Raw genomic sequence first — 129,884 nt, forward strand, 5'->3', positions numbered from 1 at the left:
TGAGTATATATACTGAATTAGTCAATTTTAGATCTTAGCTTGTTGAGCTGATAGTATAATGCCAATGTACTTATTTCAAATTTTTTAATATTTTTTTTTTTTTAAACTATCTCAATCATGTGACACTAAGTTGCTGCAGCTTTAGGATTATTATAACTTGTAAGAGATCACTATAAAAGCAATTGTAAAATAAAGAGAAAAGAGTTATCAAATGCTAAGTTGCAAGGATTTAGGGCATCCTTTGCTTAAAATGTGGTGCTTTCACAAAGGTCAAAAGGAACCAAAATAGGTCAATGTAAGTTGTGTTTGTGGGCTCTGTAATTTATGTATTGTTGCAGCAAAACTGGAGAAACCTGTGTTTTGTGAGCCTGCAGTTTGGGTAGCAGTAGAAAGTAGATGAAGTTATAATCATTGAGTAAAATAAATTTTCGTAGAGATATATCTATAGACAAGGTTTATTAGTTAAAATCCCATTCGTACATCTGGTTAGTCAAGAAAAAATTGATTACAGGTTTAAGTGGTTATCCTGAAAGGGTGGATATGGTCTTTGTGGAATGGTTGATTATTTGGTTGCTTTGCATACTCGGTCACAACCATAGGGGTGCAGGAGAGAGGTCTTCTAATATCTTTGTGGTGTGTAGGGACCCAGTACTTGTAGGGTGTAGCATCTTGGAGTGATTTACTATAATGAAAACAGCAAGGAGTTGTATTGTTAGTCTTTCTTTTTTCATTTTTAATTACATGTATACCTGTGTGTATGTGATTTTGTTTGTTCTTTTTGGAAGATATATGTACATATGCCTATAACGAATTACTTAGTTTTACACTAAAAGTTAGGGGTGGCTCAACCATTAGGCCATTTAGGCAATGGCCTAAGGCCCCCAAATAGAAGAAGGCCCCCTAAAATATAATTATAGAATATATTTACAAATCTATAAATAATCTAAAACCGAAGATGTTTGACTTTTTGTTGACCTCTTTGTATAATGACACATCAGCTTTGTAGCTTTCACAATTTTCCACATTAGCAAACTCTTTTTTATTAAATTTTGCTTTCTTTCCTGTTACCCTGATTATTTTTTCTTTCCCACATTATTCTCTCTCACTTCCTCATAGAAGAGTCTCCTCTCCTTTATGGCTTTATCTCAGTCAAGTTTTCTGTTCTCGGAGGTCTTTCTCTCTCTTATTTTTTAGTCTAATCTTCAAAATTGTATCTCTCACTTATTCAAAATTCAGCCAGATCCATCTTTCCCACAAAGAACGGCCTATTTGTCCCACATCCGGGTCAAGAATATGAACCAAATTGGACCAAATGGCTGCCACCTTTGTTGTAAAATGTAGCCCCAGTCCTCGGCAATTTGAGCTCCAGCCATCTCTACCTGCTTTGTTAACAGCCCTAGGTACTCTGTCCCAGGCTCCCAGCCCAGTCCAAAAGGCCCTAAAGTTTCATTGATTCGCATATGGCCATCTCAACATAGCCCAGCCGCCCTTGGTGCAGGCCAAATACAGCAATATTTTGGTATCTTTGGTAGTATTTCGTAGTCCATATATTTTTGCTAGATTAGGAAATATTGTAGAAAACCTAGGTATAAATTAAAAAATCGAGTCGGTGCTTCTGTGGTATATAAGATTTTGAACATTCAAAGTTGTAATTTTGTTGATTGTTGCCTTTTTACTTCCTAATCAATTTATTATATGTTAGTATTGCACTAATTGTTTTTCACATGATTAAATTGTTTCTTGAACTAAATCCTGTGTATTGCTGTAATAACACCATTAAGGATGTAGATTTGGATTTATGTAAGATTGTGGCATGTTTTATTCTTAGTTCAAAGCCGGTGTATTGTTATAATAGTGTCTATGTGATATTGTGATTAAGATGACTAATATTTTAGTAATTGATAATACTCAAAGCTAAGTTGTGATATGTTTCCAGCATTATATTCATTATAGGTCTTTGCTGATTTCTTTAAGTTTTAATTTTGCTTATATAGAACTGTTAGAATTTAGATGTATTTGTGTGTGCTTATCTTTAGAATGATAAATGGATTATGGCTTTGGGAATTTACTTTTTGACCTAAGTAATTTATAAATCTTGGGGCCTTGAAGCTTATTTCATCATAGTTTGCCACAAATCCATTGATTATGTATGACCTATTATCTATCCCTTTAAAAGAAAATGTCTGTGAAAGGGGTTTGTTGACCCTATTTGATGCTTTTTCAATGGGTATCATGACAAAGGTATTACAACCTGCTGGTCTCCCTACCTGTGTGCTGCTATACTAAAGGCTGGTGCTGCTGTTTGTGCATTGTTGTTGTTGTTGTACATGCTTATATGCACTATGCTTCTGTTGTACTTGGTGTTAGCTGTATTGTGATACTTGGTAGCTATTAGCATTGTACTAGGAATTGATATAGAATCCTAGGATGTTTTGGTAGTTATTGGCAGGTCACATTCAGCTATAGATGACCTGGCTAATTAGGCATGTGCTCAACGTATTATAGAGCATGTGATAGATAAGGAGTTAGTTAATCAATTCAGCTGCAGCTTAGTTAAAAGGCTGCAATGATTTTAAGGAAGAATATCAGAAGAATAATAATCTGAGTTTTCTCTTTTTTGTACTCTAATCTCTACCCCCAATATTCTTAGGAGGCCCAGCTACCTTGAATCAACCATTACAATTCACAATTGCCTGGTTGGTTTTTACCTTCTCCCTGGTTGGTCATTGGTGGGCAGAGCCAAAATATATTCACTAGTCAAATGTTGTCCAAAGCCGTCAGGTGTTATCAAGTATCAAGTCATGATGTTTTTAAATAAACACATTCACATTGGTAGGTCCAATAGTGTGACAAAACATTACAGGATCGCTTTACGAACTCTCTACAAAGCCAGTGAGTCCTCTTGTAGTTGTGGGACTGGAAGACAAGCAGGATTAAGGCACATAAAAAAAATTTATCGGTGACTTATTAAGTATTATTAGCCACTTCTCTGCGCTTAGGACTTGTCACATATCAATTCCAAAAGTAAAACCCATGACCTGGTTCCGATCATCACCTCCAATGATAATCTCTCTTTTCTTTAGTAAGCAATTCACAAACTCCGTGGACAAGAATCTGTGAGCTCATCTTCCACTGGTTTCTCATGAGGGATAAAGGTGTCATTTGAATCAAGAGCAATGTTACGAACAAAATTTTTTACAACAGATAACTTGGCAATTTTTTATTGGTTTTTATCTGTTATAATAATAACAATTTTTTACGCACTACTTAACAACATGCCACACTAGCAATTTTTCAATTTTTTGTTGGGAAATTACCTTAAATTCTAATTGTGACTTGCAAAATTATTTTGGGTTTCCTTAATGTGGAAGGAAAATCTATTCCTCATTAAAGAAGTAATGAATTTCTTGTCCAAGAGGAAAAAGGAAAAGAGTTTTATAAATAGATACTGCTACAAAGAATTTGATGGCTTTGATCCAAGGTTCTCCTTATGAGGAGAGGAAATATATAGCGTGAAACTAAGAAAGATAACAAAAGGTTTTTTTATTTTTTGTAAAGCACACAAATCAAAGAGAGTTTGGGAAGTTTTGTTTGATGTTGCAAAGTGCAAGAGAAAGAGAAAGAAGAACCAAATAGAGAAAGAGAGAGAGCCGTGCATGAAGAAGAAAATAGAGAAGAGAGAACAAAATGTTGCTGCTTTTTAGATGAATAATTAGTGTGTGTAAGAGCAAAGAATATAAGGAGATTTTCTCTAGATGTGAGACATGCACAAAAAGATTTATCATTGTATTAATTAGGTGGATTTCAAGTTAGGTATAAACTTGAGAATTATTGTAAATGATTTGATAATAGTAAAATTATACGAAATTTGACCCGTAGTTTTTCCCTTCAAAAAGAACGGCTTTTCCACTTAAATATTTGTGTTTTTGTTTGTGATTGCTATTTTAGATTAGTAATTTTGGTGATAATTTAATTTGGGAACCCAACATTTTTTGTTTATAGACTTTCTCTTTCTGTTGATTCAAAGGACCATTGGCTGAATGATATCTCATTATGCTACTACAACACTTGTGTGTCCTTTCGAATTAACATCTACGTAAACCTTCAATGGCTTCAACTATCCGAAGTCCCAATCAGACCTCCCTCAACCAATGGAAAGCTAGATCAACATGCCTATTCCTTCCACATCACAATCATGTCCTTGCAATATCCATTCATTCAGTTCCTATAATGGAGGGGTCTCAACCCTTCATTGTGTGAAGGACCAAATGGAATTAACGTGGATCTCGTATGGCCCCAGGTTTGTCCTAGATGATCCCAATTGGACGCTAGACATAAATTGATTTTTTTTCCCCCATTAATCAAGTAGTGTTGTTCATAAATAGTGAATTTTGATTCCATTCAAAAATAGTATACTTTTCCCATAATGAGTTCTAGTCTCATAGTACGAAGTGAAGAAATAGAAATGATAGCGGAATAGGAAAAAGTAAATTCTATGTGCAAGTGACAGAGAAATAGAATATGAAAATGATTAAATGAAAGGAATCTTAAAAAAAAAAGGATATTTGGTTTTAGTAAATAAAAAAAATAAAGGGCATTTGATTTAACATTTTTATATTTACTCTTTTTTATCCTATAATCAATTCTACAGGTGAAATAAAATGAAATATCTGATGATTTCCTTATCTACTCTATAAAATTCGAAGTCATTATAAATCATAAAAAGAAATAAAATTCAAAGTCATCTTAGCTGGTAAGAATGGGTTATAATAAAATTGCTATGTTCTCTTTTAAAAAAATTCCCATGCAAAAAATAAGGCCAATGAAGAAAATCGAAAACATGCAATGAGTACCTATTATATATTTCTTATCAACCTAACTGAAAAATATGTACAAAGATATTCTGTTTCAAAGGGGGACAAAAGAACAATATTTAAAGAAACGGTTAGGCAAACCTTCCCTGAGGCCATTCTCTTAATTATTATAACAATGGTTTCGATAATTATCCAATGAACTCAATTATGATAACTGATATTATTGTTAGTTTGAACTTTGAAGTACTATCAAGTATCAACTCAATTATTTAGCATAATAGAGATCGAGTTAACATAATCTTGACTCTCAAAAAAAAAAAAAAAAAGTAACATAATCTTGACTAAAACCATCTCAGGTACTTAAATATAAAAAAATAAATAAAATAATAAATAAATAATAAAAACAAACAAACAAACAAAGAATATTTTGCTTAAATGTTTTTTTTTTTAAAGATAGGTAGATGGTAAAAGAGAAGATAATGTGGAATTTGAACCATAGATACAAGGCATTAGTATTGTGGTAACATTTAAACCTTGTTATTTCGATTTTGTAAACGGTTAAGTATTGGTATTAATATACCATGTTAAATATGCTGCTAAAATAGATGCAGAAGCAAAAACAATGGTTCAGCCAAACGGCCTACAACCACGAAGGTAACCTTTAAAATCAACATCTTTAATATATGAAAGTGTAGTACAAATTCTATGATATAATTAACCATAATATGGTTTATATATAGTAAGATAAACCCTAGACTAATAGACTTTTTTTATTCAAGTAGAAGACTTGACTTGCACACATTGTAAGTCTAAGCTTGAGCCTATGTTATTGGGCTAATATATCTCTAACACAAACCAATTTCATACAAATTATTTATTACTGGATTGTCGGTTGTACCTCAAACCTGATTAATGCCTAACATATTCCGTTCTTGCAAACCAATTTTTTACAAGTATTATTTTGTAAACCTCGTTGATTTGTAAACCAATTATATATATATATATATATATATATATATATATAATTTTATCACTAAATTATCACCATTAGATTATCACTTTAATCTCGAACGTGCTTAATGCTTAACATATTTTGTTTATGCAATCCAATTTTATACAAATCATTTAATTCCTGTACTAAGAAATAATCTCCTGAATCCAGCTAAGTCCAGCTATGCTCATACTTAATTGACTTTCATGGAATGTCATATTGCAATAAAATGGAAGGTAATAAATGCTAGCGTTGAGCATGCCATAATTCAGAACTCAGTTAGTTTTTTTTTTTTTTTTTTTAATCTACCGTATTCTTGGGACTTACGTCATGAGTCATGACAATGAATGAAAGTCAGCTACAACAAAAAGCATATTATTCTAATAATTTGCAAGAAAAATATTTTCAACGCTTTTGCTTGCAAGCAACAAGATGCGTAGTTGGTTTAGCAAAAAAAAAAAAAAGATGCGTGGTTGTGTACTTGTATACGTGCCTAGCTCGCCTTGTCCTGCACCGATAGAAGATTAATATAGAAAACGCTAAATAAAAATAATTAAAAAAAAAACTATTTACTTTCAAGTTTCAACATTTGTCATGGCTATCAGATTGGCACTGGCTGCTTCTTTATTCAATGAGTTAATGATTATTATCTTTTTATTCAGTGAGTTAGGACAATTATTGGCTAGTTCTAAAATACGGTGACATAATGCTCATCATTTTTTTTTATATTTATTGTGAATTTTAATATGAATTTAATTAGTAGAATTTATTATAAATATAAGAGAAAGAAGCATTGCTTTACTATACTTAAAAAGCATCTAATAATTACTTTTGATGTTAAAAAAAAATTTTTTTAAAAAAAGTCATTTGCTTATGGTTTCAAGAATTCCTTACAATCCCTGGTATTCTTTACTTTTCCCCGCTAGATGAATCATTGAGCATTTACGTTGCATAATAGGAGATTCCAATTAAGTCATCAATTTGATTGAGTAAACAACAACGTCCCTTATAATATTATTGATTTTCTAATGACTAACAGAATGGATATTGAAAATGAATATTAGAATAAAAATTAACAAGAAGTTTACTAACAAAAAAAAAAAAAAAAAATCATAATTTTTTTTTTTTGGGCAAAAATCCAAAACTGACCCACTAACTTTCAACTTTTGTCATTTCAATCCTCTAACTTTTAGTTTTGTCATTTCAGTCCTTTAAGTTTCAATTTTTATCAATGTAGTATTCTGTTAGACCTCAATTATTTGTTGCCATTAAGTGACTTTTTTTTTTAATTTCAAAATTAAAAGAAAATATAAAAATTAAAAAAAAAGTTGTAAAAAAAAATACATTTAAGGGGAACGAAAATGATGTCATTCCCCTTCCCCTGAAATCAAAACCAAAAAACACGATGGGTCGGTTTGAGAGAGAGAGACCGAGATTAAGGCCATGAAGGTGATGGATTTTTGATAAATCGAGTTTGAGAGAGAGAGATCGAGATAGAGACCGATTTGCAGAGAGATTGAGATATTGCAAGGTTTCTATTGCTAACATTCTAATTTTAGAGAATCGACGTGAAGAAGAGGATGTTGAGTTCTATTTTTAGGATTTAAAATATGTATAGTATGTAACAACATAAAATGCCCATCCACACATAGAGCTAACAACCACACATCAAACCAAACAATACAAACAATCACAAAAGCAAAATTAACCACAAAAATCATTAAATCAAATACAAACACCATAATTCAAAATAAGAAAAACTAAATAATTATCCATCCATATCATCTAATTACCTTGAAATATCTCAAAATTAACCAAAATATCCGATTTTTTTTTTTTCAAAATTAAAATAGAAGAACCTCTATCTCTTTGTCTCTCTCTTTATCTCTCTCACTCAGTCCAGAGGGACTTCCACGTCACCATCGGAGGTCCCACTAAGGTATTTGGCCATGGATCTAAGGCGCATAACCTTGGCAATCTCAACGACGTCATCGAGGGAGATATTCCCGTTGTGCTTGATATTCTTCGTCTTCTTCCGGTCACACTCCGGCTCCTTCAGTGCCTTGATGACCAGAGCCACCGCCGATGGCACCACCGATACCTTGGCCTGACAATTTTGCACAGTCAACTTCACCATCATGCACAGGCCCTTCCAGTCCTTCATGGTCTCCTTCGCTATGTCTTCTCCAATCTTCTTCGACGAGAGACCTAGCAGACCGATCTTTGGGGCAAGTGAACTCGCAACACCGACCTCACCTCTGGTGATTCGATCTCTCTCTCAAACCGACCCAATTTTCCCCAAATTTACTCAATTAGGGCTTTAGAAATCCATCATGTTTTTTGGTTTTGATTTTAGGGGCCCATTAGGAGTGTCAATGTTTGACCCAACCCGCGAACACGATACGAACTCGACACGTGTTTTTGCGGGTTAGGGTTGGGTTTTAGTGGGTTTGGGTCATAAACAGGTCGACCTGAAAACAACACAATAAGAAACGGGTCATAAGCAAGTCAACCCGCGTGACCCACAATAAATACGTTTGACATACCAATTCATTTGTGTCAACCCAAAATGACATATTTAACACAACCCGTTTAACTTGTATAACAAATAAATATTCATTTTATTTTAGATTTTTCAAATACTTTTTATATCCAACCTATATTTTAAACTTAAAAGGAAAGTAAATAATTACAAAAACTTACAAGGGATATAATCGGAAATTGAAACTTTACAAACCCTAGATCTCTAAACCCTACAAATCCTAAATCTCTAAACCTTTTTATATTTTTGTAAAGAACTTATTTTTAGATGGATGTTATATGTTTGTTGAACTATATTATTTTAAATGTGGGTTAAAGACTTGAAGTGTATACACTACTTTTGGGATGTAAAAAAAATAAAAATAAAAAATAGATAGATGTTATATTTAATATTAAGCAAGTTGAAATGAATTATATCACATTTATGTCAACCCAACACGACCCATTTATTAAGCATGTCAAGTGGGTTGGGCCAAGTCAACCTACCTTATTAACAGGTCGGGTTAGGGTTGAAGGATTATGACACGATTATTAAATGAGTCGGGTTCGGGTTAAGTCATTTAGTCGAATACCCCTACCTCAACACGACACAAACCCGAATTCACACCCTTAGGGTCAATGTTCTCTTCTTCTTCTTCTTTTTTTTTTTTTTTTTTTTTTAATTCACTAACAGCTTCTTTTTTTCTTTTAATCCTGAAATTAAAAATAAATAAATAATAAGAGCCAAAACGGCTCATTGAACACCAGTAGGTAACTGAGGTCTAATGGAATACTATATTGACAAAAATTGAAATGAGAAAACTGAAAGTTAAAGGATTGAAATGACAAAAGCTAAAAGTTAAAGAGTTAGTTTTGGATTTTTGTTTTTTTTTTTTTTTTTTTTTTTTTTTTTTTTCACAAATGTTAATGTGGTATATTGTGATTGATATTAATAAAAAAATTTGTTAATCCATTTGAAAATGTAGTATAAGTTTAATAACAATTTATCCTGTTAACAACTGTGAAAAAGAATTGTGACAATTTTTATGTACCTAACGTTATTAACATTTTTTTTTTTTGAAAAGTTATTAACATTAACATTACTAACAAATTAAAAGGTTATCTTCTAAAAAAAAGTATAAGGTAAATTCGAGATTCCTTTTGTTTCAAATAAAAGAATTATAGAAGCATAAAAAACTCACTAGCTCCATTTTATAGCCAAAGGTCGCCATTTTTTTTTTTTTTTTGGCAGACAAAGGTCGCCATTTTTCTAGTTTCTAATGGGTTTGGAGTCTTTGGACCGTTTGGTTACAAATTCGATAGAAAAAAAAAAGTGATGAAGGTTGTAATAAATGTTGGAATTGATTGATATTAGCTAGTGGGCAATGAAAAATGATCCATTGGTGATGATCAAGTACGACTTTTAGTGCGCGGTCCAATAGTCATAGACACTGCCACACTGGCTAATATTCTACGTTGGGGCTTTCAGTCTTGTTAGATTCTTTTGGGGGAAAAAAAAAACCAAAAAAAAAAAAAAAAAAAGGTCTTACTCTTGTTAGATAAGTATATATAGACTCTCTGACTAACTGGTCAAAATTAGGTAGGTAATATCATATTGGTACCGACTATATTTATTGTACCAAAGATTTTTTTGAAGGTTTCGACTGGTGCAATAAAATTTTTAAAAAATACAATATAAAATATATTGTTTAAGTTAATACATTGGTGGATTAATGTATACTTAGACTTATATTTGGGCTTATAATATATATATATATATATTTATATATATTTCTTTCTTTCTTTCTCAAAAAAAAAAATATATATATATATATTTAGTTATAAAAAAGCAGTAATCTCTAAAATAATACATATGTATTAACGAATACCGAAATATTTAATTATTATAACAAACTAAACTGAAACAACATCAAGTAAGAAATTGACCCTCTTGATCAAAATTCATTATTTGGGCAATTGGCACCCACATTAGGAATTGATCTACCAAAACCTTTATCATTTTTGATTATTTTCCTAGTCGATTTAGTGATAGCTCAAATTTCTCAACAAGCAAAAAAAAAAAAAAAAAAAAAAAAAATGAAGGGTATGGTAATTAACAAGAGCACTAAATCATTGATTAAGGTTAGAGTGACAATTCTTGTCAAGGCAACAGAATTTGAATACATAGCTTAACTTCAAAGACCCATTTAATTATGGTTTCAAACCCCTCAACCATAATATAACTCGTTTATTAAATGAGTTGACATTACAACATTACACAATTCATTTCAACTTGTTTAATAAACAATCTTTAAAAAAATGTGAAAAATTCAAATTTTAGAGTTTTAAATAATAATTTATCAATATAACCATTAATTTTTTTAATGACTCAATTATATATAAATTCAAATTTATGTCAAATAAAAATGATATTATTTATATGAATGGGATCATTCTAAGTTGATTGTGGGTTAAGTAGATATCAACCAATTTATTAATCATGTTAAAGCGTGCTAACCAGTTTTGACATGAACCAATTTATATAATTGCCATTCCTAATTAAAGTTGAATCTTATAATAAAATTTATTGACTTTTTATAGGGATTTAAGTCACTTTCAATTTACCTCTCAAAAAAAAAAAAAAAAAGTCACTTTCAATTTAAAAGTTATTTTTCACTCTCTTTTTTTGGTTACAATCCATTATTCCAATGTAATTAAACCGATTTTAGTTAATTTTTTTTATTATAATTTGATGATCAGAAGAGGAGGAATTTAAACTCGAAAGATTTTCCTTGAAAATGCTAAGAGATGCTAATTCTCCTTAGCCTCTTAACTAGTGCACCAGAGTACCTATTATCATACACTAAAATGTCCTCACTGCGAAGCTTCACGTAAATTTGTTTATTTTTTATTAATTTTTACAAGGGCTGGACGTGAGAAAGTTGGAACTTGGAAGCCACAACAAGTCGGCTTCAGCTTTACTAAGGAAGGAGACTCAAAAGCAGCTTCTTCTTCCCTAAGTCATTCCCAAACAGAGCTTTAAAGCTTTGCTTTTTCTATCTCTCTCTCTCTCTCTCTCTCTCTCATCAAATCAGTAAACAGTAACCCAAAAAATTCCAAACCCATTTCCCTTTATTCTTCAAAAACTTCCAAACCCAATCTCAGATCCTTTCCTTCTATACATCTTTTTCAATAATTTCATTGAAAGATAGAATCTTTCTTTTCTTTTTTCAATACCTCCATTTTTTTTATTTTAATATTGGTCTTTCTTCTTAACAAATTTTTGTGATTTGCAACAAATCAAAGCCTCTTTCTTCCAATCTCTATCAACATGTCCTCAAGAAACCCTTCATACACAAACCCAAAACCTTGCAAGCATCTTGAAGATTACAAGCTGAGGCATGGCTTGAGTGGCTATAAATCCATACAAAAGCACCTCAAGGCCACTCCACATGGGAGAACAAGTGTTGAGATGCTCAACACAGGGGTACCCAGATGCAATTCTTGTAATGGGTTTCAAGGTAGACTCTATCTTTGTTTGATTTGCAACTCTGTCTCATGTTTGGACCATACCCTTTTGCATATTCAGTCTGAGGATGGCCACGATTTAGCTGTGGACATCGAAAGGGCTGAGCTTTATTGCTGTGTGTGTTGCGATCAGGTCTATGACCCTGATTTTGATAAGGTTGTAATGTCCAAGCACAACATGGGTGTCCCAAGGGGTGATAAGCATGGTGATGAGAGTATTGGAGAGAGATTGGTTAAGAGGAGGAGGTTGGGTTTAGGTGTAGCAGAAGAATTGGTGGATTTGAAGAAATCTAAACAGTTGGTTTCCATGAGGGATCGGAGGGATAAATCTTGTTATCCATTGGGTTTGAGAGGATTGAATAATCTAGGGAGTACTTGTTTCATGAACTCTGTGTTGCAAGCATTGCTACATGCTCCTCCCTTCAGGAATTACTTCTTGAGTGAAGGGCATAATCATGAAGCTTGCCGGAGAAGATCGGGGGATCGGCTATGCTTGTCTTGTGACATTGATGTCGTTTTCTCGGCTATGTTTTCAGGTGATCGGGCACCATATAGTCCTGCTCATTTTCTATACAGGTCTGCCATTGCTCTGTATGCCAGTCTTTAATTTTGGCATATCTTGTTATATGGCATAATTTTGATGACTGATTTATATTGAATGGATAAATTTCTTACATTAGTTCTTTGTGAGAGGATGTATCTGCGAATTGTCTTTTTTGACTATCTTTTTGGCAAATGTAAGTTTGTGACATTGCTTTGTTGGTTGATTTGTTTTGAGCCTCTTGATGTGAATAAAACAATTGGAGATGGCTTGGATGGCTAGATGAGCTACATTTAAAAATGCATAATCTCATTTAATGTTATATAACTAGGATGCTTCGGATAGATTTGAAGTTTGAATAGAACTTGTTTTACACATCATTGTTGCATACTTGCATCACAGGTTCTGTGATTGGAGTTAAATTCTGCACATGAATTTAATTGAAAGCTGCATAGAATCACTTACAATGATATATGTTTTTATAAGAAATTTTTGGCCCCTAGGAGAGGGGACAGGGAGATTTGAGCTAGTGATCTCCACTTCATGAGGCGTGGTCCTTTGCTGATATGCCTTGGGAGAATAACTGACAATGAATTCATTGGTTTTGTTTGATGGGATCCTGGTTTTGTCTAGATCTTATAGCATTTTTCCTCTCTTATTTTTCTGTCCGATTAAAAAAAATGGAGATAAACTTGCTCTGATATGTTGAAACTTGGTTTACATTTCAAGTTGGTGGCAGCATTCAGCAAATCTAGCAAGTTATGAGCAGCAGGATGCTCATGAATTCTTCATATCAGTCTTAGATGGGATCCATGAGAAAGAGGACAAATCAAGGAACCGAAATAGAGGTAATTAAAATAAAATCTGACATTTGGTATGTTTATTTAGGTCTCCACCCCCCCCCCCCCCAACACACACACAAAAAAAATGAAAAAAGAAAAAAAAAAGTGAGAGAAATCTGGTGCTTTTCTGCTTCTTAGTCACATAATGTGTATAGTGTCACAGTGGTTAAAGATGATGCATGATTCCGTCTTATATGCTGAGACACTGTGCATAAGGTCATCTTCCTGACAATGTGCAGCTGGGGGACTGTGTGGAAGGACAATGACTAATTAGAGATTCTCTGATTTATTTTTCTACTGCCAATCACTGCTAATCAGGAAGAATATGGACTTGCAAAATCATATGCTAGTATTTGTTGGAGAAGTTCAGAAAATCTGAAAAGCATGTGTTCCTATTGGGCATAGCTCAATAAGAAATAAGTAGAATCGTAGAAAGATGCTGGACCATTATTGTTATTTTATATTTTTGAATTAACTTAATATTGTTTAGAATAAGTATGAGAATTTTTTGCAGTATCTTGTGTATTGCTTCTCAAAGTTTTATGTAGGCAGTAAGCAGTCTGTCACACAGTGAAGGGTACAGGTGTAATACACTTAGAAAATGAAGTGTTTTTTTTTTCACCTTTCTTAGTATTTATAGTCTTTTAAAAATAATTCTTCTTTTCTACAGATAGTGGAGATTGCCAATGTATTGCTCATAGGGTATTCTCTGGACTGTTGAGATCAGATGTCACCTGCATGACCTGTGGATCCACTTCAACAACTTATGACCCTTGTGTGGACATCTCAGTTGACCTGGACACTAGCAATTTCTCTCCAACAGATATAGTTAACAAGCGTAGCAAACCAAATGAGAACAGCAGTATATCTACTCTTTTGGGTTGTTTGGATTTGTTCACAAGGCAGGAGAAGTTGGGATCAGAACAGAAACTTTTCTGCGAGACCTGTCAAGAAATGCGAGACTCAGTGAAGCAAATGTCGATCAGGAGACTCCCATTGGTCTTGTGTTTGCATATAAAAAGATTTGAGCATTCACCTGTCAGAAAAATGTCGAGAAAAATTGATCGATATTTGCAGTTTCCTTTCTCCTTGGATATGACCCCCTATTTGTCCTCTTCAATTGTCAGAAACAGATTTGGGAATAGAATCTTTTCTGTTGAGGGTGATGAATCAGATATTATTACTGACTTTGAGATTTTTGCGGTGGTTACTCACTCAGGGACACTTGAATCCGGCCATTATGTTACTTATCTGCGCTTGAGAAACCGATGGTACAAATGTGATGATGCTTGGATCACTGAGGTTGACGAGGAGATAGTGAGAGCTTCACAGTGTTATATGATGTTCTACGTGCAGAAAATGCTTTACCAGAAAGCAGATGAGGATTTGAGTTCCCTGCCATTATCCCCACGGAGGGATGCGTATCTTCCAATTGCTGGTTGATGCGAAAGATTGTTCAAATGAGTATGGGCAGGCAGTTGGCCAAGCATGAAATGGTCTTTCCATATCATTCAAGGTCAGCTAAACAGGAAAGAAGACCCGGTGAGAATGGGGAAACAAAAGACTTAGTTGATGGGGCGTGCTTTCAGGGTCGAAATCCATTGGCCTGGACGACATATATTTCAATGTTCATCAAGACAAGTCGTGAAAGGCATCCATAAGTTGCACAAGAGGAAGATCAATAATTTGAAACAGAGATCCTCTTATTCCAATCCCTGAAGATCCCTCAATGATTTATTAATGGTCTAAGTTATAAATAGCTGCATGAGAAATTGGATGTGTAGAGGTGAGTGAGGGTACCCCCACCTCTTTACAAGACATTGCTCAAGATTCTTTGACTGCAGGTCGGTCATCAGCAATAAATCTGAACTAATGAAGTTCTATTTAGTTTGGATTGCACTCACTGTTGCTCTTAAAATTTCTAATTGGTCACATAAATGATTGGCTTTCAATAATTATACGTATAACATGCTCTGTTTCTCTTAAAATCTGGAAAATTTTTACTGCCAGTCCCTTATATCCTTAATGCCATGTTCCCTGTCAAATATAAGACAGTTTCACTGTAAAGTAGAAATTATCCGAAGGTCTCATATTGTATATACCTCATGGTGAACTATTCTTCTTTTTTTGATAGAGTAAAGAAGATCGTATTAGGAAGGAGGGGTCATCTTCAATTTTCTTTTTTTTTCTTTTTTTTTTTGAATGGCTGGATAGTTACAACAATGGGGACGGGCAATTCAAACCATTGTTCAAACCATAGTTCTTTTAACAGAGGAGAGTAGGCTATGTCGTTGAAGTACAGGCTACAGGACACCTGACACATTTTTCCAGTTTTGATTACTGGATGATGTATGATTAAGGACACACTGACTATTGGAGGAAATGATCTCTACTTACTATTCAAAGCATTTGGGGTTTTCAACTGTATGACTTGAAAACAAGCTTGACTCAGGCTTCGGTGTAAATTTTTTGTGGAAAATGTTTTTTCCCAGCGCATATTGTCGTTTGCTATATAGAATAAAACATTTTTCTAGGTAGGAAAATCAATCAGAAACACGAAAACTTAAGCATTAAAATCTTCAAAATATTGTTAAGGACATATCAATAGAAGGTTGAGTTTCACCCCTTGTCTTAGCAAGACCTCTAGCAAGTCATTAAAAAATAATGATAATAACTCTAAGATTTGAAAATGAGCTAGAAGAAAAAACTGATTTTGTCTTAGGCTACCGTCCTTGAATTTTGACCTAAAAACCCTTTAAATATGCCAAAAATCTTATTACAAGTAGAATTCTCATTTGGAAAAAATTCTTAGATTCTACATAACCGATTTTTTGACCCATTAAGTGTCAGAATTTGGACTTTTTATAAACGGCAAAGTTGTAACTCTTTGAGTTATCTTTTCAACCTAACTTAAGTCATCACAATCTAATATCAGAGAGTTGAAAGTTATGTCCAAAACAGTAGCTTGCGCATGCTTAAATCCTAATTTGAGTTTGATTTGTATTTAGGGTCTGTTTGGATAGAACTTATTTTGCTGAAATTGAAAACTGAAAATACTGTAGCAAAATAATTTTTAAATGTGTAAATAATATTGTGGGACCCATTTTTAATGAATAAGTGACTGAAAAGTGAAATTTATGAGTCCGTAAACAATGCATCCATGCACTGTTCACGGTTGACTTGGTCAAACATTGCGGCTGGAACCAAAAAAAAAAAAAAAAAAGTCAGAAAACGCAAACGCAGCCACTTACAATTCGAATCCAAACTCCCTCTTAGTGTGTGTTTGGGAATAGATTATAAGCCGGTTTTTTTGGTTTTTAGCTTTGTAAAATCTCTTCTTCTTCTTCTTCTTTTTCTTACTTTTTCTCACTTTTTCATAGTACAAGTATATTTTAGCATACTCTTAGCAAAAAGATTTCAACAAAAAAAACTAAATAAGATATTTCCAAATGGACACTTAGTGTAAATTTGCTTTAATTCCTTAATCCAATTGGGCTCAAATTAATTGGGTTAGCCTTATTTAACTTCATTTATACCGTTGTCAAAATTTAGCCCATTAGCCTTGTAAGGACAAGATTTCGACCCTCAGCCCACTGGAAATGGATGATGGCCCAACGAGCTCAAAACCATATATTTGTTAAATGGTGGATCTTACAAGTAAGACTCAGCAAATCATATAAGGGCCATAATAGATTGGATTCGCACCAGAAAGATAAGAAAACACAGTTTGAAGGGAATAACACTCATCGGTCAAGTCCGAGGATGAAGTGTTCTTATATTCACTCAAGTTTATCTAAGTACAAGATATTCTACTCCTTTTTTCTTTTTGATCCTCTACTCCATTTTTCATGGGGGCCATTTCTTTATATAGTCCTATTCTTTTCAATCCCAACCTTCCACTTGTTGATCATGTAGGCAATCTCTTGGATGCTTGTCCAATTCGAAACCTCTTGGAAGTTTTGTGAGTAGTTGTGAGCTGAGATATCCTTGCTCAAGGGTTATTTCCACATAAATGCGGCCAGTTGGTTAGGTGCAAAACATTTAATGTGGTGGTAGCAGCCTTCTTCTCAGATATTTACTAGTTCATTGTAGACTCCTATATCTGAAACTTATCCTTAGAAGTATGGTACCCTCTTGCATGACACTCTCTAGGTGACCGGGCTCCAATCCCCTACAATGCTTCTCGAGGAAGTTTGGATCCTCGGGAGACAACCTTTGTTCGTCATTACCTGTCCTTGTTCTTGTCCCATTGCCCCACACGCTTACCTTACAATTTGACCCTCCTCGGGCTACCCTACATCCTTGGGCATGGCCCACGGCCCAATACTCTTACTCAGCTTGTTTATCCCAACAAGCCTTCTTCATTGCACAAGCCGACTCATACATTTTGTTGATAAATCTTGCAATAATTAATTCAATTCTCTTAGAAAAAACATATTCATTCATTAAAAATAATTTTAAACACAAAACTAACTATTTCACATTATTCAAAATCAAATATGAAATGCATGATTTAATACCAAAAAAAAAAGTATTGTATGATAATACTCTCAAATAATGATACAAATATACAAAATTAAGCTATTATTACTCATCACATTTATAAGGGAGGGGAATTGACCTTCCAAGGGGATTTACTTGTGTAGAGGCACGACAACACAAATTTCTACACCTAAGACAAAAAAACTTGTATATATGATGGAACTGGTCCTAGTTTTTACCCGTTGTGGGAACCTTAGGTGCTCGATTTTGATTTACTTGGTTTTAGCCAAATAGAGAATGAGTTCAGTTGCTGATAGTCATAGATAAGTGTGACTTGGGGTTTGGGCATTTAATGCTCGATGCTCATTAGATTAAAATTAAATAATTAAAAAAAAAAAAAAAAACCCTCTCAATCCTCACTCTTTATTATTATTTTTTTTTTTATGAGAATCCCCACTAATTTCATTTCTTGCCTCTATTACAAACCCATGGGTAGAACTCATTCTTGAAAACCGACTTGCAAGGAAAGGATGCCTAAGAGCTTATAAACGTATGGTTAAGCTTACACTTAATCCATATGGAATACTAGGATCATAACATACCGCCACGCTCCGCAGCTGATGTCCACGACGGCTCACTCTAGCGACACTGACCCGATAGTAGCCCCTTTTCTTTTGGTGGCTCCACTCATGTATCAATTATTTTAATCTAGCCTCTAGGTCGTCCCCTTCGAGATCCAACCACAAAGCCGCAATTCATTTGATCTCATACTCAATGAGTTACACCTGATTACTCAGAGTGGTAGTTGGCTCTGATACCACTTGTTAGGAACCCGGTGGTTCTTAATGGGGATGGATAAGAAAAGTAGGAAAATTGACTTAATTCGAGGTAGTCACTTTCCATAGAGAAATATTAAGAGAGAGAGATGCACTAAGCAATGAGTTGGTTTATTCTTCATTTCATATGTAATGTTGAATTACAATAATGTATTTAGAGGAGACTAGCTCTAATGTCATTAGCCCACATGGCTCAAGATAATTGACTAGTTAATTCAACATGTGCTCTATGAATTAAGCCATGTGTTAAATAAGCTACATGTGCTCAAATCTTAATTAACTCATTCTAATCTTAACCAACTAGCTAACTACCTAACTAAAGGAATTACAATAATTATTTCATATTCCTAACATTTCTCTCCCCTTGAAAACACCTTGCCCACAAGGTGTTGTGAAATGACACCTTCATTAGGGCAAACCGGCCACTAACCCAATACGCCAAAGCATTTTGACCTTTGATTACATGAACAGCTCCAAAGCAATTAATCACACCCCATGTCATAGGAGCATAATGGAAAGCAGTCGTATTGAACTTAACCTTCAGCAATATAGAACTTAATTTCTTATCAAAATTGTGATCATCTCAACTATGGAATCCATCATTTATCCCACAGCTATCACCAAGAAAAGAAGCATCTAATTTCTTGGCTTTGTGACAGCCACTAAGCAACGAGATTTGACCCCCAACACGAGTTTGTGGTAAGTCTACATCTTTATTCTTGATTCCATGAACAGACCTATTTCGTGAAACATGAGTTTGGCTAACGCCAATGAGCATTGGATTACTCACAAGAACAGGTGGTTCTTGAATAGTAGCCTTCAATGGATTGTCATAGACCGTAGATCTAAATTTGACTTGTAGTGCTTGAACAAAGGCATCCCAACTAACAAATAACCCAATATCTTCAGCATATTCGAACCACACTAATGCTTCCCCATCCATGTGAAAATAGGCCATTGGAAGCTTTTCATAATCTAGGGTCTTGTAATAGTTGAAGTATTGGTTTGCTTTATAAACCCAAGCAGCAGGTTCTTCTCCCTTGAACCTAAGAAAATCAACCTTGATGGATTTTGGAAAAGTTATGGCTAAAGCATTACTTGATATGTGATTCTCTTTGGTCCGAAGTGTTTGGGGTTGTTGTCTTCTTGTTTCAACATCAGATAATTTCTGCAAAATGATACTAAGTTTTTTTTGAACTTCTTGAAAGTTGAAAATAGCTTCATTTAGAAGTATTGTAGATTTAGTTTCAACCATGGCTTCAGGATGAACGGCTCTGATACCACTTGTTACAAACCCATAGGTAGAACTCATCCTTGAAAATCGGCCTGTAAGGGGAAGGTATCTAAGAGCTTATAAACACATGATTAAACTTATACTTAATCCATGTGGGACACTAGGATCATAACATCTTCCAATATTTGCGGTCACTGACTCACAATGGCCTTGATCCTTTTAAGCATTTGTTAGTTGTCACTACCTCACACTTATTAAACACTTTTACTTTAGTTTAAACTTTAAATTCATTAATGTGTCCTCATTTAATAAAACCATTATCAACAAGTAGACATGCAACTGAGCACCCTACTAGCAAATTAATAATATAAAACTAAAGTTCTCAAAAAAAATTTATAATATAAAACTACTTTTTTTTTTTTTGTTTATACTTTATTTACCCTATCTGAATGTATTATAGGAAATGAGGAAGAAAAAAAAACCCTCTAATTGTTTATATTCCATTCATTTCTTGTATAAAGTCCCTGACATAGTGTTGGTATTTTGAGTTTTTGACTATTACGCAAGAAATGCATGAGTGATTATTAGGGTTCAATGTTACTTATGCATTTAATTCCTTTTTAAGCTCATTAATTTTTCTTTTCTTATTAGATACTAGAATAAGTTCATAGTTATCAAGTGGGGGATAGAAGATGAGGATAGGTAGAAAAGTAGAGGGATAAAAAACTCTTTTGTTTGGTTGAGTAGAAAAGTGAGAAGATAGATAATGTAGTTTGCATAAATTTATTCTCATGCCCCTATTACATAAAATAAAAACATTTTTTTAATAGTTTATCTCCATAATTCTCTCCAAATTGGGGGGATTGATATTTGGCGGCCCGAGGAGAAAACACTTAAGCCCCATGAAAATAACACTCCACTTTTCCCCTCCAACCAAACAACAAAAAAAAAAAAAAAAAAAAAAAAAGTTTTTTCCCTTATTGTCTCCTTTATACCTCCAAAAATCATTCCAACTTAGGGGTGTGTAGAATATCCACTTAACTCGCCAATCCGCCCTACCCGTAGTCGACCTGCCTGCCCTATGCGGGTCATTAAGTTAGGCGGTTTGGATTGGGCGGGTTAGATGCCCAAAATAGCGGATTGGGTTGGATAACAAATTGAAATATTGACAACCTACTACAACTCGACCCGCCCGCTTAATTATACATAAATAAAAATATATATATTAGTTCAAATTGATCAACCGTATGTTCTGTATATAAAGTTAATCAATTCACCTAATCAATTTTTATAGCTAATCAATAATCAATTCACAAAATATAAAAGTCAACATTGAAACCCTAAAATCACTTCAACTGTATTCCATATACACTCTGTATTTAGCCTTCACCTTCAGCCACTTCCTCTCCCTCCCTCTTTCATGTTGTTTTGTCTTTTTCTTCCTTAACCTTTTTGAAGCCACTTCTTTATTTATTTTTTTTTTTATCCCTTCCATTCTTCACCTTCCATCAACTGTGTACTCTCCTAGACAACCACAAAGGTAGTTGTTTTTATGTCTTGTATTGCTTAATGTTTGTATCTATATTTTTATTGAGTATGTTGTTGTTTGTCCTTTTGATTTGGGTCCCATATATTCTTGTAAATCTTGAGATCATGCATACCATTTTGAAGTTTATTTGTTATGCCGGTATGTTATTATTTTGAATCCTTGATGTGACTTTGGGAATGTTAAGACTTTGGGTTTGTTGATTTAATTTTCTTCAGTTGCAAGGCAATAGCCTACCATTTTTTCTTTTTCTTTTTCCTTTTTTTTGTGGAGACAAGGTCTATTAGAGATGCTATATCTCTTTTTTATTGACCCTAGGTTTGTGTTGGAATTGAGATTATTCAATGAAATATACCTTTAATTTTTTGTATGCATTAGTTATATTTTGAGATTATGCAATAATAAATTGTAGATTGTGAAAGTTTTTTTTTAAAAATAACATTGTTAATGTCAACCCGCACAACCCGCCGAGTTAAAACTGCCAAAATTTGTAACCAATCTATCGGATTTAGACTTTGGTGGGTCAATGGCAGATTGGAATTTTCCCAACCCGCTAGTGGCAGATTGGATAAAAATGTTGGCTTTTACCCACAAAAGTTGACTCAACCCGCTAGGTGTGTGGTGATTATGCGATGTTTGGCCCAAGTTGACTCAATTCAAAGTTCAAGGTTTACTTCATTAACCACTTATTTCCCTTGTGACTAGGTTCCCAAAAAAATTCAAACAAACAAACAAAAGAAGAAAAAAAAAATCCATTTTTCTTTTTCAAACTCAGCCCCAAATTTTTTTTTTTTTTTTTTTTTTTTGGTTAACATATTTTGACTTTTACCTTTTTAATTTTTTTTTTCCCATTTTTACTTTATGCTTTAAATTTTTTTATTTGACTATCACATTTAATTGTAATTGTAATTTCACTTGCAAGCATAGTTATTAAAACCCAACCTGGCCCAATCGGTTGGACTGTAACTTGGTGAAGCGATACCTAAGCCAGCCCAGTTGTTTAATCAGATAACTTATGAAATTGGCCGATTAAAAGTAAAATCCAACTGTTTTTTCGCAACTCATGCAATCAAAACGGGTGTTGCAACCCATTTGGTTTTGTAGTTTTATACTTTCTAGTGTTGTTACTTGTGAAACTTTGAGTTTGTATTATATTAGGTGATTTTTATTTTAGACTTAATTTTAATTAGTAATTAAGGCATGCCATTTTTTTCATATTTATTTTTATGATTTATCCAACTTATTTTCATATACCCACTTGTTGAACTAGTAACCCAACACTTATTCCTGTTCAAGTTTAATAATTATGCGGGATCCAAAATCTTCTCTATTTTCAATAGTGGAAAAAGTAGAAAATAAATAAAGAAAGAAAGAAATATAAATTGACCAAACCAAACCCCAAACACTAAACTGTTTAGCATATTCCGGAAGCACTAATTAGTAATTAGCTGTGACTTGCTAAAACTCAAAACCAAACAACTGACAGCCCAACGGCTAGAACCCAAATTTAATCACCGCCCTTCTCCAAAATCTGATTCCGATTCCAACTCGGAACTCCTACTCCTAGAGGGTCAAGGAAACAACAACATAAGCATCTTTAAATACATATAAGAGTTGCTACAACGCTGTACTTCAATTTGGAGAGCAAAGCTTATTTGGTTGTGTTTTTGGGAGAGGAAGAAGGTAGCACTGATCATCAACAATCTCACTACACGTTGTGACAATGACAACAGCGACTGAGGTTCTCAATTTTCGGCTTCCCAAGCCTGAAACAGATGTGGGTATGGCTTTTCTTGATCATCAAGATTCTAAGGTACCCATCATCAACGACAGTAAAGGTGGTGGCTTTGAAAAGGATTCTGGGGTTCCAAACAGAAAGAGGCTGATAATCAAGGTTCGTATTCCAAATCCTAAGGCAAAAACAAAAACAACCCAAGTGCCTCTGCAAAACAAAATTGATGATCATCATCACCAAGATTCCAAACCCATCACCAAAACCTCTGGTTACCGTGAGAGGGTTAGGAAACAGTTGCAAGAGGCCTTTTTTAGAGTTTCTTCTAAAAATGATGTGAGCATATCACCAGCAATAGACCCGGTTCAAGTGGCTGTTTCAGTAGAGTCTGCTATGTTTGAAAGGATTGGGTGGTCTAATCCCATCAAGAAGGCTAATTATCAATCCATCTTGTTCAATCTCAAAGACCCAAAGAACCCAGATTTGAGGAGGAAGGTGCTTCTTGGAGAGATCAAGCCTGAGAGTCTTGTAACCATGAGTGCCGAGGAGATGGCCAGTCAAAAAAGGCAGCGAGAGAACATTCAAATACAGTTGAAAAGCTTGAAAAGATGTATGCATGATGCTGATGAGGAAGAAAAGGCCACCACTGACATGTTCCAGTGCAGCCGGTGTCGCGAGCGCAAGTGTACCTATTACCAAATGCAGACCCGGAGTGCCGATGAACCCATGACAACCTGTGTCACTTGTTGCAAATGCAACAAACGTTGGAAGGTCTAACCAGGGCCAATAGCTTGAATTAATTGATTGTCAAGAGCACTACGGCTACTGTTGGAAGAAATTATTAGTCTAGGAATAGGAATTACTTCCATTTTTTGTCCATATCATTGATTCTTGATGTAACTACATTTATAGTTTTGTATGTTAAGATTCTCTGTCTCGTATGTAAAGTTTTCTTATCATCTTCTGATATAGTGTTCTAATTAAATTGTTTGATTTTTTTTTTTCTTTTCTGGTTGATTAGTAGCACATTTTGTATGTGCTTTAGATATTAACATATTTCCTGTCTGAGTAATTTTTGCTAAAAGCACATTGTTCTAGTATTCAATTTCTTTTCTTTTCTTTTTTTCTTTTCTTTTTTTCTTTTTTTTTGAGTAAGTGACTGTTCTTCAACCATGGATATCTAAAAAAGTGAGCAAATATACATTAATTGTAAATAATTAGTTTTACAATTAGTTTACTACATACCATATTGATTATATAAATTTATTAACAAGCAGTAAAAAGTTTTCTTCTAGAATTGTTAGACATGTAGCAGAGCTGGAATCAAATAATGCAAAAGCTCCATTAAAGTCTGTAAGGACACAATTTCGTAACGAATCGTAGCAGTGATGGGTTCGCACGTAAAAAGACCCAAACAATATCATTTGTAGAGCGTGAGTTTGAAAGGCTAGGCCTTGGTCACCAGGCGGTGGGTTTTTTGTGATATCTATACATGGTCAAGTCGTCTTCGCCCCTGGAGTCTTTCTCCTGGAGGCGGGCTGGGAGGCTCTGGTTTTTTGCCATTTTTCCCAGCCCCTTCTACGAATTACTTACTTTTCCTTTTATACTAGTCTGTGGTTTTTTATCCTTCGTCCACGTGTAGGGCCGACATTCAAAAACTGATACTTGTCCTATCTGCCCATACCCGGAGTGGTTGGGGGTGGTTGAAAAAGCTGGGGAGTATGGTTTTGTCAGGTGCAGAATATTGAATGGCAGTAAGGGTAGCTTTTCCCGGTCGTTACACTTTCCAGCATACCCTTTTTTATTGGCACAGATATTTTAGATTTTTTCCCAAGTTGTTTCTATACCATTTTTGCCCTTTCTTCCGAGGAGACTTTGGACAGGCCGAGGACTGAATCATCCTCGGCTGTATCCCAATACTATTTTGTACTTGCATTACTGTGCCTGGGCCATAACCTTCCTCGGCTTGGGCCTTTGGGCTCCAACGAATAAATGGAGCTGGCCCAAAAATTGTTGGGCCCCACAAAGTCTATAATGACTCGTTCTATAAGATCAAGTATAGTCCACAATGATTCCCTATATATGAATTCTCATTAAATTTAAATGATAATCAGTTTCAAATAGTTAGATTTTTTTTTTTTTTTTTTTGGGTTAAAAGTTTCTCGCACATTTTGTATGTGCATTGTTTGCCGAGAGAAATTCCTTTTAGTGAGAATCCTTTAGCCCTGATGTATAAAATTGTGAGCAACCGATCCATACATTGAGTGGCTGTGAATTTGTGCTAGCACAGGATCTCTGGTACCTTTTTTAGCTATATTTTTACATCATGGTTATTAAGAATTTTGTTTTGTATTCAATGATGCTAGCTGCTTCTACAAGCCCTCTTATGGAAACAAACAAATGGTATCTGATATATGGCCAAGTGAATGAGTTTGTATTACGTTTAATATAAAGAATTCAGTATTCACCCATATATGAGCTCTTAGAAGAGTCCCCAACCCTCTGAAAATGCCTCATATGGCAGCTCTACCTCACCCAAAGCAAGTTTTGGTTTAACTCTTTTGAGTATATGCCCTCCCTTTGTTATTTGCAACTATCCATTGACAATCACATCAAAATCCCATAACATCAAGCACCAACAAAGAGGAAAAAAGTTAGGTCCAACTGGTTTTTCTTGTTGCTTAACATGAAAAAAAAAATTAATTAAATTTTACCAGTAAATGTTAATCATTATTAAAATGATAAGTTGTACAAGTTTCAGGGTGATTGGTTAATTTTCAATGACAACTAATTGGGGTCACATTATACAGAGAAGAATAGCATCACCTATTTAGTGAGGTTATGATGAAAGCCAACAATGTATTAGACAGAAAAGCTTAGACTAATGACACATTTCAAGGTGATTGGTTAATTTTCAATGACAACTAATTGGGGTCACATTATACAGAGAAGAATAGCATCACTTGTTTAGTGAGCTTATGATGAAAGCCAACAATGTATTAGACAGAAAAGCTTAGACTATGAAACTCAATATAAGCTTGAAAATTTAGATCTTTGGGACTCCAATCTTTTTGTATCTATGTCCTTTATAGTGGCTTTGTGGCTAATGACTATGGTTCTTCAATGACCAACAACAATTTGCTAGATTCAGAATCAACATGTTTTCTAAACTAAATAGAAGACAAATTTGGTCAGGAAAAGGCCCTCTTTGATTGGTGATGCATAAGCTATCATCCAATTTGACACATTTAAATTAGTCAAGCTTAAGTTTGCTCATCAGCTTATGTTTACTTGTGCTAAGCGCAAACTATTTGTTATATTGTCCTGTACCAAGTCATGCATCCAAGCGACCCCATACTTGAAGACCGGCTAGATTTGCTTAAATGTGAACATCACAAGAAACTACCCAAAGAACATGACATGCCATATCAGTATATCACTGATATCAAGACATACAACAAAATGTTAATTCACATAAAATTCTGACATATTGAGTAAAGATGAGCACAGCTCATGAGTCTTAGATATTACATTTAAAGGGTCACACCTTGTCATTCCAACCAACATAAGGGGGGATTGGGTTGTTAGGCTCAGTTTAAAAGTCAACTTGTCACTCAACCCGATCATGTCGAGTTAGGAACTCTCCCACTTCTTGGCAACTAAGCACTCAATCAAAGCCAACCACAGCTCATTCTCAAGTGAGCAATCAAATTTTGGTCAAGCAATGAGAATAGTTTTCAAACCCAGATTGTTCCAAAAACCGGTAAAAAAAAAAGTTCAAGGTTTTGAAGGTAGGATCGAGGTTCAACCTCAACCGAACCGTGATAATATCATAATTACTTTAGTAATTAATTAAATGAATATATATATATATATATATATGGGGGAAATGAAATGATTTTCAAGCATATTTTTGAAAATTAAATAAGAAAGTTAATAAAAATAAAATAATAAAGCATGAAAAAACATTAAAATTTTATTTTTAAAGTATAAAAGTATGAATATGCTTTATATATTCTCTTTTAGAGATGACTAATTAAAATATATAATACAATAAAAATATTATGAATATTAGTTATAATATATAATAAAAGCAGTAATAAAAGTAGTAATAAAATTTTATTTTTTTTAATAGTATGAAATTCCGTTAAGTTTACTTCCAATGGCATAAGCATAATCTACTAGTTAGAGCCTTAGCCCAGGTTCTAAACCTGATATGTGCACTTTTATTCATTTATTTATTTATTTTTTCCAATCTATCAAGCAAGGTTGGACCGTGATTGAACCCCTACTAGTTCTACATGAACCATATGGTCCAATTGCGGGTTAAGTGGTTCACGGGATTTCTTTGAAATCCGATTCTACGTGATTGAAAAACCGAATTTCAATTCAGTTCCAAGTTAAACTGGTCCAACCAACCGGTTCAGGTCTAACAACCTTGGTGATGAGTAGTGCAATGGTGGCAAGCTCGACATGTTAATATGTTAAGAGCTTATTTTTCATTAATTTTTTATGAAAATCTAATTGGCTTTAATATCGAGTTTCAAAGTGCTTTTTTTTTTTTTTTGTGTGTGTGTGTGTAAAAGATTCTCTTAAGTTCCCGAACTATGTATTTAATTAATATGAATAGCACATTTCTTATGTGCACTAGAAAATTTTCTTGCCTGAGTATTGTTTGTCAAAAATAATTCCTTTTAGTTATAGAGACAATTTCTTAGCCCTAGCTACATAAAATTGTGACCAACTGATACTTTGGTTCACATATTTGGTTTTATAAACTTAACTTCACAAGATAAGTGGGTTCCAATTAACTCAACTGGTAAAGTCTTTTGTAATTGAATAATAGATTTGGGATTCGATCCCTGTCTATATCAAAAACCAATTGGTGTCTAAGTATGAAGATAAAAAGAAATCATCGGGAGTAAACGTCATAGGTTGAAAGTTGAAACTATCTCTAAAAAACTAATAATAATAATAATAATAAATAAAATAAAATTCACAACATAGGTCAACATTACCGGTGGATTTCATCCCTTCATGGATTGAGTTTGGTGGTCTACATAATTCTTCATAAGTGGGCTTTATGATCCATATAATTCTTCATTACTTTTATGAATTGGGCTTTACAACCCATAAGTTTTACTAGATGAATTCAGCTCATGATAATTCTTCATTACTTTATAAATTAGGCTTTACGGCCCATAGGTTTCATTAAATAAATCGGGTTCATGATTCATTTTCTCTTTCTCTTCGTGGGTTGGACTTATGACCCTAGTGTTCACATCTAAACGCTTTATATTCATACAAAATGGGCCAATATTGAGGCAAAACTTTAGCACATGGTCTTTTATACCGAACAACCAATGAGTTAGCGAATCCTTGAAGCCCACATTATGTATGGGGTCAAATGCATGGGATTTAGAAATATCGACACTCAAGTTCATTTCTTTCTCTAGGAGTTGAATGGGTCGCAATAAAATTCGAGCTACTCAATTTTCATATGGCATATCAAAGAAAAAAAAAAAGGCTTTAGATAGTTTGATCCCTACCTACAAAAATAAAAATAAAAATCAATTGGTGTCTTAATTTTGTGATAAAGAGTAATCATTGTGAATATTATAAGTTAAAATTATCTTTTTTTTAAAAAAAAATTTGTTGCCTTGTTGGGCAAAAAATTAAGTCACAAATAGCATGTAGTGATTCTAAGATTTATTGGGTCGTGAAGCTTAATACTATGTGTAAGGACTGGATTTGAGTCCTAAGCCAAAAAGTTAAAAGGATTTAGGCCCAAAGAGTTCAATACAATGAATTTGTAGAGAGTGGGTTGGAAAACGAGGTTCTAATGAGTTGGGTAGCAATTCTCGTGGATCCAAGTGACAACAAAGTAAATATAGACTGGTTGTATCTTATGAAAATTGTCCTCGGCACAGTCCAAGGAGTTTAGCTCTTGTATATAATTCTTGAAGTTGGTTACAAGTACAGTTCTTATTGCTACAATAATTCTCTCTTAATTCTCTGATCTCCTCCCCTTAGGGTCTTCTTTCTATTTTATACTATCCTCCTCCTTCATCTCTACCTTTCATGTGTATATTAGATTGCTGGTGTTGATCCTTGTCCCATCAACACCTTCTTGAAGTCTTTAGGGAGTAGCTGTAAGGTTGAAAGTTACTGTTCAGGTATCACTTCCTCATTAATGTAGTTAGAGAGTTAGCTGCAAAGCATTTAATGCGGTGGTAACAACTTTCCCTTTAGATATTTCATAACCTCTTCTGTCTTGTTCTTTCTTGATACTTATCCTCATCAGTAGAATTGTACAGAACGTTGCTCTTGATGTCAGACCACACTTTCTGACCTCGGTTTTGCTCAGCTGATGAAGCATTCCTCCTCGAATCACCTCCTTTAAACATCATGCCTAGATCCCTTCCTTTATTTATTAGTGCTAACCTTTATAACATGTTTATCCATCCTTGGGATATGAGGTGTTCTCAGATTGGGCCCCTGGCCCAATATATTCTATTGGGCCTAACATCGCTATACTGTGTATCACTGTATTGTATTGTATTTTTTTTTAAGCTTTGAGCTCATTCGTATGGAGTAATCTGTTAAACGACATTTTTTTTGGGGCTTGGAGGCCCAATGTCATGAAATTCCGTCCATTATTACTATTTTTTTAATAAAAGTCCATTACTACTATTGGGTTTGGGCTAAACAAAGTCCCAAAAAGAAAAAAACAGTGAACACATAAATCATTGTTTAGTTTCAAGTTGCGGTATTTTTATAATTTGTTTATTAAATCACAGTTTCTAGCCAATTGCTCCCCAAACGCGAATAAGAATACAATATCTTTTTTTAAAAGGAATCGCCTCATTTAAAATTGCTCCCCCACTCGTGCAATGCATAAACAAGTTTAACACTATAATTTTTTTCTCATTTTTTCAATATAAATTTTGATAATTACGTTAATACTAATACAATTTATTGTGATTGTGATTGTATGTGGATTTTTATTTATATTTTAGAAGAGATTGTATATATAATATATATGCTAGCATCATTAGGTATCTATCATGATTGTGTTTGTATATAAAATTATATGTTCATAAAAAAAATATAGAATTATATATTAGATTTAAATATAGAATAAAATTCAAATGTAATTTAAATTTACATATTATAAATAATTATGCCAGTAATCCGTGCCATACATATTAAAATTTTAACATATAATATATATAAATATAAAAGGGACGGACCAAAAAAAAAAAATCCACCATCCAGATATCGGTGAGATATTTTATGTTTAAAAAAATAGTATCGATGAGATGCCATACAATTTGTCACGTTGTAACTGTACTATTTTAATTCAAACGTAAATGCTGCTGTACTATCCAAGTATAATATTAACAATAATTTCCAATCTTACGCACAAAAAAAAAAAAAAAAAAATTTACTTTCTCATTTACTAATAATAAGTAATGAACTAAGGATTCCAACTAGTAAAGTTTATTATATTTGAATAAGAGAGATGAATTCTGTAATCGCTTATACCAAAAAACCAATCAATTTATATCTTGGTTTGATAATAAAGAATTATCATTAAGAATAGACAACATATATAAAAAATTATCTTAAAAAAAATCGTAAGCACCTATTGACTACATCAAAGGCAGCGCTATAGCCATCCCAGGGGGTTCAAATGAACCCTCTGGTCTGGCCAATATATATATTTAAATATATATAAAATTAAAAAAAAAATTGTTTTACCTCCAAAAATAAAAATTTGAACACTTTGACTTTAAATTTTGTTTAAACCCTACTGAAATGAGCTTAAATATGATCATCTTAATTCTATTTTCACAATATTTTTCACAATAAATTTACAATAAGGGTTAAGTGGCAAGTTATAACTGGTTTTTATCTAGACTCACAACTTACATCACTTTTTTACATACCTTTAACAACTTGCCACCTAGATTTTGCTGTGAAAGTATTGTGTTAATAGCACTACTCTTAAAATTGCTCACTCATTAAAAATAAATAAACATTCTCTCTAGAAAATAAATAAATACACTTCAAAAGCAAAAACTTGTATCGATTATTATTTTTCTTAGTTTCATGTTTACTCCTAATTCTACTTCCAGGTGTTTTACTATTCTTTTTTTTCATAAATTTTTATATAATTGATATTAAATATAATAAATTATTATTAATTTTGACAAAAATATATGATTAGTTAATTAATTATATTTATTTATGCATTCAATGGTAATTATCTTACCAATATTTAAACTATTAATAATTTTTTTAGACTATATTGTATATAATATTTAGAATACTATTTTAGATTACTGTATATAAAATGAAAGTTGTATATACAGGAAAAAAAAAATCAATTTATTTTTTACTCCCCACAACAAATTTCTAGTTCCAACACTATTGACTACTCCAGAAAATAATCCTTGAGCCACCACTGGACTACATGACGTTTGATTCTAAATAAATAAAAAAATAAAAGAAGAAGAAAGATGGCATCTTAAGGCAGGAAATGAACCAAGCCGTTTATGAACAACTCGAGTTTGGCTCGATAAAAAACTCATTTATGTTTATTTGTTTATAAAAGTTTGAACCTTAGTTTTAGGCTTGTTTAATAAACAAGTCAAGCCCAAGCAAAAAAATTTGTTCATGAACAAATTCGTGAGCTATAAAACTTGATACAAAATAATTCAAGCATATAGACTCATTTATAAGTTTACATGTGTTTGATAAATAAACTTATTACACATATCTTAATAATGATATGGCCAATAGGACACCACTACCCATTTACCTTAATTTTTTTTTCTTCCTTCTAAACTGACCAAACACTACTTTAGACTTTAGTTACATTTAAAAAAAAAAAAAAAAATTTAAGTGAGCCAAGTATGATTCTTTCCCATCAACCATTTAATGTAAAATTATGAAACATGTTAATCTTTTTCCACTCATACTAATTACAAATAAGTATTTTTCTAGTTCTTCATCATCTAACATGAATGTAAAATTTTTATTTTGAACAATTGTTGAAATTGTAGACAATAAAGGATGAATGAACGGATTTAACTATGTAAAATTTAAATTTGAATAATGGCTAATCATAAGTGGATTATAAGCATGATAAAATGAGTAATTCTTTTTTTTTTTTTTACTTGATTTTAGAGATTTAAGCATTTTAATAATGTAATTTTCTTAGATTTCAAGTTTGAAAGCTTAATCTGAGCTTGAGTTTGAGCTTGATATTAAACTCGAGCTTGGCTTAACTAACTAATAAAGCCCAAGCCCAAGCCCAAGTCTTTTGGCTTTATCACGAATTCAAACTCAAATATTATTTTAGGCTTATCACATGCTCAAGTTAAATCTAAATTTTTAACTTTTTCTAATAAGTTAAGTTGGAATATATACTACACGACAAAGCTCTGTTCGTCACAACCCTACATCTTATTATGGTTAAGGAAAAAGTATTTTATTTTGTGGATTGATTTTTGCTTTTGTTTTATCAGAAACCCAACAACCTTACCTGGATAACTTCAACAACTTTCTCGGACAGATGGGACTTTACCTCATAAGAATACAAAAAGTGGTGGGTCCCTACTAGACTACAAGCAACGTGTTTAATCATCTTGTGTCAGTTTATTGGTAGTTTTTTTTTTTTTAATAAATAAATTATAATTATAGTAATGAGAGAACAAATCTATATCCAGATTTCATATCTTATCTTATTTTACCATTATAAAAAGTTACTCTATTAATTATACTATATCATTTTACAATACACTCAGCATCTCAATTTTTATTTTCCTATTATACTTATTAAAATAATATTTCTACATAATAAAATAATATATCCCACAATTACCATCATTTACAATACAATATATTATTTATTCTTTCTCTCTCTTTATTTCTGTTCAACAACCACAATCACCACCACCGCTGCACTACACACACCTGACACAACCGCCGCCACCAACAACCCATAATCTACTGTCAATACCAAAAAAAAAAAAAAAAAAACCGAGGCAGCAAACCCACTCCGCCACCCACTGACCCAAAACCCACTCCGACGGAGCCACATACACCTACCCCACCATCGGCCCACCAGCCACAACCACAAACCCTAGTAGCTGAACCAAAAAAAAAAAACACAATCCAACGCCAACATAACACAGCCACCACTAACAAACCCACAGCCACCATAAAACAAACCCACACCACAAAACAAACCCACAACCACAAATCACAAATCAAACCCACGCCAATCAAATCACAAATCAAGCCCAAACACCGAAACCACACACTGATCTCAACCTTGTGGCATCCTTGTTGCTGCGTGAGAGAGGCTGAGCATGAGAGAGGCTAAGCGTGAGATGGAGTGAAAAGTTAAATGGGGCTTGAATGGACTGGCTTGAGATTTCCGAACCCACAAACGTTTGAGAACCCTTGAGATTTCCGACGGAGCTTCGCTTGAGAGGGGCTTGAACGAACTGTGAGGGGATGAGAGAGCAAAAACAGAGAGAGTGGACTGTAGCGCTATTAAAATACATTATTTGTTGGATGGCATAGCACTACAGTGCAATCTCACATATGAGATTGCACTGTAGCGCTATGCCAAAAAAATTTGGCATTCGGCATTAATAACAATCCAGTTGCTGGAGCAATTTGGGTCCAGATGCCAAATGTATTTTACAATTTGGCATTTGAGAAGCCAAATGCTGATGCTCTTATAGAATAGATCATTAAAATATTTCTGATTCAAAAAAATTCTTTGTAGAGTAAGTGAATCTTACTTGAGGATGAAATATCTTGTGTCAATTTATTGGTCTCTGAATTTTTACTTTTTTTTTTCGTGTAGCTTTTCTTGTTTTTTATGAATTTTATTTCATGGAAAAAAAGAAAAAAAGAAAAAAAACTGCCAACAAATCAATAGGTGCAAGAGTGTTGGGTCATTGACATTGGTCCAATCTTCCTGTGAGAGTTTTTGGTTTGAATCTACCAATAATTGTAAGAAAAATAAAAAATATCAATAAGTTTGAGATTTTTTTTTAACTTTTGTTCGAGAATGTATGTTAATGTCAAGAATAGAATCTTCCTAAAAAAATGTCAAGAATAGAATTATTTACTTTTAGTATATATGTATATTTTATTACTAAATTCCATTCTCCCCTCTCGTTGTAAGAAAACATTTTTTTTGTTGTTGAGAAACTCGTTGTAAGAAAACATAGATTAATAAAACTCACATATTTTTTTAGGCTTATGCCCTTTTACTAAACCCAAATTTCCTAATAATGGTTGATTTTGATTTCATATTTTATAAATGAGATACAATTGGAATTTATAATAATTATTTCAAGATAATTACATTTTATCATCGTATCAAGATATCAATTGATTTTTAATATATACCAAAATTCAAACCGAGCCTTTTATTTTATGACAAATAAATTTACCCATTAAACTACTTATATAACTTGTGAAAAAACATGTTTTATATATCAGAGATGAAGTAGGAGTAGCTTCATTATCATTTGGGATTTGGATCCTGTGCCAAGCAATTACTAAATTGATGTGAGATGTAATTTTTTTTTTTTTTTTTTTTTATATTTTTTGAGAAAGGTGTAAGATGTAAAACTTAGAAGGTGAAAAAAGAAAAAAGGAAATAAAAATTAAATTACTAATTCATTTTATTTGACGCTGATATTAAAACTGATTTTTTTTTCTTTTGATTTCAACCGTAGATATTATATAGAATCGGTATCTATTTATAACTTTCTCTTACCATACGTGGATCCCACAATCGTGTGGGTCCCACCCAAACCTTCTCTTGTTCTTTTTATTATTTTCTTGAGCAATGTTACATGCACAAACAATTTTACAACATTTTTAAAAACCGTTAATATGGTAAATTCTTACTAATTTTCATCTAAATCTACCATTAATATCACATTTTTATTTACAAATAATTACCTACCATATCAGTAGTTTGTAAAATAATTTGAAATTTTAGTATTTTCCTTTTTTTTTTTTAGGTGACATTCTCCTGGTATTTAATTATTATTAGTTCCCGTCTAAGCCACTACTGATATTAGATTTTCACTTACTAGTCACTCACTATACCAGAGGTTTGTAAAATAATTTGATCCATCCCTAGCTTTACATGGGCATGTGATTCAAGACATTAGATGCTTGGTTTCCTCTTTTGTTAGTCATAATTTTACTCATGTTCGTCGTCAAGGAAATAATGTAGCTCATGTTTTAACATGATGGGCAATTAACTCGTCCAATTTAACTGTCTGGATGGAAGATGTACCACCAAACATTCAGAGTGTTGTTCAAGTTGATTTGGCTTACGTTGATTAATGATAAAGAAGCAGGTTTTCTCCCCCCAAAAAAAAAAAAAAAAGCAGCCTATACCAAGATTAGTAAGAACTGCCTATAGGTACAACAATAATTTACATTTACTCATTATTGACATCATTTTTACGCCCACACTCCCATCCCTCTAAATTAGGAAAAAATTGTGTTAGATATTGTGCCCGATTATTATACTTTTATACCATTTGGTAGGTCAAACCTACTCTAAAGAGAATCTTCTGCAAAAGGCCACCCTGGCACTACCGCCCTTTTGGTGATGCTACGTATACAAATTATTTTTATAAATTGTTAATATAGTAAATTTTTACTAGTTTTAATATAGGTTCATCATTAATATCACATTTTTTCTTACAATAATTATTTAAAAATTACTAAATTTACTTCAATAATTTGTAAAAATATTATAAAACAGTCCATGTACGTAGCATTATTATTATTATTATTATTATTATTATTTTTAAATATCTTCGTCTACTTTGAAATAGTTCTTTTCCCTATCTGATATCAAACTTTCGAAGGAATTAGAGTGTAAAAATAGTTCCACCCTCTTTACAAGAATTACTTGTTTACAAAGTCAAAGGTGGTCTAAGCAGAAACCATACTCCATTTAGCCCAATTGATAAGTTCTCAGTTCTGACACTTTTCCTGAGGAATTTCCATCAGTTTGAAAATACCCAGTTCAGGAAAAACAACTCAGGTCAGAGTTTCTATTTTACTTTCAATCTTTCCTGACTAGTTATAGGATACCCAACGTAAGGAAATACCATTTTGTGAACTGGGATGGTGTTGTTTTTCAAAAATATCTAGTGCAGAAAACATAACACAGATTCCAGGAATCCCAACTTTTCCTGAGGATATTCAAAAAAGTTTGATATTTACAGATCAGGGTTGTTGTTGTTTTTTTGTGTACACTTGTATCAGCAGGAGTGATGATGAAGGAAGAGAATCTTGAAGAAGCCTCTGGTGATACCGTGGAGGAACATAAGTCCAAAAGGGGATTTTGTGGTTGTTGCTGCATTCCGATCCATTGGTTTAAAATGCTTGCCACTGAAATGCATTGGAGTTTTGTACTTGGGGTGTTGGTTGTTTATGGAATAAGTCAAGGATTGGGTGGAGCTCTTAATCGTGTAGGCACAGAGTATTACATGAAGGATGTTCAAAAGGTGCAGCCTTCTGAAGCTCAAGTTTATGGAGGAATTACTTCCATTCCTTGGCTTGTCAAGCCTCTCTGGGGTCTTCTTACAGATGTTCTCCCAATTTTTGGGTATCGAAGGCGGCCTTATTTCATTTTTGCTGGTAACTAAACTGACACATCATTCAACTTTCTCTTACCCCTAAAGTCAATATTGAATATGCAATATAGGTAGCTTAATGGGATCTCATTGATACATTCATATCTACATCAGAAGTGTCAAATTTGAATTTCGAATTTTTAGCTTCCAAATAAACATTCATTTATATACTATAATTAATTCTTCTAATGATTCTGAAATTGTCCAATAAAGCTATAAAGGTAGATAATCTGCATTGATTAGTTTTTCGAAGTAGTGTCTTTTTTTTTTTCGCATGTGGGTGTTGGTGTTGTTAGGACTTAGGTGTTTGAGTTCCTTATCATATTTTATGTGGAAGCATTCACTGGATTTTATGCAAAACAGGTAAAAGATAAAGTGAGGATGGTGTGAGCAGAGTTACTTAGCTAAGCAAGATTAGTTAGTAATGAAAGATCAAATAGTTTTATATTTAGATATAATGGGGTCTGACGTGTGAATGCTCCAAGAAGATGGACTTTTAATTGTAAATGTGAGACACAGAAAGTGGGTAGATACTGGGTAGGAAGTATTTTTGGGTAGGAGCTGATGGTAGGAGTGAATTTCATGATTCTGGAACTGAAGTAAAGTAAGGAGAACATTCTGTCTAGTGAGGGATTAAGGTAAATGCTTTGCAACACCACAAAGAATTGTTACTGTACTTAATTTAGTAGTACATGAAGATTATATATGTTTTTGCATTCATCATATTGTAATATAAGATGGACCAGCTTGTAACAAATTGATGGGTTTTATGATTAATTGCAGACAGGGTATTTCCAAATTTAGTTGGCAATACTTGATGGAACACATTCTTTCTAATAAATAATTTAGACAATGAATTAACCAAGTAGAATTTTTTGTTATTTTAAATGCAGTTTTTAATAAGTAAAATGATTTATTTAAGAAAAAAGGAAGCAGTTTGAATACACAATATGTGCATAAAATTACACCTGAAGGATTACAAACTTAAGTTCAAGAATCTATAAAACGTTAGGATGCTCGACACCTTAAAACGTTTTGCTATTATGCTCATGCCAAATTGCCCACAAAAAACACAACAAAACTAGTATTATTCTGTCTTCATAGTTATCCTTGAAGAGATGGTCTTTTACTTCTATCTTTTTGGGGATACATGCACATGCATACCTTACACGTATATTCTCACTCATCCTGGGGTCCTTGCATTAATCACGATGGTTCATAGTCATGACACTATCCCCAGAAATTCCTATGTTATGAACTTGGCACTTGTGTTGCGTATTAAATTGCATCTGTTAGATTGCATTGTCCTTATAATGTATTATTCAGGGCTTAGCATCTTAAGACATATTTGGGGAATCTGACATGTACTATCTTTAGGCAAAGAAAGGTTAAAGGTATAGATTGTAAAAATGCTTTCCCTTGTCATATGCAACTGCATACAATATTAAACATATCTACAATTTGTTGTTGTTCCCTATTCACTAAAGTGGTGTAGGTGTCCCTCATCAACATGTTCTCTATTATGTCCAAATTGGAGGGTACTACAACTTCTAGAAATCTTAACATAGCTTACAAAAATGAGAGAGGGCCCTAAGCCAAGAGAAGAGAGAGCAACTAAGGTTGGCGATAATTATTATGGGGAAAAAAGAAAAACAGAGAGAAGAAATAGATATTGGTCCAATTTTGTCCCAATAGAGAAGATATATTTAAATTACTCGTGAATCGGACTTATACATTTGGATTACTCGTGAATCTGACTTATTTTGTGATTAGAACCATAGTCTACACTTTGAGGCTTGTCATATTGACTGGAAAATGAATAGAGGTTTCAATTATGACAAAATTAACCTTATTTTTTGCCTAATAGATGTTAAAATGCCATAGTGTTACTATGCTGAAGGAACTTATTTCAGAGGGTTTAAGCATCCTTTAAATCACACCACAGAAAGTACAGAGCATCCAATACCTATTCTGGTGATAAATCTTTGTTTAGTATATGAGGAAAATATCTTTTGCATGGATCTCTACCTATCGTTTAGGTGGTCCAATTAGACTGAGCAACTAGTGTTGGAATTTCCACTTTCCCTAAGTGGAAATTGTAGTGACAACAACATCTATATTGTGGAATGTACAATATAGTTACTTAACATTATTAAAATATAAGGAGAAACCTAAAAAGGGGAGAGCAGAAAACTAAAATTTGAAAATTTTGCAGTTCAATTAAGTTTTGCACTTGCTTCAAATGGAAGATGACCACATAATCAGGAGTAATGGAATCTTAGACCTGGTTTGTCTTTAAGTTATTAATCCATAATTTTGTCCTTTATTTAGCTAGTAACCTTACAGGCTGGACCTTGGTGTGATGGCAAGTGCCTTCCACCAAAAGCACTTTTCATTGAAAATAAGGTTGCCTACCACGACCTTTCATAGACCTCACAAAAGTGGGAGCTTTGTGCACTGGGTACTACTTTTTATTTATTTATTTTGACTAGTAACATTGAACACAAAGGATTGACACAGTTGTCTCATTAAATATTTTCTCTCATGTTCATTCAGGTTTTCTCGGTGTGATCTCCATGCTCTTGTTATCATTGCATGAAAAGCTTCATCTCGTGTTGGCCCTAATGTCATTGACAGCAGGAAGTGCTGGGGTAGCAATAGCAGATGTGACCATAGATGCCTGTGTGGCACAGAACAGTATAAATCATCCTTCTCTTGCAGCTGATATGCAAAGCTTGTGTGCCTTGAGTTCCTCCATTGGAGCGCTTGTAGGATTCTTCATGAGTGGTATCTTTGTTCACCTCATAGGCCCTAAGGTTAGCTTCATATCTTCGAATTTAAAAACCTTTCTTCATCTTTCATATCTTCTATTTAAATTTATGATTATATTTTTATTTTAAAGATTTTTTTTTCTTTTCCCTCATAGGGGGTATTTGGTTTGTTGATAATCCCAGCTGGACTAGTATTTTTAATTGGAATTCTGCTTGATGAGCCTTGTATGCCCAACTTTGATTACAGACAGGTATTCTTTGGCTCCTGTTAAATCTAGAATTCCTTTTAAGCTCATGGTCTAATATATGTATGCTGGACTCAGGTAAACCAGAGATTTATTGATGCTGGCAAGGCTATGTGGACAACATTGAAATGCCCAGACGTTTGGAGACCATGTTTATATATGTACATATCTATTGCAGTGAGCTTGGATATCCATGAGGGAATGTTCTATTGGTACACACAAGACTCAAAGGATGGTCCCTCTTTCTCCCAGGTATTTGATTTAGCAATTTTCTTTTCCTGGACTCCTAGTCTTGAAAACTTTTAAGGGGAACCCAAAAACCTTGAGAATCCTGATTGTGAATTATATTGGCAGTTTGAGTTTGAAATTTGGGATGAAGTCAAAGGAGTTGCTAAGCCATAGGTGAGAGTGAGTTCCATCCAAAATTCACTCTCAGCTATGGCTATTATTCAGAGTATAGTCCAGCAGATTTTCAAATGAATATGAGCATACATGATACACACTAGCACACATAGAGATGATATTGTATTGTCTGGGTATTTCTCACCATGAAACATGATTGAATATATGTCCCAGTGGTTTAATTTTAAGTTACAATGTAGTGCACTAGATGCAAATCTTGCTTAACATATTTGGCTTATAATGCAGAGAACTTTGTGCGGTGCTAGTAAAACTTATGTCTTATGATTTATGCAGGAAACTGTTGGTTTCATATTCTCTATTGGTTCAGTTGGCTCTCTATTGGGGGCAATCCTTTACCAGAATGTTCTGAAGGATTACCCCTTCCGAGACTTGCTCTTCTGGACTCAGTTACTTTTTGGTTTATCGGGAATGCTGGATTTGATCTTGGTGTTGCGATTGAATTTGAAATTTGGCATATCAGATTATTTTTTCATAGTGATTGATGAAAGTGTATTTCGAATGATTGGAAGGCTCAAATGGATGCCTCTTCTTGTACTCAGTGCAAAGCTTTGCCCCTTAGGTATCGAAGGAACCTTTTTTGCTCTGCTCATGTCAATTGACAACGTTGGACTTCTCTCAGCAACATGGGGAGGAGGCTTTCTCCTCCATGTATTGAAGGTTACCCGGACCAACTTTGATAGTCTATGGTTGGTCATATTGATTCGGAACGTATTGAGAGTCAGTCCACTTTGTCTGCTATATTTGGTACCCAGAGGTGATCCTAACTCTTCATTTCTTCCTGCTGAATTCTTGGAAACAAAAGAGGGGACTGAAACTCAAGCAACTGAGAATATTGAATTGGTTTCCCTCATAAATGACGTTGATGGTAAATAGCTGAACACAAAAGTCATTCACATTAAAATCTTCTTAGATTTTCAATCCCAAACATACCTAGATAAAGCCAACTCACTCAGTTTGAATCTGCAGAGGCGAAAATTCTTGGAATTTTGTGGGTATCCCTCGTGTACAATTTCTAACATTTACCTTTCATTAATATTACTTGTCAGCTTTCATTGCAATTTTTTTGAATTAATGGTAATAGAAAATTGACTGGATGAACAAAAAAATTGATATTGTTAGTGCTTTTTATGACACATGATGCGTAATTTTAGTTGTATGTTAAAGATACAAGCTTGTCAGTCTTTCTTTTCAACCATTGTATGCATTTTATAGTTTGTATGTGAGAATATGATATTAATTTTAAAACATGTCAAATTGTGCCATAAGCAATGCAGTATGCAATTGATAATTGGGGTATTGTTTCTGTAGGTTTCTAGTTCAGTAATTTTCTAAGTTTTTTTTTTACTGTTTCCTTGCTTGGTTCGGAAACTTTCTAGATTTATTAACTGCATTTCTTCTTACTTTTGGAAAAACTTGACATCATTTGAGTCAGATTTTGGCTGGTACATTAGCATAGAATGGAAATGTTTCTGGAAATGTTTCTATCCCCAGAGACAACCTGCTTCTTGTTGAAGCTAACGTTTGCGCTGGTCAGGTTGGATTAAACTTAGCCATGTAGATCAATTGGATGTTTCCGACATAGATGTCTAGGACTCAAATTCCTTCTCTTCTAAAGTTATAACTATCCAATTATCCAAAAAAAAAAAAAAAAAATTGTACATTTAAATCTGTAAAAAGTACAAAGAATGTTACATAAAATTATAAACAATTAAACACCCATGTTCCATGGCCATTTAGATATACATTATGCTTAATTGCCAGACAAAACTTGCACGTGCATGGAAACAGGGTCCAAACTTTTGAACAAGAGTAGAAGTGTTGAGTGTACACGGTCTTATCACTTGCCTGTATTCCATATAGTGGACTCCGGCAAACATGTGGATCACATCCACATATGAATCCACACTTTGTGACTTGCTCCACGCAGAAATACATCCCCCCAGTTTTAGTCAATGACCTTATCTCAAAAAAAAAAAAAAAAAAAAAAAAAAAAAAAAAACTCATCATCTAGTGGCAATTTTATCATTGCGATAGCTCAAATTGATCCCAGGTGATTTCAAATAGTATTTAAAAACAATTCACGCAAGGTTCTGACTGGAAAAATTAATAAATAAATAAATAATCGTACAAATGTTTTTCATGATGTTTGTAATAAGAGAGTTTATGGACAAAACTTTTGTGTCACAACTTTGATGTGGTAGAGAAAAAATGACGGATTTATGTGAAGGTAATTGTCCACTACTCACAAATAACCATTTCAACAAGTTGTGACACGTAGTGTGATCCTAGAAAAACTGTTGTAACAACACCTGTTTATCGACCCCCATAGTTGAGGCTTGAGGTCATTGATGGTTGAAAGGAATGACCTTCTTGGGGTGGAGGGATTGGCTGCAGCAGGGGATCATGCATGTCATGTGAAAGCTCTGGCAGTGGTGATTCAAGCAGAAGAACCTTAATTACTTGTCCTGTCTTTGGCCTTTCCTTGTAGTTTGGATTAGTACACCACAATCCCACAATTAACAAGCGTTTCATTTCATCCCTGTTAAAACTCATGCGCAATCTCTCATCAGCTGCATTTAGAATATCTCCTGCAAGATAGAGTTGCCAAATCCACCTCACCAGTGACACATGAAATTCCCCATCTTGGTAAGTCCTCCTCCCGCATGCGATTTCCAGAGCCACTACACCAAAACTAAATACGTCTGAAGCTTTACTCGCCTTCCCTTCATTAGCATATTCTGGGGCCAAGTAGCCATAAGTCCCTACAACACCAGTACTTTGAGTCCTCAACCGAGGATCTACCAACTTAGCAACCCCAAAATCACCAAGTTTAGTACTGAAATCTGCGTCTAGTAATACATTAGCTGACTTGATGTCTCTATGAAGTACACAGTTCTCTGCTTCTTCATGGAGATAATGAAGGGCCGAGGCCAAGCCTAAAGCAATCTTGTATCTCGAAGTCCATGGCAAGATTTCTCCATCGCCAAAGAGATGATTGTCAAGGCTACCATTTGACATGTGCTCATAAACAAGTAAGAATTCGCCTCGCTCATGACACCACCCAATGAACTGTACCAGGTTTCGATGTATTAAACGGCTTATTATCTTTACTTCGTTGATAAATAGACACTGAGAGTGTTGTGATTCCGTGAAGATTCTCTTGACAGCAACAGGGCGGTCTAAGTCACCCAAGGTTCCGCTGTAAACTTGGCCAGAACCTCCTTGACCTAGCCTTCTATCATCTGCAAAACCCTGTGTGGCTGCAACTAAGTCCAAGTAAGAAAATTTTTTAGGCAACGCTCCTCTCTCAAGATCTGTACTTATGGAGGAGACTGAATCTGTGTCACCTCCATGGCTATCATTCTTGTATCTCTTCCTCTTCGCACCTGCTAATAACCAACTGATGACGCCCACTACAAGCATCAAAATCAAGACACACACTGCAACAGACACCTCCACAATTGTCCTCTTTTTATTGCAGCATAGCGCCGTGGACTCAAGATTTGAGTGAAATTCCCATGAATGAATATGCCAGTTATGCTTTGAGCTGCTGGCAGCAAAGAAACCAATTGTAACCAAATTGGGAAGAGCTTCTTCTAGATCAATAATATTGCTGCAAGAAAGATTAGACCTCCCTTTAATATAGGAGTTTTTCTCGTCATTCCAGAACGCATTAAGGGTCTTGGTTTTAGCATTGTAAGTAATCAAAACATTCCCAGTCAAGTTAGCATCCCTACGTGCATAGCTTTCTGAACAGTTTGTCTTTCCATTGATATTAATTCCAACGTTTGAATTTGGATTAATTTCGAACTCAACCACCACGATATCTCCACGTGCAGTCAAGTTGAGTGGATATGCCGGGGGAACAGGAGCCAGGAAAAAGGAAAGGCTGGCACTGGCTTCAACACTGTCAATGGTGAAAGAGAAATTAGTTCTGAAGTTTGCCTGAGACCTTGTTGAGCAGTCCCAAAGGTGCATGCTCTCTGAATAGAAAATGATTCCGTTTGATGAATCAGAATCATCTGAGTTGAATTTAATTGCTCCACCGGAAGCAGCAGCATCACCTTTATAGGCGATTTTTGAAGCATCGTTATGACTAAAATCAGTTATGTTGAAGGAAAGTGGATTGGCAAAGGAATGTAGGAAGGGAGAGGAAATGAAGAGAACAATACAGGGACCAATGAAACAGTGACGAAGTCTGGTTAGAGACATGATAAAATTGTTGTGGATTATGCCTGTGTTTTGCTTTTGGTTTGTGAAGGTTTTGGCACTCCTTGCTCTTTGGTTTTGTTTGCAGCTATGAATTGTAAAGAGTAAGGAGTGTGACCCGTTAAGAAGTATGGGTCTAGGATATTGGTCATATATAAAGACTTGGATTTTATCTTTTGTCTGAAAAATTAATTATTGAGGAAAAGCTCACAATCAAGGAGTCAATTAAAACTCAGTCCCCACTACCACTAGAAATGATGAAAAAGAGGATCCATCAAAATGGCTAGTAACTTCGACCGGCACATTGAAATTGCCTTCCTTTCATTCACATGTGAGTAATAGCATTTCGATTGTAATTAGAGATCAATAAAGCTGCTAGTAAACGAAAAATGAGAACAAGCACCAATACAATATCTGAAACAGAGAAGATATTATTTACATTCTATACATAATTTTTTGTGCATACCTTCCATTGGTAAAATTGATTTTATTTATTTATTTTTATGTATAGAAAAAAAGAATTTTTAATAAAGTTTTTTCAATAATTCAATATTTGGAAGTAAAGCGATTTAATTCTTGAATGTTTATTTTGCAAACATAGAAAGTGTCAACTAATTGCGACACAAGATGACATAGTTGCGTCATAATTGCGACACAAGATGACATAATTGAAGTAATGAAAACGCTGAGAAAGCCGAAAAGAACTACAGTACAGTTGAAATAAGAAAAGGACTGTACCTTTACCAGAGAATGAAAAGGACCATACGTAAAACATGTATTTGCAACTTTCAACTTTTGTCTTAAAAAAAAAGAAAAAAACTTTTACGAATACGCGGGCATTGTCACACTCCTAAATTAGGTTGCCACCATTCCACTTTGTTCTTAAACGCAAACCCAGTTGACTTTTCAGCCACTTTTGCCGTACACAGTTCGTATAATATATATAATATACTATCTTAGTGGTTATTTTCTTTGAAGGTACATCAAATCTTAAAAGAATTTACTATCACGTGTCCTTATGACATATATTAATAAACTATTTTAGAAAATTTTTTATGGAACATTTCATTGTTTTAACAGTTTTTTTAATTTCTCATAAAAATTTTCTCAAAATGAATGGTTAATGTGTGTCTCGCTAAAGAAACAGAGGCATACTTAGACCTTGGGGGCAATGCCCTTACCCCTCCCCCAATTTTTTTTTTTTTTTAAATATTATTATATGTACTAATTTTAGTAATTTTGTTATATAAAATTATATTTTGTCCCCTTAACAATATCATTCATTCTTTTAAGAGTAATGCTATAGGTACAAACTTTTCCTACAACATTGGTGCTTATTTGTGTCCACCATTTATATCACTTTTCTACTTCCTAAAAATCACTCACCATATTTGCAGTTTGTAAAAAATTAAAAAAAAAAAATTATAGCTTTAGCTTTTTCCTCCTTTTAAAGGCCATTAAAAATTTATAGTTCTAAAATCTAAAACAAAATATACAATCCCAAAAAAGTTAACCCAACAACAAAAATTACCAATAGTAAACCTAAAAATAATTAAGCTCAATTAACAAATTTTACCCAAAACAAACAACCCAACCCTTTAAAAATTTAAAATAAAATAATTTTGTTCTTAACTAGTCGCAATGCACACATAAAAAACACACACTAAAAAACCCCTTAGCAATTAAGTAGTAGAGCCGGGAGCCAGAGCCACTGCACGTAGCCGCCTCCGTTAAAGTCTTGGCTTTGTCCTTGCTCATTAAATATTAAGATAGTTTACCTTATATCAAATTCTATTACCAATAGTTTACTCTTGTCTTTCTCTAACTAATTTTCTTCTTTCTTTAGGTGGATCTTTTATACTTACAGTTTTGTTTTAAGTTGATGAGTTTTGTTGTTTTTGACAACTTTACTTTAGGTTAATGTGTTTTGGTGTTATGTTTCTTAATTCCCCATCACATGTCCTCTCTCTCTCTCTCTCTCTCTCTCTCTCTCTTATGACTTTGGTTTGATTTTAGTTTGGGTTAACATAAAATTGTTTTGGAAGTAAGAATTTAAGTAAATATCAAAATACAATCTACTTGAAATATGTCTATCATGCAATTGTTTGAAGAATTGATTACTACAAATTAAATTCTTATGCCTTTGATTTCATTTTAATTTTGGTTATGATTGATAAGTTTGATTATCATGATAATCTTTTTGAGAGTGAGAAATTTGAAATACACCAAAATAATAAATTTAAAACTTAAAAAGTTCGGTTGTATGGGGAAAAAATCTAAGAAGACATAACCCACTATAACATAACTTAGAAGATATATGGTCCATCTGAAAAAAGAACAACATTAAACACACCCAAGATAACTAAGAGAAAACAACATAGAAAAGTAAATAGAAAGAAATATTTGTAGAGACATTGCATTCGTAGATAGAGACTCAATGAATAAATGGTTGATACTTAAATGAAATGAGGAAAAAGAGAAAGAATGAATTGGGGGACTCGAGAAAATTGATTATATTTCTCGACTAAGTGAGTCTATTTCTTCTAAAGAGGGTTAGTCTTATTAATTAGTATAAGTTGGAGGTAAAATTAATTTGGATTTTTAAGCTAATATAAGAGGGATTCAAACCCTAGACGTCTTCATTGAAAATACTAAGGGCATGTTTGGTAGACTGTAATAAGCATTGTAATGTAATAGTTATTCCTATGATTTAATTATTATTTAGTTTGGTTATATTTTTATAACAAGGAATAGTCATTCATTATGAATAACTATTCTTCAAAATGAGGAATAACTATTCCTCTTTAAAAGGTTGTATTAGTTATTCCTTAGCAAGTGCAATAATTTCAAAACTAAATATATTTCCAAATAAACAAACTTTCCATATACATCTAACAATTATAAAAATAAAAAATTATAAAAAATAACACGTATCTCTCTTAAATTTAAAAATAACAATTTTTAAGGAGATATCATTGTATGAGTAAGATATTTCCTAAAATAAATGTTAAGTTTCATTCTAATGTTATAACTCACAATTAAACTAATGAATAAGTTTAGTTATTACATTACAACACACTTTATTACTAGTAATAAAGATTACAATTTATGTCGTAATCTCCATTCAATGTACCAAACGAACCCTAAGAGATGTCAATTGAACTATAAAACTCTTGATATTCATGATTTTGTAAATGGCATCAAGTTTTTTTAAAAATTGTCCAAACATTTATTTCCCATGATGCTCACTTTACACATATAATGTTTTTTTAAATTATAATTTAATAGTTGGAGGAAGGGGATTTGAATATGGATGTCTCTTTTTGATAGGTACACAATAAATGGCATGCATTTCACATATTCACACTCGAAAATGCGTCTAGCCCATGGGTTCATTTCCTTTCCTATAATATTTAATCGGGCTACTTGGGATTTGACAAATTAATTATACAAGTGAGGAAAGTGGCAATAAGTAAAGAAGGCTGGCATTATAAGGCTTTGTTTAACGTATACTTTTAGGACATTTATTAATAAATTATTATATGAAAGTTTTGATACCACTTTTATATGAAATATTAAAAAAAAGTCAAATAATTATTTTCTCTTTCCCTTTTCCATAAAAATTTTATAAAAGTATTTCCTAAACGAATATTCTTAGAGCATCCGTTAACCAAATCTATATTATAATGATGGCTAACACTTTTTTATTTAAAAAAAAAAAGTGCACACCTCAACTGATCCAATTGAGTAAGAAAAATGTTAAAAGTATTATGAATTTCCCTAAATAAGTAATGAATTTGATTAATAAATTTTAGAAATTTAATAAATAAATATATAATTTTTTAAAAAAAATTATAATATCCCTAACAACATTGGACTCACACACGACCATAGGACATATATCATGCTTTGTGTTTTCCCCCATATATAGGAACACATAAAGTAAACCCAACCTGGTTAAATATTACTAAAATGTACACACTCTATGATTAAAAAAGAGTAATATTACAAATACAATTTTTTTTACAATATTCTAACAAATTATTAATGTGACAATTTTTTTTTGATTCCCACTTGTTTATTTATCAACAATCATTTATTATATCAATAATTTAAAATAAATAAAAAAGATGCTGTAAGGACGCGATTCGTGGCGGACCGTAACAGTGTCGGGTTCGCACGTGAAAAGGCCCCTAACAACATCATTTGTAGAGCGTGGGTTTGGAAGGCTAGGCCTTAATCGATAGGCGGTGGGTTTTTCGCGGTGTTCGTACCAGTTTAAGTTTTCCTACACCCCTGGAGTCTTTCTCCTGGAGGTGGGCTGGGAGGTTCTGGTTTTTGGCCATTTTTCCCAACTCCTTTTTTAGGTTACTTATTTTTCATTTTATACTCGCCTGCGTCCACTGTCCTTCGCCCACGTATAGGGTCAACCTTTCCAAAATTGATACTTGTCCCATCAGCCCATATTCAAAGTCATTGGGGGTGGTTGTAAAAGCCTAAGACTGCGGCTCTGTCAGGTTCAGAGTATTGAATGGCAGTGAGAGCAGCTTTCCCTGGATATTTTAAATCTTTCGTCCTGATTTCAGTCCTATACCGTTTTTACCCTTCCTTCAGGGGGGGACTTTGGGGTCTACCGAGGACTGAGCCGTCCTCGGCGATACCCACAGGCTATTTTGTCGAGCTTGTGCCATAGCCCTCCTCGGCTTGGGCCTTCGGATTTTCCTCAGGTAGATGGGCCTGGCCTGTAAATCATTTGGACCCCACAATAGCCCCTTAAAACCCGGCTGTCCAACCTTTTGGTTGGAAAGGGGGGTTTTGGTGATGTCAAACCTCTTCCTACGGCCCAATCAATTTGGCCTTTTAATAATGCTAGCGGCTCCTCATCTGTCCAAGAAACGCGCCGGTCTATGAGGCAGCCTTTTGATTTCGCGCTTGATGCGCTCTTATCGTTTGGGTATCCCAAAACGTGCTTTTAATGACCACTATTTACGAGACTGCTTTAATTCGGCGGTTTGTTTTGATGGGGTGGAGAAACGGAACCGGCATGTTCGTGTTGGCAGATTCCTTTGGATATCTGAACCTATTAAATGTCTCCCGCTCCACCCTCAGTATAAGAAGGAAAGGCGGAGGTTATTGTTTTTGTAAATAATTCCTTCTCATCTTTCTGAGATTTGAAATATTTGGCTTCCCCGAGGGTTCATTTTACCCACTGGTCCACAAACTAAATCGTGATACACTTTATCATAACAACGAGTGATGCAGGAGCCAAACCCCTCCCATAGACGCCATGTTCCAATAAAGCTCATTATGGCTCGATCGGGACAGGGATGGTGAAGACTCAAAATCAACCTCACCCTTCTTTCAGTCAAGATCCGAAGCAGGGACTCGTCACGTCAAATTTTCGGCGTGACTGAGTCGAGAACACCCATCATCAGTACCAACCGCTCTCCTATGAGCATACCTAGTATGGCTCCAGTGTGTTGGGAGTCAGGATCGAGGCAGGGACTAAGCGTCTCTACTTCTTCCTCTCTTCCTTCACTGGGGCTATTCTCCATCTCCCTTTCTTAGTCTTCCCAGCACCAGTTCCATCCTGGTGCTTTCACTTCTCCCTCTTTTGCTCCTTTTTCTTTCTTTTCATCTCTTCTCTCTTTTCTTCTCCTCCTTCTTTACTCATGTCCTCCATCTTCTTCATTCATCTCCTCCATCTTCTTCATTGATTTCTTCCTTACTATTTCCTTCTCCGCCATTTCTTCCCAAAGAAGGTTCTTATCATTATATGAGCAGTATCGAGGCAAAGATTGGAGAGACTTTGAAAACGAGTTTAGAAGACGCCTGGGAGTTTAGTTATCTGTACTACGGATGTAACTATCGCTTAGGCAGTTCGCATTTTGTATAGGCTCGTTCGAGCCCTTCTTTGTACATTGTAATAATTTTTCGTATTAATAAAAATCGTTGTTATTTTATTTCGCATGTTTTGTCTCTATGCTTTTTTTTTTTCCTTTTGGATCTACAAACGCTGCTCGGCATATTAATATAGCATCTAAATCAATGACGGCTAAGACCAAAAGATTTGATAATAAAAAGACGTCGCCATAATTTTAATAGAAATGCTTGACATAATAAGGCCGATCAGTGAAGAGTAATACTTACCCCATGCTAGCCGAGGAGAGAAACGAAGGCTTGATGTCATGTAAGGAATAACCATTTAAAGACATAGCACCCACCAAATGAGCGGCCTTCTTATATGACTAAGTGCTGGGGCTTTCCTTACACCTTTATTGGCCTTAACCTTTTATGGTGTTTAAGCCGTGGATGAAGTGACCTGACATTTTTATCAAGTAACCTATCTTACGGGATTCAAACCTTTTCTTATCCAAGTATTTGGTTTCCCCATTGGCTTGGGTCCGAGGACCATACAAGGCCTTGGTTCTGTCCAAAACTTGTAATTTTTATAATTTTTCGTACTTGGTTTCCCCATAGGCTTGGGTCCGAGGACCATACAAGGCCTTGGTTCTGTCCAAAACTTGTAATTTTTATAATTTTTCGTACTTGATTTCCCCATAGGCTTGGGTCCGAGGACCATACAAGGCCTTGGTTCTGTCCTTGGGCCCATATGTTGAACGGGCCTGGGCCGCGAATTTACTGGGCCCACAAATTAAGAGGTGTTTCCATAACCTTTGATCACGCGGTACCTTTTGGCGTCCCAGTGTTCGAGGTGCACCCTCTCGAGACTCCTTTATCCTCAGGGTTGCAGACGACGTTGGAAATCGAGCCAGAGACATTTTGTCTGTAGCGTTCCTTGGGACGCTGCGCGAATTAAATGCCATCGGTTTACTTCTAGGTATAAATGGGATAGGGGATCACTTCACTTGCACATGAACTCTCCCGTTCCCTTCAGAACTATATTTCTTCCATATCCGCGATCTCTCTTTCTAGTGCCACTGCCCCAAAGCAAGATGTTTGAGGCTTGGATAGGGATGAAAGGTCTCCGCGTGCTTCAGAGGCACCGAATCCTCAAGGTGATATGGTATGGACAAGGATGGCACAGATTCAAGCCAGTCCTCCGCCTTGACAGGAGGAAGATGGTATTCCTCCTTCTTTTAGTCAAAATCCGAAGCAGGTTCTGGTCATGCCAGATTTTTGGTATGTCAGGAAAAGGAATTTCCGCCATCAGCGCCGTCTGCCTTGTAGCAGGCAAATTTTTGCGGGGGCTTCCCAACTTCCGGCTCCCTACACCTTTTCTGTAGATGGTGTTAGCCTGAGGTCAGGTTTCCTGCACCTTTTCTGTACCGGTGCAGGCCCCAAGTTGGGTTCTTTTGCTGCCTGAGTTATGGGCGTGCAAAAGCATGGAGGGGGAATAAGGTCTCGAGGCAGTAGCCAACCTCTCCTCTGAACTGCCTCCTCGGCTTTATCTTTACTCTCTTGTATTCTTCGTTACTTACGTAGTTAGCTTCGATGTAGGCTTTGTTTCAGCTTTCCATTGTACACTGTACTGTTCCTTTGTCTTAATAAAATATGTGTTTATTTCTCTATACATATCTTTCTTCTCCGTAACCACTACTTTATGCATGAATATTAAATATGAGTTTGCCCTTAATGATATTCTAGGCAGAGAAAGGCCTTAACACAGATTCCTACTAGTTTAGACTTACAAATATTATCAAACATAACAAGGTTAGTCATCAAATAAATTAAACTCTTGGAACTAACCGGGATAACGGCTGAGTGCTACGCGATGCATACAAGAGCGATGTCCGAGTACGACAAACTCTAAGTAATTCGTCCGAGAGGGTAGCCGAGTAGCGAGGGGCTTTGGTTGTGCTTCTGGATAATATGTTACGCCGTATCGCATCAACCCCTTTGATATTGGGGGATCAGAGGGTGGACCGAGGAATCCGCGCAATCAAGGTATTAACCCATCTGTTAACGCGGAGCTCTCTTCGGATGAATTTTGAGGTTTATGTGCCATAGTTTTTTTTTTAAAATAGTTGGTTCCCCATCCAGGTAGTTGGTTTCCCCAGAGGCTTGAGTCCGAGGACTATGCAATGCCTTGGTTCTGTCCAAAACCTAGTTTTCCTCATCCAGGTAGTCGGTTTCCCCAGAGGCTTGAGTCCGAGGACTATGCAATGCCTTGGTTCTGTCCAAAACCTAGTTTTCCACATCCAGGTAGTTGGTTTCCCCAGAGGCTTGAGTCCGTAGACCATGCAATGCCTTGGTTCTGTCCAAAACCTAGTTTTCCACATCCAGGTAGTTGGTTTCCCCAGAGGCTTGAGTCCGTAGACCATGCAATGCCTTGGTTCTGTCCAAAACTTAGTTTTCCACATCCAGGTAGTTGGTTTCCCCAGAGGCTTGAGTCCGAGGACTATGCAATGCCTTGGTTCTGTCCAAAACCTAGTTTTCCACATCCAGGTAGTTGGTTTCCCCAGAGGCTTGAGTCCGTAGACCATGCAATGCCTTGGTTCTGTCCAAAACCTAGTTTTCTCTTTGTGTGGGATCTTGGCTTTAGGGGAGTTAGTTCCGCAGCCAAGCCCCTAGAGTTTATCCATACGGTTAACGTTACCAAGTGCCTAGTTTGCTCTTTACGGGGGACCTTGGCTTTAAGGGAGTTAACTCCTCAACCAAGCCCCTAATCAAGAAACGTAGTCCGTAACAGAACTTTGTACTAGAACTCTATAACCAACGGTTAGATATAACGAAGAAACTCTATCGACCCACTTCCTATACCAACACACAAGCCTTTCCCACAGACGGCGCTAATTGTAAGGACGCGATTCGTGGCGGACCGTAACAGTGTCGAGTTCGCACGTGAAAAGGCCCCTAACAACATCATTTGTAGAGCGTGGGTTTGGAAGGCTAGGCCTTGATCGATAGGCGGTGGGTTTTTCGCGGTGTTCGTACCAGTTTAAGTTTTCCTACACCCCTGGAGTCTTTCTCCTGGAGGTGGGCTGGGAGGCTCTGGTTTTTTGCCATTTTTCCCAACCCCTTCTTTAGGTTACTTATTTTTCCTTTTATACTCGCCTGCGTCCACTGTCCTTCGCCCACGTATAGGGTCAATATTTCCAAAATTGATACTTGTCCCATCAGCCCATATTCAAAGTCGTTGGGGGTGGTTGTAAAAGCCTAAGACTGCGGCTCTGTCAGGTTCAGAGCATTGAATGGCAGTGAGAGCAGCTTTTCCTGGATATTTTAGATCTTTCATCCTGATTTCGGTCCTATACCGTTTTTACCCTTCCTTCAGGGGGGGGACTTTGGGGTCTGCCGAGGACTGAGCCGTCCTCGGCGATACCCACAGGCTATTTTGTCGAGCTTGGGCCATAGCCCTCCTCGGCTTGGGCCTTCGGATTTTCCCCAGGTAGATGGGCCTGACCCGTAAATCATTTGGGCCCCACAGATGCATTTTCCTAAAAAATTAGACACAAAGGTATAGGCACGTTTGGATTGTGTTTTGGCTATGCGTGTTTGCGTCTGGCTTTTTTTTTTTTTTTTGGGAAAAGTGCATTTCAAGTTTGGTAGTGGGTCATGTGCACTGTTTACAGGACTCACAAACCTCTTTTTTTAATAAAATTTTCATTCAAAATAGGTCTCACAGTACTATTCATTTATTTAAAAATTATTTTTTACTATAATATTTTTAATTATTAATTTTCAATTTACAGTAAAATAAACATTGTTCAAAGCCGCACGTACCACTATCTAATTGGCCCAAAAAAGATAAAGTTGGATGAAACTTGCCCCCTGTATACGCACTTCCAAATCAATCATTACAGCACACGTGTTGTGATGTACATGCTGTTAAAATGCGCGCACTTCGTACGCTTCTTACACAACAAGATACGTGACATATCAAAGCCGCCATTTTTTTTTTTTTTTTAAAGCTTGTCAACTGAAAAAACCGCTATTAATTTTTTGTGTTTCAAATTCCAAGCATGTTTGGAAAAGAGAGGGCTTAATTATGAGTGAAGGACAGGCGTAGCATTTTGATTGGACCATATATGTAAAAATGTAAACGGTGCTAGCTAGCTCGTAGACTCGTGGAATGCACCACGTATGTGCTTCGAAGCTGCGATAGGTGTGGTCGGTCTGAGTTGCCTTAGCCTCTCTTACTTTCGGTTGACATTTCAGGCCTTAACCGCGTAGCTGCCAAAATAAAATTTAATGCATATCATTGCTTTCACCATGTTTCATAGGCCGGTGCATCCAATGTCCAGAGGAGGATGGTTGGGTTTTGGGATACAAAGTCTCAAATCTATTAACAACTAAATTAACTCGACTACGGAATTTAATTATAAAATTAGTTGTATTATAAGATTACAACTTTATTCAATAAAACAAACATTATTATATATTTTGAAAATCTAACTGAATACACATATTAAATTTTGTGTCAATAAGATATTATTTACTATATGATCTATAAACTTATATTTTATGCATAATTTTAAACAACAAAAACTTGTAATTTAAACAAATTTTTGATGATATAGCTATTGATTTTTAATTTTCTAGAAATTTTGCAACTAAAATTTATTCAACTAGTAATAACGTAAGTTGTATCGGATTATAATATATTTTGATTGATTGAAAAATTTGTCAATCCGAATCCTACCCATGGGTTGGTGGGAACATCCTTGTGCAAGGGGATTAGGTCCTCATCCTCTCTATTTTACTTTCAACATTGAAAAAAAAAGTCAATTTTAATTTTTATGTGTTGTTGAATTTGTTAAATTTCTTATATTGCTGCTATTTATTAGGATAAAGTGAGTTGGTAAATGAAAATGTGTGGGAGTTCCGGTTTGTTAATGGAGGGCTAGTGACTTGCAGTCTAATTTCTGCTCTTTAATTGGAAACTCCCGCCATGACAATAATGAGTATAATATAATAATATATATGTAAATCAATAGGTTCTGATTTCCACTAATCGCAAGTAGATCTTATAAGCCTATAAATTAACTCATTTTCAACATCCCTATATAGAATAAAATAATAAAGTACAATGTTCATAGATATGCCAGATGAATTTATGTATAATTCTATAAACTATCTGAATAAAGAACTGTGTTTTATTTTGCAGAGCTTTGGACTAAGTTATTAGTAAAAAATTAACTTCAGTCACATGGCGATGGAGTTGAGTTATAGTATCCTGAAGAGGATAGGTCAAATGGAAATTTGTTGCACCAATTTGCTGATCACAGAGAGCTTGAATTTTCTTAATACTAATATTTCTATGTGTCAAGATGATCAAATTTTTTTCTCAAAAAAAAAAAAATGATCAATATTGTTCTAATTTGGCTAGAAAATGTAATAAGACCCCCTAGAGTTTGGGTTAGTTACAAATTGACCCTAATATTGTCAATTTTGTATTATTGAACTATGAGGTTTAAGAATCGTCCAAATTATCTCAATTCTATTAACTATAATCGTCAAAAAATCGTCATGCATTATACTTTTTTGTTTTATATAAATTTTATAGTAAAGTGGTCGCGTGCACACCATGTGACCTTTTTTTTTTTTTTTTTTTTTGTCAATAATAGTTAACAAAATTAAGATTGAGGGATCAAATTGGACAATTCTTAAACCTAAAAGGTAAATAATACAAAATTGATAGTACAGAGATTAGTTTGCAACTAACCCAAATCTCAAGAACTATTTTTGCATTTTTGACCTAATTTTTTTATTTAACAACAGTGTATTAGAGCAAAATAGCTCAACTGGTTTAGACCTAAGATTTTTTCAAAAATAAAATGCAAAATTAAAATTTAAGGTCTTTATAAGTTTTTGTCGCTTTTGACTAAAAATAAAGGTCTTTCTTTTTTATTTTTAGTTGATATGATGATGTTAGTATTTAGGGTTGGAGTTCCAACAATTACTTTTTGAAACTAAAAAAAGGTAGAATTTTACTCATTCAAAATGTACAAGAATCTTACAAAAGAAGTTTTACCTTAGACTTCAGGTGATGAAGTCGTTGGTAATTGTAATTGTTTGTCAACAACTTCCAAATGTCAAATGTATGGTACGGTGTAAGCACATCAATTATTATAAATAAATGCAATCAGCCTGGGCCACAATTGATAAGGCAAAACATTATTTCAATATTTCACATATGCTGTCTTATCTTTACAGAAAGAAAAAGAGAAAGATCAAAGATGGGTTGAAAATAGTGTTTCGTCTTCTCTCAGCGCCAAACAATTTTTCATTTCAAACGTACCTAAAGTGGGATACAACATTTTCAGCATTTCTGTCGGCAAAACTTTGGACTAGTCCTCTTCCCCCTGAAGTCTAGTCTTGCCCCTTCGGCTTTCCCCAGGTCGTTTGACCACTTCTGTTTCAATTTCACGTGCAGGTAGAATATATATTATAGGCCCACAAGCTAGATGGAGATGTAAAATAAGAAAGAGAATCCCTATCTGATATGCAAATCGATCATCGAATCACCATATTTTAGATTCGCATATTGAAATCGAGATTTTCAGTAGAAAAGGTGTGAATCCTGTGTCTGATATGGAAAGACCAAATTTATTAGTGTTTGTTTAGCTTATTTTACCATTCAGTTTATTTTTGTCATTATTCGTGGGTCCCATTGAACTTTTTGGTACTATTCAAGTGTTTCACTATACTATTTCAACTAACATTTGTTTTTATTTATAATACTTTCAACAAAAAAATTTCAGTTTCGACAAAATAACCAGATCCCAAAGCAAACTTTTAAATTTGCATATCGAAATCCAGATTTAGTAAAAAATGTGCACTAACTTTTTTTTAGGCAAAAATATAAATTACATCTTCTTTTTTTTAGAAAAATAAATTACATCATTTAAGTTTGGTCAATTGTTATTTTGGTCTTCTAGGTTTTGTTTTTGTCATTCTGATCTTGTAATAGGCTCTAAATGAGCTGAGTATTTAAATTTTAAGTTTGTTTTTTTTCAAACATAAGCTAAGCTCGAGCTCATCATCAAATAAGATTTTATATTCAAGTTTGGCTCATGTTTTACCTCTTCACAATTCTATGAATTTTTACTATAAATAATAATTTAATATCATATGAACCTATTGATAAATTTATATAATCCAATTTCAAGTCTGTATAAATATATTTTTTAGACAAGTATACATATAAAAAATATAATATTACATATAATTAAATCCAACTTGACTTGTTTATTAATCAAGTTTAAATTTAAGATTTGAGCTTAACTTGTTTTCTTAATTAATAAACATAAACAAGTTTTTTCCCAAGTCGAGCTTCATTTATAGTCCTCATTTAAATAAAATACAAATTACACATTTTAAATTTAGTCTATTGCCATTTTGGTAAATTGCGTTCATTTGATGTTACTTTTTTTATTTTACGTCAACAGTTTGGATTGGGGGATGGGGGATTTGATACATTTGCTGTCACTATTAGTCCTCCTTAATGATAACTTTTTTCACGAAATGAGGAAGGAATAAAACCTGGAAAAATTGGACCAGGACACGTTAACTTGACTCAAATCTAAGAATTTTTTATCCGAAATAAAAATAGGTTGACCCATGACCTAACCCCTGTTTATTTGAAATATATATATATTTATATATATTCACCATATAAGCTGGCAAATTACTCCAAATGCTAAATCATGTAAAGGTAACACGATGTCAACCATCCAAATGTAATGACTACATATAATCAAATAACAACCACTGAAAAGTTTTATTTCTAATTTGACCATAGATCCATGGGCAACATGATTAAGAAAAAATAAGTTTACAATATAAATTTTGACAGTATCAAAGTAGCTTTTAGATTGAAACAACATTTCTATATCCTTTGGTGTGATAAAAAGCTCAAAACATTGGTCTAAACCCTAAATTTCTACAATAAAACTCATAAGATCCTTGCTATTGTCAAACTTATTTGCTGCAAGTGAACTAACATATCTTTTATTGTTTTCAAGAGAAAAAAATTATGTATCTAAAAGAACGAGAGTCTAAGGAATTTTTTTATTGTCCCATTTATTTTAAAATAAAATTTATGGATTAGTTTTGCAAATCACATTTTTCTCAAAAAAAAAAAAATGCAAATCACTGGACTTTTATGACGATGATATCATGAATGAATTTTGAATTGTGTAAACTTAGAAATCTGTCTTATTTAACTTTTATTTTTGATTATTTTGTTATTTTATTTTTGACATTTAATATTTTTTTTGTTTGTTTATTATTATTAAGTAACTCCATTTAAAACGCTTGCAACCCATTTATTAGGACCTAAATCCAATTAATTCAACTCAACCCAAAATGACAAAAAATAAAACTTGTCAGATCAAAAAGATAGTCAACCAAACTTAAATGGTATAATTTGTAATTATTTTTTCCCTTTTTTAATGCACTTTCTACATTCTTCTTTTTTGGTTTTTCGTTTTCCCAGGTGAGTTGGGCTAATCTGAGCTATGGGCAGCCCATACAATGAAATGGTGAGCACTTAAAAAGTTGTGAATGAGGTGGGCTTGTTTTACACGACCCAGCCCACTCCATTTGAAGCCCTAGATCTACATAGTAGCGCGTGAACAGAATACAATACACACAGGCTTTCCTCTCTCTGTGACCAAACAGCTGGTTCGTTTTGCTCTTATTCCGGATTAGGGTTAAAACTCTTCACAATCACAGACTCTCTTTAGCTAGGCCGCGCCAACTCTCTCTCTCTCTCATAGAGTACTCAGTACGAACAGGTAAAAATCTCTAACCGTTTGTTTCGCAGTTATTTAACAACCTCGAAATTTTATGTTTCTCTGTCTTGCTTTCATTTTCATGGTACTACTCTGTTGTGTTTGGCATTGCTTTTTTGTTTTTCGTTTTGGACAATGCCGTTGTTGTAGGAAAAGTTTGAATTTTCATCCTCGTACCTTCGAATTATAATTGTGCTATTCATGTTTGGACAAGTCTGATATCTAGGATAAGTAGATTTATTAATTGAGCTTGATTGAATTCTACAATTGAAACTTAATTGGTTATGGCGATCTTCTTGAAGCTTTGTTTTGAGCTTTTTTTCTTTGAATTTTTTTTACTCATTGTTTCTTTAAGCAATGAAATTTTGTTCACACTGTGCTACTCTTTAGAGTGAAGGTTTCAACTTTCAAAACGGTCAAGAATTAGAGTAGTTTTTCTTTCACTGTGCTTGATTGAGTTTGAAAGAACCTTTCAAATTCTAGCTATTATTCTTTCTGGGTTCGTGCATTCATAATTTGGATGTACACTGCAGAGGTCTGAATAATCAATTTTAGGTTTGATGAATGTGCCATGTAGAAGCAAAATCTTAAATTTCATCTTGGTTGGATTTTCAAAAAATGTCGATTGGCTTAAATTCGTAAGAAGCGGAGAAGATAACGATTGGTTGGATTGAACTTAATTTCTTATTATCTGATCCGATCATGTTGAGATGCGAGGAATCAAAATTGTTAGCTCCTCCATTTTGTTTTCCATAAGAAACAGCAGAAGTCTTTAAAAACAAATCCACTTATGTGCATTTTCTAGTCATGTATTCTGTTAGTAATAAAGCTTTATCTTTTCTGAATTCTCTTCATCCATTCACCGAAATGTCTTGTTGGTGGTGGTCCTGGTTATGGAAAACTTTAAACAAACCCTCTTATATTGCACCTCTAGTCTTTTTGCCCTGGTTTTATTCATGCTATGCATGAAAAATATTGGTTCAATTTATTTCATTTTATTTTTATCTTTAAGCCATTGATGACAGTGATGCATCATTTTTCAGATAATAATTAGTAAGGTATGTCATCCTGCCGCACCTACATGAACCTGCATAACTTTTCCCACATTATGACCTTATTAAGATGGTCATTTTGATTTACTTTTATAAGAGTACCCCAAAATATACTAACGATATGTGTTTGTGTGGGTACCCCTGTGTGATTCACATAATTATATTAATAATTAGATTTCTGAAAGAATTATGAAATTTCTTAATATTCGTAGAGAAAGATTTTTCCATAGCATTAACTGTTATAAAATAAGCCTCTGACAATCTAAAATATAAAGACAGCATCAATGTAATTGACAAAGACATATCTTTTTGTGAAAAATAAGAAATCCTACTTGGTCTCTACTAATCTGACAGAGATTTGTTTGGAACTGGATATATATATATATATATATATATTAATAGGGTAAATCTACTGCTTGGCTCAAAAGGTAAATCAAGCTACTTGACATTGGCTTGGAAAAAGGAACCATTCAAATAACCTGTTGCTTTGGCTCAAAAGCTAAACAATCCAATCCTGAAAAAATTTCTACTTGCCTAGATGTTTTATGTCTTGAAAGTTCAAGCTAGTTGAGCTCTCAATAAGAAATTGTTCAATAACTCATTTTTCTTGTTCTTCTTTTCCTATTTTTCTTGATCGTTGTACTTTTGTTTCCTGATTTGTGCCCCCATAGTACATCCCTAATGTACTCGGTTTGGCACTTTTTCTATTATTAATAATATTCTTACGTTACTTATAAAAAAAGAAATTGTTCAATAACGTTCTTCAGACAAAACCAATTTAACCCACCTACTAGGCTCGTTTCCAATATCTCCCTCTCTAACAGTACGAGCATAGTGACCAGGGGATTCAGAGTAAATAAAATGCTCCATTAAAGATAACAATCTCTTAGCACTCTCTTTGTCCAAGAACACTGATCGGAGAGAATCTCTACTTCTCTCAAAGATACGCAATAAGAAAAAAGAACCCCCTTCTTCAACAGAGAATTCAAAAGATTTTGACTCAACGAAGAAAAAGAGAGAGCCACCCATGGTTCAAAGCAACTAGAACCTAGGGGAAAAGATTTTGACTCAACAGTTCTCCACAAAAAAAACTTTGTTCTTTGCCTACTAGCATGACATGAAACTCAAAATCTAGAAACTTGAAAATTATTGTAGTTGACTGCTATACCTACAAAGATAGTATTGGATTGGTGTTATATGTGCAAGCGTAGTAGTGAAAGTGTTGACCATCTTTTCCTTCATTGCTCGGTTGCTTCGGAGTTATGGGATACGGTTTTTGGTTTATTTGGAGTGTGTTGGATCATGCCCTCGTCTGTTGTTGGTCTCTTTGCTTGCTGGCAAGGTCACTTTGGTCGCCTCCACAATGGAGTTATTTGGAAGGTCGTTCCTCTTTGTTTGATGTGGTGTATTTGGAAGGAGAGGAATAGTAGATGCTTTGAAGACTCTGAGCGTGCAATGCCTGACCTCAAGCTTCTTTTCATCCGAACCTTACTTGAATGGTTCTCTGTGTGGAGAAACCATCCTTTTTCTATTTTGGATTTACTTGACTTTTGTAATTTTCGTTCTTGACTTGCTCCCCCATGTATACTCCCTGTGTGCTTGGGTGTATCTTTTTTATTATCAATGAATTCTTATTACTTATCAAAAAAAAAAAGCAGTCAACTACAAATAATAATACATGCCCTCTCAATGATGAATAATCAAATGTATAGTAAATATGCTTTTGATTGGTAGCATTATGTATGCGTATACAAGTTATTTTTTTTATTAATTGAAGTTTTATTACTTAATGAAGCACATAATTGAAACAAAAAGTGCACGAACCTTTTCTCTTGCTTGGGGTTGAGTCTGGCTGGTTTATTATGTTTTTGGTTTGTCGGGTTGCCTTCTTCTTTAGTTGTATTTGATATGGTTTAAAAGGAGTCTATTGATGTTTGACGAAAGAAAATCCTTGCTTAACGATGATGACATGCCTAAATCAATTACCTTAAATAAATTAAATGGTTTAAATTATTTAGTTTGGACACACGCTATGAACAACTTTCTAAGTGTAAAAAAAAATTTGAAATATTTGATAAATGATCCTTCCCAATGTAGGCTTATGATTGGATGAGTGAAGATTCTATTGTTATGGGATGATTTTGGCATAGTAAGAGTTCGTTTGAGAACAACTTATTTAGCTGAAATTGAAAACTTTTTGCTGAAAGTATTGTAGATAAACTTTTTGCTGAAAGTACTGTAGATAAAACTAAAAAGTAGCTAAAATAGTATAGTAGGACCCACAAATAGTAGTAAAAATAAGCTAAATAGTAAAAAAAACTGGCTTTTTAAGCCAATGCCAAACGCAACCTAAGTAATCCCATATTGTGACGACAGTCAAATTTTGTGACATTTCCAATTCTAGGACTCTTCTACACTTTTTTTTTTTTTGGTGTCAGTAATGTTTTTCCTGTTTTTGAGATATATTATATAAAAAAAAATGTCCATTGCCTGTTTGGAAAATCATTGGTTGAATACTACAGTACCCTTAATAATTTATGGAATCATTTATTGCAATATCGACCCCTTACAATTGATTTGAAGCAACATAAGCGATATTGAGAGGAATATATGATTACTACATTACTGTCTGGCTTAGATTCTGATCTACATGGTTTTAAAGAGCAGATTCTTTCTAGTGAAACCCTCACTTCAGCTGCCAATGTTAATTCTCATTATTGTGCTCATGCTTAGGCCAAGGTTCTATTGAGACAACCATAGTCTTTTGCTTTAGTTTCTAGCATTGGAGGTTGTAATAGCTTCTAGTGGTAATGGTTGTAATGGTGGATGTGGTGACAAGAAGTGATCATTTGGTGGTATGAATTGTACTAAACCTTATTGTTGGGTGAAATACAACAAGACAGAGTATGTGCATCAGGTTATAGATGGTATTAAACAATCACAGTTTACTTCTGTTCTAGTTGGGCATACGGCTCCCAGCACTGGTATCAAGATGCACTCACTTCTCAACTCAGCGAACTCATTCTGAAATTGAGTACTGCTCTCCTTTCTTACAGTGTTACATTAGTTGTTTCAAATAATGCAGCCCAATCTTCTCCACTGTGGGTTATTGACTCCAGCATGAACAAACATCGATATGGTATATTGTCTGTCTCTTCTACTTCTTCTTTTTCATCCTGTTAAACACAATATTGGTTTAACTAATGGTTCATCTCAACCTGTCCTTGGGAAAGGTGTTCTTCATTCTGCAAGACATTAGCTCTACCGTTTAGTCTCTATGCCCCTGAATTTTCTTCGATTTGCTTTTGTTAGTCAATTGATGAAAGCCTAACACTGGTCTATAACCGTTGATCCTACTTCTTTTGTCTTTCAGAACCTCAAGACCAGGGAGATGATTGGTTCGGGCCATGAGAAGGATAGCCTTTAGTATCTGGATCCTGATGGCTTGTTCTCCCTTACTCTCTCAGCTTTGAGTGCTACCATGTCTCCTTTCCAATGGAAATTTTCATTTGGGCGACCAAACTAAAGTTTGTGATTCCTTTATTGAGTCATGTGTCTAATCTTGAATGTGAAGCATCTCACTTAGGAAAACATCATTTTAGTTCCTTTTTGAGTGTTAGTTATAGTCATCAGTTTGAGTCATTTGATGTAGTTTGCATTTTGCACTAGCATATGGAGTCCTTCCCTCACTACCATTTTGAATTGATTCCTTTATTTTATTATATTTCTTGATGATTATTCTCATATGACATGGTTATTTTTTATTAAGGAAAGATCTAAGCTACCTTATATTGTTTATAAATTCTATTATGATATCCTTGTTCAATTTAATAAGCACATTAAGGATTTGGAACGTTCAGAGGCGCAGCTCAAAGAATTGTTTGCTGGGACTTTGTTTGACTGTCATGCTTGGGGACTCACTTCTAGTGATTCCATTCCATTGTTCATAGATTCTTTATTTTCTTGTATATAATCTCTTTTTTGTTGTTTTCCTGTAAATATTTTTTAGGCTGCTTCATTTTTTTCGAATGAAGTAGTACTTTCATTTAATATAACTTTTTCTTACTTATCAAAAAATTTAATAAGTGCATTAAGATTCTTTGCTTTGATAATGCCTTAGAATATACACAATCTTTTATTAACTCTTTTTGTGTTGATTGTGGTATTGTTCATCAAACCAGTTGTGCACACAACTCTCAACAAATTGGAGTTGTTAAAAAAAAAAAAGCATCTTCGTTTATTAGACATTGCCTGTACCTTGTTGTTCAATATGTATGGGGTGATCTTGTTCTCACAGCATGTCATCTCTTTGATTGATAAACTTTCCCCTTGGTCTCACAAGCATGTTTTCCTTGGATACTCTCGTACTCAAAAGGGCTATTGGTGTTATAGTCCTGAGTCTCGACCTTACTTTGTGAATGCTGATGTTACACTTCTTTAATCCTCCTTTTTCTCATTGGGCCAGAATTTGTCTACCAATCTCATCTTTAGTTGTGAGGGGAGTTTTTGGTACCTTCTCCTACTCTTCATTTTATTGTTTGTCATATCTTGCATTATTTGAAAGGAGCTCCTAGGCGTAGACCATTGTACAGGCCTTTTAATTCCCCCATCTATTACTGGTTTAAGTGATGCTGACTGCTCTGATAGGCGGTTCACCCCTGGTTATGGTACCTTTGTTAGAAGCAATCTTGTTACATAGCGCAGTAAAAAGAAAAATTCTGTTGCCCCGCTAGTGCTAAAGTTAATATAAAGCTACTGCTCATACTTCTTGAATGGTTGTGTGTTTGGTCTCTCCTTCGAGGTGGTGTTGTTCCTCTTCCTATGGAGAGATTATGATAATCAGAATGATATATATTTTTTGATAAGTAATCAGAATGATATCATTATTGCTAACAATACAGTTTTCTATTAGCATGCCAAATATATCAAGGTTGATTTCCATTTTATTTGAAATTTATTGATGAGGAAACAAACTGTCAAACACCCCTCCCCCCCAACAGAAATGTTTGATTGAATGATTAGCCTAGTGATGTCTTGAGAAAGTCATTAGCTTGTGCCTTCTTCTAGCGATTGTCTTCCAAGATGGACATGTTTGATCTATTGGCATTATTGGTTATAATGGGGTTGTTATTGTACTTATCAAAAAAATAATTGGGTTACTATTGCATTAGCTTAACAGTATTCTTGAAATCATGCCATATTACTCTAATATAAATATATGCCTATTTTTTAGTCTTTCTCCTCTTTGAGTATTCTCTCCTCTTCTGAAGTTTACAACTCAACTGATGTCTTGTCCAGCTCTCTTCTCCTCCAATTATTAGATGATATGAAAAAATTTTGATCTATTAATTTCTTAACCATGAAAAACAACTGTACTACATGCATTTTTGTTAAGATTAAGATTGTTTTACTTATTGTCTTGGGGCTTTATAGTTTGTATTTTTTATGGTGTTAATGGTAGAATTTTTAAAGTTAAAAATCCAACCAAGTCTCATTATTTGTATCTTTTTGACTGAATGCTACCACAACTTTGTTTTAATTGCAAGACATGAGCATTAAAATTCTGTAGAAAAGTCACATTTACTGCATTATGACCCTTATTGCAGATTTGTCCTTTTCCTTCCTCTTTAGCTATTCAAAAGAAATAAGGTCGTACCCAATGCACAAAACTCCCACTTTTATAGGATCTGAGAGAGGTGATTAGTAGGCAGCCTTAACCCCATTTTTTTCTGTTGAAAGACAACAAATTCCTGGACTTGAACCTGCAACATGCCGCTTTGGGTGAAAGACACTTCCACTTCAGCTATCCAAACAAAATGATGAATAATATTTGCAATTTTTAGGGGGGACAGAATGGGTAGCCAAACTGCTACAAGCAATGATCGATCAAGGACATATTGGACACCAACAATGGAACGGTATTTTATTGACCTTATGTTAGAGCAGATGAATAAAGGCAATCGGATTGGCCATACTTTCAACAAGAAGGCATGGACGGACATGCTCAGTGTGTTCAATACAAAATTTGGATCTCAATATGACAAAGATGTTCTAAAAAGTCGTTATACAAATATGTGGAAGCAATTCAATGATATAAAGAATCTTCTTAGTCAAAGTGGATTTTGTTGGGATGAAACTCAACAGATGGTGGTAGCTGATGATTATGTCTGGGATGCTTACATTAAGGTACATTACTTTTTTCTATTCATTCATATCATAAAAGCATCTGTGCCATTATTGTTTAATAACATGAAGTAACTGCAGGCTTACCCTGATGCCCGAATGTACAAAACTAAACCAGTGCAAAATTTTAATGATTTGTGCTTGATATATGGGTATACAACTGCTGATGGAAGATACAGCCGATCAAGTCATGATCTAGACATTGATGAAGAAATGCAAGGAGTAAATATGGGTATGTATACTTTTTCTGCCCCAGAGGGTTGGCTTTGTGACTGAATGTGATCTCTTATTGATATTCTGTTTATAGACTAGTTATATGATGTTTATATTTATTTAATATTAAGATTTTACGCATATGGTCAAGAAGGAAAAATCAGGAAGAAGCTCTGAGCTCCACAACCTATTCATGGTTTATGAAATTTATTCACAAGATAGGGAATGATTAGGAGGCAGATAGAATTCAGCCTTACAGTCTTCAAATGGTAAATGTTCCAAATAGTTCCTAAAAAAAATTTCAGCTTAGGGGCTGTGTTATTTTGTTTTGAAAATATGACCTTTCTTAGTGGACCAGTGAACATGAGTTGCAATTAAATTCTAAATATATAGTTTGACTGCTGTCATGATGGTTAGCTTTCTAGAATGTACTTCATAGTAAATAAAGATGTACATCCAATAATATGAGATGACTGTGTTCACCTATATGTTCCTCAATTTGTAGGTGATGGAATGGGCGGCCTTGCGCCTTCAAGTAATGAGCGTGGAAGGACCGATTGGACTCCAGCAATGGACCAATTTTTCATTGAGCTTATGCTGGACCAAGTAAAAAGAGGGAATAAGACTGAAAATACTTTCAATAAACAAGCATGGAATGATATGCTTGCTTCGTTCAATGAAAAATTTGGTCCACAACATGGCAAAAGGGTTTTAAGGCATCGATACAAGAAATTGTGGAAGTACTATAGTGACATAACAATTCTTCTTAAACAAAATGGCTTTTCTTGGAATGAAACACAACAAATGGTTGCAGCTGATGATGATGTTTGGGATGCATATCTCAAGGTACATAGTTATAAATAATTTGTCATTCCTGTTTTTTGAGGGGCATATTTTATTTACTAGCATAGATTTGCAGGCACACCCGCATGCACGGACATATAGAACAAAAACCCTTCCAAACTACTATGATTTGCTCCTAATATACGGAAGTCAAATTGATAATGGTATTCACTGTGATTTACATCAGAACAAAAATGTTGAAGACGACGTCTCAGAAAGAAAGGCCGGTGAGTTACACTTACTATATGTACCAAGTGAAGATTAAGTTGCTCGACTTTTACAATCAAAAAAATATTTAATGGGGTCTTGCTTTACACTGTCATGGAAAGTCTATTGAGACTTTGATCAAGTGGAAAATAGATAAATGGGAATCCCAGCAGTAGTTATTTACTTATCTATGCTTTAATTATTTAATAACTTATACTTTTAAGTGAAAAATAGTAATTGGTCTTCTGGCTTCCATATCAAATCTCTTGGATGCAGTTAAATGAGCAGTTCTCAAGGCCATAAATCATAGCAAGATTTTCTTGTAACTTCTTTTATTGGCCAATGAGTTACAGGGTTATGAACATGGTAAAGTATTTGGAAGATGTTTAGAAAATCTAGTTACATAAGAACTGCTTTTTATTCACGTGAGATGCTTTGAAGTACTTGCCAGTCATTGTATGCTTCTATAACTAAATATTTATGACTATAGGTGAAGGAAAAGGGGGGCAGAACCCTACTTTTGGTGATCGTACAAGAACATATTGGACACCACCAATGGACCATTATCTTATTGACTTGTTACTAGAACAGGTTCATAGGGGAAATAAACTTGGGCAAACTTTCATAACCCAGGCGTGGATTGACATGGTTACATCTTTCAATGCAAAATTCAATTCTCACCATGACAAAGATGTTCTGAAGAATAGGTACAAACATTTAAAGAGGCAATACAATGACGTAAAGATTCTTCTTCAGCTGAGTGGGTTTTCATGGGATGAAACAAGAGAAATGGTAACAGCTGATGATCATGTTTGGGATGCTTATACCAAGGTTAACTACTCTGCATTTTATTTCTGGTTGGTTTGTTCTGCCCTTCTGCTGCTTACATATAGTGCTTGCAGGAACATCCTGATGCTCGATCATATAGAGTGAAAACTCTGCCAAGCTATCACAAATTGTGTGTGATATTTGGAGAAGAACATGCTGATGGTAGATACAGCCGTTTGGCACGCAATGCAGATCCCAGCAGTGAATTACCTGTTTCATTGACTGGTATGCATTTTCCTGTTCCTCCTGATAGTGGGCAGTGACCAAAAGTTTTGTCTTGAGTCATGAATTTGGTGCTAAGTGTGAGTTCTGTTGCGTCTTAAATTAAATTATATGATGCTGCTTTTTGTTGCTGGGGATTAAATTCAACAAATAGTTACTCTAATGTGGCGATTCAATTTTAGGTTTAATCTTAAAATATGTTGTATTTACAACATTTAGTTGATTGTAGTGAACTAAATTAACTTCAGAACCACCACCCCCCCCCCCCCACACACACACACACAAAATAAAAGGGAAAAAGAAGTACTTGAAAGAACATTGGGCACGATCATATTGAACTAGTACAAGCAACTCTTCCTTTAAGATGATTTGTTCTTGATATGATGTGGCTAAGACTATAAAGCATAGCCATTCATGTCATTCCATATATGTTGACAATGCAATAGTGTAAACATCAGTCAGTTCCCTTCACCTTGTGGGGTTCTTTCCTAATATTGCCCATGAACACATTCACCAAAAGCACAAACAACAACAATATATAATAATCGACTTGCTGATTCAAGATAAATAATTTACTCTAGAAGTTCTTATGCAAACAAATTCAAATTCAAATTCAAAAAAAAAAAAAAACTTAGGACTAGTTTATTCCAAGTCAATTTTTAGGCTTGCTTAGAATAAGCCCAAACAAGAAAGAGAAGACAAATTCTAAAAATTACTGTTTGGGGTTTCTCGGAATTAATTAAACTGTCTTCATTAGAGTATAATACTGCAGTTATACAGTAGGACTAAATCCTAATCCTAATTGATTTGGGCAAAGCTCAATTATTGAATTACGAAAATAGCCTTGACTCTAGGAAATTAAATAAAATACAAATCAACTATTTAGCTAATAAAATCCAAGGATGATGTAGGACAAATTGGAGAATTTGTATATGTGTGGTTGTGGTGGGTTAAGGTTTTAGGGGATTTGTGGATTTTGGGGTTTAGAACCTTTTTAAGAAGGGTCAGGGTTCAAGTGGGAAAAGATACCAAATTGACATAGGAGACTTGTGCAAGTAGGATTTAGAGTTGTTGAGGAAAGGGTTATGCAGTGTTGATAGGAAATTAAGGGACATGTGATGAGTTATTTGATGGCTATTTGATAGAAGAAAGTATGTGGGGGATTTAGGGTTATGGTAGGTAAAAGAAAGGGCTTGATTTGGGGTTGTATGGTATTTTATTGAGAGGTTTGTATGGTATTTGGGTCTGTATGAACAGTACCCCGTGAATCTTACCATAAGTAAGAGAGAATAAGCAGAGAGAGAGAAAATATCACACGGCCAACATGCCTCAATTCTCAAAACACTCAATAATTTTTATTAATCAACTACATCTCCTCTGAATGCATTGAGCACATATGTTTATAAAGACTCTTGTTCTAGTAGTATTAGGACTCCTAGTTTGACTAGTAAACTAAAAACCTAATAAAAGATGAATTTGGACCCAAAGAAAATAAAACCTAAGATACTTAGGAACCCAGAAAATTCTAGACTCAACTAAAGTACCAAAATACATTAAATTCGTTGGAATCACAAAAATTTGTAGATATGCTCAACTACAAAATTGATGATAACTAATATTTTAACCCTAAAAGACTCATACTTAGACCTTTAAAACCACATGACTCTTACCTCAATTGGACTTCACATGTTGACCCCATAAAATAATTCTTGCCAAGAGATAGCTCAACTGGCACCTCTGGTATTTCCAATAGAGACGTACAGGGTTCGGATCTCCCCTCTCCCATTGTAATTATCGAACTATCAAAATTAATTCTTGAATAGGTGAACTTGCAAAGTAATAGCAAATTAATTGTCTATGGCTGCATCAAAGTAACAATAGTATAAATACAATTGACTTCTAAAATTAAATAAACTTCCCGCAAACTCAAACTTTGAAGTATTGAACGAAAAATACTCTTTCACCTGAGACTTACACCAACTCTTGGACCTTTAGCAGTACTAAGAACAGAGAAACTTTGTGTTCCATCATATGGAATGATAGAATTAATGGTTGGAATCAGAGTTTCAAATGATATAGCATTATTTTGATCCACATAAAGCATTTCTACTTCATGCACCATGAAGGGCTGATCAATAGGAATCGCCACCTAGGGTTGCTTGACAATTTTTCCAATGGGAAAATTTTATTAATAAAGCAAATTTGTCTCAATTGGAGTACAATAGTGCACTTATATAGAATTTAGACCACGATGAATAAAACTTAATTGACTTGGAATAATTGAATTATGAAAAGAACCTTGACTCCATAAATTTAAATAAAATACTAATAATCTAATTAGCTAATCAGACCTAAGATAAAATTCATTTGTCTGATATTAAAAATATAATTGGCTTCTAAAATTAAATAGCCTAAACAAAATATAGTTCCCTGCATCTTGTTCCCTTTTATTAGCCTAGGTGTGTGCCAGGACAATGTAGACAACTGGGAGCTGTGATATCATGCATTAATTTAGTAAGCTGATTGTGTTAGTGTTTGGTGTGATTATATTGTCTTGACTCTTTGAACTTGTTATTTGATGGTTGCCTAAAACTGTATTTTCTGAATTTGAAAAACAAAGTTGTCACCACTCACTGGTATCAGGAGAATCTTGTTGGAAAGTAAAACAAAAAGGTCACTGACTTCTTTTTTATTTCTTATTAAATTATAAATTAAATGATAGCATGAATGCTGGAGAAAGGATTTGTCTTAGATTTTCTGAAATTTAATATAGACTGGATTTGAGTGCATGCCATGGGAAGCAAATTTGTTTTATTTTTTCTGGACACAACTTAACAGACCTTTTGTGAACTCATCATTTTCCTTAATTTGTAGGTGAGGGGACAAATGACCAATCACCTGCTGGTGATGTTCCTTTGGTGATAGATTGGATACCATCAATGGAGCTCTATTTTATTGTCCTTATGGTAGACCATGTGCAGAGAGGCAATAAGGCTGATCGTACATTCAATGAGCAAGCATGGGCTGATATGATAGAATCATTTAATGAAAAATTTGGACTAAAATTTAACAAAAATCTCCTAGAAGATCAGTATACATTCTTGATGAAACAGCATGGTGAAATCAGTAATCTTATCAATCATAGTGGTTTTACGTGGGATGAATCTCAACAAATGGTAACAGCTGACAATGATGTCTGGGAAGCTTATGTTAAGGTGCATTCCTCCCTCTGCTAATATTGTTATTTATTTTCTTTACATCAATTGGCTTGTAGTTCATTGCAACTCCCCCACCCCCCAAACCCCCAACCCCCCCCCCCCCCCACCCCACCCCCCCCAAAAAAAAAAAAAAAAAAACAGTGAAAAAAGGGTAAAGGGAAAGTTTAGGATGTGAACTATTTAAGCTTTCCTCTTTTTGCGTGTGTGTGACAGCCATGCCTTCTGCATTATAGTTTATCATGTGAACTTTTTTATGAAATGATGGCAATGTATCCTGCATAATTGTATTGACCGTAGTCTGAATTGTTTGCCAAATATACGGCTTATTGATCCCATCAATCCTAAGGTGTTCATGCATGAATTTTGCAGGAATACCCAGATGCTATTTCATACAGGGATAAAATCTTATGTAGTTATAGAGATCTTTGCAAGGTCTTTGGAAATAAAGTGTCAGGTGAAAGATTCAGTAACCACGGTCTGGTTATGGAAGCGGACATAACTGCCCAGGGAATAGAGATGGAGGGAACATCTAGAGGTCAAGAATTTCCAACAAGGAATACTCAAATGTCTGTTGATGAGAGAAAGCGGCCAACTGAGACACCATTGGAATCACAACGTCCTAGAAAGGTACAAAAGACTGACAATAGAATGGAAGAAGCTCTTTCTGAGATTGCGGGTGTAGTCAAAAGATTGGTCAATAAGAAAGAGAATAAAAACTGTAAATTGATAGAAAGTGCAATTGATGCTCTCCAGGCAATACCAGACATAGATGATGAGCTTATGTTGGATGCTTGTGATCTTCTGGAAGATGAGAAAAAGGCAAAAACGTTTTTGGCATTGGATATCGCTTTGAGGAGGAAATGGTTACTAAGAAAGCTTCGACAGTAGTATTGTAGTGGCCTTAGTTTTTTTGAGTGTTGCATACAATTGTCTCATTTGAGAAATTTTTTTTTTACTAGCTTAGATACTGTAATTTGTAAATGTATATCTGTTCAGGCCTCCTTTTTCTGGCCACGTGGCAGCTCCCCAAATCCCCACAAAAACTCTATTGGAGCAAGGCTAAAATGAATGGACCTAATATATATTAAAGAAAAACAATGGTCTCAAAACCTGAAAAGAAAAAGAAAAGCTCAAGAAAAACTGGGAATCAACCTAATAACAAAATGAGTTTTGCAACCGACATTCCTATTCCCTTATTGTATTTAGGCTTTTGTTTATTTTAAAAAGGAGAGGAAAAAAAAAAAAAACTCTAAGTTGGGTTAAGTGACCCCCAAATCGAAGTGGGTTAAAAGACTCACAAACAAATTGGAGTTCACAATCGACAACCTATATTTAAAGTTGGGTTAAATGACCTGCAAATTTTAGGCTAAAAGACCCATAAATAAGTTGGACTTTACAATATACAATCTGCACCTAAGTTGGGTTAAGGGTGTGTTTGGTAAAAATTATTTTTACCAATTTATTTTATTATTCAACTTATTTTTGTTACTAGTCATGGGTTTCACTGCACTTTTTAGTACTATTTATGAGTCTTAGAGCATCTTCAATAGATTAGCTAAATCTAATTTTTGGAGAATAAACCCCAAAAATCAGCTCCAACAGATTCTTTAATTGCAAAACTTTTCCAAATATTTTTTGATGTTGCTATAGTGCTTCTTTAGATATAGAAAACACTGTAGCAATTCCAAATGAATTTTTCTCCTTAAAAAAATCATACAACTCAATAAAAAATAATTTTTTTCTCTCTCCTCTCACAACGGCTACAAACATTCACAACGACTACAAACATAACAATCATTTCTCTTAAACATCTCTAAACTCAAGCATAATCAAAATACAAACTCAAAAACACAATCTTAAAATTAATCAAATCATAACAAAAAAGAAAAAAAAAAAGGAAGACAGAAGCCATCTGACCCATTTGGGCTGCATTGGGAAGGAAGACGAGCGGCGGTGGAGCAAAAGACGCAACTTGGCATAGTGAATGCCGATTCTGCGCCTGCCTGTTTCCTTCAATTAACGGTGGAGCAAGCCTCTCACTTGTTCTTTCTCTGTTTCTTATCACATAAAGAGCTAGAGAGTGTTCTAAAATCAAGTAGAAAAAGAAAAAGGAGAGAGAGAGAGAGAGAGAGAGAGAGAGAGAGAGAGAGAGAGAGAGTGATTTGGAATCAAGTAGAAAAAGAAAGAAAGAGTGGGTATACATGTGTGGTGGAGAAAAAACAAGAAAAAAGAAGAAGAAACATATGGATGAAATTGAAAGGAAAAATAATATAAAGAATAAGAAATGACAATTAAGAAATGTTACCACAATATTTTCATAATAAATCTTAAGTAACAAATTGTTATTAGCTAATATTAGTAAGTAAAAAAATAATTTCAGTGGTGGATTCAAATTAGAACAAATAATAACTTTTCACATAAGATTTTGTTGTGATTCTTGTGAAAGTATTACAAAAAATGTTGTGAATATAACACTTCTCGTTGAAAAATATGATTGTTGGGAATAAACATAGGAAGAATAAATGATGATTAAAAAAAGAATAAAGAATGAATGAAGAAATAATATTTAAATGAAATGGAGAAAATGATAGAGAATTTGTTGGAAAGTGTATTTGAAAAAGTAAGTAAGTAAAAGCTAAATGTCACTGTTCACTGTCCAAACAGTACAAAAATTTAGATAAACTGCTCGAGATACTCTCACTATACTATTTCAACTAACTTTTACCTTTTTTTACAGTACTTTCAGTAAAATAAGTGGATCCTAAACAAACCCTAAATTATAATGGAGATGTAAAAAAATTTAGGCTAAATGACCCATATTCTCACCAAGATAAAATATTCATATCTTATTCATCTTACTGGGTAAACTGATCCATAAAAGTCGAGGGTTCTATAATCAATGTCTCGTTTATGCGATTTTGGGGTTCCAATTAACTAGTCCTTATTTACGCATAATGGAGTTAGCATGAGGAAAACTCAAACCCATATCAATTTAAAAACCCAATTATTTAAAGAGGCATTAAAGGGTCTTTCTTTGACTAAAATAGTTCATCATCTTCCTCAATTTTGGAGACAAAAGCCATGGAAGGACACATCGAAGCCACCAAGAAAGCTAGAGGATCGTGAAAAAGATACCTTGCAAGTTTTGGCTCAATCATGGTTCAATTATATACTCTTTGCTGACCATACCACATCAGCAAAGGGTACAACAAAATGAAAAATACGTGACAAGTGTAACACGGGTCATGGGCCAAGTTTGCTATAGGCCTAAAAGATGCCCAAAAGTGTCCTTTAAGCCCACACAGTTTAGGCCCTTATCTAAAAAGGCTTCAAGTCTGTTTTTTCAAAATATTGGGTCCAAAATTCACCATCACATGTGGCAGGCTCAATAACCCAAAACTCATTACAACACTGAAAGGGCATAAAAGCCCGAATCTCCTTGCCACGTGGATTGGGATTAAAGGCCCAAAAAACCTACATGTTGGCCCTAAAAGCCCAAAATTCCCTCACCTCATGAGCTTTTTTCATGCAAACATGAAGGCCACCCTAAAATAGGTCATTTCGGCCATTAAAAATTGTAAGGACCAAGTTCCACTTCAAGGCAAAGCCCAAGTGCAGGGCAATTAGAGGCACCGAGTATAGGGAAAGAAAAAAAAAAAGAATAAAGTTTCTCTCCAAACTAATTTGGAGAAAAACTTTTCAAACTTCTCATATATCTCTTTTTTGAGTATGAATTTTTAAAATCTAACCGTTGAATTTCATGTTCCTTATGTTTTTAACATGTATATCAAATTTTGTTCAAATTGGATATTATTTACCATTCAATCGATAAAATTATTTTTTATATACAATTTTAGATCACAAAAACTTGAAATTTTAACATTTTTTTGTTAAACAACAATTGATTTATTATCTTCTTGAATTTTTTATATTCAAAATTCACACTCAGTATAAATTATATTAATATATATGTGGAATTTGAATGGTTTCTCTCCAAACTAGAAACTTTGTTTAAGAAAAAAGGTGGAAGACCAATTGTTGGGTCTTTTGAAATGACAAAATTTAGTTACAAAATTAGTTATAGTTTAAGGCTACAACCCCCTTTAAAAAAATTAATTACTACACATTTTAAAAATCTAACTGTTGAATTGCATGTTCTTGGCACTCTTAGTACACATGTCAAATTTTGTGTCAATTGGATATAATTTGTTATATGATCTATAAGCTTATATTTTATACATAATTTTAAGCTACAAAAACTTGCAATTTAAACAATTTATTGATGACATAGCTATCGATCTTTAATTTTTTGAAAATTTTGCAAGCAGGAAGGATATAAGAAGAATATAATTCAATGGTAGATTTGTCAAAATTCACCTCCAATAAAAAAATATTAAGTAAGGTTGTAGGCTTAGTGTACAACTAATTTTCAAGTTAAACTTTTTCCCTCTTGAAACCCAACCAAATCAAGGTTAGAGGTAGTTATGAGAGCATATAGGCCCAATGATTTTGATGGTTTGGAGGGTCTAAGGGAGTGTGTTAAAAAAAGCTCTTGTCATTTAAGGATGACAAAGAACATATAGCTTAGCATTAATTGTCCAAATTTTGTGGACATCTTTTTTATGAAATTTTTTTGGGATAAACTATGTATTTGGTCCCTATGCTATATACCATATTTTAATTTAATCTCTAACCTTTCCATTGTGCCAATTTGATCCCTAATCTTTTAGTACTGTGTCAATTTAGTCCCTACCATTATTTTTTGGATGAAAATTGATGATGTGTCTAATGGCCAAAAAAAAAAATTAGCTTTCGTTGATGAGATAATACACTAAAATTTTATTTTAGCCGTTTGCCATATCATCAATTTTCATTTAAGATATAACGACAAGGACTAGATTGACACGACACTAAAAGGTTATTGACCAAATTGACACAACTGAAAGGTTAGGGACCAAATTGAAATATGGTGTAAAGGATAGAGACCAAATATGTAGTTTATCCTCTTTTTTTTTTGGATAAAAATTTAATGGACATTTGATGACCTAGTGTGAAGGAAGGTTATATTGGTCAACGCCCCATATACTTGACATCACACAGGACAATGAGACATCCTTTTTACTCTTTACTGAAGCCTAATCAAACATTAAATGCATACAAGGTGATTAAACATCTCGTGATCCAATGGTTTGAGCAACTTACGCCATTTTGGAAGTAATACCAAAAGGTTTGAGAAGAGTTAGGAAAGTATTAAAACCTAATGCCCAATGGATCACACCAAAGAAGTACGGATAATTCATTTAGGGTACTGTACCCATTTCATACTGGTGTCATACTGACCATTTCATTTTATAATTTTTCAGAAATTGCTCATGTCGTACCCGTGTCTGTGTCTATGATTCCTAGGATCAAACTATCATATGACCACCTATTCACACTCTTCTTCATCACTCTTTGCCTCTCTAAAAAAAACACAAAAAAAGAAGAAGATATAAGGGACCTTAATCTCAAACAAAACCAATCATCCATCAAGCAAATCCTTAATGGTCCTATACCTCTCATAACCTCCAAAACGATTTTTTTTTTTTTTTGTTTAAATCCCTTCAATGAAAACCATACACCACACTTACAAGTAAAGGTGTCCACAGATTGGTTTGAGTTGGGTTTGTGCTTAACCCATACTCGACCTGACTAGATCGGGTGGAAGAAAATTCAACCTGTTATCGACCAATAAGGTGTAGTGGTTCAAACGAATTGCGCTTTTCATGGGTGGCAATTGGATCAGTCAACACCAACTAATGATGAGAAAAGGCGAGAAAAAATGTTCTGAACGACAAAGATCCAGTGAAGATCTCATTAGATTTGGTGGAGATCTCATTGGATTTGGTAGATCTATGTCAAATTTAGCTTACTTTGTTTGTTGGATCGGGTGGGTTGGATTTTAGAGGAGGAAACCCACCACTTGATCCACCGTTGTTGGATTTTGAAGGTGGAGACCCATTGTCAACTACCGCAACCACAAGATCGATTGATTTTTAATTTGGGTCAAGTTGTATCCCTTGGGTGGGTCAGGTTCAACGGGTTTGTGGACAACCCTACTTATAAGGCAAACCCACTAAGATAATGGTATAGAATAAATCCCTTATTAGTGGAAGTACTATTGGAAATATGCAAAGAGATAGGGAGACTATGCACAATGGAAAGTCCATTGAAATATTTTAGGGTCCGTTTGATTGGAGGGATAGAAAAGTGGAATGATAGAAAATGGGAAAGGGGTGGAAAAGTAGGAGGATAGAAAATATTTTAGTTTCCCTCATTTGTGTTTGTTTGGGGGGTGAAAAAGTGGAGAAATGGAAAAAAATAAGTTTGTATAAATTTACTCATATGTCCTTGTTAAAAAAATGATGCCCAATTAAAACAAAAAATGGCAAACAACCACAAAAAATAAATAAAAGCCAATCACCTAAATTTATTTAAAAAGATAACTATGCCCAAAAAAAAAGTAAAAAAAAAAAAAAAAAATTCACATCTAGTTAAACAAAGAAAAGAAAAGGAAAATAAGAAGAGCAAAACCTGTATCATGCCTAGAAAAGTTAAGAGAGAGAGAGAGAGATTAACCAGCAGGTCCACGCCTAGGAAAGAAAAAAAATGGTGAAAAAGCAACCAACATGTCCATGTAAGAGGAGGAGGGAGGTAGTTTAGTCATTGACTGCAACTATTTATCTCCCTCTATTTTCTCTCCAAATTGGAGAGAAAATTTTGGTAAGTTAGGGGAGAAAACACCTAGGTCCCACCAATTTTCCATCCTCCTTTTTTCTCCAACCAAACACCCATAAAATTAGTTTTCTCTCTACTTTTCTCCTCTATTTTCTATCCTCCCTATTTCACCCCAACCAAACAAACCTTTAAGCTTGCTTATTTCAATGATGAGTAATCCAATAGAAAAGAGGAAAAATAAGGTTGTACGGATGACCTTTAGAAACTTGACAATATAATATATATTAAAAAAAAAAAATGAAAGACGTAAATTAAGTTGAATTAAAGGTGATATGATAGGCCAAAATGGGATTGGCCTAGATGAATCGAGTATAGCACCAGTGAAAATGGACAATTTAAAAGCAGAAGTTCAAGATCCTCTTAGAAGTAAACCTATGAAGCGAGTAGGATCAACAAGTGACTTATGTAAGTGGCCATTCTGGGCCATAAGAATTTGAAAAAATAGTGCAAAATTTTAAAGATTGCTTTGTCTAGGATTATCTATCTAAATTTTCTAGGACTAAATAGATGGTAGATATATAGAATGTGAATCAAGCAGGGCTATCTAACAAGCACCACAAAGCTGAGGGCTAGGGAGTCTCACAGGCAGGCCAAGACTGACGCACGAGTTGTCCGTCGAGAGTTGAGTGGGAAACAAGCATCTTAGGACTTTCTCACGAGCAACATGATTTCTAGAGTGAATAGGTCGAATCATTATTATGGTAAACCACTAAATCCAGTTCCAGTTTGTTCTGACTTTATGCCAAGCCCTCCACGCCAACAGTTGTCGAGGTTACATAGGGAACTTCTCATTTATCAACGTTACACTTGCACCCCTGTCAACTAGGTTCCAGTGATTCCATTTCCAATGTACAGAGCAACACTTGACCATGCCTGAGCTACCTCAGAAGCTATGCCGAGGATTAATACCTATCATTTTGCTGTCCAGGTACCAGGAGATGATCCTCGCCACACTGATCAACAGAGTTACCATTTACTTTCTTTTTTCATTTTCATGTACCTCAGCTTTGTGGTGCAATGTCACCTCTAAATTTACATAGTTACTCAGGCATGGACGATTTTTAATATTCATTCCTCGAACAAAGTCATATTTGCCTGTGAAACAATGTAACAATCAGTAGGGAGTAATGCATCTTTGGGATGTGCAAAGTCATCTCTAAATTTATAGGGAGACTTGTTCAGAACCTTATAGACACCCTCAAGATCCCCAAGGATTTGAAAATTTTTGGTTGCCACAGCAAAAGGGTAGATGCTATACCTGAGCACACAAAAAACACACTATTGCACGAAGAAAGTGAAATATGATATTCTTTAGCATATAGACAGGCCATAATGCCTTCTTTTTCTCTTTTTTTCTTTTTTTTTTTAGGGGGCGGGGGGTGAGTAGGGGGGTGGTGTTTAAATAGGCCTGTGCAACAGCAAAGGTGGCAATTGAAGTAAAAATTATCAAAAGATTCAGAACAGTTTCCTCTCTTTTCTAAGCTAAAACATTTTCTCTAATTAAAAAAGGATCAAACTGTCAACTTGACCTTCCTCTTGGGACCAGAAATGGAGTTAAAAACTGTCATCTACATTCAGGAAATGTTTGGAACACAGAACTCACAATAAATACAACACCGAAGTGAGGAACACAGAGATCTATGACCAAGGGCAGTGCACTTCTCAGAACAGAGATCTATAACCAAGGCAGTACACTTCTCAACATATAAACGCAGCGATCACATAGGAAAGATAGGTGCCTTCATCCTGCTGGCGCATATTTCCACAACAACAGTGCATTGCCTGCCCAGCAGGTAAACATGTCAACTTAAAGCAATCAAGCACTTACTCATTGACCACTTTTAACACCTGAGACTGAGATGTTCAATTTTTGAAATCAGCATCCCTCTTTCTACAGTGTGGTTTTTAACATTAAACATATTTCCCTCTTGGGGGGATCATCCCTACATGGGAGGAAATTTTCCTTTCATAACAATTTAAATACAATCTTTTCATGGAAGGCATCCTGGCCTGACTAAATGGGCATCTCTTCATCTCAAAACATTCCACCTCAATTCACAAAAAACCAACCCCAAGAATAGCTTATTTTGGTCGTCTCCTCCTATCCCTGTCTCTTTCTCTGCCTCTGTCCCTGTCGTGGTCATCCCTCTCTCTACTTCCACTCTTCTCACGATCTCTCCCTTTCTCACTTTCAATATCATGAGTCCTATCTCTATCCCTGTGCCTTTCTCTGTCCCTGTCTAATGCATGTTCCCTTTCTTTGTCTCGGTTTGATGATTTCCGTGGTGGGCTCTCACTTTGGCTCTCGCTGCGGTGCCGCTTTCTTGAAGGGTCACGGGTATCATCCCGTCTGTCCCTCCTCTCTGAAGATGTTCTCTCTGCACGAAAAATATTTTATAAACATAAACCCTAAGCATGAACCATCTAAATATTAACCTGAATATTTGCTATATAGGCATCATGAAGCAAAAGATTACAATAACAAGGGACTTTACATAGATCAAATCACATATGACATTAAGCATATTAAAGAACATATTTAATGCTTCTGATTCATAATAAGAACTGTATTATGAGAAATCAGCATGACTGGATAGAAAGGGTACTCTTTTACTGGAAGTTGTGAAGCACCAAAGCCAGTTTGGTATAGCCAAGACTTGGGCCAGTTAGTAGAAAACATCAACACTATAAGTTAAAGACAGTATAAAATAGTAGATTCCAAACTCACTGCAACTTCAAAAGATTAACATTGCATTTTCCCTCAGTAGCCATCACCTATTGGGAGAATCCGTCACTGCATCTTTGATGCACTAATGTGAGAACATCTAAGAATTCAGATGTGGCTAGATTTAAATAACCTAAACTCAAAAACAGATATTGGAACTTCACATGACAATATCATCTCATTCATTATTATCTAACTATTAGTTCCACAGGTTTGAAAATTATTTTTCAAAAGTACATGCAACAATGGCAGTAATAAGGAGTAGTTCAATCCTAATCTGAAGGAATACCAAGTAAACTCAGGCAAGGGGAGACCAACCCAGCAGAAATAGAGCAGGGTTCAGTCAAGCTACATATAACCTTTCAGGGGAGTACATCTTTGAGAATGTATTGGAATTTGGAACCCAATAATCTGATTTTAACAAGAATCTGCCTAAAATTTATCTATCCCAAATAATTATTCTCTAGAACCCTAAATTGATCTATTTATCTGTTCTAAGTCAGTTCCAGCAGCGCATTTGGGATTGTGGACTGCATAAGTCATACACTGAATAAGCAATATTTGGAGTTCGTATTTATACATAACAGATTTTAAACAAAATTCACGAGTTCAATCTAGTAAAGTAATTCATTATAAAACTTTCTTTAATGACCTGAAACCTCACCGAGGAAGGGCCCTCTGGACCCACCCTTGGGGAATAATTCATTATAACAATGTCTCATCCCAATTCTTAGGTTATGGTCTTCGTTGATAAGTTAATGGTATTTTAATTCTTAGGTTATGATTTAAACAAAATAGCAATGAAGCCAATAGGCATATCTAAAAACTAGCACAGCGTGTCAAAACTAATGTTATAAGCGGAGAGAAATTCCACACTTTCAATTATTTTCTATCTTGCATGCCAACAAAATGAAATAATCTTGCATGCCAACAAAAAGAGCACTTACTGTTTGCTGAAGAATCTTCATTAGAATGTAATAACCCATATTCTGATTGTAGCTGTTTCCGACGCGTTGCAACTTTCTTTTCGATTTCCTCTGAACTTTTTATTCCCCGCTCTTCAAGGGATTCACGATATTCTATCAAAGCCACCTCTAGACGTCTCAACTTTTGCCTGTAATGACAAGCACAGTCAAGTATTTTCGCACAAAAAACATCATAAAATATAATATATATATATGTATATATATATATATTATTGATGGCAGGGAGCATTTGACAACAGATGTAAATGAACTCATCAATTTTTTCTAAAAATCATTTGAAAACACATATCCCCAATTCAAATTGGAAACATAAAACTAAACCACACCGTAAAAAAGAAAAAGAAAAGGAAAAAAAAAATATAGAGAGGAAATAAAGGGGGGGAAAATTGGGAAGGATGAAAACCTTCTTTTCCATAAAAGAGGAAACAAAGACAGCAGGTTACAATGGAAGTATGATACTACCTCTGCTCTTCATTCATTCCAGTGTCAGTTTGCGCTGGGATACTTGTACCAGTAGCAAACTCCATCTCATCAGCTTTACTAGGATCATCACCAGCATTCTCACTTCCAGAAGATGAGTAGCCCAACCCCAGACCCCTACCACTACTCTTTTGTTCATCATCACTGTCATCATCCTCTCGAGCCCATTTAGATGCTGGCAAAACAGGCTCATTTTTCTCTTTCTTCATGAAAGCTTTTAGATCAGGCTGTGGAATGGGAAGGGTTGGAGCCAAAGGAATAAAACCTTTGCCTTGTGCCTGCACCTCATCCTCCCCGTAACGGTTCCATCCAGATAGACCTGCTAGCTCTGGTTCCACATTCATTTCGCTCTGACTGTTGGAATATTTGCCAGAACTCGAATGGCTTTGTGCATATTTCAAGTCATCATCTAGCTCATAGCCTCTTTGTCTTTCTGCCTCTTCCAGACTTAGCAATCGTGAAACCATCATTTCTCTACCACCAACAAGAGACAGTCCGTTATGTCTGCATCGTCTCTCCAGCTCAGCAATGGGAAGACTCATTAGTTCTTTCGTAGCTGCTCCTTTGCCCATTGCCAATGCAGCATCTTGGTTCCCCTTACCCCCTTCACCTGTATCTTCAGAACTAGTCTTTTTTTCTATTTCCAGAGCATCACCACATATGGAATGAAAGGGGACAACACCAGAGCTCCCAGACCGAAGAAAAGTAGCTCGCAGACCATTCACATATGCATCCGAAAATAAAAACCAATCTGACCACACTTGCAACACTTTGAGTACACGTTCCTCCAGAATTTCAAACAAAAATTTACAATAGAATCAGGAATGCACAATAAATTAAGAAAGGTTGGGAGCCCCAAAAAACAAGAGATAGATATGTTCACCTTACCTTAAGGGCCTCAGCAGTAATCCTTCCTGTGACGCTACGATACAAATCATTAAAGCTCTCCATAATGTCAGGTAATGATGCTTCAAATTTGGTGCGGTATGCAGATGCATTCTTTACAGGAGCACTACTATTATGAAGAACATCAGAAACAAGCATAAGCCTCGCAACTTTAGTTGGAATAGGAGTTTCCTTAAGCGTCAAAGATTCTGTCAGAACTTCGACAATCTGCAATACAGAAGACACCAAGTAAGAAATTGAAAAACCACACATACTTCAAAAGTAAAAAATAAAATCCGTAAAAGTAATCCCAGATCCTGATCTTCCTCTTTTTTTCTTTTATTATTCTGTATTTTAATTAAAATTTTAAGCATCTCTACTGACAAAAGCTTATCATTAGCAAATAGATGAGAAAAACAAAGAATAGAAAACCAAAAAATATTAAATAACATGTGATAATTAACATATTTGAAACAAATCAATAGCAGGTGACTTGTAAACACCATTTAATATAGTTTGCAATTAGGGGATAAATTCCACTGTGCCATTCACACAGTGAACTACCATATGGGTAGTTAAATTGGGTGACACTAATATCAGGCATTACCTCTCCAGCTGCATCAGCATTATCCAGGGAAAACCCCATCGCTTCCTTTATCTGACTCCTCTCTAATGTAAGAGCACGGAGCATATCCTCAAACTCATCCCTCTGAGAATCAGTCAGTGTTCTTTCTGATTCCATGCGCTTTAGAAGTTAATGAAATTTTATGAGTTAAAAATCATGACACAGTGTGTATAAAATAAAATAATCCCGTTCATGAATTTAACACTTAGAGATACCCTGCTTCTTCCTGCAGCATATGTGGAGCCAGACTCCTTTTCATGATCTGGGCTTTTTGCTGTTGGCAGAGGTGGTGGCATCCATCTGGAAATGATAATAAAACAAAATTTCACATCATTATTGTAGTCTATTACACCACCTTATTCACAAAACAGCAAGAACATTTCAAAATGACTGCACCAATAGTTACTGAAATAGGAAAAAATGGATGCACATTACCTTCCACTACCAGTTATCATGATAAAAGGTTCTGTCCGCCATCTTTGAAGGGTATCACCCTGCATTCATTCCCCCAAAAAATCTAAACAACCCAACAATACTTTTTTTTTGGGGCAAATTAAGAGTAATAGATAGTAACTACATAGCATCCATGACAGATGAGGAAATCACTCTATAGGACTAAATAAAGATTATTATCATTAACAAAGATGCCTGAAATTTCTATAAAATCAAACAAGGCAGGTGGCACAGTTTGATTTGGGCACATAATAGGATATCCTTTTCTTTTATTTTTTGTTTTCTTTTTGTGATGGCTGGACTGAAGGATGATAGGAATTACCTGAGCAAAGGAATAGAGCCTCCAGACATAGTAAGTATGCTCCTTTGAACCAAGCTCAAACAAGAAGTTGAAGAGAGGATTCCCACGACCTCTCTCCATAATAGCTTGTTCGAAGGCGCATCCTCCATCCAGAACGTAGAGAGCCATTGTGTCAATCACATGGTGGAGATGATCGTCCTCGGGTGGAACAACCATTATATCAGGGACATTTGGGGTAAGAACCTAGTCAACCATATCATATCATTAACAAAATGTAGAAATTAAAAACAACAAAGCCAAATCCCTGGGTTAAAAAAGTATGATTCAGAGTGAAGATAAGATTCATATAAAATGCAGCAAAGACACAGGACTAAACTGGCAAAAGGTCTTTGAAAGAACCTCAAGTCCAGCGAAAGACAGGATATTCAGGAAGATTCAGATAGCATCACCATAAACAAAGTCACCCACCCAGAAGTTCAATTATCCCATTTGACAGTAACAATGAACAGCCTTTTCCTTGTTTCAGAAAGCCAGTTGAAACTGGCCTTGATTTCCTGTAATTGGCCTTTTGACATTGCAGAACCACCCGATGGTTTCAAAAATTGAAAGCACTGGCCATTTAAGCATGCTTTACTATTTTCGACAATAAATGACATTCAAATTTTGTTCAAAATGTTTTATTTTTTTCCCCAAATACCAATATAAAAGTGAGGATCTATCACACATGGAGGTGGATGCACAGTGATGGTCAATCCTATTCACATATCAGACATCCCTTTTAAACAAGCTGAAACTTAATCTAACAGTTTCAAACTCATAATTGACCATATCATTCATGTGCTTTACTTTGAAGAACAGTATATCCACATTAATTTCTCAGAAAAAAAAAAGACCATTAACTAATAATAAATATACGATTTACTTCCAAGAATCAGACAGCAGTGAAATTTATTCTATCTTTATCACGGCCATAAGTAAGATTTAGTCAAGTCCAGGGGTTTTGTGAAAGCTTGATGTGAAAAAGGCTTATGATTATGTCAATTTGGACTTTTTAATTTACATGTGACAACACTGTAGCTTTGTAGAAAAATCCTGAGTCTAGTCAGATGATGTTCTGTTCTGATGAATGACAATCCCAATGACTTTTCTAAAAGCAGTAGGGGATTAAGTCAGGGAGATCCACTTCCCCCCTTATTGCTTGTAATTATGGAAGCTTTAAGCAGGATGTTGATGAGAGTGGTGTTAGGGGGGTAGTTTTCTTCTCTATTAACAGTTCGCGGGTGACATAATTGTGATTTCCCCTCATTTTTGCCAAAAACACACTCATCTTTTATGAAGCTAACCCCACCCAATTGGCTAGCAGATGAGACACAACATTGGAATCCCTCCTAGTCCATTGAAAATTATAATAAAAACGATGCATTATTGATCCTTTACCAACTGCAAAGTATCTTCAAAGATTTGAGCAACTTCCCAACTCCTCCCAAGAGAAGTTCTGCTCAGGGAATCCCAACTACTGTGACATGGTAGTTATCACGTTGGAAGGGACATTTTGAACATTTTGATAAGAGAGGTAATGGGAGGATTTTAGGGAAGCAGTTTCTTTATGCATAATGTCTTTGGAGAGAGAAACTCTCATTGCTTTGACAAAAAAGAGCTAATTTTTTTTTTTTTTTTTAGAGAATTTCAACCTATGGCGTCCACTCCTGATGATAGCTCTTTATATCAAACTAAGACACTAATCAGTTTTTGGTGTAAGCAGGGATTGAACCCCAATCAAAGCTAAATTTGATTAAGCTGAATTTCTTATTTTTGAAGACCCTATATGATCAGACTTTGACCTCAATTTTTCTATGGTGGTCTTTCTTGAGCACTTGGACACCCTGAGCTCTCTTTAGTCATTTCTATATTTCTAATTTTTTTTAAAAATAGATAAGATTAATTTTATAAGAAAGACTACATGAGCAAAGGACATGAAGTAGCCTAAAGAACTACAATGAAAATATTTGTACAAAAAGGCAACGACCACACAATAGAATCACAAAAAGTAGTATTTTTGTTTCTTTGTTTGGCCACTTCTTTTGTATACTCCCAGCGTATTAGGGTCGCACCCCTTTTTGTGAATTTTAAATAAATTTTATCACTTATCACAAAAGATGAAAAGATAATAACTGCACAAAAAGAGCAAAAAACTGAAACAACAATAACCTATTGAACATAATCTCTTTCGAGTTATATCAAAAAGTCTTTTTAATCCCTTTTTTTATAGGTAAGAAAATTTATATTGAAAAAAGACTACTTCATGTATAAAAGACGAGAAGAAGCCTAAAGAATTACAACAAAAAGAATTATATATCTACACATAAATAGTAAGACTAATTCCCCCGGTGGCCCAAAACAATGAACAGATACTAAAGGAAAGAAGCTAGCTCAAGGAGAGCATGCCAGGCCCAAAACAATATTCTAGCAGGTAAAGATAATTTTATTGAACAAAAACAAAAGGGAGTAACTTATGTGCACAGATACATTAATTAAAAAATTTTACATTAGCAAGGAAACAATATAAACTGAAATAACCTACCAGTTCAGAATTCTGACTTGGAACAGAAGTGACGGGTGGGCCGGATGGACCAGACAAAATTACAGTGGCACCCTGTCATTCAAACAAGGAAAATATGGAGTAGTTGTCTAATTTAATATTTTACAAATAATTTACAAAATTAGAACCGTAAATCAAAGTATCAGTTTGTCTTCATTTGATGCTGAGCCTGAGAATAATGAATGAAGCAACGTTGATGGGTAAAAGTAGCCCAAAGCATCAATTGTTAGAAAATAAATAGATGCATGCATTTTTCTTTTTCTTTTTTTCTGATCACATGGAATCTCACCAAGGCAAGGCCTTTTGGACCCGTCCCTGAGGAGTAAATATTAGAAAAGAAATCAATACATGCATGCACTCAATCATTAAATCAAAATAAAATTTAACAGACCTCCTTACTCCTGATCGCCATATGCCCTGGTGGAGGAGCAGGTAATGCTTGCGATGGTAAAGCAACAGACTTGCCCCATCCAATCTTCAACTCATATTCATAAACAACTACTCCTGCAAACAAGAGATTTTCTTCAATCCTTAATATCATTCATTCCCTCATACTGTCATACATATTGATTTTTTTTTTTATAAGAAAAAAAAAATCCAATATATCCAATACCCATATATTGGGTATTTTTATATTTTAAATGAGGATATTATGTAACAGGGACCAGCAAAAAACAATCTTTCACCAATAATATAGATATCAATGATTAGAGAAGTTTGGGACATTTTGTCATTGCTGGATTTTAAAACTATTATCTCATTTTAAAATGCTACCTAAATGTTTATAGAATAAAAAAAATTTCCTGAATAAGTGTCATATAATTTATATATCAGAAAATGTCTCAATTTTGCACTCCAAAATTTTTGAGTTTCAGATGCCCCTTTACACGAGTAGAATGAAAAACCTAATTAAACAATGGTAACAACATATTACAGTATAATCTGGTGCCTTCGCTGGCACCCTGTCAATTATAATTCATTGGAAGGAACACCAGGGCTTGAGTTTCAAGATGATGCCAGGTAATCAAGCATACAATGGATCATGACTTGGATAACACTGTCAATCGTTATCTTGGTCCATCACAAACACACATACATAGATACTAATGTGCATGGCAAAAGAACATTTGGGGAAGAACATCCATATTACAAGGAATCACAATCATGCCACTTCATGATGCAGGTAACCATGATAACAAGGAAAGAAAGTTTCTGAACATATAAATAAAGGACAAAGTTTAGCTACAAAATTGGTTGTAGCTTAAGGCTACAAACTCACTCAATAAAAATAAATACTATAACATATTTTGAAAATCTAACCGTTGAATTGCATGTTCTTTACGCCCTTAATACACATGTTAAATTTTATGTCAATCGGATATCATTTACTATATGATCTATAAGCTTATATTTTGTGCATAATTTTAAATTACAAAAATTTGCAATTTAAAAAATTTATTGATGGCATAGCTATTGATCTTTAATTTTCTTGAAATTTTGCAAGCATGGAGGATATAAGAAGAAGATATAATCCAATGGTGGATTTGTCAAAATTCACATCCAATAAAAAAATATTAAATAAGTTTGTAGCCTAAGGCTACAACTAATTTTGTAGCTAAACTTTGTCCATAAATAAATACATAGGCAGACACATAGTGGGAGTAACTGCACTTTTAGCTTTGTGGGAAACTTCATGCTCAAGAGAGACAATAACATCCAGAAGATTTATATTTAAAATTTTCATTTTCAAAGAAATTGGGAGAAGTAATGGTGAAACACCCAAATGTAATTTTGTCATGAAACTTCTTATGTATAATGGAAGATATTATTTGCTACAAAGGTAAACCCACAATTTCTTACTTATAAATAATTTTATCAACATAGGAAGCAAATCAACTATGAAAATCAAGTAATATAATTTGAGAGCAATCATCCAAATTATAGGAAAGATGAACAGCTAGAAAGAACCAGACCTTGCATTTCATCCTTTGCAGCCTGTCCATCAGCTCTATTCATGAAAGCCACAAAGCCACAATTTCTTTGCCGCCTTCGCTCCTCTTCAGTCCTAGGCCACATTATCTTCACGCTAGCAATAGGCCCAAATCTTCCAAAAGTCCGTAGAAGGAAATTTTCGTCCACCTAGAATTATTAAGAAAATAAAAAGATGAACTTGATGTGTTATTATTTTCGAAGCAACAGATTATTAGAAAGTAAAGATAATAATCTTACCTGAGGTGAGAGATTTCCAACATAGAGATTAGTAGTTTGTGGATCGCCATCATCAAATGATCCAGGAAGCTTTCCACTTGGATCAAAGTCATCAGGCAGTTCATCAAAGCGACTAGATGGCTGAAAACAGTAACTTAATAAGCTTCATGTATGTTTAATCAAACTGAAGATGAAAAATTGATACAAAGAATTCAGTACGTGTAAGTACAGATTACGTGGTGCAAAGGAATTCAAAAGGATGATTTCTGTGCTTAGGGATGGCAACGGGGCAGGGTGGGGTCAGATCAGGGGTACCCCATACCGACCCCATTTCCTCTTCAGGAATCAGGGTGAGAAAAACCAGCACAGGGCAAGAGTGGCGCCAGTTGCCAGTATAATTCAACCCTTAATGATGTGGGTTCCATAATAATGAGGTAGAGATGAAACTAGACAGAGAAGGGACAGTCTAAGAGAGAGAGAAAGCAAGTGTTTGGGGGATGGTAATATAATAAGTACAAAAAATTAAATTATAACTATGATATGTATAAAAAAGATTAAATGATATATACATATATATGTATATATTTAAACATAAAAATACACATTTGAGTCGGGATGGGGGGCCAGACAGGGCAAGGCAAGCAAAACCCAGCCTTGCCTTGTCACCTATTCAAGGCAGGGAGAACCTGCACGAGATAGGGTGGGTCAAACGGAATGGGGAATTTTTTCCATCCTCTTGTGCTAAGATAGCAATACACAAATGATATTCAAGAGTGTGATGTGTGCATGTTTTTTTTTTTTTTTTTTTTTTTTTGTTGATAATTCAATAATTAGAAGAGGGGACTCGAATCCTAGACACCTGCATTAGAAACATCAAGAGCTGCCTGTTGAGCTACAAGGCTCTTGGCAGGGTGCATTAATTAACATATTTTCCAAACTCTACCCTGACATTCTGACAATTTAGCTCAACTACTATAGAAACACAATAAGAAAAAAAATACATATCTACAATTAAAACAGTGATGAAATTATACATAAATAGGCAGAAATCTTGCGATTCCCTTTTTCAAAAGACTGAAAGAAGCTAGCAGGGAAAAACACCTACAGCAGAATGTTCATTCTGGCGCCCATCACGCCAATGTTCACGGTCTTGATTTCGCCTCTCCCTCATCTCTTGCTCATGCTTCAGCTCCTCCATAAAATGATCTATGTTACGAGACTTCCCTTTTTCTTTTTCCTTTGGCTTCTCCTCCTCCTTCTACAAATTGAAATACAAAAGATTTAGACTTAAAGATTCCAGTGATGACTTATAAATGCTAAAAATAAAATATAAGAACTCCCATCATTAATTTACTAACTTTCTTTTCAGATTCTTTCCCCTTAGCTGCCATAGGAGGTGGTAAGAAAGATGGAACATACCTGCAATAAGACAAATCAAGAACAAAGTTTCACATTGCCAAAAGATTTTTTTGATAGGTACATTGCCAAAACATTTTTGCAGACAATAATTTAAAAAGATAAAAGAGAAGACATAAAACCCAAGAGAAATGTCAGATTGACCACTAAGCTATCGTTCAATCCTCAAAGACATGGAAAACTTCTAGCATTTCTACAAGGCAAACAACTAAACCACTGCTTTTTTTTTAATCATTGGTAAGGATTTAACCCAATTTGCCTCTGTCATGCCTAATGTCCTAAGCCTTTGACACAACCAGTCATAAGCCCAGAGAAGGAAATTTGCATTAGGCTGAATGCCAATATCTTAGACACAATTTTTTTTTTTTTTTTAATAATATCTTTAGACACAAATTATGAAAATGGATGCTTTAGAGAAATGAGTTAGGGTTTGTAGCCAACAGCAATCAGTTGATACAAGGACTCGGTTGGAATTTAGTCTCAGTTGAGTTAACTCAAATTTTTCACCCAAGACCTTTCCCAACCCTGCCCAACCACTTCAGGAACAGCATAAGCAGCAGGAGGGCCGTTGAATGCCATAAAAAAAAAAAAAAAAAAAACTCTATTCTAATAGATTTGGTGAAGAACCAAGTTGAGTAGTCAACTGACAGATCAGCTAGTGTGACACACACAAACCACATAGGAACATGATATGAGAACTTCACACACTAATCACAATCACCAAAAATAATATTCTTGAACCAAAGTCATATTTTTTCTAAGAAGAACCTCAAATTTATAGAACATACCACAAAATACAATCTCTAAACTCCCATCATGAACAGCATCCAAAAAACTGTGAAACAATCTCTAGATATACAGTTGCAGCATTTTATAATAAACATGTGTAACTTTTAGCAATATTACACCACCTAATAAATTTTTATTAGATATATATTTTGAAAATCTCACCATTAGATTACATGTTCTATATGTTCTAAACACATGCCAAATTTTGTGTCAAATCGGCTGCTATTTACCATTCAATTTGGAAACTCATCTTTTATGCATAATTTTAAAGTACAAAAACTTGTAATTTAAACATTCTATAGATCAAATGTATATATATATATATATATATATATTTGGATAGGTAATAAAAACTTTATTGATAAGAAAAGTACAATGAGTTTACGAAACTCACTGCAAAAAAGAGAATACAAACAGATCAAAGGGAAAGGCTAACAGAATTAATGAAATCAAGCAAAGAAGTACAATGCGTAAAACCCCAAATACGAGACCACTCAAACAAAGTCTTAGTTAGTAAAGACTTCAAAAGGTCCACAGTTCTTTCACTGTCCTTACACGTTTGGGCATTGCGTTCCTTCCAAGTTAACCACAAAAGACACGCCGGCACCATATTCCAAACATTGGAAGAATGAATGCCCAACCAATTCCACTATGTAGAAAGTAGAGAGACTACTGTCTTCGGCATCACCCACTGAACCCCAAACAAGTAGAAGACTTCACTCCACAAGGTATGGACAAACTTGACAAACTTGCAATGTAGTAATATATGATCCACGGTTTCCTCCTCACACCGATATAGGCAACACCAATTAACAAGAGGCAAGTTCTTCTTAACAAGGTTATATATTGTGAGAATCCCAACCCTAACAGCTGTCCATAAGAAAAGGAGACCCTTCTAGGGACCTTAACACTCCAAATGCATTGCCAAGGGAAAAAAACCGACGAAGCTTTCGATAATGATTTATAAAAAGAGCGCACATCAAAGACACCACTACGATTCAATTGCCAAACCATGGTATCATCACCCCACCAGGTATTTTGGATGAGATATGCGCAAAGAAAGCATAAAACCTTGCTGTCTCCCAATCCTAAACCTCATGGCGGAAGAGTAAGTTCCAGCATCTATCACCCCCATCAGGTGCAATGCCAACCATATCAAAAATCCTAGCTTCTTTATCTACAGCGCAAGCAAACAATTCGGGATATAATTTTTTCAAAGGAGTAGGACTACTCCAAGGATCATGCCAGAACCAAATATGAAAACCCTGTCCCACCATATACAACACATGACCAAAGAAACTCTCTGCCCCCTTCCTAATGTTCTTCCACATCCCACAACCATGTGTTCCTCTAACAACTCTAGTGCACCAGCCACCACTACCTTCCCCATATCTGGAGGCTATGACCTGATGCCATAAGTGTGTGGCCTCCTTCCCAAAGCGCCAAAGCCACTTCTCTAGTAAAGCTTGGTTAAACAACCCAATCCTCTAGATCCCCAAACCACCTGCCTCCACCGGCCACACAACCTTTTCCCAAGCAACAAGTGAATACTTAAATACACGAGTAGATCTCCCCCATAGGAAATTCCTCTGGATCCTCTCTAATCTGTCCGCCACATGTTGTGGAATAGTAAACAAAGATAAATGATAAGTGGGAAGGCTTGATAAAGTACTCTTCAATAAAGTAAGCATACCCCCTTTTGACCGATATAACCGATTCCAACCTGAGAGCTTTTTCTCCATCCTTTCTATAATAGGGTTCCAAATCGAAGAATCCTTATAATGAGCTCCCAAAGGCATACCCACGTAAGTCATGGGCAAACAGCCAACCTTACAACATAAAATGTGGGCCAAAGCATCCAAAAACCCAACCTCACCAACTGGCACAATCTCACTCTTACCAACATTTACTTTCAAGCTTGTGATAGCTTCAAAGAAGATCAAATATACTCTAATGTGTGCGCATGTGTGTAGTTATATGCTCAAAACAGCAATTTTTTGCGGCTCACATTGAAAATTCTCAACAACACTCCAGACCTTGAAAATATAAATCATCAGCCTGATCCACCACACTCCTTAGATTTATAATGAGAACATAATACATGACTTAGCTCCAGGACTCAGTATTGTCACTTCTTGTCAGAAGCCTATAAAGCTACAGATGGTGCCTAAATAAACTTGCATGAAATTCTCAAATCATAATAGCCTCTATAAACATCCTACTCCCATATTAGGAGAAAAGAACCTATGATAGCCTATGGAAACCTCCAATCTTAGGTAAAGCTCTGAGTCCATAAAGAAGATTCCTCAATTTACACTAGGAAGCCAAAGATCATAAGATTTATTTATAACAACTTATTTCAAGGGGAAAAATCATTTTTGGGATTAAGAAAGAGATCATGTGATGGCACACTGTTGTTTTACAATTGAAATTCTCAAACCATGATAGCCTCTATAAACATCCAACTCCTGTATTAGGAGAAAAGTATGAAAGCCTATGGAAACCTCCAACCTTAGGTAAAGCTCTGAGGCCATAAACAAGATTTCTCAATTTACACTAGGAGTCCAAAGATCATAAGTTTATTTTATAACAAATATTTCAAGGGGGGGAAATCATTTTTGAGATTAAGAAAGAACATGTGATAGCAAACTGTCGTTTTACAATTCAAAACCATATCTAAGTAAAATTTCTCTTCAACCCATTGCCATGGCTAATACAATTCATATCAATCTATGAAATATGCACAATTATATCAATGAATTAAAAAAATAAAATTTAACTGAGAACATTCGCAATTATATTAAACAGTTATGTAAAATAGAGAATTCAGAAGACTAGAAAAAGAAAAAAGAAAAAAGGAGAGATATTAACATAGAAATCACCCATTGAACACAAACACTTAAGAAAGATATAAAAGTAATCAATAAAATACAAAGAAATATATTTACAGTTAGTTTGATTATTCATAAACAACCTCTAGGAGGAGGAGGAAGCAGGTAAAATCCCATTTAGTTTTACAACCTTCATAGCAATATTGAAATGCCAAATGAAATGTAAAGGCAAAAATGTAATACTTCTAAAGAATTACAAGAACCAAAGTTGGAGTTGCTCTTCATATAGATCACAAGTAAAAATTCATAATAGGTGTACAGTGAATGGCAGAGCCAGATATTTTCATTTTGGAACTCTATGGTGAGACCTTGTAATCTTCTCACAAGATGGACTAGCTGGCACCGGTGTGATAATCCGGAATGAGCAAGGATTGGTTATGGCTGCTCTCTCACAACAAATTCCATCACCTGCTTCGGTGGAGATGGTGGAAGTGTTAGCGGCTTGTCAGGCTCTGGTGTTTGCGAAGGAACTTGGGTTTGACAGGATGGTTTTGGAGGGTGACTCTAAGACGGTTATTAAGGCTATTCTTGGTGACTATATGGACTGCTCTTATATGGGTCATGTACTGCAGGATATTAAGATGTTGTTTTCTAGTTTTTCTTTTATTTCAGTCAAGCATATTCATAGGGAAGGGAATTGTGTTGCCCACAAACTTGCTAGACGGGCTATCAGAAATCCTTTTCTTGTCTGGATGGAGTCTGTCCCTCCAGATATTCTTGATGTTTATCAACTTGATCTTTTAAGGATGCATTAATAAAATCATTACCCCGAGGGGGTTGTTTCTCAAAAAAAAAAAAAAGATGATATTATCATACTATTTTGCAATTATGTTAATTCATAATTACAAAAATCATTTTCTTCCAATGTTTAATTCTACATTTTATCAATGAAGAAAATTCGTATATCTATAATTTTTTATTGGTAAGTTGCACACACATCTAATCAGTTTTGAACCCAGGCCTCACCCTCCACCCATTGGAAGGCTGTTCATATTCTTCCATCATCTAATACCAATGTGCTAGTGCTGCCAGTGACTGACCTCAAAGTAGAATACAACATAGTTGATGCTTTGAAGTGAAAATTTTCCCCGCTCAATTAAAAACTAGGCATCCAGGGAAAAAAACACTTGTTGTATGTGAGTAATGAGGTTCAAAATTCAAAAAAAATTTGGACCCAAAAAAAATAATAATAATCAGAAATCCAAGAATCTCGCAATGAGGTAGATAATGGGTTTTATAATCCACAAGTCTAAGTTATATGCTGCCTAAATCAAATAATACATACATAAATACATGAACATGTGAAAGAATAAAAGTGAAGAAAAATGAGACCTAGAAATTCAGCTCATTTTCTCAAATATAGTTATTAGATTTTCCCTTTTTCTAAAAACAAAAACAAAAACAAGACAAAACAAAAAAAAAGGACATCTTAATAGACTCTACCAAAATACTCCCCCGTCTTCTTACTTATACAAGCCTAAGACAAAAGAAGGCTGACTGAATCATGGCCAAACAATTATCTTACTTATGATGCCTGATCAAAATAGCATTGCAACATGGTTAATCAAAAGTATTTCTTTACCTACTTCCCTTCTTTGGAACAGATACACCATCTTTGGACTTTTCACCTGCCATCCGCGAATGAATAAAAAGGCCCATACTTTTATTAATGTGTCCTCATAATAATAGAAAAACTATTCATGTATCCATAGTTTTAAACAAAACAAGAATAAACATACTGAAACGATCGTAGTAGTAATGAAAGAAAATGTAGACTTTTTTTTTCCAATGAAACTAACCTTCGGAATCAATCTTCACTTTATCATTGGGATTGATAGTTCCTCCTCGAACAAAAGACTTCGAACCAGGTGTTGTATCGCCTTGAAATGACTCCACAAACTCTTGGTACAAACGCGCAGTTTCATCCTCGGCTCTCTGCAGAAAAAAAAAAACAAAAACGAAAACAAAAACCCTATTACAATAAATCAATAAACAAACAAACCTCTCTTTTTTTTTCTTTTTCTTTTTTTATAATAAAAAATCCAACTTAACAGAGTTAATCAAAAGCCATACCTTTTTCTTTGCTTCTTCCTCCTCTCTATGCTTTTGGAAAGGCGTCTTTTTCCGCGTGATAGAGAAAGAACTCATCTTTACATCACCTTCTAAAAAACCAAACGCACCCAACAAAAAAAAAAATCACAAATCCATAAACTATAATGCCTCAAAATTCAAACTGAAAATCCCAATCAGATATTAGGGTTTAAAAATCCAATTTTCAACCAAAATCATCAAACAAGCATACAAGTTTCAAAATCAAAAAACCTAAATAACAAATTTATTCAAAACGGTGAGCTAGAAATCGATTAATAGAACTAGGGTTTGGACTCTGAAGCATCTGAAGGAAAATCCAAACCCAAAAAAAAAATAATAATAATTAATTAATTAGAGAAGAGAGTAGAAGAGTGTAGTGGTATGAATAATGATAAGGAACAGAGAGGAAGGTAACGAAAGAGCAAGAGAACGAACCGAGTTTGCGGCGAGTTGAGCGATTTGAATCAGTGTCCGTTTTTGCAGGGTTTGTGCTTGCTTGGGTGAGAAGGAGAGAGAGAGAGTGAGTTCAGACGAGTCGGGTCGGAATAAAAAGGAAAGAGGGTGGTAGTGAAATACGAGAGAGAGAGAGAGAGACACCAACCGAATTAAAATTAATTTCAGCGAGTTTCGTTTCCAAATCCTTCTTGGACTCCTTAATCCTTATGTTCTTTTCTTCTTCTTCTTTTTTTTTTTTTTTTTTTTTTTTTTGCATAAATATATTTTGCTCCCTGCATTTTGGGTCATTTTTTGATTTGATCTCTAAATTGATTTTGCTCCTAAATCAATCATTAAAATCAGAAAATCGTTTCTATTTTAGTCCCTACCATCAACCTACTAATAGAAAAATCCTACGTGGCTAACAGAGGGCACAAGTGGCATGTTAAATGCTAACGTGACTAATAATTTAATAATAAAAATATCACGTCAGCATCCATGTCAGCATTTAAATTAATAAAAAATGTCAGGTTAGAACAAATTAAAAATTAACATTAATCTAATTAAAAAACAATTAAAAACAAATATTTGAATTGTTAAAAATTATTAAATTATTATCAATTTCTAAATTAAAATTAAAAAAGTTAAATTATTAACTTTTTGATCTCCCTGCCGATTCACTTTCTCCCTTTCTTTAATCTTTCTCCCCCGGTCGATTCTCTTTCTTTTTTTTTTTTTTTGATAAACTCTCCCAGCTGATTGAATGCTTTGAAATGGGGTTTTGTGGATTAAGTTCTCAAGCTTGACCAAGGAGTTTTATGGATCAGTGGAGGCGAATGATCGGTTTGGGGTGGTGGGTCGGCTTGGATTTGTGGGTTGTGGATTTATGGGTGTGTTGTGCTGCATTGAAACCCAAGACCGGTGGTGGTAGTAGTTGCGAAGGATCGGTTTGGGGTGGTGGGTTGGTTTGGATTTGTGGGTTATGGATTTGTGGGTTGTGGATTTATGGGTGTGTTGTGCTACAGTGAAACCTAAGACCTGTGGTGGTGGTGGTTGCGAAGGATCGGTTTGGGGTGGTGGGTTATGGATTTGTGGGTATGTTGTGTTGTTGTGAAACCCCAAACAGGTGGTGGTAGTGGTTGCAAAGGATCTGTGTGTTATGTTGTAGTGATGGTCCCCATGGCGAAGCCTTAGGTGCAAAGCCCAAATCGGTCCTCACGGCGAAGCCCAGATTGTTTCTAGTGGTGAAACCTCAGGTAGTGGGTTTATAGGTGTTGTGAAGCCTAAGTTAGTCCCCACGGTGAAGCCACATCTCTACATTCTTTTGTTCTTGTTCTTGTGTTTGAATATTCTTTTTGTGGGTTATTGGATGAACATAGATCTACAAAAAATTGGCTATTGTTTGTGGGTTTCTATTCTTTTGTTCTTGTGTTTGAATATTCTGGGTTGTTGTTCTTATGTGTTCATGATCAAGATGAACACAGATCTTAATTGATTTTATTTTTAATTTTGTTTTTCCTCTTTTTTATTTGATTAAAATTGATAAATTATTATTTTTTAATTTTAATTTAGAAACTGATAATAATTTAATAACTTTTAACAATTCAGGAATTTGTTTTTAATTGTTTTTTTAATATTTTAATTAGATTAATGTTAATTTTTAATTTGTTCTGACCTCGCATTTTTTATTAATTTAAATGCTGACATGGATGCTGACATGGTATTTTTATTATTAAATTATTAGCCACGTTAGTATTTAACATGCCACTTGTGCCCTCTGTTAGCCATGTAAGATTTTTCTGTTAGTGGGTTGAAGGCAGGGACCAAAGTAGAAACGATTTTCTGATTTTAGGGACTGACTTAGGAGCAAAATCAGTTTAGAGATCAAATCGAGAAATGGCCCAAAATGTAGGGACCAAAAGTGTATTTACGCCTTTTTTTTTTGTGACAAAATTAATCCTTATGTTCTAAAGTAACGTGATTTTGTAATTCGATTTAAAAAAATAAATAAATAAATAATTACAACATACTGCAAATCTCAGAGCTTGAACTCTTTTCCACTAGACCCCTAAGCACTTTGTGCATGAGAAGGTGTCAATTTAGCTACAAGACCTTTGACTTGTAATTCGATTCTGGTTTACACCTCTTGGTCTGTTTATTAGAAAGGGCTAGGGTTTATTTTCTTAATTTTAATCATACTTAGAAAATATAATATTGGTTACCATGTCTATGTTGTAGCAAAAAAATAACTAGCGTAATTGTGGTTGTTTTAAAATCCCATATTAACTTTATATCCTCTTTTTTTTTTAAAAAAAAAAACTTTATGTATGTTTGAGATATTTTATCAATTTAGGGTATCATAATCTCCATTTGCTTAAATCTCCAACATTCTCATCAATGTCCACTTTGTAGGATAGTGTCTCCCAAGCTCACACGAGATTACCAAGCTACCTATTATATTAACTAAATAGCTACACTAATGGGACATTTGATACATTAAAAAGTGGTGATTATGTAAGGAGTAATAATTAATTAATTTTTTTATAAACAAATACACATACTAAAAAAGGAGAGGAGAAAATGAAGTTCTAACACAAAAGCATGTAATTTCACTAAAAAATTATAATAGCTTTTAAACTATGTTTAATTGGGATATTTTTTGGGATTAAAAAGGGAGAAGGAAAATAGGTGGGGCCCAACTATTTTTTCCTTGGGTCCACCGTATTTTTGCCCCCCAAATCAAGGTAGAAAATGGGGGAGAAGAGAGGGGGCTAGTGGAAATTGAACATCTACCCCCCAACTCTTCTCCCACATCTATGTAATGTTGAAAAAATTTTCTTTTCCTTTTTCCTTTTTAAGGTACCTGTTTGCCTTTATTTTTTATTTCTATACCCTTAATTCTGGTTTTTTTTTTTCCTAATAAAATCTTTAAAAAAAAAAAAAAATCTACTAGAAATATGAGAGTAAATTTATACAATCTGGATTTTCTTTCATCTCATATTTCTTTTCAATCAAACAAAAGAATTTTTCATCTTCACTTTTTCACCCCCACCTAACCAAACAATATGAGAGAAAATTGAAATGTCTTCTATCTCTCCACTTTTTCACCCCTTATGCATTTTTTATCTCTCCACTTTTCTACCCCTCAACCAAATGAAGCCTTAACTTTTAAGGGAGGGTAGAATAAGTTATGTTATATACAACATACTCTCTTAAATAATGTGGAATAATTACTTCTTTTTTTTAAAACAAACAAACACACATACAAAAGAAATATAACTAATATTATCAAGAGTTTAAGAAGTTAGACTAAGTGCCCGTTTGTTTCCACATTTTGAGCCCAAAAAGGGCTTTTTGAAAAAAGCCAGGCCTAAAATTGCGTTTGGTTAAGCCCAAAACGCAACTTTTTGATAAAAGTTGCGTTTTGGGCATAGACCAAAAATCGGACTAAACGCGGAAATTTTTATGGACCTCTGAGGGTCCATAAATGAAAACGTGCACTGCACGTTTTGATGGGTTACCGTTGCTATAATAGAATTACGGAAATACCCATTCAATTATTCAGTTCTCTCAACACCTGACCTCATGCCCCTCATCTCATCTCTGCTCTCCCTTTGTACGACACCTCCCATCTCTTCTCTCTGCTTTGCTCTGCCTTCTCCGTAAGTCTCTTTGCTCTGTCTTTTTTCTTCATCTTCTTCTTCTTTCTTTTTGTCTTTCTGCGTGTTTATGGTTGTTTGGCCGTGGGTTTGGGTATCGCTATTTCTGTAGTTTTGGATTGTGGTTTGTGTTATGGGTAATGATTTTTCTGTGTGTTCTTTGGGTTGATTTCTCATGGGTATGGGTTGTTTTGATTTGGACCGAACTTGGGTTGATTCTCATGGGTCTGGGTTGGTTTTGATTTCTTTATTCTTTGGTTGATTTCTCATGGATCTAGGTTTTGATTTCTCAGTTATTTGAGTCTGGGTTTTGAATTTCTCTGTTCTGTATGTAGGCCGTTGTCTGCAATAATATTACATGATCAGTCACGTTGCAAGTACTATGTTTATTTGTTAATGCCAAATACGATTTGAAGGTAGAGATTTGATCAACAAAACACCAAGCAACACTGATTTGCTACCAAAAACCACCAGGTACCAACACTGATTTGAATTTTTTTTTTTTTTTACCAAGTGTGGGAAATTTTTTTTTTTTAAGATCTTGCTATGAATGGGTATTGTTCCTTTACTTGTTTAGTTATTTGTTTTTGTTGATTGGAATTTACAGTGGTTTGAATCTTGCTATGAATGGTTTGTAGACTTGTAGCTCATAATTCTAATAGAAAAAAGAAAAAAGTTTGGGTTTGGGGTCTGAAAATCGGAGGAGAAAATTATCGTTGAAAGCTTCAGTTTTTCCATCATCATTGTGAAAATTATCTTAGCTATTATAGTATAATTTATGTATAAGCCTGTCTGTTTAGGAAACTAGATACTTTTGATGTAAAAAACTAAGGTTGTGATTGTTTAGTTTAGAGCTAGAATTGTGAACCTAGTTTGATATGCTACATCCTTGCACAGACTTAAGTGATTCACTCTTAAGAAATGTTTTGAAAGTTATGCTTGGATTTGTTTTATGTGTTATAGCAAAGCAGCACTGCTTTGAACTGTATGACATGGATGCATGCTTGGATGACTCTTAGGCTAATTGCTGTATTGCAAGGGTTGCTTTTGTTGCAGTTGAAGTTCCAGTGGTTTTTGTTATTAAGGTTTAGAATGCGCACCATAACCCTTTTTTACCGGGGGCAGTATCATGAATGAAGCTGCCTAAAATTATTTAATACTCAGTGGATATTTTTGGGTGTTATAAGTAAGGAATGGCAATCATGTAACTTTATTTTGTTACTAACATGCACCGTGACCCTTTTTTACCAGGGGCAGTATCATGAATACAACTGCCTATACTTATTTAATAATAGGTGGATCTATTTGGACAATGTTGGGTGTTATATGCAAGGAAAGGCAATCATGTAACTTTATTTTGTTACTAACATGAATAAATAGTGAAGCCAGCCATCTAGGATTGAGCTCTTTACAGTTTTTTCATATATTTTTTCTCCTTAGCTTGTCAACAATTTATGTTTGGAATTTGCATTTTGTATGAGCCCTGAAGTTTATAAGATCTATTAATTTATCTTTTCTAGTCTGTCATAACCTGAATTTCCATAGTTTTCTTATTTTTCAAGTTTTATGGCTCTCTAAGTGTGCTGCTATTTGTCATGGTGCTTGAGTACAAGAGTGCATCATGTATGTGGCTGCTTTTGCTAGTTTCGCAATTCTAGGTTCGCAATTCTAGCTCTAATAGATACTTTTGCTAAGAAAATGTGTCCTTGGCCCTGTTCTAGTGTTTCTCAGCAACCAAATAGTGGCTGTGATTGGTTAGGATTGTAGAGACAAAGTTTAATAATGATTAGTTTTTTTGTTTGCTTGATTTTGTTCAATATTGGAAAGAAAATGATTGTTAAGTCAGAGTTAATATTAGTTTTTGCACTACTAGTTAATCAAATTATAACATCAGTAGGGACTAGAGAGAAGGTGGAGGTTTCAAATATTAATAGTATTGCAGTGTTTTTGTACTGTATATAGGCAAGAGGATTGTTTAGTTGTTTTTGCCTGTGGATGACAATGTGTATTGAGAGATTTGGGGAAATTATTAAGTACTGTCTACTTATTTTTGTTTAGATTTTGTTATTATTTTCAGGAATGTTCAGTTATTTCTGAAAATCCTTTTTCTATTGTAACTACTCATTGGCTTGTTTTTATGGTTTTGCTAATATGCTTCAACCTCACTGGTTAACTTTATAGATGGGTAAAAACACAACTTCCAACCCCGAGGCAAAAAAGGCTAGAACATTATGGGATAATAATTCAAGCTGGACAACTACTTTTTGTAACCTCTGTGTGGAACAAATTCAACTCGGGAATAGAAATAGAGGTGCTTCCTTTAGTACCGAAGGTTGGACCAATCTAGTGACCAAATTTTGAAATGAGACCGGTCAAAATTATGATAGGGAGCAATTAAAAAGTAGGTGGGATGTATTAAAAGGTGATTGGAGAGTGTGGGAACAATAGAGGAATCTTGACACAGGTTTAGGTTGGGATGCAATGAAGGGAATGATTCGTGCTACTGATGATTGGTGGGACCGAAAGTTGAAGGTGAGTTGAGTAATTTTATTAATATGTAGTTAGTTGGAGATAGTTTTTTTTATATTATTGTTATATGAGTGAAATTACAATCACATTTTGTAGGAATTACCCAAAGCTAAAAAATTTCAAGAGAAAGGTCTACAGAATCTAGAACAACTTGATATAATGTTTAGGGATGTTGCAGCAACTGGAGTAGCTGCATGGACCCCTTCTTCAAATACACTCCCTCCAACAATGCCACAAGAGGGTGCTGGTGATTCAGATGGTAGTTCCGAATTTAAGGATGATCAATGTGACATGAGTTTAGACATTGATAGTTTGCAGCAAGGACACACTAGTCAATCACGTAGTTTAGGACAAAAGCGAACTAGTGAATCAATACCCTCACAGAAGAAAAAGAAGAAGATAGAAGGAGCTGCAATGTTGGACAATCGTATTAGTCAATTAATAACTGTATGTCAGAATAAGTTTGAAGGTACTTCTTGAGAGTTACCAAGTTCAATTGCTAATGTCATGTCGATTGTGAGAGCACTTCCTGGAGTGGATAGTAAGTTCGTGGTTCAAGCTTCCTTTATCTTACTAAAAAGGTCACGTAGGGAGATGTTCCTAACTTTCAAGGAGCCAGAGTCACAGCTGGAGTGGCTACAAGGAATGATTTGTTTGAATCAAAAGAAGTGACCAACCTTATGTGGTACTCTGTATTAGCTTAGGACTAATATTAACTCTATGTTGTATTAGCTTACGACTAATATTAGTTTTATGTTGTATTAGCTATGTTGTATTAACTTTAAACTAAGTTATGTAATATTTAATATTAACTTTGGACTAATATATGTGTAATGTAAACATATTTGAAGCAACTGTTATAGTGTTATGTACTTAATGTTCTGAATTGTGTTGGTATGCAACGTGTTTCTAGTCAACTGTTACACCTTTGTTACTTTGTTGATTATTATGTTGATTTATATTAAGTATTAGCAATGGTTGATTATTTGTTACTTTGTTGTGTAGCCTAAACCAATATGGATGATTATAATGGTACTCATGAGAGTGGCAATTTTATGGAACTATTAATGGATGAGGATTACAGAAATTATTGTGATTATCATGATGGTGGTGATTATAATAATGCTGACAATAATAATGATGGTGATAACAATGATGATGATGATGGTGAGAGTAGTGACAGCGATGATGACAGTGACAGTGATTCTGATGATGATGATAATAACGACAATTCTAATGAGGAGTTTTACTAGCTTGTGGCAGTTACCTGTGAAGCTGTTGTGACATATTTCAATAAGTAATTAATAAGATTCCTTGTTATGATTCTGAACAAATAGGGTGGGCTTGGGTGAGACGTTGTATGAAAAGTAATGAGAAATTGTGTTACAACATGTTTAAAATGAAAAAGGAGGTGTTTCTTAATTTGTGTCAAGTTTTACAACGTGACTTTGAACTTCAACATTCAAAGAATATAAGGTTAGAAGAGTCAGTGGCAATCTGTTTACTGATACTTGGTCATGGAACATGTAACCGAATGGTTTAAGAAATATTTCAGCATTTGGGTGAAACCATAAGTAGACATTTTGAGAAGATGATCACTCTGTTGGGTGCTCGCTTTGCAGCTGCATATGTAAAGCCTTCGGATCTAACTTTTAGTGAAGTTCCAACCAAAATACAAGACCATCCAATTTATTGGCCACATTTCAAAGTATGTGCACTATTGTATATTTGAATAAGTGTTATTGTCTATAAGATAATACAATGCATGTGGAACTGAAAGCTATTAATGTTTTTATTAGGATTGCATCGGTACGATTGATGGCACACATGTGACAGCGGTTGTACCTACTGAGAAGTCCATTCCATGCTTTGGAAGAAAGAGATATCCAACCCAAAATGTGATGGCTGCATGTGACTTTGATATGTTATTCACATTTGTTTTGCTTGGATGGGATGGTGTAGCACACGACACTCATATTTTTCTTGATACTATTCGTAAACAGAGTAACAACTTTCCGCACCCACCACCAGGTTTGTAATTGGTTAATCAATTGTTCATTATAATGACATATTGAATGAGTGTGTTAATACAATTGATTTTTTTTTTTCTAGGGAAATATTATGTAGTTGATTCTGGATACCCAATGATGAAAGGCTATTTGGCACCATACAAGGGGATATCATACCATCTTCAAGACTTTTGAACGAGAGGTGGAAGCCCTAGAACTAGACATGAAAATTTTAATCATGCTCACTCATCTCTTCGATGTACGATTGAGCGCACTTTTGGTGTGTGGAAAAATAAATGGAGAATTATTAGAAACATGCCATTTTTTCCATTCTATATCCAATTACTTATTGTATCTGCTACTATGACTCTTCATAATTTTGTTAGACTAAATGATAGGGATGATAGGGGCTTCATAAACAATAATCGAGATTCAATTTCTAGAAGAGAACATAATAGTGAAGCAGATAGCAGTTATCAGTAGAACTCAGGATCTTTAACAGACCCTGTGATGGTGGTTCTTCATGATTCCATTACTAATTCCATTTGGGGGGATAATAATTAGTAGTTGTCTTTTTTTTTTTTTTTTTTTTTTTAATAATATCATGTAGTACAATTTAAACTTGGGTTATTGGTATGTATTTTATCATCTTTTTTACATTTTGTGTTGTACAATTTAAACTTGGGTTATTGATATGTATTTTATATGTTTTTACATTTTTATGTAGTACAATTTAAACTTAGATTATTGGTGTATATTTTATCGTCTTTTTACATTTTTATTTTGTGCTTCATGATGATGGAAATTATTTAGATTTAATTAATATTAATAAGAAGTCATTAATAGTAATAACAAATAATTATGACACTAAAAAAGAAAAATTGCCCAAAAATTATTAAAATAATACCAATAATATATTATTATTATTATTTTTTAGTAAGTATATGAAATAGATGATTTAATAAGTATGAAATAAACTCACATCCAAAAAAAAAAAAAGTATGAAATAAATTCCCTTATATATACATTGTCATTTTTGGTAATTTATCCCTCAAACTACCATTTTTATAAGTGCTAGTCAAACACTCAGCTTTTTCATTATACACTTTTTAACAGTTTTTACCAAACACTCAGCTTTTTGAAACTCCACTTTTTCATTATGCACTTTTACAAAAAGTTGAACCAAACTCACCCTAAAATACTATATCTACAACAAAGCCTTTAATCCCAAAACTTTGGGAGTCATTATAGATCCTTAACAAACTAATCGTGGTTGACCACATATATTCTACTTTTTTTTTTTTTTTTTTGGTTGGGTAAAAATGGGAATTCATTAAAATTAAATAACAAATAGAGGTTCAGGACAACCGTATTAGAATACAATCCACAAAGATCAGCCTCATAAATCGTATTTGTGTCCACAGACGGAGTAACATATAAAATAAAATTCGAATCTTGATAAGATCCCATTTGTTAACTTCTCGAAAGCAGAGATTAAAACGAATTTAAGGATGCTTGGAAGCCAATTGCCTACAATCATCCGCATATATTATTCTTTACCATGATCTAATACATCCACACACACACACACACAAATCTTTATCACCTACTTAATTAACCTTGTTTTTCTTTTTTGCCAAAAACTTTGTAACTTAGTAACATTGCCTTATCTCCTCTATAAGAATAATTATGGATTAAATTTTTCTTCATCCATCGTGATAACTATCAAAATAATAAGAATTATTTTCTTACGACCACTAGTGTTATTTTAGGTCTCTCAATGGTTCTTTTATTCCCTTTACTTGAATCCAAACCTATCAACCATGAAATAGCATTCTAATTCACATGTTGGGTGATAATATTGGAATGGATGCCCAAATTTGCATTTCACAATTTCTCGCTCCTTTAGGGCCTGTTTGGACTTTTTTTTTTTGTCATCACTCATTACTCCTCACTCAATTTTCGTCACTCATCACTTAAAATATCTAACTCTCTACACCACACGCGTTTGGCAACTGATTTCAATACTCTTCACTCAAATATTTCCACCTTTTTGTGGGTCCGATGCCTGAGCTGAGTGTCAGACCACTCTGTTATTTCAACAGTGCCTCTCCCCTTCACCCCTTCAACAGAGTGCCTCTCCCACCATTCTCTTCCTCTCTTATTACCTCCAAAAAAATCAAAGTTCAAAAAAATAAAGCAGAGAGTAAAGCACAGAAAGCAAGCTTGGGCGTCTGTCACATGCAAGGCCGACGCGGCGGCGCTTTGCGTTACGTGTGAGTCCGATATCCACTCGGCCAACCCACTCGCCCACCGCCACGATCGCGTTCCAGTGGAGCCTTTCTTTGCTCCGTTGAGTCGATCATCAAATCGGGCGCTCTGTCGAGTCGGTCATTAAATCGGTTGGATGAAGCTGGGTTTATCGAGTGGGGTTTTGGAGAAGCAGCGGCGGCGAGGGAGAGGGTGGCCACCATAGAGGATGAGGTTTTGTGGCCGTGTGGATGAACATGTTTGTGGGTATGAAACCCATTTTCCCATTTTTGTGGCCGTGTAGATGAACATGTTTGTGGAATGATTGGTGGCAATGAAACCCATTTCTTTTTTATAAAGTATATTTGGTGTTTCTGTGAAGAAGAAAAGAAAGAAAAAGAATGAAGAAGAAGAAAAAAAATGGCCGTTGGAGTGAGTCTGTGAAGAAAAAAGAAAGAAAGAAGAAGAAAAAAGTGTGCCTGGAAATGACTTCACATTGATAGTGGGTCTTATGTATGAGGGTTTAATTACCAAAATGTCATTGGAAAGTGAGTTATGGAAACTGAAAACACTTAAAATGTGTTTTCAGTTTCCATAATTTATTACTAAAAAATCAGAGAATTGAGTGAAAGAAACAAAAACTAGAAACAGAGTTATTGAAATCCAAACAAGCTTTTGAGTCATGGATCCCACCATTTTTGAGTTATGAGTTATGGAAACAGAGTTATGAGTTATGAAAACTAGAAATCCAAACACCCCCTTAACCTCCTCAACATAGTGGACTCTTCTAACTCGATCCAAAAACAAAAACAACATCAAATCTCCCACGTCATCTCATCATCGCTCTTATAACCTCATGAGAGAGAGAGAGAGAGAGAGAGAGAGAGAGACAGAGAGAGAGTACATGTAAAAATATTTATTACTTATTGAATAAGGAATAATTATTATGTGAGTAAAGAGCATTGCTCATGGAAGACTGAATAATTATTTTCCTAATTCACTGTGATATTTAATCAATATGACAAATAGTTTTGGATAATATTTTATTTTTCTTTTCCTTTAATTTTTTGTTGGGTTGATACAGCAGGTTGGGTCACGGGTGTGTGGGGAATAATGGAAGTGAATTCATGTGAACAGTTGCTGAACAATTTAGGCAAGTAGATCCCAGAAACGGGAGAAATTCAACCGAAGTACCAGAACCCTAAATATCAAGGTTAAATTTCTAAGACCAGTGAGTACTTCAATTATAGAATAATATTACCAATTAGCAAATAATTGCTAATCATCTTAAACTTGGGCACAAAGCCACCTTTGTTCTCAAACATATGTGCACAAAGAGAGAGCAACTCCCAAACTCCATATCAGATGCAAAACCCACATACAACTCAAAAGCTACACATCATACTCATTCCCAGTATACAGGATCCAATTCTACATAGAATCTAGCAGTAACTAGAGACTTAAGCTGCCGCATCATAATACATTCAGTGTGCCAATTTCTTGAGATGATGAAATGTCCGCTGTTTAATCCACTCTCGGTCATATGGCAAATAACCCTGGATTGAGTGATCATAACTGTAAGCCAGAAAAAAAGGGCAAATATATCAGCAATCACACCAAGGCATTGTAAGATAAATATTCACTTCCCTTTAGCATAAAAAAGTATATTCATAATCACCACAATAAATTGGACCATTCACAATTTAAAACAACATTCTCAATTATATTGTTAATAAATCCTCTAATGGATGATTGACTGGCTAGTTCCTCTGGACACTAAAAATTTTCTCCTTTCAGTTTTTGGGATCATGGATATAAATCTCTTAAATTGATTAGTTACCTAGTTTCAAGTGTTTTAAGTGCCTCATTTAAGAGAGAGAGAGAGAGAGAGAGAGAGAGAGAGAGAGACATACACCAAGGCGCTCATGTCTGCAAGGCCATCAATAAAATTGTAGAGATCTGCAATGTCATATGTGATGTTACGGATCGCTGGATTTAATTCCTTTAGCTTCCTTTCATATAGTCCACATATACCTGTATACACAATAATATAACCTCTAATAAATGCAAGAACATTGAAGGAACAACTGGATAAAAGTTTTGGAGAAATTTAGACTGGATTTGAGTTTCTAAAGCATTGTATCCACCAACAAAACCAGCGGTCATAAAAACCATGAACATGCAGAGAGAATAGAGAAGGGGGGGGGGGGGATGTTGGAGTGGAGGCTGCATTTCTTTTGTTGGACAAGGCAACTTTTCCTTCTTGTCACATTTAAGGCCAGTTTGGTTATGCTGCAGCTTTAAACAAGATGCCATCTGTAGGGCTGCCAAAATTTTTACCCCTTGGGTCCTTAGACAGAGAGAGATTTTAAAGTAACCCAACAATATCTAAACTGATTCCAGCAAATTTTCAATAAAGTAAAATATCTTTTCCCAGCCATGGGACTCTACATCTAGGCCTTATTAAATCTTATACTCAGATGAGGAAGAGTGCCTCTGAAAAACAAATCGATCACTCCTATACAATAATAGTAAGCTTTATTAGACTGACATAAAACCACAAATTCAATTGCTTTGTTGAACAAAAACATGGCATAAACCAAATATATGGAGGTAAATATTATGAAGAATGGAGTATTTAATTGGCTCAGCCATAGAAAAATGGTACAAAGGGGAAAAAGGGTCTGGACACTAAAGAAAGAAATAAGAAATATAAAGGAATTTTTTTTGGGGGGAGGGGGGGAAGCAAAATAAAACAAGAGGATCATCCGTCAAGGTAAATAAAACCACCACCTTAATTGCTTAAACTTTGCCAGAAATATCAAACTTTTGCTGTTGTAACATAGAGCAAAAGATGTGGATAATAATGAAGATGGTGTAGCTCGTTACGTACCGTCCATAGCTTGACTAATTGATTCATAATCCATAAATGTTCTAGTAGCTCTGTTCTGGGAAGTTTGCATCAAAATAATAGTGTGTTTATTAGCCTACATATACAGACAGAAGACAATTAGTCATCACCAAAGCCAGTAACAAGCATGTATCAATCACAGAAGTAAAGATGAACTATTTCAAACAAAACTTATAAGCTCAAGAGAAGATCATTCACAGATTTTAAGGGAGAAACTGATAGAAATAGCTACATTAGTACATACTTACACACACAAAACTAATAATCCTTCAGTCCCATTTTGTTTGTACAATTTAGAAAACAGACCTTTTTAGGGGAACGTCATTTAGTATTTTATCTGTCAAAGTTAAACACACATGAACACAAACACAATTGTTCTTATAACTTTCAAGAATTTAAGCCTAAATAAAATAAAGAGAAGAGGTATATTGAGTAAATTATAGATTATTGATTTTTTTATTGTAATTTGGAGCTAGCAAAAGCCCATTGACACAAACAGACAAAAATATATAAAAATATCTACACAAGATGAGAATTTTAACGCGTTTTGGCCAACTCAAAGCTTACAATGTCAACCAATATCCACAATCACAGATAGGATTACAAATACACTCAAAACCTCTAACAAACACAAACTAACCCAAAACAAACTCTCAATACCATATAACAAACAAAAACTCATGATCCCAAAGCCCCAATTCACCAATGGCGATCTCTCACTCAAACAATAACACCCTTTGCTACACTATCTATATAAAACTTCAATAGTTTTCCCATGGTGGACAAATAATACCAAGTTCCCTGCAACTCTAAGAAAACCAAACGAAGTCAAAATAGAAAATTGAGGGAATTTTTAACACTTTTAAAACAAGACAAGCATTTTGGGAGAGTAAAAAATGGAATAATGAACAAAAAAAAAAAAATAAGGGAGAAAGGGATAAGGTCATGAGGAAGTGTTGATACTGGATCCAAAGCATAATATGCAAATAAGGGGGGAAAAGGAATTATATTTGCCAAAAGGAGGAAGGTTGACATTCATGAAGAGTACGCTCTCAAGTCTACCAACATACTATTTTTAATTATTTAAAATTCAATAGTTCAAGGCAAATAGGTTGGAGACGTTGTAGAGGAATTTTTAATAGAGTCATGATTGTCTTTACTTTTCTTAGCTTGATGTTGAATGCTGTTTTTTTGAACTCTTGGTTTGTATTTTAATTTTTAACAACATTTTATTGGAGTCATTGCACTTCTTCGCCATCTATTATTGCCATTAAATTAATTTCAGATATGTTTCAAAGACTTTATTGCTGTTAATTAATTTTAAAACCACTATTATTAATAATAAATAACTTGCAACTAACATATTTCTACATTAGATCATTAAATAGTAACAAACTAACCTAAGATAACATTAGACAAGTATACATTCCAACAACCATCATTCAAAAGAAGAAGAAGAAAAAAAAAATCAAAACCAGATGTGTGACGCGAGAAAGACCCAGAGAGTGCGAACAAGTGAGAGAGACTTACCATAGCGGTGCTTCAATAGTTGATGGTGGGATGGTTGTGATGCGACTTGCCAGTCGCTGATTTACAGTTGTAAGTGGCCTTGAGTTAAGCCGTGAGAGAAAGAGAGAGAGTGTGAGAGAGATAGAGTGAACTAGGTTTGTTTGAAGCAGTCCTGACTAATGAAAGAGATCGATGGTAGTGTGCTTGCCAGCCAATCATTTTTTTTTTTTAGCTCTACCGTGTCGCGACTGTTTTTTATAGATGGAATCTGACACTCAAGCAGGAGTTTTAACATGGTACCCATATTCGACACAGGGACTTCACCAAAAATGGCATGCCACATGCAATTTGAGGTAGGGTTTGGCAATTGAGTGAGGTTTTAGCAGGATAGGTGGTGTGGGGACCAACCTTTGAAGGAATTGTCCCCGGAATTGTTCTCTTTTGAAGTTGACAAAGATGATTCAATCAACTTGTTCCTGGAGTGTCAAAATCAAAGAAACATGAGCTATTGGAATCTCATGTTTTATACACATTTTAGTGATTGGGAATTAGAGTCAGTCGATTCTATCCTTGAACTACTATACGCCAATACACCAAGAAGAGATGGCTTTGATAGAATGAGGTGGCAATTGAATACATTGATCCTCCACCAATCCATGACCATAAGCATTAAGCATATCCATCATCCTCCAATTCAAACACAATTTACCAAATTTACCCAATCAACTCATCAATAGCACTGACCACACCTAAACACACACCATCACACCAAACGAATATTCACAAAAACTTCATTGCAACACCCTAAATCACCAAACTCAACCTAGCATGGACACCACCAAGATCCATCAAGCACAACAAATGAGAACCACATTTTCCATTCCATGCCAACGGCCACACTCACAGCACCTTCAACCCATCGTTGTCATTCCATCTATGATTCTCAAAATCTATAGTTCTAGTCAACTCCTTAATCAATTTCATGTATCTGGATCTTCTATAGCTCCAATGACGCTGCAGACATGGGTCAACTTAAATGAAAAATAGAGGGAAAATACGAGTGAAACTAAAGAGGGAAAAAGAAAAAGGAGAGGAAATGGGACAGGGAGGGATTCTTTCTTGCTAAAGTGGGTGTCCACAGCTCTTTCAGCACCTAATTATTTCCCTGGGTGTGTGTAATCCCCCCGCCCCACACACTTGATTATCAAGGTTAATTTTGGAACTTTGCTAGAGTTTTAGAGGCAAAAATATTCATTTTATAGTGGATAAAGAAAGTCTGGGCACAACAGTGATCCTAGTAATTAGCCAAGGGCAAAATAAGAACGCTTTTATTTTACTAAGGGTAGGTTAATCCATCGAAGATTCCAACGGTTGTTAACCGTATTAAAGTCAAAGCTGATTTTTGGGGTTGTCTGTTATTTTAGCTGAAATTTGTGGGGATTGATGTTTTGTAAAATATCAAGAGAGGTTTGGTATAATTTTCCCAATCTTTACCATGAAGGTAACAAATTCCCCTTTTAGTAGACTCCTATAGAGCTATTGAATTGCAACTTTGAACCACAATGAGGGTTAAGAAGTCTAGTTATTAACAAGAAAAAGAAAACCTCGACTTTGACATATTGTTGTAAGATTGAAGAATCCTAGAGCTTGATGCATAATAGAAAGGGTTATAAATTATAATAAGTATAGAAAAGCTCTGAAAAGAAAACTAATTCTGGTTAAGTTAAAATTGGACCAAATAAAGAGGGATAATTCTGCATCCTTGTCCTCACATATCATTTCCCTTACCCTCATATGGACAATATGCATAGATCATCACTCCCCACTTGAAGTATGGACAATATGCAGACATAACCCAATAAATACCAGCATTATTAATATGCATGAAAACCAGACCACAAAAAAGTAATTGGTGATTATACATTATAAATATAAGCTATTCAATGAACCTTATGGACAACTTTCAAAGTAACCATATCCTCATCCACTTCAATGGACAAGCATGAATTTTTTTGAAAAGTGTAAAATTCTAAATAAACCAGATCACTAAACTGGTAAGTAGGAATAGATCAATGACTTTCTATCCATGAAAACCAATTTAGAATCCCATACCAGAGATCATTCTAGGCCCCAAATCAAGAATAAGTTTTAACATCCAAAGAAAAAAAGAAGAAGAGAAAGATTCAGAATTAAGATCATCGAACATCACGTGTTAGAACTTAGAAATTGACAAATCCAATTACAGCTTGAGCTAAAATCAGCTTATGCATTATCAAATAACTGAAAAGTACTTCCAAAAAAGTGTATACAAATAAATAAATAAACAACAGTAAACATTTGATGCTTTAACTGTTCTTATTATTTCTGAACAGTGTTCTAACAAAAGGAATACAAATATTTGTAAACTTACTGAAATAAAACTGATAAAAACGAAAAATCATTAATTTTTTTTTAAAATCAAATTAATTGATACACCAAAAGGAAAAGGTTATATCTATAATCAGAATACGATAAAAGTAACCAAAAAAAAAAAAAAAAAAAGCAAAATCCAAAATCACGTAACACGTGAAACAGGAATTAAAACCCTAGCTCTCCGCTTGGTTCCCTAGAAAACAGGAGTAAAGAGTGGGAGGTGGGGGCGAGAAAATTAACCTAATGTTGTATGCTACTTTCATTCCCAAACAATTTGAAAACACAGAACAATACTACGCATAATCGAATCCTTCAAAATCCCTATGTTTTCCTACATTTTCTCAGCAACCAAGCAAAGCCTTCACACTCTGTATAAATACCAGAACCTTAAATTTTAACCCCAAAATTAAAAAAAAATAAATAAATGAAAAAGAGAAAAGGAAAAGAAATATTATTACCATGTGTGTGTATGGAATGGAACTGAGCTATGATACTGGGAGAAGAAGCTATTGCAGCGACGCGAGAAAAGAATATTATAGTAATAAAAAGGTACAATTACTTAGCACAGAAGAACCAAAAGGCAACGGAGAAAGAGATGGAGGGGGACGACTTCATGTTGACTCCCATATTGGGCCACTACCATATGGGTCAATATCAAACACACACTATAGCCCAACATAATAAGTAATGGGCTGGAGGAGTGAAAAATAAAAAGAAGAAAGAATAGTTAAATATTTCTAAAATTACTTTTTTTTTTTTTTTTTTTCCTACGGCTATAACGTAACAGAGTGTGAGTGGTTAACCATTATTTATATATAAACTCATTATTTTCTCTTCATCAATCATACTTTGCCATATCATAATTGTGACAAAAAGTTATGAAAAATTTTGTGGATTAGACTTTGCCATATCACAATTGTGCATAAAAAAAAAAACCAAAAGGCAAAGAAGAAAGAGATGGAGGGGGACGACTTCATGTTGACTCCCATATTGGGCCACTACCATGGGTCCATTTCAAACACACTCTATAGCCCAACATAATAAGTAATGGATTGGAGGAGAGAAAAATAGGGTAAATTGCAAAGTACACTCCTAATGTTTGGGGTTACTTGGATTTTACACACTGAAGTTTAAAAAATTAGATTTTACACTTTGAAGTTTACTTCCGTTAGCAAAATTAGCCTCTCCGTTAGTGTCTTGCTGACATGTTTGTTAAGTGCCACATAAACTGATGAAGTGTACTAGTTGATTCAATTAAAAAATGACATATGGATATAATAAATCCACATCAGATAAATAACTTAAAATTTTTAAATAAATAAAATAAAAACTTTTTAAAAATAATTAAATAATTTTTTTTTAAAATAGAATAATTAATTTCCTTAACAACTATCGTGCTGGGTTTCTCATGGGAATTATTCACTTTCTTTTAATGTCTTCTTCCCTTCCATGAAACTTAAGCCTTTGTTGGTAGCTAGAGAAAATATTAGAAAATGTTCATTCAGATTTTATGAACATCAAGTACTTCTCACATAGCAACAATCAAACCAACAAAATATCAATAAACCACAAACTAATGTGTCATCAAAGACAGAGGGAGAGAGTGAAAAGGAGATTAAGCCAACAGTGGAGCAAATCGAGTGTTGGTGGCCAAGCTTCATGCAACCAAACCTCAGCCGCCGCCAACGACCACTACGAGCCACAGAAGGATGGCTCTCTCTCTCTCTCTCTCTCTCTCTCTCTCTATTCTTGTAGGTTTCTCTCTCCTAAGCCCGATTCTCTCTTAAGCTCAGCCATGCCAGAACCTCACGAGTACGGCCACCATACACGGCAGCACAAGTCAACGGGGTCTCCACCATTGATGGTCGTCGATCTCTCTCTCTTTTTGTTTTATCCTTTGGTTGATTTGGTGATTAGGTTATGAAAGCTTGAGAATTTCATTTGGGTTTGGGAAATGAGGGCTTGTAGATCCGTGGGTTTTGATATGTGCCCTGTTGAAATTGTTAGTGTGTTTTAGAATGGGTTTTTAAATTGAGTTGTAATTCTTTTAGTGTTTGTTTGGATAGAAAATCTTGATTTCTTGAGAAAATTTTGAATGCCAAAAATATTGTATTTTAAGTATTTTGGTTGATGGTTTTGCTCATTAATTATTGTGTTGGGTTTCTTGGGAAAATTTTCTGTTTGGTTACCCAAAAAATGCTGGGATTTTTTTTTCCTGTTTGTTTATGGCTGGATTCATTTGGATTTTTGCATCGCGTTGTCATTTTTCAGTGTTTCTTTGGAAAGAGATTCTTGATTTTCTTGGGGAAATTTTGAATAACCTAAAAATCAGAAATGCTATAAAAAAATATAGATTTATTTTAATTTTAGTTAAAGACATTAAATAGTTAATAACACATGTCACTATTTAATTGGTCAAACTAGCAAATGCCACAATATGATGTGGCACTTAATGGACACATCAGCAAACCACTAACGGAGGGTCTAATTTTGCTAACGAAAGTAAATTTCAGGGTGTAAAATCTAGCTTTTCAAATTTCAGGGTGTAAAATCTAAGTAACCCCAAACATTAGGGGTGTATTTTGCAAGTTACCCTGAAAAATAAAAAGAAGAAAGAATAGTTATAGTTCTAAAATTAAATTACAAATTATTCCATTTTTTTTTACTATGACTATAATGTGACAAAATGTGAGTGGTTAACCATCATTTATATATAGACTCACTATTTTCTCTTCACCAATCACACTTTGTCATATCACAATTGTGACAAAAAGTTATGAAAAATTTTGTGGATTAGAATTTTTCAAAAAGATTTAACAACCTTTTACATATTTGTTGAATTGGCAAACATTCACTAGTTTTTATCTTAGTTCACCATTTCTATAATTTTTTTTTAATTTAAAAATAACAATATGTCACATCAACAAGTGTCAATTTTATTTGTTTTTTTTTTTTTTTTAAATTTTTGTGTGTGGTGTTTTTAGACTTTCTTGAGTTGGAGACCCAAAAAATTTTACAACTTTTTAAAATATGTATGTACAGTAGTTATATACACATCTCACGATAACAAATTATGAAAAATTATATATTCCTAGCATTGCTTTTTTCATCATGACATAAATATTCCATTTTTCTTTGGCTTAGGACAATTGGGGGTAGGGGCAGATCTAGGATTTCAAGTTACAAGACCCAAGTGTTAGAAAAAAAAATCTAAGTACGTATCTATATGGTGCTAATAAAATATCAACTAAGATAAATACACAAAATTATTGTTTCTTAACATATTAAGATGTAATCATCTACCAGTAAAGACAAATAATACAAAATAATATTGTTTCTTAAGAGCATCAGCTATTGCCAAAAAAATTTAATTTCACAAACCAAAACTTATTTTTGCTACTTTAATATAGCATTTAAAATGTCTCATACAATAGTGTTTTTGGTATTTAATGTTTTAAATACTAAATATATTCATTTAGAACATCTGATGCTAGTACCACCGCACACCCTTGGTGCGATGGTCACTCTACAGGTATAAGTGCTTGTGGGGTGTGGGGGGTAAGGGCCAGGGTTCAAATCTTCAGGAGGGAGTTTCACACACATATACACTTAGATTAGGCTAGAGTAGAATTCTATCTTGTATTCAAAAAAAAAAAAAAAAAAAAAAAAGAACATTTGATGCTAGTACCCTAATATTGGGCTAACTAGTTTTTTTTATTATTTATTTTTATTTTAAGTTTTTTTTTGGTTAAGTTTTTGAGTTTGATAGTTGCTAGTTGGGCTAGGCCAATTAAAAGGGAGGAAGTCTAAGTTTTTAGAAAAAGGAAGTGCAGTTCTAAAAAAATATCAATAATTTTTTTTTTCTTTGGGCCGAGGGGGGGGGGGGGGGAATTTTAAAACTATATTTAAACATTTTTTTTTTATGGGAAGAATAGATAATGTTAGATTGTTTAGAACATGTGTATGTTAGTTTTTTATTATTATTATTACTAGTATGTACCTCCATGCAAACGCATGGATGCATTTAAAATTAAACAAAATTTTTATTATAAAAATATAAATAATTAGTCAAATTATTATTATTATTATTTTTAAACATGTAACACATGCATTTATGCATACATGTAGATACATTTAAAATTAAATAAAATTTTTATCATAAAATATAGATAATTAGTCAATTTTTTTTAAAAGTAAATATAATTAGTCACATATTAAAATTCTTACCTAAATTTAGTATTACTTATGATCATTTTTTTCTAATTTTTAATAAGATAGAACATGTGGTGATTTTTATTTTATTTATTTTTTGAGAAACATGTAGTGATTTTTATTGAGTATATGTAATTGTTTTTTTTTTTAATTTTATAGTTTATTAATATTAGATTCTTAGTATTTTGCACTCATTAACTCACTTGACACAAAGATTAAAAAACTTAAGTAGACACATAGCACATGCTTAAGTGGATAATTATGGTGTAGTCCCTAAATAAATTTAGACATGTGCAAAATTGGATTATAATTTCAAATTTTAATTCAACTTTCTCTGAGTTTTACCTATTATATATATATATATATAGATGACTTATAAATTTGAATTTTTTTTAGTTATATGATTATGTTTTTTATGGTTTATTATATTGGACTTCTCGTTTTCTACACTAAATTAACTAATTTGGCACAAAAATTTTAAAATTTAGATTAGATGAGGTTTGTGGCGCAAAATTAGACATTAATTGAATTTCAATTTGAAATTTAATTGGATTTTCTCTCTGCTTTACCTATATATATATATATATATATAAATAGATTATATTTTTTTAAGAAACAAACACAAACATAAGGGAGAGGGGAAAATGTTCTAATATAAAGGCACACTACAAATTTCACTCAAAAGTCATAATAACTTTTAAGGGAGGGTGGAACAAACTACACTATACACAACACATTCTTTTAAGTGATGCGAGACAATTACTTTTTTTTATTTTTTTATTTTAAGAAACAAGCACACACAAACGAGAGGGAATGGTGCGTGTGGGTTAATGTTGGGTCACATAGTGAATTTTATGTTAGGCCATATCTCATTTAATTAATGACAGTCCATAAGCGACTAGACATGGGATCTTGTTTAGGTTTCTAATTAGTAGGGGTGTTCAGTGAACACCAACCCATCAAAACCAACTCGACCCAACCCAACCCACCGGGTTGAATCACGAATTTATTTTTTATTTATTTATAGTGGGTCGGGTTGGGTTTGGGTCATAAGATTTACAAATCGGCCTAACCTGACCCAACACACCTATACTAAATATATTTTTTAATTTTAAAAAATATGTTATATGATTTTGTTATTTATATTTTTGCCCCTCTTCCTAAATAAAAGTAATTTGGATGTTGTTGCTAAGTTAAGTTGTATTTATTATATTCTATTATTTGATTTTTATTCTTTCAAAATATGATATGGAGTTGTACAAAAATTTAAGAAAGAATACAAAATTGCATTGAATTTGTAATTGTTGAATATTTGTTTATCAAATTTTATGAATATGAGCAAGAATCTCTTCCCACTAATAACGAACACCAAATTTTATGAATCTATTATTGGAGCAATAGGTGAAGATAATGATCAAAATTCAAATGAGCCTTATCAAGATAACAAGCTACACCACGATGAGAGATAATAGGGATAGAAATTTAATTCAATTCAAATACTTGTACTCTATCTGATCTACTTAAATCATGTATATCTAGTGTACTATATATATTAACAATAGCAAAAGAGGAAAATTCATTCGCCCAAAATTTGTGCAAACTATTACTTTGCTCTTTTATGGTATTAGAGCATTAAAGACCTACAATATGGCCGAATCAGCATCATCCACCGCAACCACTACTTTACCAACTACATCAAATACAAACCCATCCACCTCAATCACTACTTCACCAAATACATCAAACACAAACTCATCCTCCTTACCTTCATTCATCAATCCTCACTAGCCTTTGAGTACGCGTGCTCAGAGGTTCTTCTATTTTTTTGGATAAAATTTAATAATTTGCATAAATTATAATTTAGAATTACTATATTTTCCAGTCACAAAAATACTTAGGGGTGTAATGAGTATTATGCTTTTGTGGGTGAAATAATTTTTTCATCACATCCCTAGGTATTTTTGTGATTGGAAAATATAGTAATTCTAAATTATAATTGATACAAATTATTAAATTTTATAAAAAAAAAATAGAAGAGTCATGCGCGTGCTCAGATGCTAGTTTTCTTAATTAACTTGAATCAACGCACTTTTTTGGTGCATTACTAAAATTAATTTGCACCTTTAAGTCTTTAACCCATGCAATCTTGATACAATTCATTATCAATATTTACTTTGCATAGTTGTGCCGGACAAATAAAATTTCATTGATAAAATTTGGTATTCAATACAATTTCATTTGCAAAATACTATCACATCTCTTGACTTAGCTATTGAAATAATCTCCTCTTATACATAACTGATGCAGCATAGGCGTGTAGAAGCAGAATCTATAACACACAATTACTACAACTCTTCCACGAAACCTAAGTTCTACAAGAACACTAGGCTAGTAGGCAAAATAGAGAAAACCTCTCTAGCAAACTTTTATTAAAAAACACACATAACATAAATAGCCTCTCTATAAAGAGTATTTATAGGAATAGAATTTCTCCTACTCCTTTTAGGAAAAAAAATAATAAACCTACTTCTACTTGAGAAAGGAAAAACAATTTAACTAGGAAAAGAAAAACAATTAAAATCCCAATTCAACTAGGAAAAGGATTTTAATTCAAAGTACTAGAGTAAATAAATCCTAATTCAAATAGGAAAAGGAAAACAATAAAAACTCTTTGTTCTTCATAATGTGATTTGCATCAATAACACTTGCAATATTACTTTAAAAATTCACTTGGATGCAAATTCACTTAGATGCAAATGTGTTTTGGATGCAAATTCACTTGGAATATTACTTTAATGACTTAGCTATTAAAGATTATGATTCCACGTCTTTTATTGAGCCTTACAATGGTTTTACTACAACATTTACAATTAATCTGTTATGTTTAGAGCCTTTTTTTTTTGGTAAGATTATATGTAATGGATAAATGAGAAATGAGGAAAATTATCTTATGAGAAATTCACATGAAATCTCTCTCCTACAATATGTGTAGGTTTCCTATCTTGTCCTTACATAACTCCCACAAACCCACCTAAAATGTTTTGCCTTTTGATATGTTTGTAGTCATTTTGTTTGGAATTTTTTAAAAAAAAAAAAAAAAGCTTCATAAAATTTATTTGTTATGAAAATTTTGACTTGCCTTATATTTTTCTTTTTCACGATCTCCCAACTAAAATGTTTGGATAATTAAATTTAATGGTTACTAAAATATAATCAGAATTATCTATATCACTCCTAGCTAACTTGCACTATCAAATGACCAAAAATAAAAAATATAAAAGAGAATAATATAAAAAATATAAAAAATCAAAATAAAAAATTCAATGCAACATGAAAAATAAAAAGAATTCTAAAATTCAAGAAAGAAAATAATCAAACAAAGTGGTATATACCATTTAGTTAGTAAATGAAATAATTTCAAAAATTTGTTTGTGCCCTCTACTAAGTTCACAATCAAAAGGTAATTTCTCAATACCAATAAATGGTGAAAAAAAGCAAATTACTTACAATACATAATATTTACTTGAAAAAAAAAATACATCTCTCTTAGATCCAAAGCCAGGGTAGAGTTCTATAAAAAAAAAAAACAAAAAAAAAAAAAAGCCAGGGCAGACAATTGTTCTCCCATCCTGTTAATATCCTTATGTTCTTTGCACATGTACATAACATTTGTAAGAAAATGGTAAGACCAATGGGCTCGCCGAACAACGAAGTTCATGAATTGCCTCTGGGATCCTAAACCCATGGCAATTTAAGCTCAAACTATACTTGTTATACTTCTCGAGCAGTGACTAATTACTCTATACTGTGTCAACTCTCAAAATTCTTTGCTTAAGCCTGATCCATATAATGATATTGATGATAGATTCTCTAATTGAGTTGGGGCACCGTAGGCATTGCATTTGTTGTTCCCACAATGTAAACTTAATCTAGTGCTAGTTGTTGTAATAGAAGTTGTGCAATTTGAATACTTACAAAGAGACTAAAAGGAGAAAATGAAAAAGCAAAATATTAATTCATAATTGTTAAATGAAATAGGCATTGTGTATATGAAATATTTAAGTAAATAATGGGACGCCACAAAGGATGCCGTTACTACTAGGCTATCACTTGAAGTCTTGAACCCCAAAAATTGTTCTAAGGAGCTAGATATAAGGATAATTGGAATAATAATAAGTGCCCCCAAAAAAAAAAAAATCAAGTTACTCAAGTATCTATACATAAAAACATTAATAGCATAATGATGTTCTCTAGTAAACTATATTTTGTCTTGTTCTCTTTTTGGTCTTTTCCTAAAGATGATTAGCTGAGTAAGATAGAAGCTTACCAAGAATGCTCAGATCAATAAGAAATTTGATAGTAGAGATGTTGATTTGAGAATAAAATATAAGATGTCTAAAATGAATTTTACCAAACACATGGGATGCAACAATATGCTAAACTGAAGATTTTATGACTTTTCCTATACTTTACAAATATTTATAATCCACCATTTTGTTTATATATAAAAGAAACATGGAAGATTTTCATTATCAATTTGTTTCATATCAACATCAAGAAATTCCACAACAATGATGGGCTAAATAAAACAGTGCTAATTTCCATCCGCATCCCATAAGGCCATAATATGTTTTACACAAGATATTATAAAGGTATATGATTGTAATCTATAATTCTTAGTCTTTCCATTTATGGCATTTTGGTCATATTTGGCTAAGTGTATAACAGCTTGATTTAAGGGCCCCATGGGTGGATATCTTAGCTGCATATTCCCAAATTCATCACCCTTGTTTAGCCCTAATGATCCAAGGCGTGTTAACTACAATAACAATAACAATAATAATAATAATTAGTCGCTAACTAATGCGATGTACGAGATAGTTAAATAAAAATTAAAAGTATTTATTTTGCTTAAAGGTCTATGACTTGACTTAAAAAAATGTATAACTTGAAAATGAATGAAAATAAGTAATTTTTTGTTCAATATAATGGTTTAGAAAAATTCTTTTTCTTTCATATCATTGGTTCCACATAACACATCCCGACATGGGCTATACTATGGTGATAACTTCACACAATACTCAACTACAATCAAATCTACTATCTACTAGCCACTATCAATCTAATCTATGTTAGTTTGATAGTAGATCTACAAATTGCATTCTCATATCCTCTATCATTTAGAAGGTAACTGAAGTAATGATTGTATGCAATGTATAAATTTTATTCTTTTATAATATAAAATAATTAAAATAAAATCTAATGTTTTGGAAATCTTTTGACATAGAATTTTTAATTTCTTAAAACTTATTTAATAGAGTTTCTATTTTACCTAAAAGTGAACTAACACAATTAATGAGAATTTAACCATTTTTTGCAAAGAGAAGATAACCAAAGACACAATTTTTATTCTATAGTATATGATGTTACAGTTAGATCCGAACCATGTCTAATACGTTAGTCCATTATGATAGTTCCAAATAATATCCTAATACCTATCTATTTGAGTTTTCTTTTTAATGATGGCATAAAGGATAGAGTTTAATAGAAGTTATTTAAGATCAAACATATCCAATAATTTTATTAAAAAAAAACGTAATTTCAAAAGTCTTTTAATTTTAAATTTTTTTAATCATAAAATAAACTGTATCTGAACTCTAATGTGGCGTTTGGTACGAGGGAATCCACATTACTCTTGGCATCCAAATTCCTAAAAATGTGATTCCTTACAATTTGAATGCCTAGAAATGTAGCTATTCCTATGTTTGGTTTCATTGGGAATCTTTTAAGATTCCTAGGAATGTGAGATGATAATATTTGGTTTATTCCCAGAATCTTAAATGAATATTTATTTTTCCCATTTTATCCTTAATTTGAATGTGAACTACCAAGTCCTTTAAAAAAAAAAACTTTCTCTAAATAAATAATGAAAAACAAAATATAAACTGTTAGTAATTTGTTGAGCAACATACACACTATAGCAAAAGTGAATACCTAGCATTAATGGAGGGTCCCATTCAATTTTTTTTTTCCACACGTGAAACCTAAATAGAATTTTGTTAAAGAATATATCAACAGAGTTTGATAGGCCACAAACTGAATGACCCCTTGTGATAGAAATTAATTAATTAATTAGCCAAGTTATTAATTAATTAATTTATCATGCAAACGCATGGTAGCATAAACAAATCACCAATAAACTAATAATGCAGCGGAAAATAAATAACACGGTGATTTGTTTACGAATGGGGAAAACCTAACAGCAAAAACCCCATCGGGTGATTTTCAGGTCACCACTCCCGAAACTCCACTATTATCACAACAAGCGGTTACAAGTAAAAGAATCCAAGTACCTTACCAACCTACAGTTGAACCCTTACCCCAATACCCAATTGGACTTGTTCTGTAGTGACAGTTCCCCTTTCAGATGCATGACTCCCAGTACGTGACTAACCAATTGCGCGGATCCCAGTACTCGACTTCAATCACCAACTAAGAAGGTTGTTAGTTACAAAGTTCTTTAGTTCATCCACGCGATGAAGATCAAGAAGATACTTGGTCACAAAACCCTATGGTGCACATATATAACAACTTCTTCAAGAGAAAGAGATGAACTAGGGCAAGAACTTCATCTCCGATCACAATTTGCTTGAGCAGAGTTTACTCAAAGCTTGTGCAACTTGTGAACACTTTGACGGCCCTTAAACTGATCATTTTATATGTCTAGGGTTGGGAGAAAAGAAAACCCAAAGACACATTCACGGATCCCAAGAAAATCAGATTGGAATTCTGACAATCTTAAATCTCGACAGATAGCAGGTGTCAAGCAGCTGTCGAGCACACCGAATGAAGAACAGCTTCCTTAAGCTCGATAGATGCAGCTGTCGAGCCAGCTGTTGAGCTCTAATGATTTTGCACTCTGAACTTGTTTTCTTGAACAGACTTGAAGGCTTCAATATTTGATCTTGAAATAAGGTTTCTTGAAGTAGTTAAAGACATCCTAAATCTACCCAAATACAAGTAAAGTGCGTTTTGTCAAAGGATAAGCCAATTACATAAAATCATGACACATGTTCTAATCATGACATATGTTCTTAACATGTGAAACACATATGTCCTAACAATCTCCCCTTTTGACAATCCGTGACAAAACCACAACAAACAAATGAACATATGAGAGAAGTCATAAATCACTCAACTTATATTCACTTGTTGAATACAAAAAAATCTATCCTAACACAAACTCTTGAAAAATTTTGCAAGAAGAGAATTTATGGCAAGTAGACTTTGACAACCTGTATTTCTGAAACACTTCAAACAAAACTCATCAATGTATCTTTGTGTGAAACAGAAATAATAGATTACATACAAGTATAAGAAACATGTGTATAAAGGGAGAAAAGAAACAACACATGAAGGGGTAGGTGAAAGAAAAACATACATCAATATAAAGAAAGAGATAAGTACAGTGTATGTCTATAAATGGTCACAAGACCTCATGTACAGGAGTAATGTATCTAAAAAGAAAGAAAAGAAAAGATACATACTATCCTCACTACATCCCTCAAAAAGTATTAACACTCCCCCTAACAAAATAGTCCTATACTAACTCTCCCCCTAAGATGGACTACTCTCATACCAAAATTACTCCCCCTTTTTGTCACAAGTGACAAAGGGTAAGAGTGTCAAGTAGACATCTCATCGGCAGAGCTAGCATCTCCATCAGCATCATCCGAAGCATCATCGTCATCATCATCATCATTATCCTCATCCTCAGAAGCAGAAGCCATGGGAGAAGGTGGTGAAGGAGTAGCCTCAGGAGCAAAACCACCCATGGATGCCTGTCGTCAAGCAATACGACCGACACGAACATTCACCTGATACAACTCCGTAGAGAGTGTATCGAGGCGAGCATCCATGCACTGCAGCTGTGCCATGATATCTCCTAAAGATACATCGCCCGAAGAAGAAGGAGGAGCCGATGTGGATGGAGCGGAACGGGAGGAAGGAGCTGCTGAATCCAACTGTCGCGACTGAAGCTGGGCCTTGCTATGTTTAACGGTAGCGTAATCTATGGTACACATGACGGTAAAATGGTCGGAAGAGGGAAAATGAACGGAAAAATGGCGTAAGATCCTCGTGATAGCAGAAGGAAAGATGAGCTTATCACGGGATGCCGAATCTAGATGAACATCTATAATAAACAAAATGAAATGAGAAGGGAAGTCTATGGTAAGATGCTCAAGAAGAGACAACAAAAATCGAGCACGAGGCTCTGTGATGGAGTTATAGTGAGAGAGGGGATGCAAAACAAAAGTCATCACCATATTCATGAATCTAGGATCTTTAGCAAAAGGTCGACATGGTGTAAATAGACACTCACCCCAAGAAGAAGGGTGCTTATAGAAAGCAGACATAAGCTCAGCCCTGGACATAGTCCTCAGACGCTCACAACTAGGATAGTCAAGAAACTCTATCCTAGGGACTCGAAGCACATCCGCAACCAACTGCGGTGTGATAGGAATGCACGTACCTCGAACGCGAGTGAAGAAAAGAGGTATTGACCGATCAATCCCGTGCATGTTGGAGTAAAACTCTTGGATAAGCACGAGAGGACAGGTGACCGGGACATCACACAATGACTCCCATCCCCTACTGTGAATGACAGAGGGAAGGTCGGTGTCTGCAAAATCCATTAAGATGACTTGGCATTCCGAATGAATGCGTCGTCTAGAAAAGTTCTCCGAAAATGCCTTAAAGGCATCATCATCATGGAACTAGATATGAAATAGAGTAGGATCAGACGACGAAGAAGCACCAGAATGAAGAGGGTTACGGGTTGGAGTGGATTTACGCTTAGGTGCCATAGACACGACTAACGTAAACTAACAGAGAGGGAGGGAAAGAATGACAATCAGAAAAGTCCCAAACAGTTTCAAATATATCAAATATATTGAAAAGAAGTACGTATGCATGAGAAATGCATGAATATGGGACATGCAAAAGAAATTGCATCATGGGCTCAGCCCAATCCAAATCTATCAGCACACAAACATATAGCACACATCTAAATACATGGCAATACCATTATAATGCTAATGTGATGCAATGTATGAGGTTTTAAACACATTTAAGTGAAAACCCAACCCAAAATTTCAATGAAAGCTCATCAATTTTGAAAAACCCCAAATCCTAGGTTTCAAAACATGAAATGCATGAATGAGAAAGGATTAGAAGCTTAACAAGTGAAGAAAAACTTGAAAAACCTTGTAAAATCCTTGAGAACCAAGATTGGAGTGTTTTTGGGAGAGAAACAGAGAAGTATCGAGAGAGAGATCGATGGAAATGAGAACCGGATCGCGCAGAGGCCTTATATAGGAAAGCCAGTAAATCTTGACAGATGCAGGTATCGAGCGATCTGTCGAGGAGGTGTCGAGGAAATGCTCGTCGATAGCTGAGGTGTCGAGGAGGTATCGAGGATCAACTCATCAGATTTAAGAACAGAAGCTCGATCGATCCACCAGGTATCGAGAAGCTATCGAGCATACAGACCCATTCTTAATCGATCCACCAGGTATCGAGGTGCAGGGGAGATTGCGATAAGAAAAAGCTTTAGGAAGCTCGACAGATAGCTAGCTATCGAGGAGGTATCGAGGAGGTGTCGAGCCAGCTTTTAAAAAATAGTTTTTCGAGATGTGAAAAATACAGACATGAATGCAATCCAACATGCAACTCAACTAACGATCCAATCAACATATTAAGCTCTCAAAAACATCTCTCAAATGAAAATTTAAGCACATGGATCTCCAAAAACACACACACACACACACACACACACACACTAAACAAGTCTAACCAATTTTATATTTCAAAAACAAGTCTAGACAGTTTAGTGAGCATACATTAATACATGTAAAATTTCGTGATGGCCAAATCACATTGTACCTGCACATGTATCAAGAATAGCAAAGAATATTGCGTGTTGTGTGTGAAAAAATATCGCAAGATTGCATAAGTGTATGCATGTTATAACGATTTGAGAAATGAGAAAATCACTTTAACTCACACACAATCATAACTACTTGATGGGGACTATCACTTTTGAGATACATCTTATAACTCCCACATCTCCTAGAATACACGCTTGCAATCATATCTAAAGCATTTTGATCTTTTTGCTTTTGATTTTTCTTTGCATATTTTTCTTTTAAACATATCATGCATGGGCTTATTAGGGAGAGAAAAGAAATACCCAATGATATTTGACATTCAAATTTTGCTATGCCTAAGCACACAAATGTCATTGACACTGCACTTTTGCTATGCCGAAGCATACATGTGTCATATTATGATTGGCTAGCAACAGTGGTAAGATGGTTATTTATACCTTTCTCTCAGGATTTTTTAGTCATTCCCGTCAAAAAAAGTGATTTGCGTGTTAAGTTTAAGAGACAACTTAATCGTATTCATCACAAATACGTGCCACAAAACTCACTTGCTTAGTTGTGCATAGAGATGCTCATCTAAGCTACAAATGATACAAAGTTTAGAAGACTTTGTTTCAATGGCCATCCAAGGTACACAAGTACCAAAGTACACAAAACACACACTGTTTTTGTATTTTTCTAATTTTTCAATTTTTTTTTTATTTTTATAAAGAAAAACAAAACAAAGCAAAAACTGAAAAAAAAAAAAAAACACATGTTAAACAAACAAAGCATAAAAACTAGACTGACTCAAAACATGAAAGCAAAACACATAAGTAATGCACACACAAAAACAAGAAGAGAGAGAGAGAAAAGTGATAGAATCACTTAGAGCCCTTTTCCTTCTATACCTTGGAAGAACCT

At 34.3% G+C, this 129,884-nt stretch overlaps 9 protein-coding genes across 16 annotated transcripts; 5 read left to right on the forward strand and 4 right to left on the reverse strand.

Moving 5' to 3' along the window:
• Nucleotides 1-7,699: 7,699 nt before the first annotated feature.
• On the reverse strand, nt 7,700-7,969 carry LOC115960568 (60S ribosomal protein L12-like). The gene has a single exon (XM_031079511.1). It carries the CDS (start codon nt 7,967-7,969, stop codon nt 7,700-7,702), a length of 270 nt encoding a protein of 89 aa, XP_030935371.1.
• Nucleotides 7,970-11,179: 3,210 nt separating this feature from the next.
• LOC115974818 (ubiquitin C-terminal hydrolase 22) lies at nt 11,180-15,396 on the forward strand. Its single transcript, XM_031095342.1, has 3 exons — nt 11,180-12,429; nt 13,124-13,242; nt 13,907-15,396. Exons 1-3 carry the CDS (start codon nt 11,657-11,659, stop codon nt 14,677-14,679), a joined length of 1,665 nt encoding a protein of 554 aa, XP_030951202.1. The 5' UTR covers nt 11,180-11,656; the 3' UTR covers nt 14,680-15,396.
• A 7,661-nt stretch (nt 15,397-23,057) lies between these two features.
• LOC115960577 (transcription elongation factor TFIIS-like) lies at nt 23,058-23,905 on the forward strand. Its single transcript, XM_031079523.1, has one exon. The coding sequence runs from the start codon at nt 23,058-23,060 to the stop codon at nt 23,841-23,843; it is 786 nt and encodes a 261-aa protein (XP_030935383.1). The 3' UTR covers nt 23,844-23,905.
• Nucleotides 23,906-35,975: 12,070 nt separating this feature from the next.
• LOC115974820 (probable folate-biopterin transporter 2) lies at nt 35,976-41,378 on the forward strand. 2 transcript variants are annotated; one of them, XM_031095344.1, is made up of 6 exons: nt 35,976-36,171; nt 36,396-36,770; nt 39,323-39,582; nt 39,693-39,788; nt 39,861-40,034; nt 40,479-41,378. In XM_031095344.1, exons 2-6 carry the CDS (start codon nt 36,404-36,406, stop codon nt 41,076-41,078), a joined length of 1,497 nt encoding a protein of 498 aa, XP_030951204.1. In that variant the 5' UTR covers nt 35,976-36,171; nt 36,396-36,403; the 3' UTR covers nt 41,079-41,378. The 2 variants fall into 2 exon arrangements, with proteins under 2 accessions (XP_030951204.1, XP_030951203.1); XM_031095343.1 differs by having other exon boundaries at nt 36,399-36,770.
• Nucleotides 41,379-42,342: 964 nt separating this feature from the next.
• Nucleotides 42,343-44,518, reverse strand: LOC115962863 (L-type lectin-domain containing receptor kinase IX.1-like). Its single transcript, XM_031081744.1, has one exon. The coding sequence runs from the start codon at nt 44,415-44,417 to the stop codon at nt 42,519-42,521; it is 1,899 nt and encodes a 632-aa protein (XP_030937604.1). The 5' UTR covers nt 44,418-44,518; the 3' UTR covers nt 42,343-42,518.
• A 14,470-nt stretch (nt 44,519-58,988) lies between these two features.
• On the forward strand, nt 58,989-72,960 carry LOC115974821 (L10-interacting MYB domain-containing protein). 5 transcript variants are annotated; one of them, XM_031095346.1, is made up of 11 exons: nt 58,989-59,119; nt 63,254-63,307; nt 63,542-63,695; nt 66,012-66,354; nt 66,433-66,583; nt 67,070-67,410; nt 67,484-67,634; nt 68,105-68,445; nt 68,517-68,667; nt 71,539-71,879; nt 72,252-72,960. In XM_031095346.1, the coding sequence occupies exons 3-11, from the start codon at nt 63,664-63,666 to the stop codon at nt 72,768-72,770; spliced, it is 2,370 nt and encodes a 789-aa protein (XP_030951206.1). In that variant the 5' UTR covers nt 58,989-59,119; nt 63,254-63,307; nt 63,542-63,663; the 3' UTR covers nt 72,771-72,960. The 5 variants fall into 5 exon arrangements, with proteins under 5 accessions (XP_030951206.1, XP_030951205.1, XP_030951208.1 ...); XM_031095345.1 differs by lacking the exon at nt 63,254-63,307; XM_031095347.1 differs by lacking the exon at nt 58,989-59,119 and having other exon boundaries at nt 62,902-63,307; nt 65,775-66,354.
• Nucleotides 72,961-80,051: 7,091 nt separating this feature from the next.
• On the reverse strand, nt 80,052-97,724 carry LOC115974824 (protein RRC1). 2 transcript variants are annotated; one of them, XM_031095350.1, is made up of 18 exons: nt 97,544-97,724; nt 97,091-97,179; nt 96,817-96,952; nt 96,600-96,645; nt 91,280-91,340; nt 91,027-91,179; nt 89,943-90,062; nt 89,687-89,852; nt 88,105-88,217; nt 87,696-87,767; nt 85,136-85,357; nt 84,796-84,854; nt 84,576-84,660; nt 84,343-84,480; nt 83,739-83,963; nt 82,833-83,635; nt 82,332-82,498; nt 80,052-81,037 (listed from the first exon to the last, which is right to left on the reverse strand). In XM_031095350.1, the coding sequence occupies exons 2-18, from the start codon at nt 97,163-97,165 to the stop codon at nt 80,742-80,744; spliced, it is 2,937 nt and encodes a 978-aa protein (XP_030951210.1). In that variant the 5' UTR covers nt 97,166-97,179; nt 97,544-97,724; the 3' UTR covers nt 80,052-80,741. The 2 variants fall into 2 exon arrangements, with proteins under 2 accessions (XP_030951210.1, XP_030951211.1); XM_031095351.1 differs by lacking the exons at nt 96,600-96,645; nt 97,091-97,179; nt 97,544-97,724 and having other exon boundaries at nt 96,817-96,898.
• Nucleotides 97,725-103,683: 5,959 nt separating this feature from the next.
• Nucleotides 103,684-104,211, forward strand: LOC115960586. The gene is made up of 2 exons (XM_031079531.1): nt 103,684-103,734; nt 103,828-104,211. Exons 1-2 carry the CDS (start codon nt 103,684-103,686, stop codon nt 104,209-104,211), a joined length of 435 nt encoding a protein of 144 aa, XP_030935391.1.
• Nucleotides 104,212-109,198: 4,987 nt separating this feature from the next.
• On the reverse strand, nt 109,199-115,448 carry LOC115974825 (enhancer of rudimentary homolog). Of its 2 annotated transcripts, none has more exons than XM_031095353.1 (4): nt 115,281-115,448; nt 110,884-110,977; nt 109,904-110,024; nt 109,199-109,565 (listed from the first exon to the last, which is right to left on the reverse strand). In XM_031095353.1, exons 1-4 carry the CDS (start codon nt 115,281-115,283, stop codon nt 109,475-109,477), a joined length of 309 nt encoding a protein of 102 aa, XP_030951213.1. In that variant the 5' UTR covers nt 115,284-115,448; the 3' UTR covers nt 109,199-109,474. The 2 variants fall into 2 exon arrangements, with proteins under 2 accessions (XP_030951213.1, XP_030951212.1); XM_031095352.1 differs by lacking the exon at nt 115,281-115,448 and adding an exon at nt 112,432-114,053 and having other exon boundaries at nt 109,243-109,565.
• Nucleotides 115,449-129,884: the final 14,436 nt, after the last annotated feature.

Source organism: Quercus lobata, chromosome 2 (assembly GCF_001633185.2).
Source record: "Quercus lobata isolate SW786 chromosome 2, ValleyOak3.0 Primary Assembly, whole genome shotgun sequence".
Lineage (NCBI taxonomy): Eukaryota > Viridiplantae > Streptophyta > Magnoliopsida > Fagales > Fagaceae > Quercus > Quercus lobata.

What these genes read in the sequence shown, in the direction of transcription:
- LOC115960568 (XM_031079511.1), bottom strand. Translation starts at nt 7,969, where the DNA reads ATGAAGGACTGGAAGGGCCTGTGCATGATGGTGAAGTTGACTGTGCAA.
- LOC115974818 (XM_031095342.1), top strand. Translation starts at nt 11,657, where the DNA reads ATGTCCTCAAGAAACCCTTCATACACAAACCCAAAACCTTGCAAGCAT. An exon ending in CCTGCTCATTTTCTATACAG is followed by an intron (nt 12,430 to 13,123) that starts GTCTGCCATTGC and finishes TTACATTTCAAG; the next exon opens with TTGGTGGCAGCATTCAGCAA. An exon ending in ATCAAGGAACCGAAATAGAG is followed by an intron (nt 13,243 to 13,906) that starts GTAATTAAAATA and finishes TCTTTTCTACAG; the next exon opens with ATAGTGGAGATTGCCAATGT.
- LOC115960577 (XM_031079523.1), top strand. Translation starts at nt 23,058, where the DNA reads ATGACAACAGCGACTGAGGTTCTCAATTTTCGGCTTCCCAAGCCTGAA.
- LOC115974820 (XM_031095344.1), top strand. Translation starts at nt 36,404, where the DNA reads ATGATGAAGGAAGAGAATCTTGAAGAAGCCTCTGGTGATACCGTGGAG. An exon ending in GCCTTATTTCATTTTTGCTG is followed by an intron (nt 36,771 to 39,322) that starts GTAACTAAACTG and finishes ATGTTCATTCAG; the next exon opens with GTTTTCTCGGTGTGATCTCC. An exon ending in TTCACCTCATAGGCCCTAAG is followed by an intron (nt 39,583 to 39,692) that starts GTTAGCTTCATA and finishes TTTCCCTCATAG; the next exon opens with GGGGTATTTGGTTTGTTGAT.
- LOC115962863 (XM_031081744.1), bottom strand. Translation starts at nt 44,417, where the DNA reads ATGTCTCTAACCAGACTTCGTCACTGTTTCATTGGTCCCTGTATTGTT.
- LOC115974821 (XM_031095346.1), top strand. Translation starts at nt 63,664, where the DNA reads ATGGAAATTTTCATTTGGGCGACCAAACTAAA. An exon ending in TCTGGGATGCTTACATTAAG is followed by an intron (nt 66,355 to 66,432) that starts GTACATTACTTT and finishes AAGTAACTGCAG; the next exon opens with GCTTACCCTGATGCCCGAAT. An exon ending in TTTGGGATGCATATCTCAAG is followed by an intron (nt 67,411 to 67,483) that starts GTACATAGTTAT and finishes ATAGATTTGCAG; the next exon opens with GCACACCCGCATGCACGGAC.
- LOC115974824 (XM_031095350.1), bottom strand. Translation starts at nt 97,165, where the DNA reads ATGAGTTCTTTCTCTATCACGCGGAAAAAGACGCCTTTCCAAAAGCAT. An exon ending in GCCAGAATGAACATTCTGCT is followed by an intron (nt 90,063 to 91,026) that starts GTAGGTGTTTTT and finishes TACTGTTTTCAG; the next exon opens with CCATCTAGTCGCTTTGATGA. An exon ending in ATGATAACTGGTAGTGGAAG is followed by an intron (nt 84,661 to 84,795) that starts GTAATGTGCATC and finishes TATCATTTCCAG; the next exon opens with ATGGATGCCACCACCTCTGC.
- LOC115960586 (XM_031079531.1), top strand. Translation starts at nt 103,684, where the DNA reads ATGAAGGGAATGATTCGTGCTACTGATGATTGGTGGGACCGAAAGTTG. An exon ending in GGTGGGACCGAAAGTTGAAG is followed by an intron (nt 103,735 to 103,827) that starts GTGAGTTGAGTA and finishes CACATTTTGTAG; the next exon opens with GAATTACCCAAAGCTAAAAA.
- LOC115974825 (XM_031095353.1), bottom strand. An exon ending in AATTAGTCAAGCTATGGACG is followed by an intron (nt 110,025 to 110,883) that starts GTACGTAACGAG and finishes TTGTGTATACAG; the next exon opens with GTATATGTGGACTATATGAA. An exon ending in GCAGACATGAGCGCCTTGGT is followed by an intron (nt 109,566 to 109,903) that starts GTATGTCTCTCT and finishes TCTGGCTTACAG; the next exon opens with TTATGATCACTCAATCCAGG.